This window comes from Oryza brachyantha, chromosome 2, assembly GCF_000231095.2.
Source record: "Oryza brachyantha chromosome 2, ObraRS2, whole genome shotgun sequence".
Classification (NCBI taxonomy): domain Eukaryota; kingdom Viridiplantae; phylum Streptophyta; class Magnoliopsida; order Poales; family Poaceae; genus Oryza; species Oryza brachyantha.
In genome coordinates this window covers 3931713-4046538 of record NC_023164.2, presented here as the reverse complement: position 1 = coordinate 4046538, position 114826 = coordinate 3931713, and the positions used below count along the sequence as shown (strand labels likewise).

Genomic DNA, 114826 nt, shown 5'->3' with positions numbered 1-114826 from the left:
CAGGGAGAGTCGAGGGATGGAGTTTTGGCCCATCCAAACAAGGGCGTCACGAGGGATGGAGTTTGCATGGACGTGGCTTCCCTGCTCCCAGAATTTTTCTCATTAAATGCATCTTTTTTTTATATTTATTTTTAGAACTAAATTGTCAAAACTTTAGTTTCAAAAGCTGCACCGATTTAACTTTGTCGTTCTGTCTGGCATGACAATATCACGCCCTAATATGTTCAAAAATGTTGTTTAGCTAACTTCCGCGTGTCCCAATTACACACGAAAGCTCGTTATTTCTTTTTTTCGGGTATATGACCTATTTGAAAGTCTATAAATATAAAGTTTATACTATTATATTTATACTTATAAAGTTTACATATTGAACTTCAATTCGAACCAGGGTTCGATTTCTAATTTTAAATCCATATGTTGATATGTCTATACTAAAAAGTTATATGTGCAGAGTTTATACTAAAAATTTATACATGTAAAATTTATATGCTTAAAGTTTACACATGTGTTAGTTAAATAGGGTGTTCGCGTGTTTGACCTCCGCGCCATTCACTAAATAGACCACTCCCAATCTGCTGACATGGTAGTTGTTTGTCGCCACGCTAGCCCCACTGGTATGCTTGTCTTGCCATGCCAGCAAGATTTACCACTTCGTGTGCCAGTGTTGTCCGACGTGAAGAGATTTTGGAAACAAGTTTTAATATAGTGTATTTTTGAAAACAAATATTAAAAATGTATATATAATAAAAAGATACCTACTTCCACTGCAAGTTCCCACTTGTTATTAAAACCATAGAAAATGTTATTTGCTCAATTTGATAATCCTTATTGTTTTGAACAATGACTTGGTCTGCAAAACCTATTTTTGGCATGATTTTCTATTATAATATATAAAAGAATATAAATATATAATTTTACCAAAGCACTTTTCAATACTCATCTCCTAATGATTCCAAACTAAATACTTAAAATTATAGTTAAAGTTTTAAAAATTTAACCTCAAATTTATCCACAACAACAAAGAATTATGAAACCTACTGGAGTAATTCTGCTCCGTTTTAATTGACACGATGTACTGGTCCGGTCTTATTCTTTGACCAATAAAAAACTTTTAAATTGTGATATTGTAATGAATGTATAGATATATTTAACATGTAAAATACTTTGATAATATGACTTCTTAAAAAAATATGCATATTTTTTTTTTGCAAAAAAGACGACCGATCAAAATATAGAAATAGTATCTCATGTCAAGTAAAAGGAACATATGGAGTAGCCTGGAATGTGGACGTAGCATAAGGCATGTGATATATGTTTTTAACTCTTTTTTCAGTTTTTTGTCTCTAGGAAATTTTTCCATGAGGATGCTCACATGCGTAGGTGAGAGTAGTACGGGTAAACCCGCTTTTAAGCATTATAAAAATATAGATTATAGATGTGTAGTGCTAGAAAAACATTGTGAGTAAGCTAACCATGTTTTTAGCAAAAACAATGGTTAACTACTCCTAACAATGTGTTTTCTCTCCAGATTTAGAGCACTGAATGAGCCTAGAACAAAGATATTCTCTGTAGTAATTAATCAGTAACCATGATTTTTCGTTGTTATAAACTAAGAGCTTTTATATCATGATTGGGAGGTATATTTTGTAGCATAAAAGCTATTTTCTTTGGATAATAGGTATATGAAGATATCAAAAATTTATGCTAAAAATTTAGTATCTCCGTACTTTTGTTGCATTAAACTAATATTTTTTTGTTGTTCTTTACAAGACGAAACATGAAAGCCATCGGATCCATCATCCATGGACCGAATTTTGGCCAGCAATCAACATTGCATGTTAAAGCCATCAGCCATCCTTACCATGTCCGAAACTATATAAAAAAACAAGCGTACGGGGGCTCGTTGAGTTCGTGAATTTTTTTTTTGTTGGGTGTCACATTAAATGTTTAAATGTTTGACCTGATATTGAAAAACTATTTTAAAACTTAATAAAATAATTAATTACGTAGGGTATTAGTAAACCACGTGACGGATTTTTGAAGCACCATTAATCCATCATTAGTACATATGAGTTAATGACTAACTATGGATTAATTAGACTTAAAAATTTACTTATATAACTAATTATTTTTAAATTATATTTAACACTCTGTAATACATGTGATGATAAACGTGAAAAAGCCCCCAACTCCTAGGGAGAAAAAGGCAATTAAAAAAGAAAAGAAAAGAAAATCAGGCGCTCCCCGCATCGCCGAGTGAGCCCTCGCCATTTCCGCGGCGCCACCGCACTTCGCCACTCCTCCCCCCCCCCTCTCTCTCTCTCCCAGATCTCCTCCTCCTCCTCCTCGCCTCCCTCTCGCCGGCGGCGATGGCCGACGACCCCCTCGAGCCACCGGCCCAGCCGCAGACGGAGGCGGCGCCGGCCGCCGCGTCTCCCTCGCCGTCGCCGTCCCCGTCCCCCGTGGCGCTCCTCCGGCCCAGGCGCGAGGCGTTCGAGCACGGGCTCCTCCCCATCCCGAAGCTCATATTCCCGGAGGGGACGCTGGCGCAGACCCTGGCCCAGGTCAAGGAGAAGCTCGCGGCGGCGGCGGGGGAGGGAGGGGGCCGCGTGCCCGCCGCGGCGCTCGCGGAGGCGCTGCAGATCCCGCATGACCAGGCGGCGCTCGCGCTAGCCACGCTCGCGGCGGTGCTCCCCGGGGAGGACCCCGCGCTCGAGGCCCCCGGTGGCGGCGGCGGAGGGGCCGACATCCGTGATGTGCTGCTCTTCCTCTACATCCAGTCGTACAAGCGCCTCGTGCCCCGCGCTCACAAGGACTCGCCCGCCGTCACCGACGTCTGGCCCTCCACCTCCGCGTTCGATGGCTACCTGTCCGCGCTCTCCCCGATCCAGGTAAGGATCAGGCCGAATCGCTTTGATTAGAATTGGATCCACACGCATTTCCTCTGCAACAGAGAAGCTGTCATGTCTGATTGCTTAGCCTTAGTCATGTAAATTGGGCCTCGAAACAATCGCCATTGATTCGAAACAAGGCTATTGTGTTAGCTTGTGTCCTCCATATTGCTGCTCGTGCAGCCGTTCATTTGATATGCAAATTGTTTATGTTTATGTTAAAACAGAACTGGAATACTGCCTGTTCTCCGATGAACAAAAACATTGATATATAATTCACTCAAGCTAGAAGAAATGCGCCACAGTAAAAAACTGTGCAGCTCTAAATATATAGTGCAAAGGAATGTCCTAGCTCCTGATACTTATTGGATCCTCTGCATGCCTGGATGGTACTGTGCTGCTGTCTCTTCTTGACAAGCAATTTATGATTATCTGTTTTGTGGTGACCACCATAAATGAATGGTTGTTACATGAAATTATGTACGTTGTTTGAAATTTGTATGCTAGTAGTAACTCAAAAACCACATGCTTTGCCATAATTGAGTGACTAGTCATTGTTGCCACCATTTTGTTGTAAATTCAATCAGTTGTATGTTTGCTTATCACATACCAACATGTATGTTTCCTATATAAGTCCTCTCACATTAAGAGCTGTCTGCAGAGGGTTAGTATTCATGCATTTTGCATATAAGTCTTGTAAAATCGAGATTTCACTACTATTCCAGTTTTATATGTAATGCTTTTACTGTACCAACCTTAGGTAGGTACATGCTAAAATTGTCTCCTAGGCGTTACATTTTGGGTCAATCCCAATTTTCCCTGCCCCAAACCAACAAACCAAACAAGTGATATAATCTGTTCCTTTTGCCAGTATGAGCATTATGCTACCAACTTCACTTATTCTCATATTTACACTGTTTTGCAGCTTGTACGCAGTAATAGCCGTCGATTCATGCCTTCTCAAGCCGATGAGGAAATTCATCAGCTGTCTTACCTGCAAAAACATATGGCCAATATTCTTACCCTATTGGCCGATTCTGTTGAAGGTGAAGGTGATGATTCTCTGGTATGCCATCTTTCCTTTTGTTAAGTTGCCCAACTTATTTACATTTGTAATATGCACTTGATTACACTTTGGTTGTCTTAGTAGAGTGAAGCTTTATATGAGAAAAGAGTCATAGAAATAATTTAGCATAGTGCGTTCTGATAATGGAGTTTAGTTTGTACTTCTATATTTCAAAACGCTAGATTCGAGCCATAAAAGCACAGATTTGCGCTGTCTGGCTGGAAGGCCATGACCCTGTAAAATTGTATACAAAGCCTACCTCTGAGACAAGTATACCTCCAAATATATTATGATGTATGTGTGCATCTTGACCAATTAAGCGTCCTTTATCCAGAAGGTGAAGACTGAAGACCACCTGTAGGTAGATGTTTACAGTGAGCAATTTTCCCCCCTATATATAGACGAGTAAAGATAAAGGTGATATATAGACTCAGTTAGATATATCTGGCCCAAGTGAGAACTCACTTTTTACTAAATTGAGGATATATTGTCACGTTATATTTGAGGAAATTTTCTCAAGGGAATTACTTCTTGAATCTTCACAAAAGAGCTTTTTTATAGTTTGAAGGATAGGTAGGTGGTTTTATTTTCAATGCAAATATGAGATATAGTTTTTTTGGCGTGTGTAATCTTGCATCCTGTTTAGGTTTTTACTCCTTAGGATTCTTTGTGGTTGGGCATGGTAAACCATCGCATTGCAGAATGTAAAATAACTGTATTACACTAACTTTTTGCAGGTATTGACAATGGAGACATTTGAACACCTTGGATTTCTAGTGCGGTTCTCAGAAGGAACACCCTTAAGCCAGGCGGCCACATTTTTTGCAAATTCTGATCCTGACATGCCTGCTGCCCCTGTACCTGCTGCTCAGGTTCATGATTGGATCTCTCAGAATATATCTTCTTCACTGGAATTTTCTACTGAGAAGTCCACATCAAAGGAAGTTAGTCAGCAGGCTAGTTCCGATATAGATGTCACCATGGCTGATGCCAATGCTACTAATGCAAGGAACAGCACACCGACCGGTACCAATCCTGCATACTTCAGAAACACAACGTTTGTGGAAGGCTTCTCCAAAACATCTGTTGTCAAGCATGCATCTGATGTCAAAGGACATTCAGTGAAGGTATTAATCACAACTATTTAACAAAAAACTACCTTTGATGTTGAAAAGACTAGAAATATTTGACACTCTTTTGCATTTCTACATGTTTGCATTATCCACTAAATTGTTGGTATAATGTTGATACAAGGAATCGTTTATGCTAAATCTGGTTTAAACAGTTCCAAGTGTTTTACTGTGCTTACATGTAGTATCTTGAATGCAATTATTTATTCTAGTGGTACTCTTAGCACATTCATGAATATATTGATCACTGAAATTTCTAGTGGAGTATAGTTTGAAAGGAAAAACACTGTTAGCCACTTCTAGGTGATTAAGGAGGTGTTTAAACTGTCATTATTTAGGTCAGGATATGTGAAGTGTTAAAATTTAAGCGAAAGGTGTACATTGCTAATCAAATTTGGGATCGGGAAACCAATATGAAAACTCTTGTCATGATGGAAACTTTGTACCAGACTCCAGCTTCTTGCTCTCTGTGTTAATATATGTTTCACTTTATTTCAAGGAACTGTTGTATTATGTTGTAATAACTGTTTTGTGTATTCAGTATTAGAATTGCGGAGGAGGGACTCCACATTGTCAGTTTTTTTAACACACAGGTTTTGTAGGTTTTAAACTGCCACGAGTCTGTTATCTACATATTGGCACCATTGAAGTATGTGACTGTGTATGGTTGTTCTGATGCCACTGTTGTTCTTGGTGCTATTGGTAAGGTATGCATGCCAATCGGTATTTCTTTACACCTCCTTTCCCATTGTTGCAGAATATAGATTCATATATCCGACACCTTTTTCTGTGCACTTTAAATGGCCTTGCCTCATGTCTAATTTAGCTGCACAGAATTTGTTCGAGACCAGCAATTTATGCCTTGGACCCTTAGTGTTACCTGAATGGCACATGAGTGCTGAGTATCTTTTCCAAATAAAAGATGAAGGTGATGATTTATAATGACAATAGAGACTGGTAGTTGTCATACATTTTTGTGTGAACAGAACACTGACTTGAATCATTGGTACTCTTTTGCATTCTTTTCCTGGATTTTTTTTATCAAACTGATCAATCGTGCTTTGAGTTGGGCTGTTAAATGTAATAAGATAGGCTGTACATTAACAAAGAGGAAACAACCCCAAGAGGAAAATGAGAAACATTGTTTTATGGCCACTTAAGATTGCTGTTATCGCATCTTTCTTCTAAGTACATTTGACAAATATACTCCATATGTTTTCTGTTGTCAGGTTGTTAAGGTGGAGCATTGTGAAAGAGTGCATATTATTGCAGCTACTAAACGGATTTGTATTGCTAACTGCCGCGAGTGCATATTCTACCTGGGAGTAAATCACCAACCTCTTATTGTGGGGGACAACCATAAATTACAAGTGAGTGTAACTTTTACTTTTAATATTGTAATAGAAGTTATACACTTATTGCAAAGAAAAGTGACTGCCAAGCAATTAACCAGATGAGAAGTTACTGCCAAGTGATTAATCAAACTTTAGTAGATGACTGCATATTCTTAACAATATATTCATCTCCACACGATTATATGGTAACGCCAATGCAATATACCCTTTTGCAAGCTGTGCACATTAGGTTTACAGCAGGAAAAAAGTATTAAATCCAATACTGAACTTATTGATGTGCTATTAATAGTATGGAATGCTTTGAAACTTTTTACTATCGTCAAATTCCATTTCTGTTTCAACAGGTTGCTCCATTTAATACCTACTATCCACAATTGGGTGAGCATCTGGCAAAAGTGGGCGTAGACCCTGCAGTCAATAAATGGGACCAGCCTTTTGTGTTGGGAGTTGTTGATCCGCATGATTCATTATCTCATCCTGCGGGGGTTTCTGATGTTCAGGCTGAATCTGCTACTCGTCTAGATCCTGACCTATTCACAAACTTTTTGGTACGCCATGTGTATTTTGGGCCTTCTGCTTTACTTACTATGATGGATATTGGAAAAGAGATAGACAAATTTGATCAGTCTGCCACCTTTTTGTTTTCCACAACCTGTCTTGATGAGTTTGATATATAACATGTTGTATGTTAAAACTCATTCGTTCATCTTGCCTGATTTGTCCATCTGATCTGTTGCACTTGAATAGAGAGGCCAATTTGCAAACACATCCTGTAGTGAAAATGGGGAGATGCTCGAATGTTAAAGTTAGGAGCTGGTGTTTTTCATAATACAACTTACTTTTTCTAGTACAAAGTGTTGTATCATAACTATTTTCTTCCTGCAGATTCCTAGTTGGTTTGGGACTGAAGTTCAAGAACCTACAAAATGCTGTCCTTTTCCATTGCCTGAAATTTATGGGGTATCCCAAAGCAAAAAGGTATACTACATTGTTAAATTCATCAGAGCTTGATCTTCAGGTGTTCTTATTCCATTCCCTATCATTCTCAAAACATTCAGGGTCATGGTTCACACCACCTTTATGTGCATTTCTAATTTTTCTATACTTGCACTGGTGTGCATAGTGAGTCCTACACTGGAAGGAACCCTTGATTTTTTTTTCTTCGCTACCTCAGTTTGTGGCTTTCTGTACCAAGTGAACAATGCCATTGAAATAATCAGGTGCTTCGATATTCTGCTATGATGGCATGTCTAAATTGTAGCAACTTAGTGTATATGAATTAGCTGCATTAGGGGCGCTGAAGTTATAGAACACAAGATCTATTGACCATTATGTGTGAAATAGGAGAAAAAATCGTCCTGCTGTTTTTACCGTTGACACTTGCCTTATTTAGAGTTTGTATATGTTTTCTCTATTTTATTTAGAAAAATGTTAAAACCTGTCACTCTGCATATTATGATTTATTTGTTGATGTTGTTTTCTACCTTCTATGTTTATACACCATTCATATTCAGCTTGCTGCACTGGAGGATATTAGAAAGACTATTCGGGAGCTGCAAATTGATGACAATAGGAAGAAGGAATTGGCAAATGCTCTTCATGCACAGTTCAAAGATTGGTTATACGGTAAATTTTCATCCATACATTCAATTGCTATAATGCATTTATATGTCCTTTACATTTGTTTTAGTACCATATGCCTATGATGGTTTTGCCTATGTCATTAGAAATGCACCTTTCTGGCTGAAATTCACCCTTGAAGAAATATCCCCAGGAGAACTTAATTGATTGCTTTGATTATACAAACCAATTTTCATGACCGAGTACAAACACAATGAGTAATTACTGCTGAACATGAGGAGGCTTCTGCACTTTTGCGAAAATATAACGCATTACAGGACCTGGAAACATCAATAAAACAAAAAATGCACACTAATACAGTGCATACCTTTTCATAAGAATATATGATTGTGTCAACTTAAGAGCTTAAACACATGTTTTTTTTCTCCATTCTTGTTCTATGGAGGACAACGACCATATGCCATAATGACATGGAACCATTGCTGGGTTTCCATCTCCACATACCACATGTAAATCTCAGCCTGTTTTATCTGGTGTGTCCGTTGGAGTATCAAGTATAAAATAACTACACAAGTAGAAACATATTACTTTGGCTTGTTTCTACTGTATCTTCTTCATGCGCATCATTGCTGATGGTATATATGGCTTGCTGAGCTTGTTGGCTTTGGCCTAACAGAGCTTTGGTTCTTCTACATTTTCCATCCTACGCAAATTGTAAAATCAACCAATTAATACACATAACAAAAGCTAAAAGAAGGCACTGCTATTTATTCGTTTAGCCTGAGCTCTGATTTACTGTAATCACTATTTGTTCATTTCTTCAGCTTCAGGCAACATCCGCCAGCTCTACTGCCTGCAAGGCGACTGAACATGCGATTATCTGCTTTGATGAAATGGACCTATTTTTATATCCTTTTGCCGACTTGGTGGGACTCCAAAACATTCGACGGCACTGTCGAAGCTGACCTTACTCCCAGGTGCGAAACAAGAATGTAAAAAGAACATGTATTTCACCCTGTTTTCTGCAAAGTAGTTTGATGTATTTCTCCCCCGATTTTTTTCCCCATTTGCTGTTGCGACAGGTTGTTGGGATGTCCATCTTTCTTTCTCCTTTTCTGGTGATTACACATTTTTGGCCGTTTCATAAGTAATAACACGGATTTGCCAGTGTAATAGGGATTCTTTGATGAATTAATTAATCAACCAACTTCGGAGAACAATTATAGGCATTTGATTTCCTCACGTGGCAGGCGATACACCCACTTCATTGCCATCATTTCCCTTGTAGGTACCTTGATTTGGTACTCCTATATGCTGATACATGGTACGCTTTTTTTTTTGGGTTTTCTATTTGACGTTGTTGATTCTTGAATTTAAGTTTGATTATTTATTTTTTTAAATATACAAAATTATAAGCATGCTTAAAGTAGCTTTGGTGATAAAACAAATCATAACAAAAAGAATCAATACTTATGTAAATTTTTTAAATAAAGAATCGGAGGTAGCACTACGTTATTATTGAGTCGTACTGTACTCTGAATGCATGCATACATGATTAAATCATACTGTACTCTGAAATTTAGGTCCGCGACTTCATCTCTGGCCTTCATACGTTAAGCGTGTGGTCTTTAGTGATAGGAAATTTATAATCGTACCATTATAATTTTGTAAAGTTAGAGATATGTACCATTATAATTTTGTAAAGCAAGAGATATGAGGCCTGTATGGGTCATTGACATATGGGTCAATATGATGTATCTTCAATTTTACAAAATTATAATGTCATCCTTACAATTTTCCTGTTATCTCCTAATCGGGAAAAAACAAAAAAAAAACGAAACACTGCTACTATACTGTACACTAGCTGATGTACAGTACCGTGTAATACTATTCGTGTCATACGGTATGAATGATTGATACTCTTACGAAATGCTGCAGCCAAATGATCAGCCTCGTCGTGTAGTCAGCACATGATTTTCCAGCGTCTTCCATCCGGAGGGTTCTGCTCAGCCCAAAGAACAAAACATTGCAATCTATTATCTTCGTCTCAAAATGCAAGGAATTTTAATAATATAAATTTGTGGCTAAAATCTTAGATTTTGGGATGGAGGTAATAATGTACCTCGACATGTATTTCTATTCCTTGACGTTTACGCTCAAACTTTCTCCAAATAGAATAACGGGGGTGATGGTTTGGTTTTGTCATAAAAAAAAGTCAAACAGCGTATTTCAAATAAAAAATAATTTATAAATAAAATTTTTATATATGTATTCTTGGCGATCTAAAAACTAATGTTGAAAAATAAACTTTAGTGAAAAAAACCTCAAAATCAATTTATATTTAAGATTGAAATTTTAAATTTTAGCTTATAAGCATAAACAACATTTGTTTGGTCGACTATTCCGCTGGCACCTTGCATTCACGCCTCCGTTTGACCGTCGCTCGAGAATGTAGTTGTGGATACGTCAGTGTTAAGCGTAAAAATGGGGTGTAAGACCTTAAACTGTTTCAAGTTCCTACTCTGCACAGCACGCACTAAGAACCCACAACCATGGCTGGTGCTCAACGAGGGATGGTCGTTGGAGTAAAAATTTTATATATGTGTCTGTAGTGATCTAAAACCAAGAAAAAAAATAAACTTTGGTAAAAGAATAATAAAATCAACTCTAAATTTAAAGGTAAAAATTTTAAATATTGACTTATAAGCATAAGCATAACCGAAAAAACACAATGGCTTAAAAACAACCGAGACGTCATCCATGAGGCATAGGATTATAGGAGTGGTACCGTGCCTCAGATCTCACGATGTCTACAACTCGGACGTCATCACAACCAGCCCAAATTTTAGCCTGGTTGTGTAGTAAAATGGTTTTCTTTTCCCTAGTACTGTAGTGTTACCCAGATATCACTCAGGGTTATGGAATCCAATATAATCTGCCCCTCCACTGCTTCAACAGCCGTCGTTACGAGTTGGTATACCGTCCACGTATATTACAACATATGTACAACAGAAAACATTTATTCCTCTAAAAATACATAGTAGTATTACAATACAAGCAACACACATATATACTTGATTTATATGTCTACTTATCCCTAGTCACAATCCGTATCCTCTAGAATAGGATCGATGTAGAGCACTGCACCACACACCCATATAAACTCTCTTTTTTTCCATCTCTTTTTTATCTACTAGCTGAGCTTTGCAAAAGATAAAAACATATTATGGTATGTGATCATCTTTTTTATATAGAAAATATACATATCAATTTAATTTTATATAGATATCCATCTAGATTTGATTGATTTTTAATATTAAAAAGTTAAGAGGGTAAACCGTAAAATGCAATGAAAGTGAGTGGTGGTGGCGGAGGTTTTTATAATAGTAAAGATATGTCCCCACATATATGATCAGGCTCTAGCTAGGATGTACTACAAGCCGTATATACGTATCTTTTTGTACATGGCATAGGCTGTATTATTGGGCCTAGCTAGCGACGACATTGACACAAGGTTGCCTGCCTAGCTTTGTGAGTATAATCTCAGTCAGTGTCACTGTGGTGCATTCTACTCCCAAATCTAGATGACAGCATTGGCACCACCCAAATCTAGCAAAAGTTCGCAACAGAACCAGTCAGCCAGTCGCTGTGCTGACAGCAACATTTTTGTACAGGCATCTCATCATTGATGGAAGAATCCATGCACATAATTTTCAGCTCGAATGTCATGCACATAAACTGCTACATACTCATGTTTAAGTCACCCTGATATATTCATCGAACATACTAGTGTATGCCAAGGTGGATACATGCATATATCCTTGTTTATGGTGAGAGCTGTAAAAAAAAAAAAACTCGAGGCTCACGAGTTGCTCGAGCTTAGCTCATCCTAGACTCGATTTAAACTTGGCTCAAACTCCGAATGAGTTGAATCCGAGCTTTACTTATATATAATTTTTTATTTAGTAAACTAGTATATCTAGGCCGCGTTTGCCGTGCAGGTTAGTTAACTTAACATCCTCGTTTTCCACGCGCACGCTTCTCAAACTATTAAACAGTGTATTTTTTAAAAAAAATTTCTATAGAAAAGTTGTTTTAAAAATTAATATTAATCTATTTTCTATTTTTTTAATAATTAATTAGTTATGTACTAATCTATTACTACGTTTTTCGCACCGGATAAATTAACTTACCACCCCCATATATCGAACGCGGCCCTAAAATACTCTAGGTATTTTCGTAGATGATGTCATTGCCTTTTTTACATGTTTGATTATTTGTCTTATTTAATAATTTTATTTAATTAATATTATTTTGTTGTGATTGAATTTATTATCAAATATAATTTAATTATAGCTTCAAATTTTGCATATCTGTATAAAATTTTTTAATAAGATGAATGGTCAAACTTACGACAAAAAATCAATAACGTCATCTATTAAAATACAGGAGGGTACCATTTTTATATATCCACGTGACGAAATAGTATATTAGCATCATACATTTATCTTATTCCTTTTAATATGTTTTCATTAATATTTTTGACCAATAAATTAATTATTTTTATTAAAATATTATCCTTAAAATATGTTGTATCACTTATAAACCGAGCTCGAGCTGTGCTTGCTCAAAAACTCAAAGTTTACGTAAGCTTGAGGCTTGCTCGAGCTTGGCTCATTGACAACACTAAGGGGTTGTTTAGATCGAATGTTTGGACACTAATTTAAAGTATTAAACATATACTAATCAAAAAACTAATTTTATAAATGGGAGCTAATCCGTGAGACGAATTTTTTGAGCCTAATTAATCCATAATTAGTAAATATTTACTGTAGCATCATATACACTAATCATGGATTAATTAGGCTCATTAGATTCGTCTCTCGAATTAGTCCAAAATTATTGATGTGTTTTATTTATAGACTACGTTTACTATTTATAATAAGTGTCCAAATATCCGATGTGACTATGGGCTAAAGTTTAGCCCCTATAAATAAACACCCCCTAAGTACGGCTGCAATGGCTTGAGCATATTAGGTCTGGACCAATAATCAGAACTAGCGAAATTTGATTTTAGAGATTTTCTTAATTTCAAAAAATGTAGGGATGTTTGTTGGTCGGCTCATGAATAATTTAAAGTCCAAATAAACTAAATTTTATTTTATAAGCAAAATTTGATTTGTTTAGTTAAACTATAGTCTTACCTGCGGATACCCTTCCAGAACGGTGGTACTAATAACTTGTCTAGTTTGTAAAACCATCCCAACAAAATTTTGGACACATATTTAAACTATTAAACGTAGTTTAATTTTAAAACAATTTCAGATTCCGCTTGGAAACCGTGAGACCAATCTTTTGAGTCTAATTAATCCATCATTAGCACATGTTGGTTTATGTAGCACTTATGGCTAATTAAGCTCAAAAGATTCATCTCACGATTTTCCCCATAACTATGTAATTAGTTTTAATTTTTATGTATATTTAATGCTTCGTTTAGACGTAAAAAAATTCGACGTGAAAAAATTTTGAGAAGCAAAAGTAGTTAAATTTACATGGAAAATGATAAGTTTTCCACGTTTCAAATGGCCTATCGCTTCGATGTCGGCCTCACAAGTGAGAAGGATAGATGGGCACATCAGAAACAGTACCACTGTCACCTCAAGAAAAGTACGCCACGATACCTGTATAACATGCATACTCGTCTTTAAAAATAGGAATTTTTTGGTTTCTGTCTCCAATGTTTGATCATTCGTTTTATTTAAATATTTTTTAGAAAATTAGAAAATAATTAGTCACACTTAAAGTACTATTTATAATTTATCATCTAATAAAAACAAAAATATCAATCGCAAAAAAAATTTGAGTAAAACGAATAGTGAAAAATTGAAAATAAAAAGTAAAAAATTGATTTATTTTAGGATGGAGGAAGTATTTGACATCCCCTAGTTCTCTCTGCCGTAATTCGCGAGAAATAAACATTAACAATCCGACTACCCCGCGCGCGTTGCCGCGAAAAATAGATATATAAATAACAATATTTTGTAAACAATATTTTTTTTGAAACATGTTTATCACCTACAGACGAACAGTACAGTGGTTAATCAACTATAGATAAAAAAAAAGCAAATAAACAGTGTATGTGAATCGTGGGTAAACAGTAAAAACGAAGTGTAACAGTGACAGGTCGGGTATGAACAGTTTATGCGTCTACGAACAGTGTAACAGTACCGTCCTGCGTGGCAGCCTGAGCCGACGCTTCACCGAAAACTAAAATTTTTATAGATATACGGCTTATTAATTCGCAGCCACATATTTGTTTTAGCAGCCCATATGCTTATATAGTTATATATTACTACCTCATCTTATAGTAACTTTAATTTTTTAATTTCTGTGTTAAACGTTCCGATCATTTGTTTTATTTTAAAAAATTTGTGTAAAACTTAAAAAGTTAGTCACATGTAATATACTATTCATATTTTATTATCTAGTAACAATAAAAATATTAATCATAAAAAAATTAAATAAAACAAAGAATCAAAATATTGTATCTAAAAACTGAAAAATAAACTTATTTATGAAAAAAGTTAGTACCGTACATGCTGACATGCACGGCGGACGGCGCTAAAGATAGCTGCAAATTAAGCCGTTCGTTGGTGGCGCAGATAAGGTTATCTTGGAGCACATGGATATGATACTATGATTCTAGCGAAATCTGATGGGTAAAATCTGATATACACCCTTAATTACTAGGTACTGCTTCTGTTTCAATCGACCAGGTACTGCTTCTGTTTTACCATAAGATTTTTTTCTCTATCTTGTGTGTCCTATAATAAATTTCTTTTTTAAACAATCATTGCATCGGAGTTTGTACGAGTAAGAAATAAATACATTGGAAGTAATAAAGTGGATGATAATTGTATTGAGATTTGATAAAGTGAATAATATTTTAGTCTTTTTATTTTTTTCTATTAATTCTTGTGATATGATTGAAAAATAATGTTGTTTTGAGACAGATGGACTAATCTATACGATGGTGAAGACATGGCAATCCTGACGCATACGCAAGTGTGCTTTAAGTAGAAATTTAATTAATTACTAGTTTAGAGATATTTCCGCCGATGTCACTCGCGCATATGTACTATTTGCCTCTAAAAACGACGCAATTGACTAAATAAATTTTAAAGAAAAATCTTCCCTACTAAACTTATCCGACAATATTTACCTTGTTACTTTCAACACACACCCTGATGCTTAATATAAGCAAGATGACACCACGTCCCTTTCATCTACAGTTCCTATTATTAGTGTCTAAGTTAGCTAGCTAAACGCCCGGTGACAGTTTTGGTGTTATTGTTTCGTTGAAATTAAGTATAAACAAAATAAGTTATTAATAATTAAAGAATATTTTATTGGTAAAATTTTTATATATGTGCTCTCGATCTAAAACAAAGGTGTTAGAAAATTAAAAAATTATTTTTTAAAATTTTTTAATAAATAATTTTATTACTAAATCTGGAGAAAAATATTTTCACCGTATGAACCTTTTGCCACGCCAGTGTGGATAGCGTGGTAACTCAACGCTGCCACGCAACCTGGTTGGCGTGACAGTCTTGCCACGCTAGTGTCAGCGGCGTATCAAGACAATGTTGTCATGTAGCTGCCACACGCCAAAAACTCTGTGTGGCAGTGTTGTTTTGTCACGTCAATATTGGTGACGTGGTCAGAAGGTTCATACGGTGGAAATATTTTCTTCTGAGGTTTATTAATAAAATTATTTATTAAAAATGTTTTAAAAATAAAAACTCAAAATAAAGAACAATGAAAGAAAACCCAAAATTGCCTCTAAATATACCTTTAAAATTTAAATTATAGGTTATAAAAGAGAGAAAAAAATTGTCGCGCTTAGCTAAACTTCTACGAACAAGTTATTGGGAGGCTAAAGATCCATGCAAATTACATGTGATAGGTGTTTGTTTTAATAAACTAATGAACATGTAGAAACAAAAGAGACTGATACAAGAGACTTAACAACATCTGATTTAATTTTTCCCTAGTGATAGCATTATCGTATATAATTTATATACATAGCATCGTGCTGTGAAACACCAAAATTAATTAATTATAGAGTGGCTAGTCCAATTATTCTTAATTAGCAAAAGGTGCGCATATACATATATTAACATTTGTTAGCTTGAGAGAAGTTCACCAAGCTGCACAGGTTCCGGCGCAAGTAGCTAATATATTCGTCTTAATCAATAGCATTCTCAATCGCTTACTCCCATGTTAGTGTTTAATCTCTCCTCTTAAGATTTAATATTAAGATATGCAGTGAGTGAGCAGATAGAAACTCAAAATATAAAGTTTCATTTTCCAATACAGAAGATACTCTGTTTCTTGGATGAAATATTTGCTAGAGTAGTTTTTTTCTCCTTAATACTTTATTTTAAGTACTATTTGAACCAAAAAAAACTAAGGACTATTTGGAAGGAAAAAATAACTAAGGACTACCCCTACATGCGCAAATATCTGTGTCGCAATCTCTATAGGTGCGCTAGGCACCCTGGTAGCTACACCAAATAGGATGTGAATGTGATACATCGAGCTATGGATATACGTGAAAAGAAAAACTTGGAGTAAATAACGCTTGCCAAATGGTGGTACACAGTACGTGATTGAGAAGTATGTATATATGCATAGTTGTCACCTTCATTAGTTTTATCTCTTTTGCAACATTTGCCATTGCCATACACCTGTGCCGTTGTACGTACCAGTCTACACATTTCAAAGCTGCTGTCACTGTAGCGTGGCAAGTCTGGCAACTCTACTTGTGATTTACTTGGAGCTTGAGATATTATAATCCATTATTTCCCCTTTGTCCACTAGTGTATCCACCAGTTCAGTGAGCAGGAGACATATATCACTAGCTAGAGCATACAGTATATAGTAAGGTGTTAGGGTTCACTATTTCATCATGCATAGACCTACTGGGATCAAAATTTAGGAAACTTCGAACGAATATTTGTATAAATTTTGAAAATTTTGAATATTCTCTTGATACCCACTGGTAAACATATAATTTGTGGTTTTTAGAAATTCGATCATACCCGAAAAAATAATTGCAAACCATGAGCAGGTGTTTGGCTTTTACATTTACGTCTATCACACATAGCTATAATATATATAGGATTTTTTTAAGGTATGCTCGAATAATTGTGAGTCATTTATTGCTTTGGATCCAATGGATCTGATTTTATTATACTATACCGATAGCATGTGTAGTGGAAATGTTATAAGGATAAAATTGAAGCTAAAATATATAACTCTGGGATAAATTAATGTGTCGTATATCATGTAAAATATATAAATTGATGAATATATCTTACCAAAATTTTGAATAAAATATTTAATATACTTATAAAAATACTACCTATTTGTAAGTCGATAACTTCATCTGATGCTGATAGTAATTGAATTTCAAGTTTTACCATATGTACATGTCCTGTTCATCACGTACGATAGCTACATGCATGTGGACCCAACGAGCCGGCTAATTGTGACTGTGAGCTATAGGAATCTCATCCATCAAGGGTCACCGTATGGAGAAATTTTTTTATTTTAAACATTTTTAATAAATAATTTTATTACTAAACCTCCGGAGAAAATATTTTCACCCTATAAACCTTTTGATCACGCCACCAATATTGGCGTGACGAAACGGCTTGTCACGCCATTACCATGCCGATCAGGCGGCGTGGCAGCGTTGTCTTGCCACGTCACCCACACTAGCGTGGCCAAAAGGTTCAGTAATAAAATTACTTGCTAAAAAGGTTTATTTAATAAAAAAATTCCCGTATGGACATTTTACGGTCCCCGGTTGATGTTTTGATCACTAGCTACACCATATATTGTCGCATGTAGAGCATAAATACAATAGTGGGCTTTTAATTAGCACAATAATGCATTAATGCTACCATAGAACCAAAATATATAAATAGAACTTCAAATCTACATTTTTCAGGTGATTCATGTCATGATATTTGCACATCATTTTTTCTGGAATTGCTAAGAGAACTGACGTAAACTTTTTGTTCAAAAATTTCATATATATACTACTATAATGTAACTACACTATATATTTCACGTACTCCATTGTATTTTCATAATAGCTAAAGAAACTATCAGTACTAGAGATTGAGGTGAGGGGACTTTCGATTATTAAACTATAGGATGTGCTTTGAGATTAGTGATGGCCAGGTACTTTAGATTATTCAACCACCGGATGGGCTTTGAGATTAGTGTTGGCCACGTAGGAAAAAATTTCACGCGCGAGGGATCGAAGCCATGAACTCATGATGGTAGGGTTGTTATAATCCAACGACGCTAGTCAGTGGGCCGCACATGTGTTGTGTGGATATGATAAATTATGCATAAGTTATTGTGTGCTACCTCTGTCTCAAAATAAATATATTTTTAATTATTTAGCAAGTATTAAGGTTATTATAAAGAAATACATGTGCCACTTAATAAATTTAGAATAGAAGTGGGTACGTGGAAAGGTGTATAGGGATAAAAAAAATTAATAGAAAATAATTGATGGAACAATAGTACCAAAAATATTTATATTATAGTACAAATTAAATTTAAATCTTAGGAATACTTATATATTAAAATAGATGGACTATAATGTAACTATATTAGTTACATATAATTATACCATAACTGGTATAAGCTACATTTAAAAGGTTTAGAGAGATTGTTTTTGTCGAAAGTTATATAATCCGTTCCTATAATTTCTCATATTTTTCAGTAGTAGTATATATATTTTATGAGGTTAATAGCACGGTAGCGTCAGAATAAATGTGACATCACCTGATATTCTCTGGTGCCATGGCACAAGAGACATGCACGTAACAGTGCACGCAGAGAGGAGTAGGGATAGCATAGATGAGCAAACGTGCACCAATCGATCAAACCCTAGCTAGCTAGCTCGCTACTGGATCCTATATAATCACGCGCCCGCGCGGCCTCGCCGACGACGACGCGAACACATAGCCGCCATGATACACCTGAAGCAGCCGCTGGTGCTGCTGCCGGCGAGGACGAGCGGCAATGGCGTCGTGGGCTCGCCGCTCTTCGGGGCCGCGGCGGCCTGCTGCAGCCTGCAGCGGCGAGGTGCAGGCACCGGCGGGAGGATGTCGGCGAGGTGCAGCTCCATCGAGGAGGCCGCCGGCGTGTCGGCCGTGACGGTGGACAGGACGCTGACGGTGACCGCCACGGTGACCGTGCAGCCGCCCATCGGCGTCGTGTACCTCGCCCGCGGCATCGACGACCTCGGCGACCTCTTCGGCAAGACGCTCCTCCTCGAGCTCGTCAGCTCCGAGCTCGACGCCAGTGAGAATCCATCCATCTCATCGATCCTTGCACACGCAAATTAATTAATCAACAAAACCACGTACACGTCCATGGATTCGATCTTACGCTAATTTCGCCATGGATCGCGATGAGCAGGGACGGGGAAGGAGAAGGAGACGGTGAGCGCGTTCGCGCACAAGACGCTCACGGAGGGGAAGTACACGGCGGAGTTCACGGTGCCGGCGACGTTCGGGCCGGTGGGCGCCGTGCTGGTGGAGAACGAGCACCACCGCGAGATGTTCATCAAGGAGATCCGCCTCGTCACCGGCGCCGACGACTCCTCCGCCGTCACCTTCGACTGCAACTCCTGGGTCCACTCCAAGTTCGACAACCCCGACCGCCGCGTCTTCTTCACCGTCAAGGTACCCTACCCTACCGCCGCCATGGCCGGCGCACGCACACGTCGAGCTTGACCACTGTCCGTGTCCATCGATGCAGTCGTACCTGCCGTCGCAGACGCCGAAGGGGATCGAGGCGCTGAGGAAGAAGGAGCTGGAGACGCTGCGCGGCGACGGCACCGGCGAGCGCAAGTTCATCGACCGCGTCTACGACTACGACGTCTACAACGACCTCGGCGACCCGGACTACAAGATCGAGCACCTCCGCCCCGTCCTCGGCGGCGACGACAACCCCTACCCTCGCCGCTGCCGCACCGGCCGCCCCCGCACCATCATCGGTAACCCACCACCCATCTCGATCACAGCTTGACCTAATTAACCTGACCAAGAAAGATCGATATGACGTCATGCGTAGATCCGGCGACGGAGAGGCGGCGGGGGGCGGTGTACGTGCCGCGGGACGAGCAGTTCTCGGAGGTGAAGGGGCTGACGTTCAGCGCGACGACGCTCCGGTCGGGGCTGCACGCGATGCTGCCGGCGCTGGAGCCGATGCTGGCCAACCACGAGGTGAGGTTCCCCCACTTCCCGGCCATCGACGGCCTCTACAGCGACGGCATCCCGCTGCCGTCGCAGCTCAACGCCGCCGGCGCCTCCGCCGGCGGCGTCGGCGGCGTCATCCCGCGCGTCGTCCGCCTCATCGAGGACACCACCGACCACGTCCTCCGCTTCGAGGTCCCCGACATGTTCGACAGTACGTCCCTCCTCCATTCTCACATGCATGCATGAGCTACCTTAATTAATAGCTAAAGATAAATTATTGATCTGTTCTTCGGTTAATTAACCAAAATAAATTAAAATCTTTGCTTCAAGATTTATACTGGTCCACAGACTACTTGGTTTGATTAATTCAACCTGTAATAAAATTGATTGATTGATTCATATTTTCAAGCGGTCGACCAATATATGTGCTTAATAAATTTAAGATTCGCTCCGGTTACCTCGAGGTACCGGTAACTCGAGATACCAAATCATTTTTCACCATTGGATAATCTAGCTGAGTATGCCGTATCAACTGTCAAAAACAAGGTACCAGTACCTTAAAGTATTTCTTTTTATTATTTTTTATTAAACCGAAGCAAACCTTAATAAATTTATGTATAAAATGGATTGGGTCGCAGGAGATAGGTTTTCGTGGTTCAGAGACGAGGAGTTCGCGAGGCAGGTGCTCGCCGGCGTCAACCCAATCTGCATCCAGCTCCTCACGGTAGCGCCGCCGCTCCCGGTCCCAACCACACAATTAACACTGTTCAGCCTGATCGCGCTCTCGTTCGACACGCGTCATTTTCATCCGAATAAGAAAGAATGTTCTCTCCTACTTACTGAACAGTCTTAGAAAACTACTAGATTGTGACCCTCTAAGCACACAACAAAACAGGCAATTAATTGTGAAAATGCATAGTTTGTCATTTTCTTAAAACATGTTACGCTGCTCACTTAGACATGAAATTTGACTATTAATAATAGTTATAAATAAATATTTAGTGCAGATATGAAAAGATATACTAAGTTGTTTGACCACTCATTTTATTTATCTTTAGCTATAAAATTTAGTGTAATATGTAAAAACATACTGAGTCATACAGTTAAAAGTATTTTTGATAAAAACAAGTTATAACAACAAAAACTATATTTATAAGGCCAAATGTCATGTCAAAAGTCAGCGTCAGCATAATACATTCAAAACGGAGACATGACATATTCAAAAAGGGAGGACAGAGACGGTAGTGGAGAATGGATTTTAATCCTGTAGGGGATGTTATTTTTATCTATATATAGGTAGGTAAGAGACAACAACAAATTTTGACCATTGATTTTTTTTAAAATTACTTTATATATTAAATAATATATTTTTCTCCTCCTCAATAAATAAGGAAAGCATTAATAGCCATAGTTGCTCATTCTGCATGCAAAGAATGAAAAAAAAATCTAATGTAGTACTTACTAAGCAAACGGTTGTTAGTGTGGCTGGTTCTTTGATATGACAACTTTTAAAATCTAAAGTTTGATATGACAATCAAAATAAGTTTCGTGTTTCAAAATTTGATATTTAAGTATTTAATCGCATATATATATTGTGTATGTATATTCTAGAATCAAATTTAAATCGCACAGTTTTGAGCATATACTTTAAAACTTTCATTCCATATGTACATACATATAATGCTAAAGATTTAAATTTGCCACACAAAATTTCGAATTTGAAAAATGTCTGGCGAGATCCCACGACAGCTATTTGAACTGGAATGAATTAACTACCTAATTACTTCATAGGCAGCAATCACCATCATCTTTTAGCTTTTGTTCATGATTATAAAACAAAATTTGAATTTTTCAACCTTAAATTTGAAGTTGATTTTAAGGTTTTTTCATCATAGTTTATTTTTCAATCTTTGCTTTTAGATAGCTATGAATACGTATATAAAAGTTTTATTCGCAAGTTATTTTCTATTTGCAAATATATCCTCTAGCATTTTCCTTGAAAAAGCGAAAAGATGATGTGCATCAAATCTTAGGCAGTTATAAATTATGTCTTTCTTTTCTAGAATTTATTACCCCCTCGGTTTCACAATACAAGTCTTTCTAGCATTGCTTAGATTTTTATGGATGCTAATGAATCTAGACATATATATAAATTATTTATCTATAAATGAATTTAAGCAAGACTAAAAAGATTTACAATATAAAATGTTGGTAGTACTTCATAGACGAATGCCATCTGATCATTATGATGTAAATTGGACAGTCCAAAATATGTTGGGAGTACCCATGGCGGAGAGGGGGGGACTGGCAAGGGAATGGCTCCCCCAAACTCAATTTTTTTTTAACTTCCCTGTAGTTTAGTTTCTATTTCCAAAAATCAATACAATACTTTTATAGTTATAATTCATCTACAAGTATATATATGAGTTAGTGGTAGATACAGTAAACAAGCTACTGAGATTCTTACTATTATTTTGTGTACTTATCTGATCCTAAGATTCATTTAGCTCATTCAAATTTAGGTGTGCATCTTCAAGCTTAAAAATCCTAACATTATGATTTCGGTTCATTTGCACTTTATAGTTAATAAATGAATTTTTCTCAGTATTTTCTATTAAAATATAGTCGTACCAGTATATATAACTCACGAATTAATTAGTTTAATGGCGACGCACGTGCGAGTGCAGGAGTTCCCGATAGTGAGCAAGCTGGACCCGGAGGTGTACGGGCCGCCGGAGTCGGCGCTGACGAAGGAGGTGCTGGAGGGGCAGATGGTGGAGTCGCTGACGGTGGAGGAGGCCATGGCGCAGCGGCGGCTCTTCATCCTCGACTACCACGACGTGCTCCTCCCCTACGTGCACCGCGTCCGGGAGCTGCCGGAGACGACGCTCTACGGCTCCCGCACGGTCTTCCTCCTCACCGACGCCGGCACGCTGCGGCCGCTCGCCATCGAGCTGACGCGGCCGCAGTCGCCGACGCTGCCGCAGTGGCGGCGCGCCTTCGTCCACGGCGCCGACGCCACCTCGTCGTGGCTGTGGAAGCTCGCCAAGGCGCACGTCCTCTCCCACGACACCGGCTACCACCAGCTCGTCAGCCACTGGCTGCGCACCCACTGCTGCGTCGAGCCGTACATCATCGCGGCGAACCGGCGGCTCAGCCGGATGCACCCCGTGCACCGCCTCCTCCACCCGCACTTCCGCTACACCATGGAGATCAACGCGCTGGCCAGGGAGAGCCTCATCAACGCCGACGGCATCATCGAGGAGTCCTTCTGGCCGGGGCGGTACGCCGTCGAGCTCAGCTCCGTCGCCTACGCCGCGACGTGGCGCTTCGACGCCGAGGCGCTGCCCGAGGACCTGCTGCGGCGGGGGCTTGCCGTGCGCCGCGACGACGGCGAGCTCGAGCTCACCATCAAGGACTACCCGTACGCCAACGACGGGCTGCTGGTCTGGAACGCCATCAGGCAGTGGGCGTCGGACTACATCCACTTCTATTACAAGTCCGACGAGGATGTCGCCGGCGACGAGGAGGTGCAGGAGTGGTGGGAGGAGGTGCGCACCAGGGGGCACGCCGACAAGAGGGACGAGCCGTGGTGGCCGGCCGTCGACACCCGCGACGGGCTCGTCGGCATCCTGACGACCATCATGTGGGTCACCTCCGGCCACCACGCCGCCGTCAACTTCGGGCAGTACCACTACGGCGGGTACTTCCCGAACCGGCCGACGGTGATGAGGAAGAACATGCCGGTGGAGGAGAACAAGGAGGAGGAGATGAGGAAGTTCATGGCGAGGCCCGAGCAGGCGCTGCTGGACGCCATGCCGACGCAGATGCAGGCCATCACCATCATGGCGACGCTGGACATCCTGTCGGCGCACTCCCCCGACGAGGAGTACATGGGGGAGCACGCCGAGCCGGCGTGGCTGGCGGAGCCGATGATCAAGGCGGCGTTCGAGAAGTTCGCCGGGAGGATGAAGGAGATCGAGGGCACCGTCGACGAGCGGAACAACGACCCGGAGCTCAGGAACAGGTGCGGCGCCGGCGTCGTCCCGTACGAGCTGCTCAAGCCCTTCTCCGCGCCGGGGGTCACCGGGAGAGGCATCCCAAACAGCATCTCCATCTGACTTTGCTCTGCTGCCTCTGTTCCAGATCTCTCCATCCACACCATGTACCAACACTATGCCACCAGCACCAGGAGGCATTTGCTAGTGTGTTTGAGTTGCTAGAATGCCATTAATTAGTATGAAGAGGTTGTGTTGAAATTGAGATCTGGTGGATTCAGCACGTACCTATATACGGTCCAAGAAATCGAGCAGCATTGTGTGTTCAGTAGGACCAGCACCGGGGCAGATCAGAATATCAGATGCTGTCATGTCATGCTGATAGAGTCCATTGGCCACTAGGCACCGGCTGACGAACATATCAATTTTAACTACAGCTAAGCCTTGGAACCGCCAGGATGCGTATCTTTCTAGGGTGCAGAACCACATATTAAAGTGACCAGAGAGGGGAAGATTAACCTAGTTCGAGTTCACTAGAAAGAACATTCCTACGTAAATCTAGCTAAGCATGGCTAAATTTCTATCAGAGTGCGCAAGAGAACAGGCTTTGTTTTGCTCAGTTCTCCGTGGCCAACGATGAAAAAATTCAAGTGTTGTGCAGTCAAGAGCGTCTCGGCACAGCAGCTTTGGGTTTCACATTTTCACCGATTGAAACTTGCAGGGTTTGCAGAAATCAATTCGACGCTTCACGCACTTGAGTACTCTCGAGGACAAAAATTGGGGCTTTATCTCTGGGTGATGCAGCCCCCGGTTGCACTTTGACTGACTAATTAGAGCAATCTAATAAGTTTTCGAAATGAAGAGTATAAGAACAGGAAAAAAAAAGGAAGTAGAAAGTGAGGTACCAGTAGAGGATAGCTCGAAATACGGTCTGGTTGTTTTGAAAGAGGGTTCCTGAGCATCAACCTCCAAGTGCTGTGTCGTGCTTGTCTTTTGAAGACCCGTCGACTGGACAAGCTTCAGTAGTTTGTCTGTTATGACTGTCATTGGCGGACGGAGCTCTGGTGATTTCTGCATTGAAGGAAGAAATATGAGTGATGATCTCAAAAAAAAGTGTGCCGAAATCCTTTTAATAAATTCAGCAATCACAAGGATTATACGTAGTAGTATCTACACTTTTTCCATCTATAATCCCCCCTTCAATTCCAATTTAGCTGCAGAGTCTAAGGCCACGTTCGATAGAGGATGGGATAAGATAACTTATCCAGCGTGGAAAACAGACTAATAAATTAGTACATGATTAATTAATTCTTAATTATTAAAAAACATAAAATAGATTAATATGATTTTTAAAACAACTTTCTTATAGAAAATTTTTATAAAAAATACGTCGTTCAGCAGTTCGGGAAACATGCGCGCGGAAAACGAGGGACCTAAGTTAACTAACGTGTGCCAATGAACGCGGCCTAAGCATTCTGAGTGTTTCAGTTTCCAGCTTGACTTGTATCCGCAAGGAAACCAATTCAAATCGAGTAATGTGTACCTGAAAAAGAAAATGGATAATTACCTCGAAGCAGAGTAAGATGATGTTGCCTAATGTAGAGACAGCTTTAGATGGCATAGAGGCGTGTATTTTTGGATCAGTTATTCTTTCCAAAGAATCAAAGTCATGGAGGCAAGGAGATGCCCAATCAACTAGAAACTGCTCATTCTGCCTTCTTGAACTGAAGAGGGAAAAAAACTTCATTAGAAAACCAGACTACAGATTTTGTGCAAAAAATGTGAATATATACCTGTCAAAGGCCTTTTGCCCAGTCAAAAGCACAAGCAAAATCACACCGAAACTGTAAATGTCAGCCTTGATGCTATCTGTTGCTGGGTCAGTAAGCTCAGGGGCAGCATAGCCTTTAGCACTGTTACGAACTTCTGAGTCCTGTCTTTTCAGGTGAGGAACTGTTATTGGGAGCACCGAGCACGGTTGTTCGATTGTTTCCAGTAGGGACTAGAGACACACATGTTTCAATATGACATTTGCTCTAGTCCAACAAACAATATATCGAGGTACCGATACCTCACGGTGCCAAATCGTTTCTGATCGTTGGATCTAACGATGTCCATCCTGCTCAGCTAGATCCAATGGTGAAAAATAATTTAATACCGTGAGGTACCGGTACCCCGAGATAATTTATGTTAGACTAGAGCAAATCTCTTCAAATATTCAAAGGGGGAGAGATGAGCAGCTTGCTTCGATTTTAGCATAACACTATTGATATGTAGGAGTCTATCCAGCAACCTAGCTTGGAATTTGGGTGAGGCAATTATAAGCAATCATGACATTCAGAAGTATGGATCTAAACTGGCTTATTATTAATTTATTTTTTCTTAAAAATGGTCAAGAGTTATAGCATTCAGTAAAGGGCATAAGCACCAGCCCAGTGCCTTGGACCCTTGGTCTTAGGACTTGAATCCAGGCAGGTGGGGAGGTTAAACAGCCTCACCACCACCAGGCCAACTCCATTGCCCTAAACATAGCTAACTGTATGGAACATTTTTTCTCAATGCATCCTTCTTGGTCTAGAATTCAAATTCTTATTGTTAAGTATGCGGAAAGAACTCCAAGAGATTGGCAATACACGACAACAATGTGATCCTAGAATTGTTCAGGTGAACATTAACAACATCACCATCACTACCCACTAATGATTTCATACAAAAGTAAGAACACTATCCAATATAACGTGGAAAAGTAGTAAGCCTGACCGTTCTTATGGCGCTGACAAATTGGCTTAACTTGGCTAATCCACAGTGGCTTAGGTAAGGCATGAGCTGAGCATCGAGCAAAATATTTGTTGCTTTAATATTTCCATGAGCAACTGGAGGAGAGCACCTCAAATGCATGAATCTGCATAGATGAGCATAGGCTTCAAATTTTCAGGAAAGCTTCCAGTATGTCTAAAAATTGACATCACTTCAGGCAAACAACTAACAGAAAGCCATCAAGACTATTGAGGTATGCGTAATTGCATATACCCTGAAGTACAAAACAAACCGCTAGATGATTTGGTTGGAATTTATGCCCACAAACTGTACTTACTCCAATGCATAGGCAACTCCAAGAGCAATCTTCATCCGAGCTTTCCATGACAAAGCCCTGGACCTTGTGGCTGCTGAGAACAAAATATCATCTAGAGAGCCATTTTCCGCGTATTCATATAGAAGTGCACAGTGCCCAAACTCGACACAGTAGCCCACAAGCGCAGAGATATTGGGGTGCTTCAAATTGGACATTTTCCCAAGCATGTCTGTGAGCTCATCTTGTTCTGATAATGACAGATCTACCATGTTGATCTTCTTGATAGCCAGAAGCTACATGTACAAGAAGAAATACATGTTATACATATTGAAAGACAGGTAAATAATCTGTAGAAAAGTCGGTGCCTTTAATATTTAGCAGATGATAAATTTGATAGATCACTGAACAAAATCACATCTTTGTTCTGATACTGATTTCAGAAAGTTGCATACGAGACTAGGAATTGAATTGCATCCTCCTTGTGCATTGGATTTTAAAGTTTAGCAAGAAAAGAAAACCGTTAACAATGCAAGAGCAAGAGAAGCAAGACAAACTTTCTTGCCGATAAGAAAAGGAAAATGGGCAGTTAATGAACGAAAAATAGCACTAACATAAAGTCAATACACCAGATAAAGCACAATTCAGTATAGGACTCTCAAACAAATGTAGAAATTAGACTCGAGAGCTTGTTCCAAAAGTAACAAACTAACAATAGTATTTTCCAACAGGGTACTAACAGTATGATACCTGGCCGCCAGGAAAATCACCTCTGTAAACTTGACCGGTGAAACCTTCACCAATAAAGCATTCTTTACTGAAGTTCCTGGTAGCCGCCAAGATGTCAACAGCTTGAAACTGTTTTGCAGTTAGAAAGTTTTTGGATGTCTTGGCCCAAACTCTTCTTTTCATAGCTCTTTCAGGCTTAATGACATCACTAGAGGAAGTCTCACCACCATTCGTAAGAGAATTCCAAGAGTACAGAACATCATTTGTTTTAGGAACTGTAAAATGATATATATGAATTCCAGCAATATGAAAGAATGTAAGTCTATCCAATAAATACATTAGAATACAACATGCAGGAATGGAAAACAAGTATATATATAATGATTGGATATCGTTTACAGATCCCTACACAATGATGAATATTAACTGATGAACAAGAACTGATAGAATATGTCTACTAATCAACTACAATTGCATAAATAGGTTATACTAAAACTAATAAAGTTCCAGTGCTACCTTTTTCCACATTGGCAGATGGAGACTTGACATTGTTAACGGTGCTCTTAGGACTGTGCGTGCAGCTTCTCAGAACAAACCCAACAATGAAAAGCACAATAACTGTACAAGTAACAGTAGCTACCGCGGCTGCTGTCATTCGAGAGTGTGACTTCCTATGTTGGTTACGGTTGTACATAGAAGAATGGCTTAAGGAAGGCTTCAAAGGTTCTGGTTTGTACTTCAAATTTGGCTTAACTGCTGGCGGAGGTGGGGACACAGGTGGTGGAGATGAAGATGCAGGTGGATGTGGATGTAGATGTGTATGTGGATGTGGATGTGGATGTCGATGAGGAGTTGGTGGTGAATGAGCACTCCCAGTAAATGAGGGAGATGCATGTTTGAATCCTGGTTGAAACTGGTTTCCATCAATCCTGGAATGTAAGATTAGTCATTTATTTCAACTGGATATGAAGTCAAGGCAACATAACCACTGAAGGAAAAGTGGGTTATCAGGCAGAATCCAATACCTCAACTCAGGAATGGACTCAAAAGTTCCAGGCACATAACCACTGAAGCTATTATTTTCAATGTTGCTGCAACCAGTTGATAATGTCAGTTTTAAGAGATGAGAATGGAAAATATAAGGAAGGATAAAATCCATTTGAAATTTCTTACAGGGCTGATAAAGGAAGATCTGCCAACAAAATAACCGATCCTGTGAACTCATTATGCTGTAAGTATCTGTAAAACCAAAGCAAAAGAAACCATTTATCAACATTGCAGCATCTTTGTGCATGAAAGCGTTAAGGCACATCATTCTTACAAGTGATGTAGGTTCTTCAACGAGCTAAATGATGTTGGCAGGTCCCCACTGAAAGAGTTGAATGATAAATCCCTGCAATCGAAGGGGAACAAACATGAGGTATTGAGGTACAGTGAATGAAAGATCAAATTACTGTAAGATATATAACTAAATTAGCATGGCGAATTATATTAGAATTGCAAGTAGGTCCAAAGGAACTATTTGTGCCCATATTAACAGGCTAAATGAGCTTGAAGATTATTTTTAAGAACCCATAGAGGACATAGATGCAAAAATAGAAACAAACAGACTGTAAAAACTTATTATATCAAATGATCCATGAGGCTTATGTGAATGCAATAAAACATGCATTTTTTACAGTGGCTAAGAAATGCAGTTATGTAGAATAGCGGAGGGAGAAAATCTAGGAAACATAAATATATGTATTATGCATGTCTGAAGCTTCTCTTGTACATGTAAGTATTAAATGATGTTTCGGATGAAAGAATTGGCATGTTGTAGTGGGCTAAAGTACAACAAATAATTCATTTACTCAAGAGATAAAGAAATTAAATTCTCGGAGCTGTACATTGTTCCTAAGCTTTCTATGTTGACAAAAACATCACCAATTATTCCAGAGAGCTTATTGTGGCTGAGGTTCCTGCAGCAAATATTACAGGGCAGTTATTTGATTCTGGAACCAGAGTTCATTATAAGAAGTGCTCCAATTGAGAAAAATGTACTCACAGATATTTCAGGGAGTGCAACCATGGCAATGACGCTGGTATGCTCCCCTCAAGCCTGTTGGCTGCGAAATTTCTACAGGAGAACAACATATCGTGATTACGATCACAGTTCATATTTGGTATTTAACCCAGCTAAAAGGGGGGATAACCATAGGACAAAGAGAATGTACAGGTATTCCACACTTGGGGGCAAATTGTGCGGGATTTCACCAGAGATATTATTGAAGCTCACATCCCTACAGTCGTCATGTTTCAGCAAAGCAAAGGAATTAAAAACTGAAAAAAGAACTGCAGAATCATGAGATACTTACAGATATCACAATATTTGTAGTAAAAAGCTCACAGTGCTTTCAAAGAGTAAAACTTGAGCATCTCCGGGCCAAGCCAGCCGCCAACCCCTAGCCCACTAATATTTCTACATATGAGTAAAAGAACAGCAAAATATTCATCAACTCAGTTAACCATCCCTACAAAGTCACAGGATAAATTGATCACTAGGTTAAGATTAACAGGAGAATTACAAAGCGACAATGGACGAATCCCTGCAAAGGACTCCGTGCCATGGTCCTTGTTCGCCGCCACAGGGGTCACCACCCCCAAATGTCCACCCAGAAAGCTGCCATGGAGAATCCAAGTTTCGATATAATTCCCAAAGCCCTAAAGCTGTAGAACAACCAAGCACAACAGAAAATTAAATACAAGGCTGAGAAGTCGATCATACACAAACATGAAAACGGCATGATACGAAGGCATTAAGCAAAGGCAACTTCGACACGGGCACACAATCACATTGATCGATGTGGCCAAGACCAGAAGTAACACGAATACTAACACCAAGTGTGAGCACGCTTAGATAATCATCGCGCGACCATGCCAACAACTACGCGCACTGGCACAAGCTCGCGCTCGCCAACCACAATACGCGTGCACCCTGGAGCGTGCGCGCAATGGCTGCGCTGTCACACCAGCACAGAGCCACGGACCAGACCTCGCGCGCGCGCGCGAGCTCAGAGCAGAGGCCTCAAATGGCAACTGCTCTGCTCGATCGCCGCAACGCAGAGTAGGGGTTGAGAAAACTCACCATCGGAGGGGTCGGTGAAGCCTGACACGGAGGCGAACGCGGCGCACATCACCGCCGCGGCGAGGAGGCGAGGACGCGCCGCCATTCCGCGGGAACCCTCCCAAATCCAGCGCCCGATCGCCGCGAAATCCAGGCCGGATCGAGCTAAACCCGCGCACGCGCAACCGGAGAGGAAAACACCAACCAGAACGTTCTCGAACCTTCCGAAAACCCGCCGCTGCTGCTCCCGACGCCGCCGCTCGAAATCAATGCTCGATCCCCACCCCCCAAATCCGCGAGACCAGCCGGTTCGCGATCGGGCCAAGCAATCCGCCCGACAATTGGAGAAACCCACCGGTAGGGGAAGATCGAATCTCCCCCACGAAGCGGCCGGAGAAGCAACGGGGAATCGCGAGGAGGGGGCAGAGGAGGGTTTAGGGTTTTTCAAATGTTCCGGAGGCTTCTCGCTTTAGGAGGGAAGAAGCAAGGAGGCCACCCGTCACGTGCCGGGCGTGTGAGATGCCGTTGCTTGCCTACTGCTACTGGGGCGGGAAATGGCCCGGCATGGCGAATTCTGCCGTTAAGGAACGTTAACGGTGACGGTTGGGGCAATTATTATTCATCGTCCGTTTACCATCTATTCTAGGTACCAAGTGTCAGACATCCACCACCACCCCAAACATCATTAGGATTGTCGCCGTGAATTGGAGGTCCGTGAGCAAAATACAAACAAAGACCTTAAAAAATAAATAAAGCTGAGATATACAGCGGCACGGCAGCTTCGACGGACGTCAAAAGAATCACTAGACGTGGTGTTTCATTGTCATCGGCGATATGAGCTGAATCTTATAAATATATGCCCTTATCATTTTTTTTCCTGAAAAGACCAACATATTTACAAATAAAAAATATTTTTTGAATGAAATTTTTATATATGTTTCTTAACCATCTGAAAATAAAAGCTAAAAAATAAACTACGTTGAAAAACCCTAAACATTTATATACATATTCTTAATGTTAAAATTTTGAATGTTGTCTTATAAGTATAAACAAAAGCGAATAAATAAGATTGACTAAGTTTTCATGGACTTTAAGTACTCTCCAGTTTTTTGGGGCCTTGGACGACCTGAACATCATACGCTCTTTTGCATGCTCCCGTATGCATGCATGCGCTTGCTACATGACAATAACATATTAAAGTCCTCAACGATATGTATTTAAATACAAAGATAGTATAAATACATGAAACACTTTTCTAGACTTCCCTGCACGATACGATTGTATTGGTCCGTTTCAAATACCCCATGTTGGCATCCACCAACCCAATTGAGGTTAAGTGTAAGCTCCCATTTGCCATCACTACTTCAATGCCCCAGCAGATTTAGCAACTTATTATGCCATTAAAACGTACCCAAAAAAGAGTAAAGATGGGATAAAATCAGTAGAGCAAAACAGCATTCCATTTCATTGCAGTAAAAAAAAAAGGAAAGAAACAGAAATAATAGTCACGGCGGTAGCGAAAACCTCCCCGGAAGCTTCCTCCCCCTTCCCAAGATCTCTCGCCCTATAAAGTCTTCCTCCGATCGATCGCCATGGCTGCTGTGCTGCTTCCCACGCTCACCGCCTCCCCGCTCGCCGGCGCTGTTGCTGCGGCGCACCTCACCTCACGCCTCCGCCCTCCCCGCCGCGCCACCCACCGGCCTTAATTCGCGGCGGCGGCGGCGGCGGCGGGGCGGCGATCGCTCGCTGCTCCCCCGTTCCTACGCGCTGGTATCATCGCGCCTCCGCGCCGTGCCCGCGCGCTCCGGTCGGCCGGCCGGCCGGCGCCATCGATCGAGGGAGGCCTCTCGCTACGCCCGCTCGCCGGCGGCGGCGCGGGGCTGAGATACGGTTTGGTAAGCGCAGGATCCGACGCGGCCGCTCGTTTGGTTTCGGTTCTGTCGTGCGGGTCTCGGGGTCGCGTACCATTACAAGTGTACCACTTTTGGAGTACGATACGATGGCTAACCTCCCTCCGATTCGTGTGCGCATGCACTGTGCCTGCGACGTGCTCTCCGTCTCGTCCGTCCGTTCAGTGTCGTACAAAAATCGTCGTATGTGTATAGCCTTTTTGTTGGAGTTTAAAGTAGGAGTTACAGTGGGCGCTTGAGTACTGGCTAGTGGGGGCTACCCAGTTCAAGACACGAAAATTTAGCATGGTCTAGGCACAACACGACCCGATGGTCACTTTTTTCTAAAGCCCCAGTAGAGTGACTTTGTATTAAGAAAAAGAGAATAACTACAAGTTACAGAGCGATGTCTCGCAAGATCCAGCAAAATCAAAGGGGTTGAGAGAACTAGTCTCAGCACATCTGTGCTCGAATTTTGTTTTATTTTGCATGCGTATTTTCCCCTGCCTAACCTAAGAATGCTTGACAGGTGTCGAGCTCCGCCAACACACCAGAGACCAATTTCTTCTGTTATATGATTGATCGAGTCATTTATTGATTTCTCCATCCTTTGGAACATTCTGTTATTTCTTTCTTTCCAGATTTCCCAAGCAACCAACATTATCAATGATTTGACACTATGCTTGTTCTCTTTGGTTGTTGCCTTTATTGTTGAGGCCCACCAGTCTTGCAATGACTAGCGGTCATGTGCATCATTTACACGGAGGTTTAGGCTTGGTACTCTACTTTTGAGATCCCTCCAGATCCGTTTGGTTACTAGGCAGTCTTTGAAGAGATGTTGTGTTGTTTCTAAGTTCCGTAAACACAGATGGTAGAAGTATTTATTTTGCCATTGTCGTTGTTGTAGGCGATCTGCTGTCTAGATGCAGTTTTGTAGCAGTAGCCAAGCGAAGAACTTGCGTTTTGCTGGTGACCATGTGTGGGCCTCTCCCTCAACATAGCATGTCGGCCTGACCACATATGAATACAATGGGTTGGGTATCTTTAGGCCAGCACAGGTCTAATTAGGTCATATCATGACTACATAACACGAAGACGGTTGGATCGTGCCGGCTTGACAGTCATTGGGCCATGCCCTTGTCATGACTAGGCAGGGACATGCCAAACGGCTCATTTGGTCATCTATAGTAGGAGTACCAATGGTAATTGCTACCTCCGTTTTATATTACAAGACTTTTTAGTTGTCTAAATTCATCAATTGATGAATGTATATAATTTATATATATGTCTAGATTTATTAACATCCATATGAATCTAGGTAAGGCTACAAAGTCTTACATTATAAAACGGAGGGAGTAGTAGTTTTGTAATAAATCTGATTTTGTTTAATGCGAGTAGCAGCTTATAAGTCAAGTACATGTTACACAAACAAAATAAATATTTTTTTGGAAGAATTTTATGATCAAAGCAAAATCTTTTTAGCGTACAAATTTAAGGCGGGAGAAAGCTTAGCATAGTTTAGTTGGTGTAGTGTGAGGACGTTCACCCAACCAAAAACCAACCTGGCTTTCGGATCCTGAACCCAAAATTGTGTTTCTTGTGGTTCCTTCTTATTAACACAAAAATAGCCGGTTCCCTTTTAGAAATATAAAATAATGAGAAGACTAATTCTATATCTAAGTTCTAAATTCAGATTTACCTGTTGCTTAATTGCTAACCTTTGACGTCATTAATTTTAGAAATTTCATGGTTATTATTGATTAACATATGTACCAATCCTTTATCAAATGAAAGTTATTCCGTCCAAAGTTGGCATGTTTTTCATAGAACTTATAGAGAAATATATCGTGTTGGAGCTGAATTAACATTCAGTGTGTGATGTCAATTGAAGTGTGGACTGATCTTTTTTTTGGGATATGCTATATACAACTAGTAACATATTCATACATTACAACGGATATGGGTGCATGGACTGCATAGGCTCACACACATAGGTTGCGTTCGTTATGAAGGTGGATAAGGTAACTTATCCGGTGTGGAAAACGTAGTAATAGATTAGTACATGATTAATTAATTATTAATTATTAAAAAAATATGAAATAGACTAATATGACTTTTTAAAACAACTTTCCTATAGAAAATTTTTTAAAAAATACACCGTTCAGCAGTTCGTGAAACATGCGCACGGAAAACGAGGGAGATAAGATAACTTATCTTACCTACCGAACGGGGCCATAATGGAATGTGTTAGGGCTGTGGATATAGTGGTGTCCAGCCAATTTTTTTTTACCTATCATGCTTATATAATACTCTCTTCGTTTTATATTATAAAACTTTTTTATTTAACTAGATTTATTTATGTATCAATGTATATATTTTATATGAGGCCGACTCCAGTGCATATTACTTATAGTATAATTTAATTCAGACCGCTGATCTAATTTTGTTGGACGGTTGTGATTAAATTATACTACCAACAATTTTAGGTGTAGTAGAATTCTGAGAGGGTAATATCGTCTTTTTTACTAGGATATTAAGTGGGTCTTGCTGGGCTTTTTTTTATTCGTGCATAATGTGATAAAAAATAATAAATACAAATCTAATATTAATCAAAGTACAAAAATGTTTTTTAAAATCAATGGACGAGATTAGTTCTACTGGCAGTATTATATTACAAGTAATGCACCGAAGCGTTCCTCATTTTATATATGTGTATAGATTTATTAGCACACAAAGCAAGATCAAAAAGTTTTGTAATGTGGAACAGAGAAAAATAGTAGAGATGTTGGTGCTCTTCACAAAATAATGATAGGCTCGTTTGCTATGTGATGCACGGTTACTTGGAAGGGAGTAGCTGACCATGTGTTGCCTGTTCTTATTCCAGGATTTATTGCTCAGAGACCTCCTACTTGTTCAGATCACTGAAGTTGGACAATCTGCAAAGCAGAACGAGCAATGATTCAACAGGTACTTCGTTTATATTCTTCAGTTCAAAACATACAGTTCATATCAGCTGTCCATACCATTCACAACAGATTCACCATTTTATAGCCTGCCTATATTGGCTGGGCACTTTCAAATTACAGACTGTTGAGCCAGTAAGCAAGTCAATTAAAATTAAGTAGAACTATTTATTTCACCTGTTCGCCTACATACGAAATGTCAAACGTCGATATTTATACTGCTTTAAAGGAATGTAATAGTGGTGCCGTTACCCCCATAAACTCCCTTTGTAAAATTTGTAGATTATCCCTTAAATTTCTTAATATAAAGAAACAATCGAATATAAACAAATAGCGACATATTTCCTATTGATAAAAGATATGCAAAACATTGCATGGTAAATATATTTTTAGCTAGTTTACATAATATTTTTTCCTTTCTATAGCAAAAAGCATGGTCATTCGGCTAGTTGTTTTTAATTTTGCTACCTGAATAACCATCCATGTTACTCTAACTCTCTTTGTTTCCTTTTCCAGTATCACCTCTGCTTGTTCATTCTACTTGTCTGCTTCATCACTATCCCTGCTTTGGCAGAATCCGATATTGAGAATTTATTTGCTCTGAGGAAATCACTAGCCGAAGGAAAAGGCTTCCTGCGCAACTGGTTTGAGTCAGAAGCTCACCCATGCAATTGGTCAGGTATATCATGCATGGGGCTTGCGGTTGTGGCCATAGACCTATCATCAACACCACTATATGTCAATTTTCCATCACAGATCATGGCATTCCGGGCACTTGTTCGGCTCAATGTCAGCAGCTGTGGATTTTCCGGCGAGCTTCCAGAATCCATGGCGAATTTGCAGCATCTCCAGTACCTAGATTTGAGCAATAACCAGCTTGCTGGTCCTTTACCTGTCTCATTATTTGACTTGAAGATGATGAAAGTTATGGTGCTTGACAACAACTTGTTTTCTGGACAACTGAGCCCTGCCATTGCTCACCTTCAGCAGCTTACTGTGCTATCCATGTCCATGAATTCCTTCTCTGGAGGCCTCCCTCCAGAGCTAGGCAGTCTGCAGAGCTTGGAGCACCTCTACCTTCACACAAATGAATTCAGTGGATCAATACCAGCATCTTTCGGGAACCTATCTCGGCTCTTGTACCTTGATGTACGAAATAACAATCTCACTGGGTCAATATTGCCAGGAATAAGAGCACTGATCAACCTTGTGAAGCTCGATTTATCGTCAAATAGTTTGACGGGGCCTATCCCCAAGGAGCTTTACCAACTGAAAAATCTGCAGAGTTTAATTCTCTCGGACAATGAGTTAACTGGAAGCATCTCAGAAGAGATTGGTAACCTGAAGCAGCTTGAAGTACTTAACCTCCTGAAATGCAAGCTCAGTGGCACCATCCCTTTGTCGATTGGCAATCTTGAAAACTTGAAGGAGCTATATATATCGTTCAACAACTTCATTGGTGAGCTTCCAGCATCTGTCGGTGAGCTACACAGTCTGACGCAGCTGATGACAAAGAGTGCAGGGCTCACTGGGAGCATACCGAAGGAGCTTGGCAATTGCAAGAAGCTTACTACCCTAGTTCTGTCCAGCAATAACTTCACTGGCACTATACCTGAAGAACTTGCAGATTTAGCTGCCATTATCTTGTTTGATGTGGAAGGAAACAAACTCTCAGGCCACATTCCAGATTGGATTCAGAACTGGAGTAATGTTTCATCTATGTCACTTGCGCAGAACATGTTCTATGGACCTCTACCACATATGCCATTGCATCTGGTTAGTTTGTCTGCAGAATCCAACCAGCTGTCAGGCTCTATCCCTGCCAAGATATGTCAAGGAACCTCTCTGCAAGTACTTAGATTGAATGACAACAATCTGACGGGGAGTATCGGTGAGACATTTAAGGGATGTAAGAATCTTACTGAGCTAAGCTTGCTAGGTAACCATCTCCAGGGAGAGATACCAGAATACTTAGCTTTGCTACCACTAGTGTCACTTGATTTGTCCCATAACAATTTCACAGGGATGATTCCTGACAAGTTGTGTGAATCATCAACCATGTTGGACATCTCTCTCAGTGATAACCAGCTTACTGGCATGATTCCTGATAGCATTGGTAAGTTATTGAGCTTGCGGTTGTTGAGCATAGACAGAAACTACTTGCAAGGACCTCTCCCTCGGTCGATTGGCGCTCTAAGGAATCTGACAGCACTGTCTCTCAGTGGCAACATGCTATCTGGGGACATTCCACTAGAACTCTTCAACTGCAGAAACCTTGTCATGTTGGACTTGAGCTCGAACAATCTGACAGGGCACATCCCCAAGGCCATATCTCACCTGACAAAGCTCAACACCTTGGTTCTGTCTCAGAACCGGCTATCAGGCGCTATCCCTTCTGAGCTATGTGTGGCTTTCTCGCGCGAGTCCCACTCTGATCTGGAGTACGTCCAACACGTTGGTTTGATTGATTTATCGCGAAACAGATTGACCGGCCATATCCCGAGAGGGATCAACAACTGTTCTATACTGGTAGAGCTACACCTGCAAGGCAACATGTTAAGTGGCACTATACCTGTGGAACTGGGTGAGCTGAGAAACATTACAACCATCAATCTCTCTTCCAATGCATTGGTTGGACCTGTCCTTCCCTGGACTGCACCATTTGCAAGCCTCCAAGGCCTTTTTATGTCTGGCAACAGACTCAATGGCTCCATTCCTGCTGGCATAGGTAGCATTCTTCCCCAGATCACAATGCTGGACTTGTCAGGTAACGCCCTTACTGGCAATCTGCCATTGGATCTACTCTGCAAGAAGAGCCTAAACCACCTGGATGTCAGCCACAACAACATCACTGGACAAATCCCATTTTCCTGTCACGATGGCAAAGAGTCCCCAATCCCACTGGTCTTCTTGAATGCAAGCAGTAACTGTTTATCTGGGAGCCTGGATGAGTCTATCTCCAACTTCACAAAGCTGACCTATCTTGATCTCCACAACAACAGCCTCACTGGAAGATTGCCTTCAGCACTAGCAGGGATCAGTTCTTTGTACTATCTTGATTTCTCAAGCAATGATTTCAGTGGTGACATCCCTTGTGGCATCTGCAATATGTTTGGACTCTCCTTCGCAAACTTCTCCGGTAATCGCAACGATGATTTCAGATTGGCAGATTGTGATGCTGAAGGCGGTGTTTGCGCAGCTAACCGCGTCGACCGAAAGATGCCGGATCATCCATATCATGTATCAGAAGCTGCCATTTGTTGCATTGCAATTGCCACTGCCATTGTCATTGTGGTGGTGGTGCTTCTGGTGGTTTATCTGAGACGGAGGAAGATGTTGAGAAGAAGGCTACTGGTTCTTGTCTCTGGTGGTGAGAATGCCATGGCTGACGATGATGAGATAACCTTGAGTGACAAGCTGTTGGGGAAGAAGAAGCATGAGCCACTGAGCATCAACCTCGCGACGTTCGAGCACGCGCCGATGAGGGTCGCCGTGGATGAGATCATGAGAGCCACCAGGGATTTCAACGGCTTGCACGTCGTCGGCGACGGCGGCTTCGGCACCGTGTACAGGGCTGAACTCCCCGGAGGCCGTAGGGTCGCCGTCAAGAGGCTTCACGGTGGCCGCCGGTTCCAGGGCGGCGAACGCGAGTTCCGCGCCGAGATGGAGACCATCGGCAAGGTGAAGCACCCCAACCTCGTCTCCCTCCTCGGCTACTGCGCCTCCGGCGACGAGCGGTTCCTCGTCTACGAGTACATGGAGCACGGCAGCCTGGAGGGCCGGCTGCGCGGCTCGGCCGCCGACGCGCTCGGGTGGCCGGAGCGCCTCCGGATCTGCGGCGGCGCCGCCCGCGGGCTCGCGTTCCTCCACCACGGCTTCGTGCCGCACGTCATCCACCGCGACGTCAAGTCGAGCAACATCCTGCTCGGCGAGGGCCTCGAGCCGCGGGTCTCCGACTTCGGGCTCGCGCGGATCATCAGCGCGTGCGAGACCCACGTCAGCACCGACCTCGCCGGCACTCTCGGGTACATCCCGCCGGAGTACGCGCTGTCGATGCGGTGCACCGCGAGGGGCGACGTGTACAGCTTCGGCGTCGTCATGCTCGAGCTGCTCACGGGGCGGCCGCCGACGTCGCCGTCGTCGGAAGAGCCCGGCGGCGACGGGAGCCTCGTCGGGTGGGTGCGGTGGATGGCCGCGCGGGGCCGTGACGGCGAGGTGTTCGACCGGTGCCTGCCGGTGTCCGGCGCGCAGCGGGAGCAGATGGCGCGGGTGCTCGACGTCGCGCGCGACTGCACCGCCGACGAGCCGTGGAGGAGGCCGACCATGGCGGACGTGGCCAGGAGGGTCGAGGCGATCCAGGCGATGGAGTGCGGGCCTCTGGTGGTGGCAGTGTCCGTTGGTCCAGCTCCGTGCGAATTGTGATGCCACTGATGCGGCGGTCGCCGGCGATGCCATGATCTTGCTTCAACTGTGTGCGAATTTTTTTCGAAAGACTTTCTATAAAAGAAATTTCTTAGAATACATTTTTAACCTTGCTAATGTTTAAATAAGTGAGAATTTAGAGTATTTACCATTAAATTTGTTTGCCTTAACTTTTTTCGCATGTCCACTGTAATGTCATTAGGACGAGCAATTTTACGGTCTATCAAAAAATACCTCGAGATATCGATACCTCGGGTATAAATCGATTCTAATCGTTAGATCTAACAGTGCACATCCTACTCAGCTGATTTTATACCTCGAGGTATCAATACTTTGAGATACAAAAGGAAGGATGGGAGTAAAACTCTAGATTCAATAGTGAGAAATGATTTGGTACCTCGAGGTACCGGTATCTCGAGTTACTTTTTATTGGACCGGAACAAATCTCCATTAGGACTATTAATTAGTCCAGTACAACTGTCTCTATTTTTTATTTATTTAATATTTCTTAATCCCATTTTTATAGATTTATACGCTTGTGGACATTTTTTCCCCAAGGCCCACCCGTCAGATCCAAACAGAGGATGATTTCCTTAGATCCGATCTATCCATGCACAAGGAGAGCCTCCGTTCTATCATGCACCGAATCAACATCATCGTTGCGTGCGTCTCCTCGTCCATCAATCCAACGCGCACGTTGCCGCCCACGCCAGCGAGCGTTGTACAATCCTTGATCTCTCTAGTGATCTAGTCGCCTTCGATCATGCCTGACCTCATCTTCCGATTATGCCTTGCCCTCGCCTATCTCATTGTGAGACGAGTTCATTGCCTTTACAAAGTCCTCGTTGTTGCCATCCGATCTTTATAGCCACGACTAACAATCTCTGTCCATGTGCGCTCACACCTGACGTAGTGTTAGAATGAAATATAAAGGGGTGTCACTCACTTGATTTTTAATATTTTGAATTAAGTTTAGATTGTTACGGGTGGCTGAACTTGGATTTAGATGTGTACATATATGGTGAAAATATATGAACTATAACTTGAAAAAATTCTATATTGGATGCCTAGGAACCACTCTCAAAACACTTAGCTCCACCCTGCACACCTCATGCTTCCTCTTCCGCAAGTCAACTTGATCCAATGTTGAAACCATTGATTTTAATACCACTTGTTATGATAGTTAGCCAGCATAGTAGAAGCACGACTAACCTCCCTAATCTTATTAGCCATTCTTCCACATAGACACGCCAGACGATGACACAATAATACGTGATATTTGATGACGAGGTTCAATTAATGCCTAATCCCCAAGCTCTAATTCATGAACCCCTCCCCAATTAACATAGCACCTAGCTACTGCAAATCCATATCCTTGTTGCCATCCTTCCCCTGAGTGTGCATGTCTATATTATAGTCATCGTGATTACATTGTGATGCTCCCTTCTATATTTAAAGGGTTGCGGGGTTACGGAGTCCAGCTCTAACCCACCCTGTACCACCTAATATGACAAGCCTAACTATAACATACTAGAACTAGGAAATTTGTATATGTAGAAACAATAGTATGGTTAAAAGATGTTGAGAATGTATGCATTTTCTTTTCAGCAGGTCTAACCTTATATCGTAGCTTCCATGCACATACATAATCGAGATTGGGGAACCAACCGAACTAGCCGATACTGAATCTGAAATTTTTGGCGATAAATTTGGTTAGCATTTCACTAACCGGGATTATTTCAGCTAATTCGATCATCATCCTAGATCAATTGAAATGACTGAACTAACCAAAATTAGGAAACACGCCACATAGACAAATATTGTAACCTTGGTGATTTAGAGCATAAGTTGGAAGTAAAAGCAAGTATGATTGATGCAATCTTGCTAGACTATTATACTACATATTATTTGTTATTATTATGTGCTTTTAATCTACTAGCTAAATAGTCGTGTTTTGCTACGGAGAAATATGAATTATACACATGTATTGTTTGGAACTTGTTTTTTAGAGATGAAAAAAGTAGAACCAATATATAGGTCTACTTTGAAACAATATAGTTAGTAGATGACAGATTCACTTTCACCACCATTACCTTCATTTAGAATAGTATAGATAAAACATGTCATAAAAGAGGGGAAATGACACAAAAAATGTATTGTAATTTGCTTGATTTCTTATCTCTTCAAACCGCCACATATTTCAGCCATGACTAAAGACCGAACCGAACTAAACAAAATCAAATTGTTCGATCTTGAGTTTTTCTCAAACAGTTTTAGGTAACCGACTTTTCTTACAAACCGAATAGACCAAACATCCCCGCTACTTGGGTTCACGAACATAAAAAATGTATTCAATATGTTCTATTTTTTAAGATATTTTGTCATTATCTAGATTGACATGTGTGCTAATAAATCTAGATATATACGAAATATTTATATTGATATATGAATAAATCTAGATAAAATTTAAAATTAGAAAGGCTTAAGTATTTACTCTCATATATAGTATTACTATTAGACGGTGCTTGGGACAAGGGGCTAAACTTTAGCCCCTTGTCCCATTAAATGTTTGGACACTTATTATAAATAATAAACATAGATTATTAATAAAACACATCCATAATTTTAGACTAATTCGCGAGACGAATCTATTGAGCCTAATTAATCCATGATTAGCCTAAATGATGCTACAATAAACATGTTCTAATTATGGATTAATTAGGCTTAAAAAATTCGTCTCGTGGATTAGCTCTTATTTATAAAATTAGTTTTTTCATTAGTCTATATTTAATACTTTAAATTAATGACCAAACATCCAATATAATATGGTGCTAACAAATTTAGCTCCATCTAAATAATGCCATGGTGAGATTGAACCAAGATTGGAAAGCCGCCGAATTCCCAGACCTTCGCCCAGTTCAAAACAGCGAGCGGGAATCAAATCCACGTCTTGTGAAATCCTCAAACCACAAAACACAAGAACAGGTGCACAAAACCCTCTCTTCCTCACCGACACGTGGGTCCCCGACTAGCTCACCGCGCCAACCCCAACGCCGAGGACTCGCTGACAGATGGGCCCCACGCAACACGAAAGGGAATCACCAGCACCGACATGACCACAAGACGCCCCACCCCTAGATACTGACAATCTGGGCCCACCCAACGAAAACCCCGAATCCCCCACGAGCCGCAGGCAGAGAGGGCTTCCGCTTCCGCGGGGAGAGGCTGCGTCGCGACACTCGCGGGCTTTCAAATCCGCGCCCTCTCTCCTCTTCCCTTCCCTTCCCCCGCAAAATTTCCCAAATTTTCCCACCCGCCGCGCGCCTCCCTCCCCCGATCGCCGCCGCGTCGCGGGCTCGTACAAGGCGAGCGCGGTGAGGGATTAGGGTTTGGGGTGCGCTCTAGCTCTAGGTCTGTCTCTATGATGGCGGCGGGGCAGGGCGGCGGTGGCGGCGGGGGGAGGAGGGGGAGTCAGCAGCAGCAGCAGCAGGGGGTAGCGGAGCGGCGGCTGCTCCGGTCGCGGTACCTCGCCGTCAAGAACCTCATCAGCGGTAGGGCTCTCTCTCTCTCTCTCTCTCTCTCTCTCTCTCCGCCTCGGCTCGGGGTTTTTTGGTGCGTGGGGTGTGATTTTGAGGCGTGTGTGCTCTGTGTTTGTCCGCCGCAGATGAGAAGGACGACATGGCGAGGGCGGGTTCCGACAAGTTCGCCGCCATCATCACGCAGGTGGAGTGCCTGCACGAGCTCGGTATGAATCGCCCCTCGCTCTCCGCATAATTGATTGGCTTTTCCCGAAGTTACGTTACGGTTTCAACTTTGAAGTCGCGTGATTTGCTTATGATTGACTTGGAGGTGTTACTGTTTCCAATTTACGTTGCATTCGAGTGGACAAATTAGATAAACAGTGTGATATTTGAACTGTGTTCTTACAGTACTGGCTGCTGGATTTGTTGCTGGAGCACCCCTGCAGGTTCAGAAAAAAAGTATATAGATACGCTGTTGATCTGCACCGTGTGTGCAATAATCCCGACAGGATACAAAACACTGGTTGATTAATTCAGGGAATTTTGATAGCATTTCGTCGATTAAAAGATGGTTTTACTTGAAAATTTCATAGAGCATGTTCCCCTTTCTTGTGCACAAATTTTTCCAAGAACTAAATATGCCTAGCGGACGAGACAGGGTCATAGGGGTAAAGAATCTTCATTGTTGATGTCATGTTTTACTTCAAATTGCTAGGCAACATCAGAATGCAGCAGTAGCAGAAAACTATTGAGCAAAATCTATACATTCATGTTGATTTTTTTGTAGATTTTTAATACCTCTTATGAGTTAGAATATCCAAGTTAACTACATCAGCATTCTGCCTTTCATTAATACGTAGAGACTTTTCTAAATCATTATTCACTTCTATATTAAAGTTGGATATGGCAATATGTATCATGCTGGGACAAAGGAATTTTAATTGCGTTGGTTGTTTTTCCGTGATTGCGTTGGTTGTTCTTCCATGCAAACTTGGATATAATTGCTCCCTTTTTTTCGTTCTGCAAGATCAATACTTTGTGGTTTGTCTGCATGATTGCATATCTTGGCAAAAGTTGGTGTCTATTGCCATGTTAATATTACAAGTTTAGAACTAATTTTGGGATGCCAAAACAAGTACTTACTAGAAAGCATATGGCCACTGCTTCTGTTGTATTTTTCTGGTTTGGATCCAAGCATAGATGCTATATGAAGAACACAGCTTGATGGCATCCTTGTACACTGCAGTGCAGAGACCTAGGGAGCAAATAGCTGATGCAGAAGCTCTGCTGGACATTGCCAACACTTTGGTAACATCTGTGAGGTCTCAGTCAAGTGAAGGAATCACTCCCTCCGATTTCGTAACAGCGATGCTGAAGAAATTTGGGCAATCAGGTGGCCTTGATTCTGAGGCTACCTCATTGCGCTGGGGCGATGTTGGGCTTTCTGTGTCCCATGTCTTCAGGGCTGCACCTGGATGCTGCACTATGTAATGAAGCTCCTCTATCTTTATATGTATGCATCATTTCATGTTTTCTTTCTGCCTAGCAAGACTTAAACCATATGCAATCTTAATCTTTGCAGGCTTGGACCCATGAATACAGAAGTAAAGCAGCGGAAGGCTGCAGTTGTCAATAGAAAACGAACTGCAAGGCCAACTGAAAATATTTGTCCTGAACAGGTAGCCGACTAGCCATATGCTTTTGTGTTTTATAGAGGATATGGTAGACTAATGAAACCATGATGGCCATCTTCATTTCTTTCATCATGGTATTCATTTCCCCCTCCAAATTTAACATACTTCAAGTCTTGAGGCATATAGCAGGTCTGGTGCTATTATTCATGCCATGACTGGAAGCTTAACATTACCTATCTTTGGATTCCATCTTATAATCGTGTTGCTTAAATGTTCAAAACTATAGAACCTTTTTTTTTTAAAGAAAACATCTGGGACAGTACTATTTATATTCCTTTTCCAATGTCGAGTTTCTTTTCTGGGCCGCCGGGTGCCTGGCTTACACTTGTCCTCTTTTTCATGGCCATATGTTTTGTTAATATCTGTATGCATTCTACACTGTTTCATTGCTTGCCCTGAACAGTGGGTTGATTTGATGCTACTTTATATGCAGCTTGCTGATTCTTCGGAGGGAGTAAAGACAGACACTGATAGGAACGTGTCTGTTATATTTGACATACTGAGGAGGAATAAAAGGGCAAGGCTGGAAAACCTTGTTTTGAATAGACGTTCTTTCGCGCAAACTGTTGAGAATGTTTTTGCCTTGTCCTTCCTAGTGAAAGATGGCAGGGTGGCAATAAATATAGATGACAACGGGCATCATATAGTTTGTAAGAACCTTTTCTGTTGGCCTCATTTGTTTTCTTAAATGATATGGCAAGATGCTGCTACTTTAGTGATGTATCTAACATAATCCTACTGGTCCTGTGCAGGTCCTAGGAATGCACCTGCTGCTAGTGCAATATCCTCAGGAGAAGTCTCGTACAGCCATTTTGTTTTCAGATTTGATTTCAAAGACTGGAAGGTATTGTTAGTACTTTTTGTTGATAAATCCTCAGATATTTGACTTTGATAAAACCAACTTCAAGGCTGGGTGTGAGTTCATTCTGTAGAACTGTACAAAATTCAGGTTAAAAAAACTGTTATATAGAATTATCCTTAAGTTCTGCCAACCCATTTAGGGATGCTGGTTTTGTCGAAGAGTAAATGCCCTTTATCTTCATTCATTTGATATTAAGCCATATGCTATCACACACATTAGGCCTCGGTTAGGACTTAGGAAGAAAATCCTTGTGCTGATTTTTGTTTTGGCCAGTTCTTCGATAAAATGACCACTTTTTCTCACGCTTATCTCTTCACTGGCAATTCAAATCACCAACTAATCTCCTTTCCCATCCTTTTCCAGCTTATGCAAGAAGTAGTCGCGCACGGGGAAGAACTGATGCCACATCGGACCCCCGAGTACATCCCCTGCACGGCCGAAGACGATGACCAGCCAGATCCGGAGCTATGCGCGCAGAAAACACCCATCAGGAAGCTCACCCGGAACCGAGGGCTGGTGATGCAGCAGGACCAGATGGTGGTCGCAGAGACACCCGAGGAGAAGCAGCCAACTTCCAAGCGGAGGCGCCTCTTCAGAGACCAGCAGCAGCAGTGAGAATCTGCCTCCTTGGGTCCGGGTGATAGTGTAGCGTCTACCTTACCTGCTCTCGTGTTGTATGTAGAGTGAGAGATCCATAAGTTATAGCCCTGCTCCACTGTGTTTTTGCCCTGGTATCTGTACAACAGTCGGGCGCCATAGCTCATCTCGTGTAACAGCTTTAGATGTAACTATTGTGTTTAACTCCTTTTAGATCAGGTAACTTAAAAAATTTTTTCTTTCCAACGAGGAGCACCAGCGGGCAGCTGTTGCTGCAATGAGGAGTTGGCTAAAATAACCGAGACTAGAACTGAAATGACTGAAACTGAAATTTTTGGTTAGAAATTATGTTAGCATTTTTATTAACTAAAATTAATTCTGTTGATTTGGTCATCATTGTTGATTAATTGAAACAACCAAATTAGAAAAAAAGCGCCATATAAATATTTTAATATTGGTGATTTAGATACGTAATTACTTCCTCCATGATTAAATATATGACGGTTAGTTTAAAATTGAATTTTGAACTAACCAACGTCATATATAGAAAATGGGAGGGAGTATTTGTTATTATCATGTGTTATGTAATTTGCAAAATATGTCATCCAAGAGGGAAAATGTCACAAAAACTTTATTGTAATTTGCTTGTTTTTTTAATCTTCTAACGCCATTCAATCTTGGACTGGATGTCCATTCCTAGCTGCAATCCTTCTAAAGTGTTTGGACGGCCAAATCAGGTTTTCAATACCACAGCAAACCTTTAAAAGCTATATAAAATTTATCATAAATTCAGATAAATTTTTAATTTTGCTTGAATATACTACAGTTACCGTAGTAGTACTATTATCATAACCCTGACCGTAACCGTGGTTAGCGCAATGCAATAACTGGTAGTTTGGGAACCCTAAGCTAGATACATCAAGTAAATCATGACCCATTATTCTGTGGACTACAACTTAAATAAACTGTTACCGACATGAAGCAGCAAAAACAGTCATAGTACCACCTTAACCATGTCGAAAGCATCAGCAGTAACAGTAGCATTAATATCGTCGTAGAAAGGACAACAGAATCATGTCATCAGGCGGAAGAGGAACGGCGCAAAAATGCAATGCAATATAGAGTCCAGGAGGTAAAACAGACAGCATAAGCCTAAACAGTCAGAAATTCAACATCAGCCCTCAAAGTTGAGTTACAATGACTAATCGCTACAAACCACATGGATCTCAAGCAGCAGCCGATTTGCGAAGCTCATTTTCACCATGGGCAAAATGACACCTGTCACCAAAAGTGCACGATCCTTTGGTGAAGTTCTCGCATAGCTTGGTCTTGAAGTTGCTTCCTGGGCCTCCACCGCGGTGAGATCCTCCAGTAGGTTTCTTGCCTTGCGGAGGGGCACCGCCACCAATACTGACAATCAGCTCCCTCACCATTGCACTAGCGTTCTTGATCTGATCAAATGTGCCCTCAAGCTCAATGTTTTTCAAGTTGGCGTCTGACTCATGATCACGGATAGCCAGCTTGGCCCCAGTGACTCTGGATATCTGCTTTGTGTTAACCCCACCCCTCCCAATTATGCCACCTGCAAGGGATGCATCAACACTAATCTTGGCTGTGGCAGAAGCGCCAAAGCTTGCTGGAGTGGACATGCCAGGGTTAGGCATTGGCGGAAGTGCAAAGTGACCAGTGGGCCTTGGTCCCATTGAGGGTGGCATTGAGCTGTCCAACATAGGCTTGCCGAGCTCCCTCTCACCATGCGCAAAGTGGCACTTGTCCCCCCATTTGCATCCCTCTGCAGTGTTATACTTGTTGCACAGGCGAGTCTTAACAGTGGGTGTAGGCAGCCCATCCGGAACAGCAGTTCCCATTGGCATTCTTCCTGGAGGAGGCGCAAGAGCTGGGCCACCAAGATTGGTCATCTTTGCAACAGCTTGGTAGCCACCAGGGAAGTGATGGAGGAAGTGGCAACCCTCACCAAAGGGACAACCAGAAGTACTGCACAATAAGAATATCATGACTGTAAGTAACATACGTTGCAAATAATGTCCTAGTTGCAGATATGCACAAAAAGATTTCTGTAAATACAGCTAATGTTGACATGGAGATTGTAACACGTTAATGCTAAAAAATCAACATCCCATGAACAATGATTATAAATCATTATAACAGCTAAAGAACAAACGTATTCAATGACAAACTATACCAAACTTAAGATGCAATATGGACTGGGCAAAATTTCCAGAGCCACCACCACATTTAAAAATAACATGATGATAGTAAACTACTTGTTGAGTTTAACAATGCTTGCTAATAAGTGATATGGACCGCAGGCACAAATTTTGTACTGCATCATAACATCATAAGCTTATGGTGCTTGACAGAAGGTTTCAGAAGCATTTATTGATGGAAGTATAAATCCAGACCATACAGTGGTAAAAAAATGTCCCTGCACAAAGAATGTTAGAATAAATATTATACGGTATGACGAATGTGGGTGGCAGAAAACGTAGAGTTCAATTGCAGTTCCCAAGTCATGTATTCGATCTTGACAGAATTTCAAAATGTGGAGTTCAATTGCAGTTCCCAAGTCATGTATTCAATCTTCTTTTCTCAATTTGAGCAGATGAGGCTGCATCATGATATTACTGACAGATTGTTCATCTGAAAAGAAGTTACTTATCCTTATACTGTTGTTGCATCTTTCACGGATTCAAAGTGATTTCGCACAACTGTGCGTATTCCAATTTTACTCCAGTGAGTGTTTCTTAAGCTTGGATTAGCGAGAACCTGTATCACAATCTTACTTGATTCATTTGTTAGAAACAAGACATTCTTTTAAAAAACAGAAGTAAAATTTTAATGAAATAACAACCATGCATAATAAATGTTACCAGGTGGAGTTCATTTTAAGTTGGATTATAACCTGAAAAATTTGGTGCATGGCTTCGATTTGCTTCCTACACCGGTTTGAAATGACTCCGATTCTGTTACATCAAATTAATTATGCGTTCCAAGTTAATAGTTGTTGATTTGCTAATCCTGGTACACAACAGAACATTAATACTCCTTTAACTACTGTGATATTACTACTGTAAAATAGTGCATTAATTAAAGTAGCTACACTCTTTATCAACAACCCACAACTTCCCTCCAAGTTTTAAAACTAGTCACTCATCAATTCAAACAACTGCAGCAAAGCGCCTTGAAATGGAGAAACACGGAGCAACGAGTACAGCAGATCTGACAAGTAGACTAACCAAAACTCAGACAAACTTAGCGAATCTTGGAATATATTAGCTAATTAATACACACAACTACTCGCCTTTTGCCATTTTACCAAACAAATTTACCAAACAAGAAGCACAGATCCGAGGGGACCCGCCTCTTGGTCTCTTCCAAGCCTAAAACCCTAGCAGCACAATCAGCAACCGACACCTCAAAACCGCGAGCCTAAGCATCGAGCACAGCGAACGATTCCACCCGGACAAAGGAGCCAAATCTCGCCGAGCGATTTTGAGACGGGAGCAGCAAAAGCCTCTGCAACTCACCTCGCGCGCGCTTCCCGCCGCCGGCGGCGGCAGAGGCGCCGTTCGCGCCGTCCGGCTTTCCCCTCTTGCGGCCGCCGCCTTCCATGGCCCGGGTCGGGTCGGGTCGGCTCGCCCCGGCCCCGCTCTCGCGCTCGCGGTCGCGCCGCCGGAGCTCGGCTAGGGTTTGCGGGGGTGGTGGAGAGGGTGAGATGCGCGGGGGAGGTGGAGTCGTGTGGTGGCGGTGGATAGAGAGAGAGGCCGGTGTGGGCCGAGGCTGAGGTGGGCGGGCTTGCCCTACTTGTTCGAAATACGCGAGGATGCGTGCGGGATTTAACTATTTGCCGCTCTAGCAGCCACGAACTCTTCGAATATCATTTTTAGATTTGATGTCATTAAAGAGAAAAGATTGTTTAATATTTTGTTACTTTCGTCTACATGTCATGACACATCACAAAGCTAACTTGAACACGATACTTGAAAAGTCTATTTTACACATGGTTCCACCATTACCCTTCTTCTCCGATTCATGTCCTTCACTATCTTTTTTTTCTTCAGCATGGAGGCAAAGATGTTGGATGCACCACCCTACTCCTTCTCGAAGCTTATCGTTGGCGCCACCGCCAAACACCATTAATAATCGTGCAAAATCAATACTAGCAGCATGCATAACCATGAAACGCAAGAAGAGAAAGGGAGAGGAGAGGCATGGACGAAGACAAGGGATGAACCCGGTGGTACCGGGACCACCCAAAAATTCCTAACACAAGTGCATATATAAAATAAATATAAAAGAAAATATTATTTATTTATATATGTAAAATAATTTTCTGATCAATTTTATATTACAATTATATAATTCTATGTTATATTTGTGACCATTAAAAATTATATAAGTTGAATATCCGGAATAAAAATCCTGGATCCGCCACTACGGAGAGAGAGGGAGATCAAACAGCATACGGATATGTGACTATGGGCAAAATGGACTTTTTAGACATGGTGTCTACGTTGGCACTGTGATGTGACATGCCAGGTAGGCAAAAAGTGACAAAATATTAAATAATCTCCTCTAGGTGGCAAAAATATAAGATCAAATATAAGAATGATATTTCAAGAGTTACCACTTTTAATAGTGGCAAATAGTTAAATTCGCCAGATATGTCGTTGGTGATTCGCTCTTCTTCTTGTGGAGCAAGCCTGCATTGCAAATTTTCGGTGGGCCATCCAAAATGCAGTAAATTTTTTCTCAATATGTTTCGACGTCTTCACGCGCTGAAAATTAAAATTATTTTACAAGTTAATTGTTGACCAATGACGTGGTTATTCCGTCACGAGCCTTCTTCCTCCTCGAAGAGGCACCAACCACGCGATAATATATTAATTCTAGCCGTATCTAAGGTGTTGCATCAAATTTTTTGACACTTAAATAAAGCATTAAAAATAGATGAACCAAAAAACTAATTGCACAGTTATGAAAGAAATCTTGAGACGAATCTTTTGAGCCTAATTAGTCCATGATTAGCCATAAGTGCTACAGTAACCAACATGTGCTAATGACGGATTAATTAGGCTCAAAAGATTCGTCTCGCGGTTTCTAGACTAGCCGAGAAATTCGTTTTTTCATTCGTGTCTGAAAACCCCTTCTGACATCCAATCAAATATTTGATGTGACACTTCTTCCAAAAATTTTCTCAATCTAAACACCACCTAATTTATCTTCCTGTGTTGTAATGAGGTGTCAACCACCCCATTGTAAATGCAAATATGAATCCGTTTTGATAAGTCAATTGGACCAAAGTTATTGTTGACCAGTTTGTTGGAGCATGACCGTAGGGACACTATCGATTGATGGAAACATTATATTAATGCTAAAATATTTTATGGTTAATTCTATGTTTACATTCTCGTCAACCTAAACGCCAATGCTGAATAAGAAAATACAATGATAAACATTAATATAAGTTAAGATTTAGAATTCAAAATTGAGAACGTCATATATATTTTAGGAATTTAGGGCAAAAGATATATGACCTATCCCTGGTTTGAACAAAATTTTAAGACATTACACCGTCGATTTTTTACATGATGACCATTCATCTTATTCGAGAATTCGTTTAAATATAAAAATATAAATTATGAATAAAACACATTTAAAAATAAAATAAATTAAAATTATTAATAATTACTCACTTTATTTCATGGTTTAATATGTAAAATTCATTCTAGATCAATATATATGTATTATATAGGTATATTTGTTTAATTTTATTAGTATTCATTTAAATACACTTAAAAACCCAACCTATTAATGATATAAAACAAATATAATACTCTACCCAAGAGTTTTAAATAAGATAAAATATATGTGTATATATATATATATATATATATATATATATATATATATATATATATATATATATATATATATATATATATGTAAGTCAATAGTCTCGTCCATTAAAAAGACGAAAACGAAAGGAGTTCCACACGAACTTTTTAAATAACTTTTATAGGGGCTAAATGTGAGAAAGTGCGAGAAAGAATGGGCGATTTGTTTATTCATATAAATAGCAGGAGAGAAGGAAGAGCCAACCAGCTCCAGATTTCGCGTCCAAGCCGTCGTCCCCTTCATCCTCCTCCTCTCCGGGAGCTCCTCGACCGGTCGCTCTCCTCCGATTCGGCGCCGCCTCCCACGCGTAAGAGGGTCTCCTCCTCCTCCTCCTCGATCGCTCTGCGCTTCGCTCCCCTCGCGTCCCCCCTAGGGAGTTTGTTCGGTTTCTCTCGGTCTCGATCCTGTTCACCGCGCGCTGAGATAGGTAGGCCGTGGGACGTAGGATTCCCCGGCGGGATGGTGTGTGTCGATGGATGGGTTGATGGATTAGGTGGAATTCGGGGGTGGTTTCTATATGATTTTTTGGGGGATTTTGTGTGGGGATTATGAATTGTGGATCCGTTTGAGCCATTTTTTTTTGGGGGGGTTTGGTTTAGGGAGGAGTTTGTTTGCGGATCAGTGCGGCGATCTGTTCGTTTGCGCATGCTTGTTGGTGGTGTTTGATTTTTTTTTGGTGGGCGGATTTATATTGATTTTCTGATGTCTGATGAAATCGTTTGTCTGTGCAGGGGTGTCCGGTAGCCGCGCGCTCCGGCCATGGCGTTCTTCCGCGGCCTGACCGCTGTGTCGAGGCTTCGATCTCGCGTAGTGAGTGATCCATTTTCCATGTCGCATGTTTTTTGGCGGTGCCCCTGTATGTTTGGTGTAGCGTTATGCGTCGCATTTGTGTGTGGGCGCTGAAATTTCGTTGCTCGTGTTGGCAGGCGCAGGAGGCAACCACGCTTGGTGGTGTGAGATGGCTGCAGATGCAGAGCGCATCTGATCTTGTAAGACATTGTTTGCTCGTTCCGTAAACGCGTGCTTGAAACTGCTAGTTAGTATGTACCATGTTTGGCTAGGCTTGAAATGTTGGAAATGTGCTCTGAAAAAAGATGTATGATTGTGTTTCTGAATATTATGCAGGATCTTAAGTCCCAGCTGCAGGAATTGATTCCCGAGCAACAGGTTTGTACCTCACTATCACATCAAATAATTCTTACAAAGTTGAAAAGTATCTGGCATCCAATTCCTTATCTTTCCTTTTCTCTTTAGCCTACAGTGCTGGCATCTTCTTGCTTCATGCAATACTTTGTGATGGCATGCTTATATCCAATTCCCAAATGTTCTGGATTACCTCTTTCTTGTAAATTATCTGCTGCAGTTTGGAAGCAAATGTTACATGGACATTGAATTGGATGCATTGTTCCAACACCTTAAGAAATATCCCATCACAAAATGTGTATATTTTGAGCAGCCACTGTTTGTGTTATCTGCGCTATTGAAAATGCATTACAAGATTGACCTACTGGGTTATTGTTTCGTTCACAAGTTTAGTTTTGTGCCAAATAGTAATGAGTAATCACAACATTTAGAATCTGTATTGGAGAAGAGCCTACTTGCAACTAGTTCTGTGCTCTAATCACCTGTTGTCGTGGTTGATATAGAGTAACTTCACCAGTTCACTGTCTACCTAAAATCCATATTGAGCCTCTATGTTGTGCTTTGCCTCAACTCTTAACGATCCAAGAGTGCTGATTTCCTGTCAAATAAGAGGATAGAAAAGCTCAACTCACTTTACCATTCTGTTACAGGATCGCTTAAAGAAACTTAAATCAGAGCATGGAAAGGTCCAGCTTGGAAACATAACTGTTGATATGGTATGTTATTGGTATTGATTATTTATTGATAACTCTATTTCTATTGCTTTCCAAGGGTGTCGTTAATTGATTGGGCTAAAGTCTTGAATGGTGTTTCTCCAGGTCCTTGGTGGGATGAGAGGGATGACTGGGATGCTTTGGGAAACATCATTGCTTGACCCGGAGGAGGTATCCTTGTGCACTATATATGGTGCTGTGGTAGCATAATATAAACCAAATTTGCATATTTCCATGATCTCCAAGCAAGTTTCTTTACTAGCAGTTGAGCATGATCTGTTTAGTACACAGTAACAATGATTTAATGATTGCTCATATTTGTCAATCTGAATCAAGTTCCAGAATCATCTGTAGCACATTGATTTATAAGAGGTGCATGGACTAAATAGTCTAAAAATCTGAAGTCATTATATAGGAATGTGCTTCATTACAAGAGTATGGCAGCTTTGCTGCAGACTTTATGATAGAGTTGTAACAAATTTGACTTTGTGAAATTTAAATATGCATCACTCTATGTCTTGCTGTTGGATGTAAATCTGTACATCTTTTCTGTCCAGGGTATTCGTTTTAGGGGTCTCTCTATTCCGGAGTGTCAGAAAGTGTTGCCAACAGCAGTTAAAGATGGGGAACCTTTGCCTGAGGGTCTCCTTTGGCTTCTTTTGACCGGAAAGGTTTGGCTTTTGCCTTTCTTATATAACCTTCTTGCAGTTCTTTGATGCTCTGCCACTAAAGTTCCTTACGAAACATGACTTGTTGATTCAGTAGGAGTTTCTTGTTTACCTGTTTTTCTTGCAATTTCGATTTTCCTGTTCTTATTTTTGTCACCATTTAGCTGTTAGTGTGGACTGATTGTTTTTTGTTTGTTTCAGGTGCCAACCAAAGAGCAAGTCGATGCTCTATCAAAAGAATTGGCTACCCGTTCAAGCATTCCAGGTCTGCCATTGTCTCTGCTAGTTTATTGCATTTTTTGCTTGCTCAATTAGTAAAAAAAAAACTTAGATGAGTTCCACATCATTATCTTATTTTCCATTTCTTATCAGTTCAAATAATCACAGATAAATACAGAGATTATGGAATTTTTCTTTATAGGAAGTTTTATTCTGCAAGTATACACATAAATATGCCAAGTTTCTTGTAGATTATGTTCCCTTCGGTAGCTCTTTGGCTGGTTAGTTTGAAAGCAATTGAAGCAACTTCGTTCTGAATTTATGATAGTAATCTGTTAGTTTGAAGGCTAACAGCCTCATCTTTTGGTTTGTATTAAGCATTTGTGGAATGATTTATTGACGATTAAAAAAAATTAGTGGGTAAAACTTTTATATATGTGTTCTTAGCGATCTAAAAGCGAGGCCTAAAAAATGAACTACGATGAAAAAGCCTCAAAATTATTTCATATTTATGTTTTAAAATTTAATTTTTGGCTTATAAGCATAAGCATAAACGAAAGATGAGACTGTAACATTTTCAGTTGCCTGAAAAACATGTATATTTGTTAACTTAAGCTTATTTTCTTAAGTGCAATTGAAATATGAAAGGCAACTGTACAAAATGTTTTTGGCCCAGCCATTTATGTTCTCTGTTGGGACTGCTTATGTCCTCTGCAGATAGAGTAACTTCAATTTTCTTAATCCTGCCTTTGATAATGATATAGCTTATTTAAGTGTTCATTGGTTCTTTGATAAGTTGACTTGAGTTTGCTGCATATTCAATCTTTAGAAAATGTGGTAGGGAGTATTGCATACAAATTTGAACTTTTATAAACAGAGTATGTTAACGCCTACTGGGCTCTCATTCAATTGACATATGATATGGATGCAGTTCATGTGTATAAGGCAATTGATGCTCTCCCTGTAACTGCTCATCCTATGACACAGTTTACCACAGGAGTGATGGCACTTCAGGTAAACACTTATTTTTTTCTTGTTCCTTAATTTGTAGCGTATCACTCATCTGAAATCAAAATATATTCTGTTGCCACTTATTTGAAGATATATTTAATTTGGGAGAAATTCATTTGGAGGTGTATTGCAAAAGAAATTAACAAAAAACAATTAATAAAATACTTGTATTTCTCTGCTGTTTGTAATTATTTCTAGGGCCTCCACAGTTTGTTAATTTAGCTGTTCTATTTTAACTCTTATTTTCAGGTTGAGAGTGAGTTTCAAAAAGCTTATGACAAAGGAATGCCAAAATCAAAGTATGCCTGGGATCTATACTGCCTCCAAAATTGCATAAATTGTTCTATGGATTTTTCCATGTCATTTACTACTCTCTTGCTATTTTGATAGGTTCTGGGAACCTACCTATGAAGATTGCTTAAATTTGATAGCTCGCCTTCCACCAGTGGCTTCATATGTTTACCGGAGGTAGCTTTTACCAATACATTCACCATCTTTACTTTTCAGGCATTCTGTAAAACTTTTAAACTGCTATAGTAACAATCCTATTTTATGCTCCTCTGCAGGATCTTCAAGGATGGAAAAACTATAGCGGCTGATAATACACTGGATTATGCAGCAAACTTTTCACACATGCTTGGTTTTGATGACCCCAAAATGCTCGAGTTGATGCGACTATATGTAACAATCCACACGTAATTTATTCCATCCCTGTTTCAATTTCTAAATTTATTTCTAAAAATACTTGGTTTGGTTTATTTCTTTTCCCTCATATGTCCACCTGATTTCTTCCAGTGATCATGAAGGTGGAAATGTCAGTGCTCATACTGGACATCTGGTAATAATTGCTGCCCTGGTTTTCCTGTTGATTTTTGTTAGTTTTGATACCATTGTTCAAAACCTGCCAATGGATAACTGCTGGCTGCTCTATCATACTTGTGCCCTTTTTATATATTACAGATTTGGCATGCACTATTGCGCATTGGCTACCACTTCAATCCTTTGATTTGCCTCCCTGTGATTACTATGCATCTTAGATATATTAGTGTGCACTGATAAACCAAACTTGCAATTAATCTTGACGGAATATGAACTAGGAACAGTCTTAAGAGCAACCTTTTGCACTGAATTCTTCATTGGTTAACCCTTAAGGATCTTCTGATACTCATTGAGTCATTAGTCCTTCAAAATGCATTGTATTTTGTACACTTTATTGTCTAATAGCATCAAAACTATGATATTGAGACTGGCTATCTATTTCTGCTGGATGAACTACTGTAGTCTAGAAAAATTCTGGTGTATCAGTATGGCCTTCTTGCGTAGCATTGGGAAAAGTTAATACAATTGGTTGTATGGTGATTCTGAGAGCTGAATCTCTATCTTCAAGTTAGAAGTGGTTATGGTGATGGCAGTGTTCACGTAGGCGCTAGATGGACGATAACCCCACAGTCTAGGGTCTAGCCAGTCTGAGATCTGAATCTCTTATCTTCAAGTTATAAGTGGTTATGGTGATGCCGTGATGGTATAAGTTAGTTTCATGATTTGCCATGGAAAACCTTGCAATCTGTTAGCTTTAGGATTTTTGCATTATTGTACAGAGGTCATTTCAAGCCCTTGTGTTATCACTTATGATCTAGGTGTACTACCTTTTCTGTTGTTGTCCATTGCTATCTATCTGATGACTCATATATGACATCATGCACTCACGATACAATTACAGGTTGGAAGTGCTCTGTCGGATCCTTATCTTTCTTTTGCAGCTGCACTGAATGGTTTAGCTGGACCATTGCACGGCTTGGCTAATCAGGTATGCTCAATTTGCTGCACTGGATCTTGTCTCCCACATCCTGCTAAACAAGGAATCGCTGCACAATTTACTCAAACATATGTTGCAGATCATCTCTGAAAGGACCATATGCCCTTTCATTTTTAAATCTATGTTTTAATGTGTGAACTGACCATCATGCAATGCAGGAAGTGTTGTTGTGGATCAAATCTGTAATAGGTGAGACTGGTAGTGATGTTACAATTGACCAACTCAAAGAGTATGTGTGGAAGACACTAAAAAGTGGAAAGGTAGCTTATCTCAGTGTTATATCTATTTGATGAGGAAGTTCATATGATTGTGTTATAACTTAAAATTTACTTTCATGGAAGTTTGGAATGAAAACTCAACTTTCTGAGTTCATTGCTAAGCAGTGTATCTAAGTTGATTATGTTATATTGGATCCATTTTCTTAGATCATGTTATATTGGATGTGTTTTCTTTAGCTGGTGGACGTGAGCTATAGGCCTATACCTTTAATGATCTGTATATACTTTTACTCTTTTTAGAACTTGAATAAAAAAAAAATCAAAATTACTAATGTCAGAATACATTCCATTGTAGGTTGTTCCTGGCTTTGGTCATGGAGTGCTACGCAAGACCGATCCACGATATACATGTCAGAGGGAGTTTGCTCTGAAGTATTTGCCTGAGGATCCACTTTTCCAACTGGTTAGTCTAAAATGTCTATCCAAATACATGGCTCCCTTCGTTTCAACTAACTCGATGGGATTAATATCCATCTATCCTGTTTCAGGTCTCCAAGTTGTATGATGTTGTGCCTCCGATCCTCACTGAGCTTGGCAAGGTAATGCTACTAAATTGATAATTACTGCTACTCTACTTCCATCTATTGGTCAAGAAGTAAAAGTATCGCCCTTATTTTCAGGTCAAAAACCCATGGCCTAATGTTGATGCTCACAGCGGAGTTCTACTGAACCACTTTGGATTATCTGAAGCTCGGTATGTTTATCTGTTATGGTCAAATCATTTAGCAATTAATTCAATCTCGGATTTATGGTGTGATGGAAATCCACTTCAGAACGAGTACTTAAGCACATCCAATGTCGCAGGTATTACACTGTCCTTTTCGGCGTTTCAAGGAGCATTGGGATAGGATCTCAGGTACATTTTTTCCTTCCCAACGTCTTACCTCTTTATTCGGATCTTGTATGAACCAGTGCTGACACATTATATATGTGACACAGCTCATTTGGGACCGTGCTCTTGGCCTGCCGCTCGAAAGACCGAAGAGTGTCACCATGGAGTGGCTGGAAAACTACTGCAAGAAGGCTGCTGCTTGAAGCTGCACACGCCTACACGGCTGTTTTTTTTTTTTTTTTTTTGTTTTTACTCTTTGGGCATCCTTGATGCCAATAACAGAGCATAAACTCGAAACACCTAGCCACATTTTACTCTTTTTGCCCCCTGGGCCAATAACAAGAGGAAGATGCTCTCCGCTGGTAGGATTTTGTAACCATCGTCGATCGGAATGCTCAACGATCAGCCATTGGGCCACATGTGATTAGTTCGAGTTGCTTAGATCTTTATTCTTTCATGAATCAATTTTCGCAATCAATTTTAGCTTCGAGCCTTCAAGTTTGCTCGAGTTAATATACTCCCATCTATCATGTCTCTCCCATCTATCGTGTCTTTGTCTAGATCTATTCATAAATTAATGTGTGTGTATTTATTGGCATATTGATATTCATATAAATCTAGACCACAGAAAATCTTATAATATGAAGCGGAAGCACAATTTTTCATGCTTTAAGAAAGTTATTGTTAAATTCCTAAAAGAAGTGTTGATGCCCCGTTTTGGAAGATATTTAAACATGTCACTCTTGGATGTAAAAAGTTTGACAGGTGGGCTTATGGACATACGGAGTGGTAAATCTATAAACACTTCACTATAGCATTGACATAATTGAAAGCCCCTTTTGGACCATTTGGGGTACATGTTATCCTGTTTCATATGCGGCATTCTGAAGTTCCGATGAACATATGATATGCGTTGTGTCAGACAAGATGCATTATGAGCGTTGGAGCATATCCAGTGCTGACGCTACGTAACTTCCCATGGAAATCTAGAGACTATCTGACGTGAAACTAGAAACAATGCCGACGCTACGTAACTTCTCATGCAAATCTAGAGACAATATCTGACGTAAAACTAGAAACAACAGTAACACAGAGGCCAGCATTCCAACTCAACAAGAACACACCATTTCATTAGGTACCCTGCAACAAGATTACCTAGACACTATCCATACTACAGCTGATTACATGATTGATTTTGCTACAACCTAGAGCCGTCAGAGCTGGCGTAGATCACAGGATAGCACCATGGTTGTAGAGGAACCCAACTTCTCCACATCAAACCACATGCCGCGATGATTGATGGAGCTCGAGCAAAATCAACTTATGCTGATGACCGGTTTTGGTTTCTCGTCATCCTTGCTCTCTGTGGTTACAGGCGGTGGCCTGCGTTGATGCTGCGCAACAGATAGTTGATCAGAAAAGAGCAACTCCCTCAAGTAGTGGAGTTGCTTCCTCTCTTTCTCCATCAGTAGCTCCTTTTGCTCAAATCGACGTATTTTATCCTGGATTTCCTTCATCTGACGAGAATTTGGAACACGAGATAACAAGGAGTCAATATGACGAATAGAAATTCTATTCAGTATATATTCTCAGAGTTGTGGCTGTACCTGAACACCCACTATGTCGGACAAAGACTGCTCTATAGCCTTGCGTTCCTTTTCAAGTTGCAGTTGTGCATTAGCAGACGCCTCTTTGAGCAAATCATTGGTTGAAAGCCCATTTGCCCAAGAAGATTCTGTACAGTACAAGACACTCATTTGGTGAAAAGATGTTTTCAAAATATTTACACATCATTTACTCTCTGCAGCACATTATTGTACATGGATGCTGTTACAATGCTCACTACTCGCTAAGTCGCTAGCCATCATTGTCTGAATAGATATGACATCAGCATATGTTTGCCTACACGTAAGCTGTCAAAGTAAATGACAAGTGCATGGATTGGAGAGCAGATCTGGTACCTTCTTCCTTGGTGATGTTGAAAGAAGAATCAGTCTCACTGCCACTTATATCAACCTGGGATTGTGCTGAGATAGCTGCTCGACCTGCAGCTACAGCAACATCTGAACCCACAATGGCCGACAAGAATGCAACCTGGGAAAACAATGCTATTACTCAGTTTGCCGCACCAATTGTTATCCATATTCAAAAGCCTGCTACATAAGAGCAAGGTATAGCGAGTGTTGACATGAATACTAAATTAACTCATTAGCTGTGATGTGCCAGCTGAAGTAACAATCTAAATTAGTCACAAATCTCTCAGTTACAGTTTACAGATATAATTTTCTTGGTAACTATATTTGCAAGCTTGCACCTTGCAGTCTTTGCTCAAGTTATAAGCTAACAAGTGAATCGCATACTCAAGATATATGAACAATTAACTTTGAGTGCAGAATTAGTGATACAGACCTGGGCCATAATTGGATTGCTAGCATCAGCCAGTGGCGTGAGACGTAATCGTTTTGAGCTCTGTGATCCAGATTCTTCATTGGAATCATCATTATTAAACTGCATTTTATCCTCCTTGGGCCCCATGAATTGTTCCCCAAAAGGTAATTGGGTGAATCTAGCAATGCAGTCCTTTTCTGATCGACTGCCAACATGCTGAGAAACCTTTTTCCAGTCTTCCCCATAATGCAAGACAGCTTCAAGAAGGTGAAGAGTTTCTTTGTCTGTCCAATCTGATTTTGCATCCTCAGTAATTTCAATTCTCTTGAAGTCTGCTGAAGTAAGACCTGGCCGGTAATTGGCACGGACATAGCATCTAGCACAGAGGCTTATATCTGCCTGCTCATAAGTATTAGGAGTGAGTTTAGTAACACTTCCAATTAAAAATACACAAGGAATTAATGATATTTTCAGCAATACACCAGGATGACATTTGATGATACATGATAGTATCTCAAGCAATAGGAGAAAATGCAAGCAAATAATGTGCTGCTTAAAGAGTAATGAACTTCACAGACTTGAAATGAAGTGTTTGCAAATAATTGTCACTTAAATGGAAACTGATAAGGAATGACCTCAAATAGTACACTTGTTCAACATGAATTCCAAGGTGACCCTGCTAAGCCAACTCAACAAACCCATGAGCTGTTGCGTACAAGCTCTGTGAGATGGTCACTTGTGTATTACTCCCTCCATTCCAAATTGATAACCATATAAGGTCCAGGTAACAAGACCAAGAGTCTATTTAATCCGCATTGGAAAAGCCAGAGGGTCACAAATCCCAAGCTGCATGTATGCATGCAAAACGGAAATTTGCAAATCACATGAAAACCAATTGGATGGATGCATGCAAGCATTTAATGTGCGTGTGAACCGAAGGGTTGTTCACATTCCAACTGACGCATAATAGGATCTCTTCCCTTATATGATGATCAATTTGGGATCTGGGTAGATCACTAGCAAGCAGCAAGGCAGTAGGTTGATTGACCTTGGCCACAAGAAAGAAGGGTAGGCAAGAACTGATAAGTTGGTTGCTATTATCTATCATGCTTCGTTAGGCAGTCAGCCTACATATGGAATTTATTGCCTCCGGTAAACTTTGTTAGGATGGCATCTTAAAGAAAATAATGAAGTTTGCAAGAGTACAGCTATGCCAGAGCCTCCTAGCACAATGAACAAAGCAAACGGACTCAAGAGTGACCGCATAAATATCCCCTTTTTTCACCGCTCAAACCACATCATGAGGTTTCAAAAAAACATTGGTAAAGCCATATGGACTGTTATTGCAGCATGACAAGCAAGCTCTGCTCTTTCGAGAATAGGTGCAAACCGGGACTATTTGCACTTTGACAACCTAATTGAATCCATGGGGTGTACAAAACTAAAGACTTCAATGAATACCAATTATTTTCTGCAGACCCGTTCGGTTACCTACTCAATTTAGTTCTGTAATTTAAACAAGGCAATTCCCTACACAAAGCATATATATCAAACCTTTGTCAATAACTTTCTTTGCTCAACTGCCCTGATGCCCTTCCTGTGGAAGTGTGACACAACAAAACTAGCTAGCTTAAACCACGATCAATCAGAAACATCTCCACATCTATGAATAAATTTGTTGTGTAAACTCATGACTGCAAAATAAGAGCCCTTCTGTTACATTCCATAAGGAACTATACATCCAAATATTAGCAACCTTGCACAGTTGGTGGGGGGCGTGGATGTAGACCCCCCACCACCCAAGTTCGAATCCTCTAGGGCTTAACTTGGATGCCTGTTTCTTCTCTATTAATTTGATGCTAAGTTCAACCAAAAAATATTTACCGCTTCATAAGTGTCGTCACAGTTCATTGGAAATAATTTACGCAAAAGAGCTAAGATAGTGCATACGTGTCACCAAACTTGTAACACAATTATGCACAGCACTGTATAAATAACTGTCTACATATCAAAACAAAGGGCAAATCACTAACCTTCTCACAAGAGAAGTAAGCAAGCCCGCACACGGTGCGGCACCCAGTGCAAAGCTTACTGGGCATTGTGGATCCAACGGGCACAGAAGGCTGTGATAGTGCTGGCTCCTCCTTCTTTTCTCTCCCCTGCTTCGCGCCGGATGGCGAGGTTCCATAATTGATCAGCCCCCATTCCTCTAGGAAGTCAAACACACGGCGCACGGAGCCGATATCGCCGACGAGTCCACGCCTGGCCTCGGTCAGCGTGAGCCGTCGCCCTGGCCGCGTCCGGAACCTCCTCACGAGGGTGTCACGGTAGTACTTGTAAGCCCCCGGCCCCCGGGACCCGGACGCCGCCGCCTCCCCCTCGAAGAACTCTGGCATGAGGCGGCGCTCGGTCTCATGTATGGTGTCGTAGGAGAACCAAGCTGCGAGACGGAAGCGCACAAAGGTGAATCCCCAGCTAGGGTTCCAGGTCTCAGCCTCTCCCAAACAAACGGGCGCTGGCTCCGGCGCTGCGGTACGGACGCATAGGGTTTACCTGCATAGCTCGGGATGGTGATGGTGCAGGCGGACTCCTCGGCGACAGGTGCCGCGGCGGCCGCGGGGGCGGGGGTTGCCGAGGAGGCCGAGGTGGATGCTGGCGGAGGGGCCTCCGTCTTGACGGTGCCGGCAGTCGAGGGTGGCTGGGAGAACGGCGCCCCCGCGGGCGGCGGCGGCGGAGCGGCGGGCACCGAGTTGGCGGTGGCCGCCGTCGCCGGCATCGACGGCGTGGCCATCAGAGCTCGAGCCGGCGGCGTCTCGTGTTCGTCTCGCAGCGGAGAAGCCTATCTATCTGCGGCCCACCAGTTGGCATCGGCCCAGCCAGCCCAATACCGGAGCAGAGAGGGCGGGTTCCCTTCTCTCCGTTTAGTACCGCCTCGCCAATTCAGAGCGAGCGGAGGCGGGAGAGCGGGTATAAGAGGAGGCCCAGGCCGACGGAGCAATTTATACCTTTCTCGGCCTTTTGGCTAAGATCAAGTGTAGTATCTGTTCTTATCAGTTTAATATCTGATATGTGAGCCATGCGCTCACTACGATATTAAATTTATTTTTTATGGGGGAGGGCCCACCACATTGGCTTGCCACTGGGGCCCTCGAGCGTCGCCCAGGCGTCGCACTATTGCTCGGGCCTGGCGCACCCCAACCAAATCTTGTTTAAATGTTAAGCTTAGTTAATTGAGCACTCGTTGTGTTGTACTGCTGACCGGGCCTGGCCCACCCCAACCAAATCTCGTTTAAAATTTAAGGTAAGCTTAATTAATTAAGCACTCGTTCTTTGTCTGACGCGGGGAAAGCGTCAGCTTCCGTTGGGCTGTCCGCTATTCTATCATGTGAAGGAAAGTTCAAATTGAATTACACTGATGATTCTATCATGTGAAGGAAAGTTCAAATTGAATTACACTGATAAGAGGAATCTCTAGTGCTATCTAGTTGACTAGAGAAATATCACTTTGATAAGGTTTAACTGATTTTGTTCAGTTAGTTCAGCCTCTCACATGATGCTTATCTAGAAAAAAGATAATGTGTTAATGTGTATGCTTTTGTTGGTTCCACGATCTTCATAACACAATTACTCTGCCTATTTTGGATAGGAGTCAATGGACACAACTATGCTAAAGAACCCTTCCATTCATCCCTTCAAAATTCAAGCTAAACAGATCGATGATACTATCTTTCGCTGTTTAGTGCCGCTCTGCACTCTCGATACTTTCCACGCTACTCTCCCGTTTTGACGTCGTTGACTTTTTAATTCACGTTTGACTATTGTATTAATTTTTTTAAATATGTAAAGTTATATATATATGCATAAAAGTATATTGAAGATGATAGAAAAATAATTAATAACTATGTATTTTCTAAATAAGATAAATAGTCAAACATATAAAAAAATCAACGGCATTAAACATTTAGAAACATGAAGTATTATATATTTATATATCATCAGCCAGATGAAGAAGAGGTATCCGCCGCAAAGTCAAAGTGGAAAAAAAATGTATGAGAATGCTCAGGAGATGAAAGAGCAAGAATCTCGATATTTAAAGCAACGTATGTTTTTTACCACTAATCTGGTCGACAAAAAAAAATCATTGTTAACACCTGATCGATATGATGCAAAGTTGCAACTCAAGCAGTAATTTATATAGGACATGTTGTATTTCGTAGACTAGCTAGATTATTGTATCGAGTATTTCTTTTTCATTGGCTGTATGCATTCTTACTGGTGCAGAGGCTGGGTTTTACCCATTATCTTAAAAAAAATACATTTGTTTTCACTGAGCTTCATTTGTATGTAACAGGTGTAGCAAGCAAAATGAAAGCCGCCATCAAGCAAGTTGGAGAAATTGTTTCGTTAAGCATCAGGCATGGTCACTTTTGAGAGAAATTGAGAATGTGGTTATGCACTGTATTTGACTAGCTTGACTCCAGATTCAACTGTGTTCCTACTTTGTCTAGTGTATGTGCATAAGGCAACTTAATTCTAAGAAGAGCACTCGCTGTTAAGATACATATTTTGTTGACTATAGGTATATAATTTCTCGGATTTTTTATTTGACACTGTTTTTTAAAGTCTAGTTTGACTATCCACACACACATACATATATATATATATATATATAAACATTAATTATTTCTAATTCGATTCATTACTAAAGAAATTCTAAGCATGCCCTATAATTTTGCATATTTGCATAAATTTCTTGAATAAGACGAACCGTGAAACTTGGATACAAATATTAACGGTGTCAAATAGAAAAATTAAAGGGAGTAAATGAATGAATGCGTTGTATTCCGCAATGGAGAGCTATAAAGCTTTTAATCTCTGATACACGTATTATATCAAATTCAGACCTGATGGTCTTTTGAGGAGCATTGCTCACCGTTGAGCAACTGAATAATTACAAGCTACGAGATACTCGCTCCTTTCTAAAATATAAACATTATATCATTAAGTTTGGTACCACAATATAACCATTAAGTTCTGTATACAATATAAATATATGTCTGCACTAATTTTAATTATTCCAATCATTCTAATAATTTTAGAGCCAATTGAATGCTTAAAAAGGAACCTAATCAATTTAAAATTTAAAAATTAACTATTAAACTGACTAAAAGGGATTTTTTTGATATTTCCCTAATCTATGCTAAACAACCTATAATACTTATATTTTAGGAGTAGTTAGTATTTTTCTATTTTCTTTTGCATGACCGAAGGAAAAAAGGCAAATTTATTTCTTATTTGTTTTTCCTTAGGTAAAACATGAGATACTAACCATGTAGGTGATCTGTGATCTAAAAATAAGCAAAGCTAGGCTGATTCTGAAGCTTCATCAGTGTTTGCCTCGGACTCCCCTACCAGCCCACTTAGACGTGACGGCCCAAGAAGGCCCACGAAGCAGAGAGAGCAGGAGAGCGGTTACGCTCTCTTCGGGCTTAGTACCGCCTCGCCGGTTCTGAGCGGGTGGAGGCGGGAGAGCAGGTATAAGAGGCGGCACAGAGCAACGGAGCAACTCATACCTTTCTCGGCCTTTTGGCTAAGATCAAGTGTAGTATCTGTTCTTATCAGTTTAATATCTGATATGTGGGCCATGCGCCCACTACGATATTAAATTTATTTTTCGTGGGGGAGGGACAACCACAGTGGCTTGCCACTGGGGCCCTCGCGCGTCGCCCAGGCGTTGCACTGCTGCCCGGGCCTGGCGCACCCCAACCAAATCTCGTTTAAAATTTACGCTATGCTTAATTTAATTAAGCACTCTAACTTTGACTTGTGGTGGGGACGTTGACACATCGCCATTGTTTGCTCAAAGACAGGCTTACAGACCAGTCGATCAAAACTCATGTAGTTCTTGAAGATGGCTGTGCAGTACGAACGATGATACATCTTCTCTACTGCTGTACTGTTTGGTTTTGGTTTTGATATTCTGCACTGGAATTTAACCTTGCTATATGTTATGATTGTCTAGTCTTGTGAACAAACCATGCATCTTCTGCTAAGCGCTGAAAACACCAGGAATATCAAATGATCATTTGATTCTTTGTTCAAACTGACTTTGCAATACTACTTTGCTGACTATACACGCATTTGTCGTCTGATTCCTGATTTCGAGATGATTATGGCTTGGCTGATAGACTTGTCATAACTGATATTACATCAAATCCATAGTTTTGAGGTTGAGCAATGGAATAAGATCCTAACCACGTATGCGACCTAAGGAAAAACAAGCAAAATATACAACCGATATCTTGTCAGGCTCATGTGAAACTCCAACTTTCATTATCTATAGTTCTGAAGCTTGATTGATCAGTGCTCAGTCAACAGCCTCCAAAGCTAGGCAGGAAACATTTAGCATGTCATTACAAGAAAAACCGTGGGGCTGCTGACCAAAAGTTACAAAACTAAGCATGACACATTGTTTGAGTGGGATAGTCATGGAGATCATCATGGCACTGCAGCCAACACATCACAATGTTTTACCACCCCCACTCGACATGAGTGAGGCAGCAGCAGCGCCTGCAGTCAGGACAATTCCAGTCGAATTGCCTGGTTTAGAAAGATGCAGAAGCCTGCAGTGCATTTTGCAGTGTCTTATGTGAGTAAATTTCATTTAAAAGAAGAAAAATGTTTGATGTAGTATTGAATATGTCAGTCTAGTAATAATCTTGAGGCTCAAGCTAAGGAGTACTTACGGCGCTAGATATTCACAGAACGAAGTGACGGCTGAAACAACATCGTTGTAATTGTCAGCAGCAGCAGGGGATGTGATTTCCACTAGTTGTATTGCGGGAGTGATCGGCACAGCTTCATTGGTAGCATGGAGTTTTGTCATCTTGCTAACAGAAGTAACAGTCACAGTTATCTGGGCACCTCGGTGGAAACGAAACGCAAATCCTCCCTTCAGAACTTCATGATCTAACTTGTACCCTATACCATAGAAGTAACGCAAAACATTGTTGCTGGCTTTGCTCTCTACAATTGACCGCACAAGAACTGAGATTTGCTCTGCACCAGCACCTCTCATGGCACCCCCAACATGTCTTATAGTCCTACATGGATACTACTGGTTGCAAAGTATTGCCAAATATCACAAAAAGGTAAATTTCAGCAGCTGAAGGCAAAGTTACCAGGATGGCGTGGATTGAGCTAAGTCACACAACAGACGAACCTCTGATGGGACGACTCCTGTAGGATTAGAAGATCCATATGAATACAACAGTTACATATAACCAAAATAACGAAAACTTCGCAAACTGACCTAGATTTGGCCCACTTTTAAGACAGAGCTCATGCACCCTGACACGTTCTTTTGAAACACCAGAGAGGCCCTGGAGAAGCACCTCAAGAGCATCAACATGCTGCATAACAAGAAGGCCAATCAAAATTACACTGATGTCAAAGCAATAAAAAAAGGTTTAAATGATGTTCTAAGCACAAGAAATTAACATTCGTACATAAATTCATTCCATTACTGTAGAAATACAAACCATATAAAAAACATAGTTCCTCGAACTGTATATTAAATAGGATAACATGTCACATCTTGAACAGAGAAGCAAAAAATGCCTGCAAGTGGCAGAAGTTGTGCCCTCAAAGTGGAGAAACATGGTTGACATATAGTGGTCAGCATGATCAGTTTTTCACTTGTGCATACTATTTTTTATTATCCTGAAGTAAAGTATGATATGCTGACAACAGGAAACTATAAGAAACTAACAAACTGTCTCACAGACATGAATCGATGATGAAGTCACAATTCTGGAATCAATTATTATTCTCTATGGAAATAAAGTTGCAACACTACTTCATGCTATATACGGACATGTGATTTTGGCACAGAGCTATGCAGCTGATACATTTTTTCTTCTTTTCTACAGTTGATCTATCATTAGGTGGATAACCAAATAATAGTTTAACAGTTACAATCAAGCTAATAGAGGTCCGTTTTCAGGCAATTAGTAAACTAGTATTGTCAATTGGGGGATAGTTGTGCTGAAAACTCATACAGAAAAAATGGTATCTTAAATCAAGTGATAGAAAATTCATTTATTAAATGTCAAAATTCTATAATCCAGGTCTTTGGGTAAGGCTCTTACAGCAGCCAAAAGGGAAAATATCCCACGCTGAAAATTAAATCGAATCTTGATACAAGCAGGGAGCACAAAAAGCTCATGTCCGAGCAGCACAATTAGTGCTATATGACAATTGGGAGTACTAACTTCCCAGATAGGCCTGCCATCATAAACTAAGAATCCAAGAACAAGTCAATTTTCAGACGAACAAAATTGCGCCGTGCAGCATTGCTGTAACAGTTCAATTATTTCTCCTAAAAACTATACATCTCCTAAAATTGCGTAGTGCAGCATTGCCGTAAAATTTTCAGAAGAACAATTTTACCTGGGTCTCGATGATCCCCTGAACCACGCACTCCATCAAGCGCCGACCGCTCCTCGCTAGCACAGTCCCGCAAGAGACTAACCCTGAAACCCCGCTGCGGAATTTCGTCGAACAGCTGCGAAGCCCACTCACTCACTCACCTTTAACCTAACAGGCGAGACAAACAATCCGCAGCAACGGGGGGGGGGGGGGGAGGCGGCGGCGGATCCAAACGCACCAGATGCCCCGTCGCCTACCTCGCCTCGCCTCGCCTCGAGTCGCGTCGCCGAGCGGAGCCCACCCCCGAAGCGAGCGCTCGCCGAGCTCCGCCGCCTCGCCGCCGCAGCTCCTCAAACTGGGAGATGAAAAGAAGAAGAATTCCAAGAAAGAGAGGGGGTAAAGTGCAAAAACGCCTCCCCCGCGCGAAGGGTTGCTGGGATATTTTTCAACTAGGCCCCCGGAGAGAAAGTGTAATTACAGTCATACCCCCTCCTCTGACCTCCTCGTCCTCTTCCTCCCGTCGCCTCCCTCCCATTCCCATTTCTTCCACGCGCACGCGCGAACGCGACCGCCTCACCTCCCCGCCTCAGATCTCCAATGAGCGTGACGGAGACGACCGCCGCGGCGTAGAGGTTGGGCGGCCATCTGCGGGCGCGGCATGGCGACGGCCATCGGCGGGGCGTCGCCGGCGGGGCGGGTGATGGGCCCGGCGCTGGACCGGATCATCAAGAACGCGGCGTGGCGGAAGCACTCGGCGCTCGTGGCGGCCGCCAAGGCGGCGCTGGACCTGCTCTCGTCGTCGGCGGCGGCGGCGTACGCGCCCTCGCCGGCGCCGTCGCTGCTGCTCGGGCTGCCGGCGGCCGCCGCCGACGCCTGCATCCACGCGCTCCTCCTCGCGCTCGAGTCGGCGTCCCCCAAGGTCGCCGACCCGGCCCTCGACTGCGTCGCCAAGCTGCTCTACCACCGACTCCTCGTCGGCGATCTCGGCGGCGCCGGCGCCGGCGGCGACGACGACTCCCCCGCCTCCAAGCTCCTCGCCGCCGTGCTGTCCTGCGGCGCGCTCGCGGACGACGCCATGGAGCTCTCCACCCTCCGTGTCCTCGTGGCCGCCGCGCGGTGCCCCTCCATCGCCATCCGCGGGGAGGGCCTCGGCCAGATGCTCAAGACATGTTACAACATCTACCTCAGCAGCAGCAGCGGCGCTAACCAGCTCTGCGCTAAGCTGGCGCTCGCGCAGGTGCTGGTGATCGTGTTCGCGCGCGTGGAGGTGGACTCCATGGATGTGCGCGTGAGGACGGTGTCGATCGCCGACATGATGGACATGTCTGATCGCAACCTGAACGACTCCAGCATCGTTCAGGTGGCGCAGAGTTTCATAAATGAGGCAATGGAGGGGAGTGATGCTCCTGAGCCAGGGACTCCAGTTGCGCCGGCGGAGATGGACGGAAAGGAGGATGCTGCTGGCATGAGCAAGATCAGGGAGGATGGGCTGACACTGTTCAAGAACCTGTGCAAGCTGTCGATGAAGTTCTCGACACCGGATAACCCCGAAGATCAGGTGCTGCAGCGGGGAAAGGTGTTGTCTCTTGAACTGCTCAAGATGGTTATTGACAATGCTGGACCATTCTGGAGAACAAATGAAAAGTATGATATGATACTCATTATTGTCTTAGTCCTGTGCATTTTAACATCTCAACTTGCTGTGTTGCCTATCTATGTAAATATTGTTGTTGCAGTGAGTGAGAAGAATGCAGATGGCTTAAATGACTAGGGGAAGGAAGGCATAAAATGCGCAGTATAGTAATTGATATAGGGGCTTCTTGTTTTCGTAGTATTAACGCTGAAATTTTGAATACACATCTTTCTGATATTAATGTATTGTTTTCTCAATCCAGATGATCTTTGCTATTGTCTGCCTTGATGTTTCAACATTTAGGGTACATTTTTAATGTATTATGAATTTACGATGGATGAAACTTTTTCTAGGGAAACAAGTGCAATAGAGGAGTCTATGGTGGCAGATACATGTTTGTGTGATTTACTATTCTGTACTTGAATTGCTGTTGGTTCTTTTAACATGTTTCAAATGATATCCTGATGATACTCTGTGCTTGCGCGTTTTTCTCTTAATTTGTGAAAGTCTCTCACTTACTATAAAAGAAAATAATTAATTACCCAACAATACACAGAAAAAGGGAATAAAAACATGAAGTATTAGTTTGTGAGCTCCAGATGTAACATGATGGCCAGGAGAGGTGGGACAAAGACCATGATATTTAATTTATAATAATAAGAGTGACTAGAATTTTATTCTGTTTTTTTTCCCTTCAACATATGCTCACTCATCTGCATATAAGGTAGAATTGCAATGCTGAAAAATACCTTAATGGTTCTCCAAGCTTCCTGCAGTTATGTGCTTACAATTTAAAACCTTTTTATCTTTAGATTATTCCATAAAGATACTCTGACTCCATACTGGAATAAAACTCTTATACCCTTCTTTTTTTTTGTTAATGCAGGTACCTTGGAGCAATCAAGCAGTATCTTTGTTTGTCCTTGTTGAAGAACAGTGCCTTGTCAGCAATGAGTATTTTCCAGCTCTTATGCTCCATATTTGTGGGTTTACTGTCAAGGTTTAGATCTGGGCTGAAAGAGGAAATTGGAATATTTTTTCCCATGCTTGTTCTAAGGGTTCTTGAGAATGTCCATCAACCTAGCTTTCTGCAGAAAATGACAGTTCTAAACCTGTTGGAGAAGATCTGCAAAGATCCCCAAGTTATTGTTGATGTCTTTGTGAACTATGATTGTGATGTTGATGCACCAAATATCTTTGAAAGGTATGTAATTTTTGTTCTTGGTGAATGTCCACTTTAAGTTTTGTTGTTATGGAATGCTAATTAGTAACAGCAGGCATTCAACTCTTTAGAGGCTCATATGTTAAAGTACTGCATAAGATGAACTAAGATGATTACAGTGGTACGAAAATTATAGTTACTCTCTCTTCATCATAGTTAAAACAACCCTTTAATTCCAACAGATCTTTGCAGGATTGTCAATGGACTTTTAAAGACTGCTCTAGGGGTTCCTCCTGGATCTGCAACAACATTAACTACTGCACAAGACCAGACATTTCGTATTGAGTCAGTCAAGTGCCTCGCAACCATAATTAAATCAATGGGTTCATGGATGGACCAACAGTTGAGAATTGGTGAATTTTCACCCAAACCTTCCGAGACATCTTTAAATTCGATAGACAATCCTAATATCCTTGTTGGAGAAGATGGGGGTGCAGTTGATTATGAACTGCAAACGGACTCTGGTAATCCAGATCTATCTGACGCTTCCTCACTTGAGCAGCGTCGAACTTATAAAATAGAACTTCAGGTATGTAAATATTTGCATGCTAGATTTAAATTATCTCCTCTGTTAAACTGTTTATAAAGGGTTACTGAGCTGTAATTCTCCTCCTGCAGAAAGGAATTTCCTTGTTTAACAGGAAACCTTCCAAGGGTATTGATTTTCTCATAAAAAGCAAGAAGATAGGTCATTCCCCAGAAGATGTTGCATCTTTCTTGAGAAATACTGCTGGTTTAAACGCAACAATGATTGGCGATTATCTGGGCGAAAGAGATGAATTCCCTATCAAAGTTATGCATGCATATGCAGATGCACTGAACTTTGAAGGTATGGACTTTGGTGAAGCCATTAGATATTATTTGCAGGGCTTCAGGCTTCCTGGAGAAGCACAGAAAATTGATCGGATCATGGAAAAGTTTGCTGAACGATACTGCAAGCGCAACCCAAATTCTTTTACCAGTGCAGATACTGCGTATGTTCTTGCTTATTCTGTAATCATGCTCAATACTGATGCTCACAATACGATGGTCAAAGATAAGGTTAGCTATATTTATTTCCCTGTGTTATTTTTATAAGTAACAGAAGGTTTGCTAATTAATGGGATTTTCTGTGTGCAGATGTCCAAGTCTGATTTCATTCGTAATAACCGAGGAATTGATGATGGCAAGGATTTGCCTGAAGATTATCTGAGTACATTGTATGATCAAATTGTCAAAAATGAGATCAAAATGAGTGCTGATTCATCAGTTCCACAAAGCAAGCAACCTAGTACTGTAATTAAGCTCTTAGGCTTGGATAACATTATCAATCTTGTCAACTGGAAGCAGGCTGAAGACAAGGCACTTGGAGCAAATGACTTACTCATCAAGAACATACAAGAGAAATTCAAAGCAAAGAGTGGGAAATCAGAGTAAGAGAAAAACATTATTTATAGACAAATAATTTGCATCAGCTAACACTTTATAATGATTAAAGTTTTTGTCTTTGCAGATCTATCTTTCATGTTATCACTGATTCAACCATTTTAAGATTCATGATGGAGGTTTGTTGGGCCCCTATGATGGCTGCATTCAGTGTTACGCTTGACCAAAGTGATGATAAGGCCGCCACATCACAGTGTTTGCAAGGGTTCAGATCTGCAGTGCATGTCACTGCTGTTATGTGTATGCAGACGCAGCGAGATGCCTTTGTGACGTCTGTAGCCAAATTCACTTATCTCCATTGTGCTGCGGACATGAAACAAAAGAATGTGGATGCTGTGAAGGTATGAACTCAGAAAAGCCAAATTTTGTTCTCTTTTCTTTTGTTGCTTGATTAAAATGCAAGCTATCTCAAATACTCTTGCCTTTTCTGCAACCCTACATGGTCTATTGGTTTATTAGTGAGGGCACTTGGATGGTTTCAACAGTACATAAGAGCTTGAAGTCTTGAACTGTAGTATTTACACTTGTACTGCGTTACAATATATTTCTGGTGTCCCAAAATAAGTTCATCTTTATAGTTTAAAATTGAACTAGAAAGATGAACTTATTTTGGGATGGAAGGAGTATGATCCTATATTTATCAACATATGGACTAATGTTTGAATCAATTACTTGTAGACATATTCCTATTCATCAATATTAGAGCAAGTAATAATATGCGCATGTGTTTTCTTATTGTCTTTTGACAGGCTATAATATCCATCGCAATTGAAGATGGCGACTATTTGCAGGATTCCTGGGAGCATGTACTAACATGTCTTTCACGGTTTGAGCATTTACATCTCCTTGGAGAGGGGGCACCTACTGATGCTTCATTTTTGACAGTGCCTTTGGTTGACTCAGAAGATAAAACACAAAAGTCAAGTAGCACTACACTTTCAAAGCGAACTAATGCTCTTCAGAATCCAGCTGTAATGGCTGCCGTCAGAGGGGGTTCTTATGACAGCACAACAGCTAAAAATAATGCCTCGCCATTGGTTACTCCTGAACAGATAAATAGCTTCATATCAAACATAAATCTGTTAGACCAGATTGGCATTTTTGAGTTAAATCATATATTTGCTCATAGCCAAAGATTAAACAGTGATGCCATTGTTGCTTTTGTGAAAGCTCTATGTAAGGTCTCGATCACGGAGTTGCACTCTCCTACGGAACCTCGCATCTTCTGCCTAACAAAGATTGTGGAGATTGCGTAAGTCTTTTGCAAAATCTAGTCGAGGAACATGTTCCAGATACATGACATGTCACCTCAAGCCTCCATTATATTAATTTTATACTTTGATCTAACTCAAAGTTTTGGTTGTGCAGACATTACAATATGAACCGGATACGTCTAGTGTGGTCTCATATTTGGAAAGTTCTGTCAGACTTCTTTGTGTCTGTAGGATTGTCTGAAAATCTATCAGTTGCGATATTTGTAATGGACTCTTTGAGGCAGCTAGCGATGAAGTTTCTGGAAAGAGAGGAACTGGCAAATTACAATTTCCAGAATGAATTCCTGCGACCTTTTGCAGTTGTTATGCAGAAGAGCAATGCTTCAGAAGTACGAGAACTTATAGTTCGATGCATCTCCCAAATGGTTTTGAGTCGTGTTAGCAATATAAAATCTGGATGGAAAAGTGTTTTTACGGTATGTATGGTGTTCTAGGGTTAATTTTAGCTTTTCATAATTACCTTAGCTCATTTGCGAACTAGTTCTCCAGAAAGAACTAGAGGATCATTCCTGCATTGCCACCCAATGTATGACATTTCATTTTCTTGCAGGTTTTTACTGCTGCTGCTGCTGATGATAGAAGAAGTATTGTACTGTTGGCATTTGAAACCATGGAAAAGATTGTTCGGGACTATTTTCCACACATAACTGAGACTGAAACCACAACATTTACTGATTGTGTTAAATGTCTCATTACATTCACGAGTAGTAAATTTAGCAGTGATGCTAGTCTGAATGCTATTGCATTTCTTCGGTTCTGTGCTGTTAAACTTGCTGAGGAAGGATTTGTTTCTCATGAAAAGGATACTGACCACCAGACAAATGACTTAGATCCGCCTGATGGGAATGCCACACTACACAAGGATGATCATGTTTATTTCTGGGTTCCTCTGCTTGCCGGTATGTTATTTTTCTTCCTCAAAACTACATTGTTCTTTCTGGCCAGTCAATTTGGGGGTGTGTTGCACTTGTAACATGGTAACATACTTCTTGTTTTATCTCTTTTTAGGTCTCGCTAGATTGACAACTGACACTAGACCAACAATCAGAAAAGGTGCAGTGGAAGTACTATTTGATATTTTGAAGGACCACGGTCACCTCTTCTCGCAATCATTCTGGAGAAATATCTTTGGATCTGTTATTTATCCTCTATTTAGCAGTGATAGCTCTACACCAAATGGACACATTAATATAACTGAGGATGATTCTTGGAATTCTGAAACTAAAACAGTAGCAGTGAAGTGTTTAGTTGATTTGTACATTACCTTCTTTGATGTGATGCGGCCAGAACTTTCTAGAGTTACTTCTGTTGTTGCAAATTTTATCAGAAGCCCTTATAAACCGTCTGCTAGCACAGGTTTATCTGTTTTTCAGCGTTTAACAGAAGGACTTGCAAGCAAACTCTCCAAGGAGGAATGGAAAGAGATCTTGTTGTGTTTTAAAGACTCAGCAGTGCAAACATTTGTCTTGTTTGACAATATAGTTAGGGTGATGCAAGATATAGAAATTCCAGATAGAAATGAATCTTACTCAGAAGCCGAACGATATTCAGATCATGACATATATAATGATGATGATGAGGAAGCTAATATGGAAACAACATCGTATGCTATTGTTAAAATGAAGAATCTAATGGCCCAGCAGCTCTTAGTTGTTCAGGTACTTTTAGTTTTTGTGGTTAATGTTGTCAATAACTCACTTATGTAACATGCCCTAGATTTAATCCAATACTATTATCTTTGGTTATCCAACAAAAACAGTAATATAAAAAGATACAAAGTCTACTACCTGCATGTTAATTGTTTTGAGATCTTGAACTCACCATTTCCTGATTTCTTTTCAGGGCATAGTTAAATTGTATGAGACACACAGACGGTTTCTTTATGCTGAGCATATGGGAATAATTTTGGAGACACTATCAGCTATTGCGTCACATGCAAGTGAAGTGGCCTCTAAATCTACCTTGCACATAAAGTTCCATAAAGCATGTTCCCTTTTGGAGGTATCTGAGCCAGCAGTCATTCATTTTGAGAACGAGTCATACCAGAGCTACCTCAAACTTCTGCAAGCTCTGCTTCATGACAACCCTTCAATGTCAGAAGATATGAACATTGAGTCACATATTATGCTTGTTTCCGAGAAAATACTACGGAAGTATCTCAACTGTGCAGGGCATGAACAATCCAGCGATTCTTCTGGCAGAGATCCAGCTTTACACTGGATACTGCCTTTGGGCACTGCTAAGAAGGAGGAACTGTCTGCTAGAACTTCATTGGTCCTTCATGTAATGCGGTTATTGGGTGGCCTAGAGAGGGACTGCTTTAGGAGAAACTTGCCCCTCTTTTTCCCCTTATTAACTAACCTCATTCGCTGTGAGCATAGCTCTGGAGAAGTTCAGCTTGCACTGTATGATATATTCCAGTCATCAATAGGCCCTATAATATCAACATAGTACAATATCATTTGTTTAGCGGTTGTGCAATTTTGCCATTCCAATTCCATAAGGTATAGCTTATTGATAGTGGTTAAATGGGAATATGAGATAAGAAAAAAAAAGGCACCAGCTTGACACTGCTGTAAATGACTGGCTGTTGGAACACGCGCCTTCAGAATTTTGTTTGAAGGTGAAATCTTTTATCTGGTTCTTCACATCTTAATATGCTAAAATTTCAGCTAAAGTGCGGGATTAATCTTCTGTCATTTGTTGCAGCATCATTTAACATCGACCCTGGGTGCCCGGAGAAGGCCTTTTGAGGCACATTTAACATTCTTTTTCTAACATGCTTTTCGATTCGGTGGGGTTCGGAGGCAGCTGAAGATTTGAAGTTAGAACAAGTCTTTCTGACTTCCTGGTCTGCTGGGTTCTACAAAGAAGTGGTTTGCTCATGAATGACAAAAATTTTGGCATGTAGCCTTTTGTCCTTTTATTACTTGTCTCTGTATAGTATTTTCTTCAGAAAATAGACTTAAAAGTCATCCACCAAGTTGTTTTTTCCCCTTAGATATAATATATACTCAAACTGCAGGCAACATGTATTTGTCATTCGTAGTGGAAATGGTTCAATAAATGAAAGTTGATGGCTAATAGTAACTTTTTTTTTACATTCCTGTGTGGAAATAATCAGTTGGTTTATTTCCCTTCAAGTTGAAATTTGCTGTGATTATTTGTTAGGGAATTACAACATACTGTTCATATCATTATTCAGTCATCTAGCATTTTTAGGCCCCACTGAAATGCATCATCACCTCACCTCCTGCTAATAATTGAAATATTTCCTGTAATTTTCACACGTGTCCATTATGTTCTTTTAGGTTGCCAGGTTGGGCTATGGCTTGAGCTTAGAATGAGCCGAGCCTGAGCGTATGCTCATGCTCGCGAGCTCTGTCGAACTTAATATGTAACTTTATGTGATAACCTAGCAGGTCAAGTATAAACTACCGTGCATCCACATGTTAAAACAGTCTGCGTTCGGTTGGAAGCAAGTTAAAAACGTAATAATAGATTAATACATGATTAGTTAATTATTAGTTATAAAAACATAAAATATATTAATATGATTTTTTAAAGTAACTTTCTTATAGTTTTTTTTAATAAAAGACACCGTTTATCAGCTCGAAAAACCTACACGTGAAAAACGAGGGAATGTATATGTTAGTAATAGGTGGAGAAAGAACGTGGCTCAGGGCACCAAATAAACGTTCCGAATTCATCTTTTTTGATATGAGATGCCTTGCTTGACAAATAGGAGGATAAGCTCTCTCAAGCTAAGTTGGATCCTAACCGAGCTTTCTTGGCCCACTTTTCAATTAAATAAAAAAATCTAATAAATAAAAATTTAATTTATTTAGTTAACCTAATATGTGTCTAAGAATAATCCGTGCGCGGATCCACTCCCATCATGGAGTCCAGCATAGTCAAGTTCGAGCCAACTCAAGCTTATCAAGCTTGAGAATACGCAGCTAGGCTTGCTCGAGCTCGGCTCATTAACATCCCTATATTGAGAGGTGGACTATACCATCCATGAATACGAAAAAATAAGGAGTGGGTTGCTCAAAGCCTATCAAGAATTTCCCTGATATAATAACAAACAAAGGTCAATCTTGATGATAAGTATGTGTGCCACTAGAAGCCCTCGTCCTCTACTTTGTTTTGTACCATGCAAGGGCCCAACCACTCCTGTCAAACAAAGCTTAGATACCTCCAAGTCACAATCCAATGACAAAAACATCACCTAATTCCCCGGTTGAAAAATCACCGCCTAACCATGCATCAACACGCATTTTTCAAGGCAAGAAAATGACATCTTTCCATGGCCAGTAGACCGTCACTACCAACAACATCATCATTATTATGTTTTTATTCATAAAAATGGGAAAGTATTTTAAATCCTCGAGAGGATGTACTCTCGTTTATTGCATGCTATCCAAATAGTCATCAAAAATTTTTAAAAAAATATGAAGATAGATTAATATAAGATATATCACTATACAAACATGCAAGTTTAAATATGACTTCTACACTCCATAACAAAAACAACAAATTAAACTCTGAATAGTATACGTATACTCGTAGTCATATTTGTTATTTTTGTTATGGATTATAAAAGTCATATTTGAACGTGTAGTGATATATCTTATATTAATCTATTTTCATAATATTTTTAAAAGTTTTTTACGATTATTTGAATAACATGCAATAAATGAGAGGCATCCCCTCGAGGGTTTAAAATCCACTCCCATCAGAATCAACATCTTTTGTACATTCTTCATAAGATCATCAGGCAGCAACAACAGCTGGCAAAACTGAGACAGAACACAGATTAAGCTAAGCTACTGCAACATCACAGGATAATGACACAGCTTAAGCTAAGATGACTGAAGAAGTGATCACTAATTAAAATTCACAAGCAAGCTGCTGTCCTATGATCAGGCTGCAGGTATGATCTCTTGATGAACTCCAAGCAGTCAGCAATGGCCTCCGCGTGGAAAGAACTCTCGCCGCCCTCTGCCGGCACCAGTCGCCGGCGCCGGCAGTCCTGGCTCAGCTTCTGTGCCCTCACGGTGGTCGTCGTCGTCGCCGGCGACCACCTCCTGGGGCAGCAGCTGAGCTCTTCCAGGCACCGGACCAGCAGCCCGACTATGCCGAACAGCCTCACCCGCAGCCGGAGCACCGAGCCCAGCCGGACATGGCGCACTCGCCGTCCCCGGCGGCCGGGCCGGCAGCTGCTGATCACCTGCTGTGTCATTGCCACTGGAGAGAAGATGAAGAAGAAGAAGCAGCAGCAGCTAAACTCCTCTTCAGTTTTTCACTGACCTGAACTGAGCAAGTGCAAAAAGAAGATTGTGCTCTAGTGCTCACCATGGATGGCCTCTTATATAGCAGCAACCTGCAACATGTCAGCAACTCTCTGATAGGTTACTAGGGTCATGGCCGCATTCGCCCCCGTCCATTAGTTAACTTACCTCTCTCGTTTTCCACACACGCTTTCCAAACTGCTAAACAGTGTATTTTTTACAAAAAAATTTCTATACAAAAGTTATTTTAAAAAATCATATTAATCAATTTTTTATTTTTTAATAATTAATAATTAATTAATCATATACTAATCTATTGATACGTTTTCCGTGCCAGGTAAGTTTAACTTACCACCCCTCTTGCCGAACGGGGCCCATGTAGAAGAGCATGATGTGATCCAAAGGCAGTAGACACACACTTGGTGTGGGCCAGAGCTGCCAGCCACTGTTCTTCTTTAATACATTATCACCTGGAGAAACCACTTGTCAGTTGTCATGCCCTGTAGGATGGATTACTCATCTCATGGCCTTACCTGCTCTTGCAATGCTAACCCCTAGTTGATTATATCAGTTGATGTCCTGCATTAGTATATAGTATATGCTCTACTTCTGCTCTCTGAAGATTTAGGCATTCAGGTTTTGTGGCTGGGGTTGTCTATCAGAATCAGACAATCTTAAATCTGCGTGCCCCTCATGGTTTTCGCGCATTGTTTTGTAACAAAATTGGGATTATATTAGTCAGATTAAGAAGAGCTCAACAATATAATTGTGTTCATATGTTTTACCAACCTTGTACTTGTGAGTTAGGACCTGTGAACATTTGTGAGGTTGAGACTTGTCTGGTCACTCCGACCTCTGTTGCATCACCATCCTTCTGGAAATTGAGCCTGAAATTGGCAACTATTGCTCTGTGATTGCGTCATGTCCTGCACTTTATGCTGGCAATGGGGACCTTGATAAGACATGAAGAAATTTTTAGCATTTGAGCTCCATGGCAAACATGTTTTTGCCATGTCGGCAAACAAAGGTTGCAACTAAAATACGTGATCCTGTGCATTCTGTCATACATCCACTTGCATGACAGTTTTCAATCACGTTTTGGTGTTTGTGACCTTATCAGGTATAAATCATTGTGAATTATTTGGAGAATCTAGTGCCTTTATGATTCTTTATTCGAAATAAGGTTTACTCAATTCTTACTCTAGTTTATTTGTAGAGCAATTTTACTATCTTTAAGAGGTACCAAGACCCACTATTTCTATATAAAATTTGGTATGTTTGTTTAGACAAAAAAAAACAGAGCAACACTAAAACTTAGGATGTTCAAAGTACAACTAAAACTCATGAGAATCCAACCAAATTACGAATCTTATATTAACTTTCGATAATACTGAAGGTCACTCTTATCCTCATCAAGGATTTATCAATCAAATTAGAATACAAGATTACAACACTCAAGGCAAGCCTAAAAAGGCTCTGCTGCTTGCATAAGCTTTAGAGGCTAAAGCTTATTCCGGCATAATGTCACAACATTCAAAACAATAAATCAGCAAAAGAAAGATCGAAATACACCATTGCACCATATAAATATTGATTATCTAAGGCTAGTTAGAGGGAAGTTGCGCAGCGGGTTCTCCATAAGCAGTTCGGTTTCCCTGTTAAGAAAATAAAATGCATGTGTGATTAAATAACTGACAGAGACACAACCTGTGGAAACATAATAAAAGCTAAACAATTCTTACTGCTTGAGGTTTCTGCTTGTTGCTTGCCTAAGCTTCAGAATGGAGGGTTTTGTACTCCTTGGCACTTGAGGTTGAGGAGCTGGTTCCCTGAAATAATCGAAAAGGGAAGGTATATATGAGAATTATATGTTGATATAGTTATTCATTATAAAGAAGAATAACAAAAAATCTATCACAAAATCGGGGCCACAGTAGCATACCTGACACATTCGTCATCTACGAAGACCTCAATGGAGCTGGCGCGAGTTGGCTGAACCGCTACCATCGATCCTACCTTCTGAGGGATCTGTTCAGTGCAATATTATCATCATCATTACTGAACTGATAAACCTCGAGACATGGCTTGGGAAGAAAAATACCTTGTGTGACGTCCATTTAGCCGGCCTCATGTTATTTTCTTTGTTCCGGTCTGCTTGTGTTCCAAGTGTTTGCCAGGTTGTGTTGTTGCTCCTGGTTCTTGTAAGGCCATGGCTTGGTAACGTGTTTTCATCTTTATAAACTGCAAGTGGCCTATTGGCATCAATTCTGCAAATTTGCAACAGTACCAGTCAAAAAACCTGCAGTTTCATTTAGATTTCTTTATATTGATTACATTTTATTGGGTAACAGCAAGTAATAACCTTTGCAGTGTAACCCTAGGTTTCACAAGGTGAGAGTTTTCTGCATGCTGGCCTCCTGCCACATCAAATGTAACATTAGTTCACCCAGCTAACCATAACCACTTGAAGTTGATGCAAATGACATAATCATACGAACTTACTGATTTCCCCACGGTTCAAGACAGTACCAAAGTTCCTTGCTGGCTGATCTTCTGTAGCTGTATCATCCTGCTACAACAGAGAATAAAATTCATCCAGTGGCAATTGGAGTATGGATTACAGAAATCTAAAATCCATCAAATAGTGCACACCTCATGATGTGCCTTCTTTTTGGATAATCTCTGAAGAAATGCCCTGTACGTAGTTTCCAACTTCTCCACAGGCTTTGCTTTCCTGACCCCAAAAAAGCGAATAATTTTACGGCATTGCAATCAAACAGATGCATAAATAGTATAGTCATATCCCTCCCAAATAATTAAAGCCACAAAATACTTTATTTTGATCCCAACAGTTATGGTTTGTGTTGACTAAAGATCAGAAGAAAAAAATATATATATCCTGCAGACTTCTTTGTGAATATAGTGCAAAAAATACTTTATTTTGCACCCACAGACTTCTTGCAAATTAGCAATAAACTAACAAATCGTGCAAGCGATAGTTTCATCAGTGTGTTTAGAAAGGAACTGGTAGAGGGATTCTTTGTGAATATCCTGCAGGGAAATTGAAAACAAATTGTCCCTGTCCACTTTTTTGTCTCTGTATAATTGTATAAGAATCTAGCACTGTACCAAGTTCTCATAAGATTCTCACCTAGCTATACCAAGGTTAAAAACCTCGTTAGCTATCTTTAGCTTGTTCTTGGACTCCATTACCGACGCAAAAGACAAGTAGTAAATGGAATGGCTCTGGCCAATCTGGTTGGCCTCCAGGAACCTGAATATCACCTCAGAATCGGCGCAATTCCCCGCCTGCGTGCAAAGATCAAGCCAAACTGGATGTCAAAATGAAACCAATCCAGCCAATCCACCTCAGAACCAACTCTGAACTCATCAACTCACATATTCCAGCCACACTTTGAGGTAGCGGAGATCATCCTTGTAGCGGCCGTCGTGCCAGAAGGCACGAACGCACTGCTCGTAGATCACCACCAGCCCCGAGCAATCCCCGCCTGTCGGGAACGACTCCTGAACCCATTTGATGCAGCTGCGCAGAGATGGAGCAGACAAGTTCAGCCATGAGCAGCAAGGAGAAATCGCCGGAATGACAAATCTTTCGGCTCGACGACCAACTAGTATGAACCGAGAAAACGAAACAGGAGGGGTTGATCACTTGATTGCTTACTCTAGCCATGGCTGGAGCGGGTCTTCGCCGCGGTACTCGTCGATTGCTTCTATCATTTTCCTGATCCAGCAGATCAATCAATCAATCAACCAAACAATCAAAGAACGGACAAAAAAGACAATGGCGAATCCCCTTTCCAGATCAAGAAATCCAGAGCAAACGAAACCCAAGAACCGAGAGGAGCGGTGATGGGAGCGGCGGGTACCTCCGGGCGGCGAGGAGGGCGGCGCGCTGGGCGGGGTCGGCGTGCGCCTTGAGGGCGCGGTTGAGGAGGCCCACGTTGCGGCCGCGCTTGAGCGGCCGCACGTTCTCCTTGAACGTCTCCCACTCGGCGCCCGGCGACGCCGCCGCGCCGACCCCCATCAGCATCAGCGTCTCCTTGTCGAGCACCACCGCTGGCTCCTCCGCCGCCGCTGCAGCCGCCGCCGCCGCCATGTGTTCGTCTCCGGAGCCGACCGTTGAGAGGGGATTCAAATTGGAGAGATTTGACCGTTGAGCTGAGGAGCAGCTGCTGCTTGGGTTTTTATATAGGGTGGAAAAAATGGTGCTTTTCATCAGTTGGGCTTGGAAATTTTACGCGGGCCCAAAATCATGGATTAACACGTAATCTTTTGGCTTTTGCTTCTACTTATAAGCCAAAAATTAAATTTAAAATTTTAAAATTAAAGTTGATTTTGAAGTTTTTCATTATAGTCTATTTTCCAGACTTGATTTTTAGATCGCTATGAACAAATATATAAAAGTTTTATTCGTAAATTATTTTCTATTTATAAATACGCTGTTTGCCTTTTGCTTAAAAAAACCAAAAGATAACTCCCTAATATCGTTATGTTAAAAAAACCAAAAGATAACTCCCTAAGATCGTGATGTTAATAACATGAGTTTTATCCGTAAATTATTTCCGTATCCTAGTGTCCCGTCACTGACCACGTTACGGTGAAAAATACGTTAGATGAGCCACTTCCGATAGCTTGGGATTTTGGCTGCTTCAGCCTTAGTAGTCACTATGAAAACAATCCAGTATCAAAGATCTCACAAAAAAAAATTAAAATTTATGGCAGATGTTGCCTCATGAGTTCATTTTTTTTTGGTTATGTTAATGCTTTTTTATTTGTATGTGTTTATGCAAACAGTGTAGTGAACTCAAAAGTTTGTGAAGCTCAGAAAAAAAAAATTCTTCACATGAAACGCAGAATCGTACAGCTTTACCATAAGGTCAGCTGCACCATTCTTGAAGGCAGAACTCAAACTTGAGTCAAGCTTCATATTTGCTGAATTTTGTATTTTGTCACTGTAAGATACAGGTAAATCCACAGTACCCTTTCATAACGGAAAAAAAAGTTGCTCTAAATGTTCAAACTTCCATAGTTAAGCGATATAATGTCTTTTCTCTTCCATTACAAGTGGTTACATCTAGAAAGCAGTAACAAGTAACTGAATTAGACTATGAACAAAACAACGAACACAGATAGAATGCCTCATATCCTTCTCTGTGGCTGCATCTGTGAAGGATCCACAAGGCCTTCCAAGACAACAAGCTGATCCAGCAGCGCCGACTTCTCATCCTCAAGAACAGTGGCTTCCTCTTCAGCCCTGCTCAATTGCCTGTCTAGGTCGAAGTTCTCCTCCTCCAGCAGCAAGTACTTCCTCCGCAACACCCTGTACTCGTCAGCGGGACCAGACTCCGGCATGGAATCCGGGGTTACCCTATCTGATTGCGGAGCGGGAAGGTGGGGCTCGCTCTTGAAGGTTATCTTAGGGACTTTCTGGTTCTTGCCGGATGTGTGTGGAACCTCCTTCCGCAGCAGCTCGGTTTCAGCTTTTATTTGGCTGGAGGCCAGAGGCCGATAAGCGACCTTCCTCTTATGTGTCTTTGGGGTTGCGAATTCATCCCGTTGCATGCTTCTTGGGTCTTGCATTCCTCCGGTCAAGCCTCCCTGAACAATGCAACTCAAGTGAGAATGCCTACTGAAGCATAACAAATACCCGCGCATATTTTCAAAACAATTTAGCAGAAAGTTCAATAGAATTGAACAGTGTTTAGCACAATGTGGAACACCACTAATTAAAGAGCATCTCAAGCCACTGTAATTATCAGCAGGATAAGGTATGCGTAAATGCACAAACTAAATTCTCAGTAAATATGATGCTATTCCTGTTCAAGATGAGAACCTGGTTCTAGAGTTCCAAAGTTCAGAGAATTGCTGAGGGAGTAACAGTGTAAACATGCCAAGTGTGCCGCATCCCGGATATCCTCCGCCAAATCCTTAACGCTAATGTTGCTTCGATGGAGTTCGTGGATCTATGAGCAACACATTCGAAGGATTTCCAACAGGAAACATGATTCATCCATGCGGGCTGCCCCTCCTAACCCTAAGCCCTAGAATTATCCCACGAGGACGAAATTCGCGGAAACAAACTGAAACCGGAGAGAGGAATTCGCCTCCAGCCTACACTACAGCAGCACCAGACGAGGGAGAACAGAGGCCGCTTACCGGTGCTCGCGCCTCTCTAGGGCACGTGGTGGGGTGGGTTGGGGGAAGGGGCGGAACAGTGGCCCCGGATGCCCTAACCACGCCGGAGCGCCGCGACGCCTGCTCTGGAAGCTTTCCGCCCCCGGCGGGCGGGGACGCGAGGGCCTCGCCGCGCCGCCGATCTGGAGCCCACGGCCGCACGCCGCGGCGGTGGGAGAGGCGGAGGAGGAGGAGGAGGAGTCGCGACGACCTCGGAGAAGACGCGGAGAAGTCGTCAGGCTCCGCGGTTCGTCGGTTGCGGTGGGGGAGGAGGAGGCTCTGATGGGCCGTGAAATCGCACGCAATGATCCATCCTATTTGCGCCGAGCGCGTGCTGGGCCTCGTCTCCCAAGTTGGCGGGCCCAATGGCCCACATGTTGGGGGCTTCACCCGAAAAGTCTAATAAGCGAGCGTTCGCGCGAACGGTATCGGCGCAGGAAGGAGACGGCCCATTTACTGTGTATAGCGTTCATGGGTCGGCCCGTTTACAGTACATATGATTTTCTTTACTTTAAATACTTTATACTCATGAAATTTTTACTTTATGTGTATAAAGTTTACATGTATAAAAATCTTTCTATATTAAGTGTATATCTATTTTTTTTATGTATATGTAATTTTTATATGCATGTATGTATGTATACCTATAAAGTTTGCATGTACAAAGTTTATGTATATAAAGTTTACTTATATAAGTTTTATGTGTATATATACATGTATATGTATGTGTGTATAAGAGTGTGCGTATATATGCGAGCTTCGGACTAGGCTCGGACTCGGCTCATTAGGAGCTCGAGCGCAGCTCACGAGCTTCGAGCTTTTTTTGACAGCGTTAAATCTAAACATACTTTATAGTAGTATCTAACATCACATAGCACTTGTGAGGTACTTCCTCCATCCTACTAAAATAAGTTTATTTTTTTATTTTTGGATATAATGTTTCAGTCTTCGTTTTATTTGAATTTTTTTGTGATTAATATTTTTATTGTGACTAGACGATAAAATATAAATAGTATTTTACACGTGACTAATTTTATTAATTTTTTCTATAAATTTTTTAAATAAGATGAATGATCAAACATTGGACAAAATATCGAAAAATAAAGTTTTTAGAACGGTGCTACCTTGTTCATAGACATTTTAATGGTTGGATTTGTCATCCCCTAAATTGGGATTTGTGGGTTCTTATCTACGACACCTTTTTAGCATGCAGTTTCAATGGTCATCGGTTCAACTTAATTTTTCGAATGGCCACACTGATTTTGTTCCCTATCAGGTTGAAGAAGGTGATAGTCGACACTCTTCCAACGCATTTTGTGTATTGTTTCGTTGATTCATGGTGTGTTGTCTCTCGAAGTGAACACTGTTTTGGAATCAATTTTTCAATCTGTTTAGGTTTTACTTAACCCTTGGAGTCATCTTTTCGCTTTTCTAAAAAGTCAAACGATATATTTTACAAATAGATAATAATTTATGAATAAAATATTTATATGTGTTCTTAGCTATTTAAAAACAAAAGCTAAAAAAATAAACTATGATGAAAAAAATTCCAAAATCAACTCTAAATTTAAGATTAAAATTTAAATTTTAGCTTACAAGCATTAGCAAAGCAAAAATATGAGGTTGTGTGACATTTTCGGGGATCATTGTTTGGCTTTTTCAGAAAAAAAACAAAACAACACATTTGCAAATAAAACATAATTTATGGATAAAACTTTTATAGAAGTGTTCTTAACAACCTAAAAGCAAAAGCAAAGTTTAAAAAATAAACTACGATAAAAAGCCTTAAAATCTACTCTAAATTTAAGACCAAAAATTCAAATTTTAGTTTATAAGCATAAGTAAATGTGAAAAGACAGACATATTTCATCTCCGCCGGTACTTTCCGATGGTTTGGCGAGCAAGCTAACTACGTGATCGAGAGTACGTAAGAATATATCCTATATTATCTTTTCACTTTTGCTTAATTTTTAACCTTAAATTTAGAGCTAATTTAGGGTTTTTTTATCGTAATTTATTTTCTAGTCTTTGCTTTTAAATTATTAAAACAAGTATATAAATGTCTTATTTATAAACTAGTTTCCTTCTAACTTTTTCTTAACAAAACAAATATTTTTATCAAGCAAATGGGATTTTAACCTGTTTGTTAAAATTGATTTGTACAATTTATTTTTACATCTTTCTAATCACAAGGGCTGTAAGGAGTAAGGTACAGTAGCATGCCTCACTGATGGTTTAGTTCATCTATGACTTGACATTGCAGGTGATCGATGTGCCATCAATGCCTGATCTAGCCAACGAGATTAGGGTGTTCTGAACAAGTTAGATAGAGTTTTAGCATCCTTTCTATTTATTTTTATTATAAAATTTTAGTAGAGTCATCACAGAGGCTTCAATGATTTCGCCTCCATGTTAGATCCGCCTCTACGTGCCATGGATATTTTTGACAATTAACCAATGTACTCCCTGCGTCGCACAAAAATAATCTAATACTAGATGTTACACATCCTATTACAACGTATCTAGACAATGGTATGTCCAGATTAATAGTACTATAATGTGTCACACATATTATAGATTGGTTTTTTAAGAGAGAGAGGGGCTCTGTCTCTTAATTACTTCTTTGCCTATGGCCTAGCTAGTGTCACTTTGAGTTTCAGTACAAAAATAGATAAAAATGGGGGAAACATCTGCATCTCGTGCTTATATATCCTTTTATAGACAGAATGGCAAACATTCTCCCGTTGCTCCCCTGCGGCCGTGTGAGTGTACACCCCAGCCGCCGGCCGCTCCGTCCCCATCGATCTCATCATCCAAAAAGGTGCAATCTTGAACGGAATCTCACAGATCCTCACCGTGCTCGACTCCACAGATCGAATCCCCGGCCGTCGTCTTCTCCACAGGTATGCATCGATCGCTCGGCGAGATCAAGCAATGGCGTGGTTTGAGTTGGTTCTGCGTTGTTATTCTTTGCTTTCGTTCTCGTCTCCGGCAATGCGGTGTTGATTGGTTTCTGTTTGGGATCGACGATGAGGTAGGTTGGTGATGGCGAGCTCGTGCTCGTCGGCGATGGCGGGGTTGGCGGAGCGGGAGGTGGAGGAGGAGGAGCGGCGGCGGCTCGTGCCGGAGTGGCTGCGTCCGCTGCTCGCCGCGCGGTTCTTCACGGCGTGCCCGGAGCACCGCCGCGTGAGCAAGAGCGAGTGCAACCACTACTGCCTGACCTGCGCCGGCGCCGGCGCGGGCGCCGCCGCCGTCGGCTGCCACTGGTGCGTCGAGGAGGCGCACGGCGCGGGGCACCAGGTGGTGCAGGTGCGGCGGTCGTCGTACCACAGCGTGGTCCGCGTGTCGGAGCTGGAGCGGGCGCTGGACCTGTCCCGGGTGCAGACCTACGTCATCAACCGCGACAGGGTCGTCTTCCTCAACGAGCGGGCGCAGGCGCCGCGGAACGGCCGGTGCGCCGCCGCCTCCGCCGCCGCGTGCTCCGCCTGCGAGGCGTGCGGCCGCGGCCTCCTCGACGCCGCCTTCCGCTTCTGCTCCCTCGGCTGCAAGGTCGGTCACACGCTCCTTTCCTTTTCTGGACCCCGACCCCGAGGGCCTTGCCGTTTTCGGCCATCGTCCGAGGAGACGCGTCTCACGTCATCAGTGGTCGGCTTCATCTCAACCGTTGAGTCACGAATCAACGGTCCAGATCATCCACCCGTGGGAAAAGATGGGTACTTTTGTTTTTACCGATTTTTTCGAATTTTATTTATTAAATAATTTACAAGCTTAATTTTATATTTCAAAAATTCACAAAACTAACATTTTACCGTCCTCCTAGAGGACGGTAAGGTGACGTGGCAAACGACCGCCCGGGTAGGAGGGACGGCCAAAACGGCAGCTTAGCTCAATTTACATGTAGCCCCTGCCACCCTCTGTTAAGCGACAAGGGGGTAAATCCAAAAAAGGTCATCGCAACTGAGAGAGGAGGTAGGCAGGGGTGGCTATTTTACAAGCGGCCCCCTGTCACCCTTACAAAGGATCAGGATGCCAGGTTGTCATGGGCCGCCTGCAAAATGACGACCTCCTGCCTCCCTCACCTCTTGGCCATGTTGCCTTTTTGGATTTACCCTCTTGCTGTCTTACAGAGGACGGGAGGGGGATAAATGCAAATTGGGTCGAGCCGTCGTTATCAGTTGTTTCTCCCGCCCGGGCAGCCGTTTGCCACGTAACTTTTCTGTCCTCCTGAAGCACGGCAGGAGGTTAGTTTTGTGAATGTTTGAAATACAAAATTAGATTTGTGAATTATTTAATAAGTAAAATTCAAAATTCAAAAAATTCATTTTTTACCATCTTTTATGCTACGCCATTTATGGATGGGCCTGACCCGGCCCAATTAGGAAAGCAGACTCTTTTCTTTTCATTTCTCGTTCTGGAAAATTCAACAAAACCATGAAACTGATGCTAATTAATTCAACACCATGAAACTGTATCTTTTCTAAATGACATGGATCTAATTTAGTTCATCAAACAAAAACATCTCCAACATTGAATCTCGAATCTTTATGTACTTTTTCTGACAATTAATTCTGATCATTTCTGATTACCTGATCATGATAGTACATAGTATGATACGTAGTATATATTAGGAGGAAAGACAAATTTGCCATTGAATCATTATTGTAAAACTGTCACTAAAAATTACAAAATTACCACCAGAACGGTCACCCGTGTGACATATTTTGCAATAAAATACCAGTGTCAAAATTACGAAAGACTATGTCGTTACCACACTAATTATGATCTTACCAAACTTGATATGTCTCCTGTTGATGCCAGCTCCGATGCATGGAATCTGATCCTACCCTGACATTCACCATCGACCCCAACAACATGCCGGAGCAGCAGATTTCAGGGCCACCTGAAGACGAGGACGAAGACGACGACGACGCCGCTGCAGGGAAGGAAGAAGACGAGCCGTTCTACCCAAGCACCAAGAACAGCAACAAAAATGTCCAGAGCAAGCTCAGCTGCAGGCAGGGACGACAGCCACCGGCACCGGCACCACCGCGACGACGACCTGCGACTGGTGGGGGAGGAGAACGCCAGGTGGCCGACGACAATGGCGGTCGTCACAACGGCGGCAAGGAAGCAGGAGAGGCCGCCGCCACCATCCTCGCCTTCGCCGCCGCGACAGAACGGCCGACGGCCGCGGCGGCGCCGACCGCCGACCCGAACAGCTACCGGCGGCGCGCGAGGAAGGGCGTCCACCGCGTGCCTGAGCGGGCGCCGTTCTTCTGAGCGATGACGATCCATGGCGGCTGGCCGGAGAAGGAGGCGCACGTCGTCGTTGCATGCATGGTGGCGTTGCTAGGCTGATAGCTGCATTATTTGGTCCAAATCATCGTCACCGGCCGGCGTCTTTTTGAAATTAATGGAAGCTTGAAGACTTGCTCGATCTGACGATCGGTGGTTGATTAAAACTTCCTGCTCTGGAATTCGTTTGCACACTGCTTTTTGGTTGAACTTAATTAATATACCCATGCTTTGCAGCGAAAAGTGAACAAAAATGATCGGATCGGTTATTTTTTATATCTTAGGTCTCTTTTCATTTGCAGTGGTTTTTTGTCTTTGTATTTGTTTGGCTAAGCGGTTTGTTTTGCACGGGAGAAATAAAACTTTGCATGGGATGGGTGGAGACGTGGAGTGAGAGGATAATCGAAGCTCTAGCATGAGTCACTTGCGGCCATGAAGGTGTGAGTTCCATATGTCAGTGATTCAAAGTTAGAGAATAGTAAGTTAGAGAATATATTTTAAGATATACTCTCTCTGTTTTGTAATGTAAGTCTTTCTAGCATTAACTAGATTCATATGGTTGCTAATAAATCTAGACACATATATAAATTATATACATTCATAAATGAATGAATTTAGGCAAGGCTAGAAAGACTTACTGTATGAAACGGATATATTATGTGGCTAAGGAACAGTATACATTAACCGGCATCATTTATTTATGAGAATTCAAAATTCAGTTTCTATTTTGTTGACAACTTGTAATATACTTAATTTTTGGCTCACTCTTGATATGCTCTAAGGGCCATCTTATTTTGTTTTTCTCATTATAATTCAAATTATACAATTATCTAAAGTGTTCGCTTTTTTTTTTACGAATGGAGTGTATTTATATTAGCATAGAGCAAGCATTTATAGATTGATGAATAAAATTAAAATAACGTACTCCCTCCACCCTATATACGTCCATAAATTAGTTAGAAGAAAAAATAATTTAAATGTCTCTCGTTAAATGAAGAGATGGTATTAAATATAGAGATAAAATAGAGAGAAATTTAAACAAGAGGTAATAGATGGAACAACCAATCTACTCTACAAATACACCCTCTGTGAGCTAAATTTATAATTCAGAAATACAACGGGATATGTACACTCTCCGTCACAGCAGAAAAACAAAGTTTTAGGATGGATCGGAAATTTTATTTATTAAAATTTATTATAAAAAATTAGTTATTTGTAAGACGGAAGACGGGAGACCACCCGATGACCGGAGGAGAAAAAAAAAACCCTGCTGACTTGTGCCGCGGCCCGGAATGCACCCGTGTCGCTTACGCGGTGACGCCCCCGCCCCGCAACGCGGAGTAGAGAAGTACGAGCGCCGGGCGTGTCACCGACAGGTGGGCCCCCAAACCAACCCGGTGGCGCGGCAACGCGCCTACGAGCAGCCGGGTTCGTATTCCTTCCCTTCCTGTGTGCTGCGGCCTGCGGCTGCTTCGTTTTTTCTCTGTGCCGCAGAAGGACCGGAAGGCCCCCGCGTGCGTGGATGCGTGCGTCAGCGGAAGCGAGCGCTCAAACCACTCGGTGGCAGTCTCTGGCTCTGCTGACCGCTGTGCCACCGCACTTGCTTCCAGGCCCCTCGGAATGTCCCATTTTGTGTTCATCGATTGTAGATGCCATGAGATTTACGCCGCATTCGGCTCGCCGCATAAGTTAATTATTTCACTTATTTTTCACACGTACGCTTTCTAAACTGCTAAACATTATACTTTTAAAAAAAATTTCTGTAGAAAAGTTATTTTAAAAACCAAATTAAACTATTTATATTTTTTAATAATTAATAATTAATTAATCATGTATTAATTTTTTCCGCACCGGGGTAAGTGAACTTACCGGCTTCAACTTACCGGGCTTCAATGCCTTAAAATGGGTTAATACTAGCTTTCATATTGGGATAACATAAACAAGTATATGTAGTTATGACCTCATCTGAGGGCAGTGACAGTGTACTGATGTAGCGTTCAGCCCTAACATACCACGGCGGGGAGAGGGAGAGAAATTTCGCTTTTTGCTCGACCTGCCATGCCCCGCACCTCCTCGTGAGGCTGCACGCGTCTCCGCCTTGGGCGCAACGAGGCACGCCCAAGGCATGTACTGTGACGACTCATGTCTCGGCGTGGTCCTGGGGAGAGAGAGGAGCTCGCCGTGGTTTGGGGAGAGAGAAGCTTCACACCGCCGCCGCGGACACCGTCTCGGGCGCATCCGCCGTCGCCGTCGACGCACCTCGCCCCGCCCGCGGCTGACGCCTCTGCCGCCACCACGCGCTCCGCCTATGGCCGACGGCGCCGCCGCTACCGCCTCGGAGAGAGAGCCGTGGGGAGAGAAAGTGGGCGGTGAGGGAGGGAGCGGCGCCGCCCCTGGCCGGTGGTGAGAGGGAGAGAGGAGGGAGAGGCATGGAGAGGGGGCGGGGAGAGGGAGGATGGATCTACGGTGAGAGGGAGAGAGGAGGAAGAGCCGTGGAGAGGAAGGAGGAAAGGTAAAGGAGGAAATGTCGTGGGTTCCACTAAAGCTATTGTGAGTCCCATTTTAATTTGCCTGTACTGTGATACTAGTGATCTTTAGAGTGGTGTTTTCGATTCGTCCCACATGTTATCTACTTTTGAATCTAGGGTTGACTCTTTGGATTTTTTTTGGCAAAAGATAAACCATGTTTTTCTAAATAAAAATAATTTATAAATAAAACATTTACATACGTGTTTTTATATATCTAAAACTAAGATTAAAAATAAATTACGATGAAAAATCAAAATCAAATAAACAAATAAAGTTAAAATTTTAAATTATAGTAGTATAAAAAATGAAAAGACGAGGTTGTCTATCTTTGCTTCAACGGAAACTACCGCTGGTGATAACTTATCAACGCTCGTTTTATTCAATACATGTATGCATATATATAATTTCTAGAAAACTAAAGGACTTGAATTAAACATGTCACTTTCCCCATTTCGCATTTCTATATATAGGCCATCTATTTTTCAGTCTCCAAATCCAACCTCCAAATTAGCACTAGAAAATTCCAACGCTTTCGCCAACATTCCATGGGATTGACGCTTTCCTGCATCCACCGCCGGCAAGCGCACCAGCCGCCGCCGGCCAGGGTCGTCGGCGCCGACGGGTCGCTCAAGGAGCTCCCGGCGGTTTCCTCTCCCGCCGCCGTGCTCGGCGGCGCAGGAGACGCCTTCTTCGTGTGCAACTCCGACGCGCTCTACTTCAACGAGCGGCCGACGGCGCTGCCGCCCGGCGAGGCGCTCCGGCCCGGGCAGATATACTTCGTGCTCCCGGCGGCGATGCTCGCGCAGCCGCTGTCCACCGCCGACATGGCCGCGCTGGCGGTGCGCGCAAGCGCGGCTCTCGCGGCCGCCAAGGCGCCGCGCCGACGAGCTGGGCTGCGCGGCGGCGGCGGCGGCAAGAACAAGAAGAAGACGGTGCGCGTCGCGCCGCTGCGGGACGAGCAGCTCGACGGCGACGTGCTGCTCCACGAGAAGCTGAACGAGCGGACGCTGGGAGAGTTCCCGGCGTCGTGGAGCCCGCCAAAGAGCGGCGAGAAGCTCGCCGCGGCGGCGGCGGCGACGCGGGCGCGGCTGAAGCGGGCGCTGAGCATCATCCAAGAGGACGCCGAGTGAAGATAGATAAAGATTCAATTTTTACCATTTCCTTTTAGGGGAAGCTTTTTTTTTTTGTTAGCACAAAGCTTATAAGCTTAATGTAAGCTTAAAGCTTTAATTAATTGATTAATTCTAGACTTAGAAAAAATAACCAGGGTGAAAGATTCACCGTAGTTCAAAAAACTACAAGAATGTAAAAAAGAAAAAACACTAATTTTGTGCAGTTTTTCTGGTGTACAAGAAAATACTGCCGGTGAAAGTTCATGCATGATTCAACGTCATGTATTGTTCATAACCATTCCGTAGTTGAGAAAACTACAAGAATGTAAAGAAAAATATTTTGTACAAACCTTTTTCTGGTGTACATTTCCAGACTCCGATTACCAGTTATGCAAAAAAAAAAAAGAGAATTAATTCAGGCTATATATGTAGCACAGAACAAAAGCTACATGTTACCAGTCAATGGCATTGTCCTCACGGTCACACTCGAGCTTTGTTCCAATCGAATCGTTCGGCCAATGCTACGGCCGATAAGCCAGAAAAATAAACAGAGCAAAAAAACTAATTTATATATATAACTATTATTTCTGTATTTTCTATGGTTTAAAAAACAATAGCAAATATAATACAGTAACAAACATCAAAATCAATTATAACGCTATGTTTTGACATTTAAATTGAGCAGCTGATAAGACAAAAATACTATAAGAGGCGAAATCTATTGCCACAAACTTTACACTCTAGTACATCCGTTTTATAATATAAGACTTTTTATTATTGTATAAATTTATATGTACAATAATAAATCTAGTAATATATATTTGATCAGTAGATAAATCTAGTTATAGGCAAAACATCTCATAATATAAAATAGGTGGAGTAATTATTAAAAAAAAAAACTCCCACTCCAAGGTTAACCGTCCAATCCACTCTTTAAATTCCTAAAGCAAATCCAAATGGGAGTATATCATAAGTTGCTATGAAAATGTAAGCAAAATACGTCCTCATCTTAAGTTGCTAGTTTACAACCACAGAAGTCACAAAATGAACCAACACCAGACATTCACACATTTTTCACTTTTAGTAATGCCTATGTATCAAAGTTTAAATTTTTAGCATTAAATTTAGAGTCGATGTTAGCGTTTTTATCGTAGTTTATTTTACGGACGTTGCATGTACATAAAAATTTTATTTATAAACCATTTTTGTTTATAAATATCTCATTGTTTGCATGTTGGTAGAATCAAAATCATGGGAACGACCTAATGTCTATATTTGAACTTTTTATAATATTGTTTTAAATATATTTTCAATTTTATAATACTTAATTCATTTGTTTGTATTCTCAAACAATTATTACAAATCATCAAGCTATTCAGCTTTTCAGCATAAACAACCAAGATGAATCTATGGCCATGAAATGCAGTGTAAGCCATGACCTTAAAAATTGTGTTGTGTAATGTAGTTTTACCATTTGACCACCAATTAGAATAACGACAGATCAGGACAGGTTTGTCGTAACTCCCCTTTAATTATTATTGTTGCAATTTTACGGTCGCCCAACGAAGCAAAATATACTAGAAGATTAGTGTCCTCTATTATAAGTTGGGAAGAATCGGTCAAAATATTCATCAGAAGAAAGTTTCTTGGAAATTTCCAACCAATCTGGTCTTTGCTCCAAGCTTGTAGATTTCAGCTAATGGAAGGCAAGGGAAGTGCCAATCTTGGGAAGTAATTAACCATTCTTGTACGTACAATAGAACATGCCATGTGCACATATCACCCTACACACCAAATAACCAATGATACTAAAAATTCGAAAAAAATATATTACTTTTACTTTTCATAGTTTATTAGTGTTAAAGTCTCAACTTGAGATTTTTTTTCTTATATACGGATCAGAAAAGGAAAATTATAGCAAATTTATGCTCTTAAAGTTGTTAGATTTTTTTAGGCTGAATATAATGAAAGTGCGGTATTCAAAAATTAAATATGAATTTTTTTAAAAAAACTTTTCATGATATTTATTAGTTTGTATGGAGAGTACAACGAATCTTACATGTACACAATAGCGTTTCCCCTTAATCTAGTTGGGAGGATTAATTAAGTGATTTAATCTCCCAGGACCGATGCTAATTAATTAAGATGCCAGAAGCGTCAAAATTAGAAGCAGATAGTAAGTAGGAAGCTGTCAAAGTCAAGGTCAAGACAGAATTAACAAATGACAAATCAATGTGACAAACAAGTGCCACTTTTATCCACTAACCAGTCAAAGTTCGTCAGTTGGCTACGCCCCCATATATATCGTTTTTGCGATCATGTGTTTTTAGGTGTTTATTATATGTAATCCTTTGATGAATGAATGAAAGACTAAAATGGCGTCAATGATTAGATCATAGCTTGTACAGCTACTGATGAAGGCTTCATCTCGGCCTGCATCATGTGGTTTTAGTGGTTTTGTACCTACCTTAATCTTCTGCATCGAGCAATTTCTTGATTGATTATGACGACTACCAGTAGCAATTCTCTGTCCTAAATTGTAGATCCAAATGGGTAGGTCGACGACATGGACGATGATGTGGAGAAAATCAATGTCACACTGATCAACTTCTGGACCTTAACTAATTCAGCCTGTCTCTTCTTTGTTGTCTGAAAATCGCATGATTAAGTAGGTTGCAGATGAGTCTGAAATATAGAAACAAAAAGGCCCACATTGGTTGGCCTTTTCAATTTAAAAAACAAACGGTATATTTACAAATAAAAAATAATTTAAATAAAATATTTATACACGTTAAAATTAAGCATATACGGAAACGAAAAGATAATGATGAAATAGAGCTGTGATGTTTGGTTGGTGATCTTCTGAACTCTTCTGCATTTTTGTCTGCACCCAACATTTCTGTATAGGAGATGGTTGCATATATATGACTGACGACTGAACGGGGAGAACGCTGAAAAAACCAGCAATTCAGCACAAATGCTGGGAATGGAAAAAAAAAAGGCGTACGCGCTTGTGTACCAATTAGAATTAGAGAATGGGTGAGCTGTCATGTTGTTAATCAATCTAGATAAAAGCACAGCTTATTCATAATTAAAATTAGATGTACTCTTAAATTAAGTGTTCAGGTACACCAAGTATAGGGCCAGAACACTCACTACCCATGATGCAAATATGCTACCATCTGAAGACAACATGCATTCATCAATTAGCACAAGTTCTATATTAAAAATCAATTGGCAATGGTGCTGTCTGAAAATCTGAATACACACAAGAGATTAGGAGATTAATTATTAGCAAATTGTCCCAACTGGTAATGCACACATCATCGATGCGTACGCATGATCCATCGACTTACCTGCTGAAGCAAACGTGATATATATATATTATACATAGACTGAGTTTTGATTTTTGAATTGAAAAGTATGGTTTTACACGAGTTGATGAGATAAAGCCATGGGAGTAGTAGTTAAGCTCATTTGGCATGGAACATTCTTCTGCTGGGTAATTAGCATGAACGAGTCACTGATCATAGATGGAAGCAAATTGAGTTGGTTTGCTAGCTAGTGGACACTAAACAAGTTGCCCAACAACCAACGGGGTGTGAAATGCAGAATTGAGATTAGACCAAAGATTAGACACTGCTAATTAAGGTACCTGCCGGTTCTAATATAGAGGATTCTTTTTCAATTATTACTCTGTACTAAGATAATTATAAAATGGCGTTATTTTGAGATGGATTAAGTACATATAATCTGCATATGTGCATATATTCCAATGTACACATATATTAATATATAGCACGCAAGTCCATAGCCATGGGTATGCAAGTATGAAGTATACCCCCTAAGAAATACTCAAATAAACGGAGACCAATTAATCCAAGTCTCTACTCTCTAGTTTTATTGATTCCCGCTAAAATAGCATCCATTTGTTTTTAATATTATATATAGTAAAAATTAAATTTGGATGGACAAAGTCATGTAACACTGCATTATCATCGCATCTCTCCAAAGATAAATGATTTTCTCAATGTATGATTTGTCACTATTGAGTCCAATTTAATGGCTCCAATCTTTTCGCTTATATTTATACTTATAAGCCAAAAATTGAATTTTGAATTTTAAATTTGGAATTAATTTTTCATCGTAGTTTATTTCTCAGTCTTCGCTTATAGATTACTTAGAACACGCATATACAAATTTACCAAAAAATATTATTTTTAATTATTAATAAGTCGTTTCGCTTATCCTTATGAAAAGCAAAAAGATGAGACTGAATAAATACAAGGTACGGCTGTTGCCTGTGTGTATTAAGTTGTATCTCTATTTTATTTCTCCGTTCGTTCCGAAACAAAAAAACACAATACTAGATTAGACATATCTTGATGCTATGATTTGGATAGAATCTCTTTAGACTTATATATGAAACATATTATACTACGAGCAATTTTACCATCTTTAGAAAGGTATCAGAAGATATCATTGTTTTTATGTAAAATTTTTTTTACCTACTAGTATCTAAGGTACCAAGAGGTACAAAATTTTAAATACAACCTCCGTTCTAAAATAAACGAATTTCTGAGTTTTTGGATAGAATTTTTGACTCTTTGTCTTATTTGAAATTTTTTTAAGATTAATTTTTTTTATTATTATTACATGATAAAACATGAATAATACTTTACATGTGACTAATTTTTTTAACTTTTTAATAAATTTTTCAAATAAGACGAATGGTCAAATGCTTAACCTAGTAATCTCAGAAATCTTCTTTTTTAGGACGGAGTAGTAGGAAACAATGGTAACTCCTGTTACCTACCAAGGATGATAAATTTGGTCTTATATTACTATTTAGGTTCGCGGTAATAGGACATATCTCATCCAGCATTAAGTTTGTATATTTTGAGACGAATCAGGTACCTACTTTCAAAGGCACAAAAGTACCATTTTGCCTTAGGCATATAGACCGACTGATTTTGCCATGGGCATCTAGAGGTTTAAGTAACCACATCAATTCAGAAGAAAAGGTGGTTTATCCAGAACAAGATATTTTGAATTCAAATGTGTCAACGCAGAAAGAAAAAAAAAACCCCAAAACCAATGCCCTATCAGCCCCGGCAAATCCCTAATTAATTACTTAACTAATTAATGCATCATCATCTGTTTTGTTCAGAACAATGGAAGACACCCGTTCCAACCCGCTCTGCCGCTCTATAAATACGTCTTCTTTGCACTTGATCCGCCGGCAAATCAAAATTCAGAAGTCGCACTCCTCAATCGATCTCATCAAAGATTCCATGGGAGCGAAGCTTTCTTGCATTTACCGGCCGGACAGTGCAGCCGTCGACGCGGGCGCCGCAGCAGCGACGGCGACGGCGACGGCGACGGCGAGGGTCGTCGCGGCCGACGGCTCGCTGAGGGAGCTGCCGGCGTCGTCGTCTCCTTGCGTCTCCGTGGCGTCCGACGTGCTCGGCGACGACACGGCGTCCTTCTTCGTGTGCAACTCGGACGCGCTCTACTTCGACGCCCGCCCGCCGGCGCTGGCGCCCGGCGAGCCGCTCCGCCCCGGGGAGCTGTACTTCGTGCTGCCCAGGGCGATGCTCGGCCGGCCTCTGTCCAGCGCCGACATGGGCAGGCTCGCCGTCCGCGCGAGCGCGGCTCTCGCCGGCGGGTCGAAGCCCCAGCAGGTACATGCGGCAGAGCGACGCCACATACACCGGCATGGCGGCGGCGGCAAGAAGAAGAAGAAGAAGGTGCAGGTCACGCCGGCGCAACGCAGAGAAGACGACGTCGACGGCGTGTTCAACGAGAAGGTCAACGAGCAGACGCTCGGGCTGTTCGCCGTGTTCCTGAGCCCGGCGAGAGGAGGCGGCGCGGCGGCGGCGCGGTCTCCGCTGAAGAGGGCGTTGAGCTTAGTGGAAGAAGAGGAGGCGTAGTAGGAGCTCATCTCCACCATCCGTTTGTCAGTTTTGCTAGCTCAAGTGGAATGAACCCGCCACCATACGATATTTGGTTCAAAACACGAAAAGTGGAAAAAATTCAATGGATTTCAAACAAGTTTGATTTCCTCGATTCAAAGTAAAACAGTAGGGGGTTTAGGACGGAACCGAATCCTCTGCAGTCGACTGCCTCGTGTCCACATGTCAGCGACGACCGTACGAGGAAGTCGACTGAAGAGGGATCTCGATCCGTTTAGAACAACTGTGTAAACCTTGTAGTTTGGTGAAGCACATGTCCCGGCGAGAGTGCTAACGGGCAAACGTTTGCGCACCTCGGCCCCGCTTGAACATCCACGATTAACCTTCATTTTATCCGCATGGTTTTTGTTTACGGAAAATTTATGCGCGCAGCTAAATTATATACGTCGAAATTATACACGCAAAGTTTGATTTACCTACACATGACTTAAACTTTAAACATAGACTTAAACTTTAAACATCCACTAATATTTTATTATATATATAAAGTATTTATGTATAATTATTTATATATATATATATACAAGATTTAGATTTGAAATCATTTTTTATAGAATGTCTATATCATCTTAACAAAATATCGAATACATATACACACAGATGTGGTTTTGCACACATTTTTAGTAGAGCGCCGCAACTCACAATTACGTTCTCCATACTTATTCCCACCGTGTCACTTCCGCACATGTGGTTTCTCCTCTCTTTTCTCGTTTATTAGTAAATAAATTATTTAACACTCATAGATAGCTCATAAAGTATCATGTAAACACAAAAATTTACTCCCCCACAGTTGGCTGCTCTCTTTTTCCTTCTTTTAATAAACAAAATTACACAACCTTCTTTCAGTAAACAAATTACTTCCGAGCAATTTACAATGTAGGGAAAGATCAAGAGGTGTTTTAGCTATGTATGTGTGTATATGTATATATATATGTCAAACGTATGTATGTTTGAAATCTACATATACAAAGCTTATATGTATAAAGGTTTTGTATTTGTAATAGATTAGACATAAGTGTGTTTTTGCGTTAAAAGTGTTTGTGTGTCAGAGGCCCGTGCGTGCGAACATTTGTTGATTATATCCACCCATGTTCATGGGAAATAGGACATTTAGGAAGCATTTTCGCTATAAACTTGTGCAAAGATCGTTGGGTTTCCTTTGAGGTTGTGCGAAAGGATGAAAAAACAATCAAAGGTGGTGATTATTTAGCTTTTTAATGAAAATAACGAATTATTATATTCACAAATAAAAAATATTTTGTGAATACAAATTTTTATATAGTGTTCTTAACAATTTAAAATCAAATACTGAAAAATAAATTATGAAGAAAAAACCTCAAAATTAACTTTAAATTAAATTAAAAACTTAAATTTTAACTTATAACATGGTGTCATTGCACGCGGACAACTGTGACTTCACTTTTTCTTGTGAATTAAACAAATGCTGTTTCTATTACGCTTATTATAAGTTGCATCAGCTTATCAACAATCAAAACATAGGTGTAAACTTTTTATACTTGTGTCCTAGTGATTTAAAAATAAATGATGAAAAATAACTATGATAAAACATCCTAAAATTAAATCTACAATTAAGTTTAAAATTTAAATTTTTGCTTATAAGCTTTAGGGTAAACGATGGATTGTCGTACAAAAACAAATGTTCATCACATAGCAGAGAAGTAAACTAATGACTAAACATATACAAATTCGATCACACGAATGAGTGACGATGCCCTCGGGAGAGTTTTATTCGCACGATCAATTGCAAAATAATACTATTTGCATCTACAAATTCAAAACTTCTTTTGAAAAATTTCGATAATTCAGATCAATTTCACCCGAATTTGCCACGGATTTGTCCGTCAGCTACCTCCCAATCAGCGACGACCCGGAGTTGCCGTGATCGGAGGGGTCCCAATCCACCGTGGAGTTGTACACCGCCGCGAGCGAGACGAATACCTCGTCCATGGCCGGCCGCGCGCCGGGCTGCGCCGCCACGCACTGCGCCGCCAGCGACGCCACGGCCATGGCCAGGTCGAGCGGGTAGTCGCCGCCCAGCCGCGGGTCCATGAACGCGCGCACCTTGCTCGGTGAGTCCTCGCAGCCGTCGACGAGCCCCTCCGCGGCCTCCCACAGCAGCGCCTCGCCATTGCCGTCGCCGGCGAAGGCGGCTTCCTTCCCGGAGAGCAGCTCGAGCAGGATGACACCGAAGGCGAACACGTCGAGCTTGGGCGTGATGAGGCCGTGCTCGAGGTACTCCGGCGAGAGGTACCCCTGGGTCCCCACGACGTGGCGCGTGAGCTGCGCGCCGCCGTCGCCTGAGGGGAGCGCGCGGGCCAGCCCGAAGCTGGAGAGCTTGCCGCGGAGGTCGGCGTCGAGGAGGACGTTGCTGCTCTTGAGGTTCTTGTGCACGCACGGCGGGCTGGTGTAGTGGTGGAGGTAGTTGAGCCCGTCGGCGACGTCGAACGCCACCTGCACGCGCTGCTTCCAACCCAGGACGCCGGTGCGGGCGCCGCCGCCGTGGAGCCAGTCGCTGAGCGCGCCGTTCTCGGCGAACTCGAAGACGAGGTAGGTGTCGCCGCGGTGGACGCAGAGGCCCGAGAGGCGGATCAGGCTGGAGTGGTTCACGCGCTTCAGGATGCCGACCTCCCCGCTCACGTCGCCGGCTACCCGCTTCACCGCCGCCGCGTCGCCGTTGAACACGCCGCGGTACACTCCGGTTCCGGGCACCCTCCGCTCCTCCGAGAACCCCGCCGTCGCCTTCTCCAGATCCGAGTACTTGTACACCGTCAGCGACTCCAACGCCTCGCGCACGTCGCTCGCCATCAGCGACCTCGCCGCGGACAACGACGAGGAGGAGGTCGTATTCGTCGTCGTCGTCTGCTTCCCCGACGCGAGGGCGCCGTACTCCGCCGAGGAGGACACGTCGACGACCACCTTCTCAGGACGATCACCTTCCCCAACGCCGCGTCGCCGCCGGACACAGAAGAAAACCAAGCCAAGCACAGCGGCCAACGCAAGAACGCCGCAACCGACACCGACCCCGACGGCGATTCCCCTCCCGCTGCCCGATCCCCCGGACGGCGCCGGCGGCTGCGCCTGCGGCGGCGTCGGAGCGGGGGGCGGCGCCGGCGAGGCGAGCATGTCCGCCGTGGGCGCGCTCTTGAGGGGAATCAGCAGCGTGGTGAAGGGGTAAATGATGGAGGTCGCGGTGAGGGTGTTGGCGTCGAGGATGGCCTGCTCGTCGGCGCGGAACCGCGCGGCGATGGCGGAGACGCTGTCGCCCCACGTGACGAGGTAGGAGAGCATGTGCTTCACCCCCGCGGCGGCCTGCGCCGGCGAGGGGCAGGCGCAGCGGAGCGGCACGGTGAGGTTGTTGCCGGCGACGAGGCCGCGGCTGTCGTGGAGGGGGTTCTGGGCGATGAGCGCCTGGCAGGTGGAGAGCCCCTGGAAGGTGAGGTTGGCGATGATGAAGTAGGTCTCGACGCCGGTGTTCCGGATGGTGTGCGAGGCGTTGTGCTGGTAGTAGCCGCCCGGCGTGCAGCCGCAGGGCACCGGCGCGAGGACGAGGCGGTCAGCGGCGACGGGGGAGACCGGGTCGACGGCGCTGGCGTCGGCGACGGCGGCCGGGGTGACGTTGAGGAGGTAGGAGATGGAGACCGCGGAGGCGTAGAGCGGCGGGGCGGAGCGGAACACGAGGTAGGCGTCGCAGGACGCCGCGGCGGCGGCGGCGCCGGCGGTGGCGTTGCAGGTGTAGCCGAGGGTGGAGCTCCCGTTGCTGGCGTAGCAGGCGTTCTGCAGGTTGGCCTCGTACTCCTGCTGCGCCCGCGCCGCGACGGCGAGGAGGAGGGGGACGACGACGAAGAAGAAGAAGGGGAGGGCGCGGGGGAGCCCTCGGCGTCGCGGTGGCTCCTCTGCCATCGGATTCGCGGGCGGCGAGGCGACGGGGGATCGATGGGTTGATGTGAGAATTGCGCGGCGGCGGTGGACTGGTCTCCGGCGACGTCTGGTCGCAGCTGCTTTTTAGTGGCCGCAGCTGGAGCCATCAAGTCAACGAAGACGAGTCAAACCTCTTGCACATTTTCTTTGTGTGGATGCCGCGACGGACCGGGCCGTTTGAATCAGGACTTTTTTTTATGTCACATTGAAAGTTTTGAATGTTAATTAAAAGTATTAAATATAGAGTAATAATAAAACTAATTGTGTAAATAAAGGCTATTTCAATAGATGAATTGTTTAAGCTTAATTAATCCACGATTAGTAAATGTTTACGGTAGTATCACATTCGCTAATCATGAACTGATTAGGCTCGATAGATTCATCTCGCAAAATAGTCCAGATTATAGGGTGGGTTTTATTAATAGTCTATATTTAATATTTCTAATTAGCGTCAAAAATTGGATGTGACAAGGATTTTAAAGAAAGTCCTAAGGGATCCAAACAGGTCTAAATATAGATACTCTTTTTTTAATATTTCCTACACTATTTGATTTTATAATAGATATTTGATAAATGGTTAAATTATCTACTTATAAAGATAAACTTTTGCCTTTACAAAGATCACTTTTCACCAAAATATCATTTAGAAGCTACGGAAAACATGCATGAGATAATTCATAATCAACGATGGGGTTATCTTTTGAGTTTTTTTAAATAAAAGCAACATATTTATAAATTAAAAATAATTTACGAATAAAAATTTTTCATATGTGTTCATCTAAAACTGCAAAATAAATTAAAATGAAAAAAACTCAACATCAACGTCAAATTTCAGCTTAAAAAATTAAATTTTATCTTATAGGCATAAGAAAAACATGACAAGAAAATAACCCTGATCAACCCCAATTTAGTTCTCATGAGATTTGACAATTTATGTATATCATCTATTTTTTCTACAATGAGAAAAAAATAACACGGGCAAGCCGCAAACAACTCATGAAACTGTCGGTCACAGTTCCCAGCTTTGCATTCTTGCCAGCGACGCAAGCAACAAGTACGGGGGAATGGTCAACTGGAAGACCGTCCCGTTACGAGTGGGACACGCAACGACGCGGTGAGCCAGCGATGGATGATGGGAGCCAGTCGATTCCACATCCACTCGCCGAATTTCTCAGCGATTGTTTTGTTTTGTTCCTTCACGGGCTGGGACGTAACTGCGAGTACACGACTCTCGTACCCAACAAGTGTTATATTTCACCTGGTTGGGCTGGGATTTCTGGTCTTGTTTAATTCATATATGGTGTTAATAAACCGAGACGTGTGTATATAACATATAATGATGTATATTATATACATCGATACGCGGATGAATTTAGGTTATACCAGAAAGTCTTATAATATAGAATAGAGTTAATAATCGATGATGCTAGAGCACTGTAGCGAGTATAAATGGAAAATTACTGTAGCTATTTAAATCATTGTTTCATGCTTAGCTTAATACTATAACAAAAATCTAGAAGTATGTAATAAACGGTTCATATTCACCTATGACCAATAATGTTTAGAGGCAGATGATACAAGCTCATGTTAGTTATGATAAACTTAAACTTAGTTTGAGAGGGAAAGAAGAAGAAGATAACACTACCGAGGTCAGCCATTAGCGTATGATTAATTAAGTATTAATTATTTTAAATTTGAAAGATGAATTGATATTATTTTTGAATATTTTTTTATGAAAAACGTGCATGTGAAAACAAGAGATTTTTCTCAATTAATTATAGCCGAGCTCACCCTTAGCTAAGTAACTAACAATTAAACTCAGGTTGTGTTCCCTTACCATGTTTTTTCTCTGTTTTTTTATATGCTTTGTACATATATTTTTTAAACTATTAAATAATACATTGTTTTCTAAAAGCTTACCATCTCAACTTTATATAATAGTTTTTAACCTGTAATGGTTAATTCATTGTTTATATAATAGTTTTTAACCTGTAATGGTTAATTCATAGTTCACTTTCCATAAGCATCCAGTACTTCCCTTCATCGGAGTTTCGGGTTGGATGCCTACATGGTATTTAGCCAGGGTTTTCAAATCGACTGATTACCACGCGGTTATCAACGTTAAGGCCGTGGTACGATAAGGCTAACCACGCTAAACTGAAATTAAATATGAAGTAATTCAATGTTTTGATAAATTTTATATGGTTTTTCACGATTTCCTGCTGGTGCCACGCTGTTGTTGCAGCAAATTACCTGGTCAAGCAAGCAATGGAGCTTACTACTGCGTCGTCTGTTCCTCTCCATCTTCGATCAGGTCGTCGGCCAGGATTAACAAAATCAATTTGTACTCACTAACGGGCCCAATGGCGAATTTTCAACAGCAGCTCGATTTTGATCGAATTTTCCCAAACTCTGCAGAAATTTATCGATGCGTATCCCGTTGACAAGACCGCGGTCAGCCGTTTAACGTTGGTTTATGCGAGCTACAAATACTAATCCATATTACAAAGATATTTTAGATTTATCTATATCCATCCATGTATCAATGCATACGTATCTAAATTCATTACGACATAAACGAATTTAAACAAAGTCAGCACGTCTTATAATATATAAAGGAGAGCATACTGATACTAAGAGCATCTCCAGCAGTTTATCTATCCCATTCTCCATCCTGGAAATAGAGGATGAAGGCTAAGAATTAAGCTCCAGCAGAACATCTACCCTATCATTTATTTTTGAATATCATCCATATTAGGAGAGAAATTCTACATTTAGAAATTCTCTATCCTCCAAAGAGATATGAAGGATGTCATATATAGATAATTTGCTGGAGTATAAAGATATATGAAGAAAAATCATTTTATATGATAAAGATATAAATGACCAAATTTAGATGAGCTGCTGTGATGCTCTTTATCTCCAATGCAAATTTACCGTCACGTGGTTTTGGGCTGGATTTCAGTAGGCCCAACCCAAACCAGGCCGAACAATCCATTCGGCCCAACAACAATGTACTCGGCCCATGGGCCGGAAACCGCTCGCCTAATCCAGCGCGACACCACGCCGTCCACTCGTTCCGCGGCGGCCAACCAAATCCCGCTATTTCCTATCTCCCGCGGCGCCGGAGCGCGGCGCACTCGCGCATTTCCTCGAACACATCGCCCTCGCGCATTTCCTCGAACACATCGCCCTCGCGCCGCCGCCCTCCATGGCCGCCACAGCTGCCGCCGCCGCGCTCTCCACCCTCTCCGCCACCGCCTCGGCGGCCGGAAAGCGGTTCGTCACCTCCTCCTTCTCCCTCTCCTTCTCCTCCCGCCGCCTCGCCACCCCTGCCGGCCTCCGCGCCGCCGCAGGTGCCGGAACGGCGCGGAGGGCGGCCGCCTCGGCGTCCACCGTCGTGGCGACCATCGCCGTCGGGGACAAGCTCCCTGAGGCGACGCTGTCCTACCTCGACCCGGCGGACGGGGAGCTGAAGACGGTGACGGTGGGGGAGCTGACGTCCGGGAAGAAGGCGGTGCTGTTCGCGGTGCCGGGGGCGTTCACCCCGACGTGCTCGCAGAAGCACCTCCCGGGGTTCGTGGAGAAGGCCGGCGAGCTGCGGGCGAAGGGGGTGGACACCATCGCCTGCGTGTCGGTGAACGACGCCTTCGTGATGCGCGCCTGGAAGGAGAGCCTGGGCCTCGGCGACGCCGTGCTGCTGCTCTCCGACGGCAACCTGGAGCTCACCCGCGCGCTCGGCGTGGAGATGGACCTCTCCGACAAGCCCATGGGCCTCGGCGTGCGCTCCCGCCGGTACGCGCTCCTCGCCGACGACGGCGTCGTCAAGGTGCTCAACCTGGAGGAGGGCGGCGCCTTCACCACCAGCAGCGCCGAGGAGATGCTCAAGGCGCTCTGAGAATCCAAAAAGCTTGTGCTAGGTGGCAATAATGGCGGGAGCTGCACGTTGCTTTCGCCGAACATTTAACCTTTTTTTTTTTTTTTCACTCTTAAAAATGACACCTCTACACATTGATATGTGGGTCTTCATGTGTCTATGACATATGGGTCTAATGACAATATGTTAGCAACATTTTTAATAGTGACAAAAAGTTAATTATCTCTGCTTTCGCGCGTGACGCGTGGGGTTCGTGTCGTCGTTGGAGAGAGGAATTGTTTTTGTGTGTTTTTTGGTTTGAACAGTGCATGACATGTGCTTGACGAAATGACGAGATATCGAAAAATGTGTGTTTTTGGTTGAATTTTGCACGCCATATGTTTGACGAAACGACGAGATATGTATAAAGTATCAAGCATACATCACACGTGGCCTCACAGAGTTGGGAAAATAACCTCGGCCATTTTTTAAATGTTGGAAAATTTAACATTTTCTTCCGAGTTTGTACGTCAACGACGGATTGTGGTTTTTGGAAAATAGATTTGTTGCATTTTTAATTGAAACCCATGATACTAAATTAGTTTAACTGAATCCACGTTGAACATATTTTCTAGTATATCTATTTTTATGTTTAAGGAAAAGATATGTTATTTCTATAAACTTGATCAAATTTAAAAAGATTTGATTTTGAATAAATCTAAACCTGACTCATGATGTGATACAGAAAGATTATCTGTCAAAAAAAAAGATGAATTTTTGGACATGCACTATGTTTATTTTAAAACCTAGAAGTTGAGTATTTACTGTCAAATGTAAGTGTGATTGGAATGCCAATAATCCACAAAACTGCAACATATTCCTTTTCTGTATGGAGGTCAACCGGCCCAACGTTCTGTTGTGTGGGCCATGCATATGATAACACTCACTCGCTAAAACTGTTCCTTTGAATCGAGCCAAGGGCCGAAGAGACTACACTGAAGGCCCATCCTTAGTTTGTTGAATTGAACACTAGCAAAAATCCTTTACCAAAACCATTCATCATGCATGTTTATGCTTATGAATCTCTTATATGTATCCCAAAGACTAAATTTACTGCTCAGGATCACAAACATTTAGGAAAATATTTTAACAAAATCTTAAAAATTCCAACCACCGAATAATAAAATGATGGTTGGAATTTCAAATTTTCATCAAATATTACCATAAGAGCATATTTCTCATTCTTGAGAAAGCACCACTGTTTTCTATGTAAAATTTGGTACCTTCTAGCACCTAAGGTATCAAGAGGTACCAAATTGTTTTTTTTAAAAACAGTGATACCTCTTGATACCTGCTCAAGTATGGAAAAAAAGTTCTTACCATAAACATCAAATATTTACGACACATCAAATACACCTCCTGCTCTTCCGTCGCAACACTCCCCGTCACGATGCTGTTAGGTCATGTACTCATGTGCATTTTTACCTCATCCCTCTAACCAAGCATCCCCCAACACAATAGTTTACGCGAGGGTGTCACTGAACGAGTGATGCCAATAAACACTCGCACGAATATGCAATAAGCACCCATCGCTCTGTGCGCGATACCTTTGCAAAAATCAAGTTTATCAAGGTTGTATCCGCTAAAAGAGCAAGAAAAAAAGGGCCCCCAAAAGCGCATGGTGCTCCTACACATCTCCTCGCTTTGCGCATGGCATCTGGCATTCTGGGGCCTGTGCTTCCATGTGCCATGATTCCTCCTCCTCCTCCTGATGCATGCTGCTGATGAGCCCTCTCCAATTAACCTAGAGAAGATGATTACATGTATTAATTGTAAGCTCGCACTGTTTGGTCCAACTGGTCATCATCGATCGTCTCCAAGATACATGTATCAGAAGATGCAGAGCAAATGGTACATACATACAGTTCAGGACCACCTGTACAGTGCTGTGTAGCTCAGGTGCCCAGGTGAAACTGAAAGTGTGTAGTCATCTGCAAAGTTTACTGCTTGTCTGAACTTCTTTGCAGGCTGCAGATCATTGCATTTACTGCTAGTTAGAGGTTAAACATGGCATGTGGGTTTTAGCAGTGATTATTCAGTGGTAGCTGTACTAGGTTGGTGGTCTGAGTTTCTTGTTCTTTCATGTGTGCAAGAATAAAGCTCTTTGATCTTTACTGAACTTTTTCCTGCCTCATCTTCCGCTGCAACTTTGATCTGCATTCCAGCATTATCAATCATGTATCCATAATTTCCTCTGAAAGTCTGAAGATTAGCAGCAGCTGATATATGTCACATTTCTACTCTGAAGGAAGCAGGATGAGCCTTTCAAGGGAAAAAAAAAACACAAGAGTATTTTTTACAGCTTACATGCTGATGCTGTTTTGACCATCAAGAACAATATGGTCAGCTTTCTGCTCTGCTGCCTGCATGATTAATTGAGAGAATTAATTCCGGCAATTAGCAGGCAACTGTTTCCTGGTCCTGGGATTTGCAGTCAGTACACAAAGTGGGGCTGTGTGCTTGCTATGCTACCTGTGTAAACATCCCCACAATCATCATCACCCTACTCACCTCCCTGGCTGTCAGAACACACTTTGGTGCCCTTGCAAATCTTGCCAAAGACTCTGACAGTGATCCAAAGCGAAGAATTATCACCAGTACAGCCTCGTGACCGGTGAAACCGATCGAGATGCAGATAGATAGATATATATATATACACACACTTGTACAGCAAATCGCCATGTAAGCCAGTGTCACCTTTCACAGGTCTGTTCATCTGATTGTCTTCTAGATCGCTTTTTCGACAGAGAAACGCCGTGTCGATCACTGCATCGATCGAAGAACAATGCTGCCAGCTTCCATTGGGGAATCTGAGGATAGAGATCGTTCGTCATTTCTCGTTGGTTTAAGCTTTCGGGTTGAACTGGTCGGTGCATGCAACTCAACTCAATAGAATCTTGAGTATATGCATGACGAACTGCAATTCTTTTGACGTCATCGTAGCATTTAATTCCCGTTAGTTTCTCGACTCTGCAGCTAATGTTCAGTTAAAAAATGAGCAAGATCGTCTGTTCTGCTGCTGTAATACTGAATTTGGAGTCAACCGATGGCTTCTCATACTTCATTTACATTATACCAGAACGTGATTAGAGTACCCAAGATAGAATTTTCTTTTCGAGAATACGCAAGAGGGCTACTTATCCTATAATTAACAGAGAAGATTCGAATACAGCTCAGGTATACAGACTCACAGAGGAGTATTCTGCAGATCGGTAGTTCATGTCTGCATTACTGCATATGTAGGAATGTAGCCAATTCGTCAGTTCAGATCAAGCAACCTGTTAACTGGTATGTTAATCGTCCTCGATCGCCAATAGTTTCGCTGCAGTTTCTGTCATGAACAGATAACAAAATTTATGGTTACAAACTCACAACTTGGAACTTAAAAATTTTGATGTAACACAAAAGAGTAAAGTTATTAGTAGCAATTCAGAAGAGCCCACTGAAAATCAGTCCCAGTGCCCACTGAAAAACACTCGCTGTTTCTTGCTGATTTCTCTCTCTCACTCTGAAGGTGATGTGCCAATGGAAACATGGTCAGTCAATCTGCGCAAATCTGCAAGAGGCAAAAAAAATCAGTGAATGTCAACTGATCATCTACCTCCAAGTTGCTGGTTTTTACTGCAAATTGGTGGCATGGGAGTACATCTGTCAAGACATAATTAATTACTGAATGCCAGATAAGATAGATAACTATAGCCAGAGAGTAAATTACCGACAAAGAAGTTGCTGTAGAGGAGAATATTCCACATCAACCCGTGGTGTTTCCATAAATTGCACATCGCATTGGCCGAATGGCGTTTGCAGTTGGTTGACTTGGGCGACCGACGGTTTCATGCCGGATCAGATCGGCCATCGTCTACATGAACAGTGATGTCAGCATTTCGGAGACGATGTCACGCAGGGTTTTTTGTAAGGCAGAGTCACATGGACAAGAGGGAAAAATAGAGAAAATGACAGCATGTACTAATCGAAAGATGGTTGATAGACAGTGATGAAGAGGTAGTGGCGTCGTCAAGCCCGATGATAAAGAGTGTATAGTCTCACACTATTTCTATCTTCGTTTCACGACGTAAGATTTTTTAAAATTACTTAGGTTTATATATAAATAATAAATATAGTTATATATAAACAGTATACGTATAAATCTAAACACAATTAAAATATCTCAGAATAATAAAACGGAGAGAGTATATAGCAATTGAGAAGACGTCTAACAAATAGCATCGTATCATCATACTCTCAACATCAAATTATACAAACCTATATACTCGTACAGTTTCAAAATTAGACATGTAAAAATTGTACCAAAAAAACATACATAAAAAAACCGTTACTGATGTCAAGATAACGATCTCATGTCCAGTGTCGGTCGCAAAACAAGAAACTTTTTCTCTCTCCAAACGGGGGATCTCTCCCATGTGGCCACACAATCC

The 114826-nt window shown here is 41.7% G+C and overlaps 15 protein-coding genes, 2 non-coding genes and 1 pseudogene across 20 annotated transcripts; 12 read left to right on the top strand and 6 right to left on the bottom strand.

Moving 5' to 3' along the window:
* Window positions 1-2220: 2220 nt before the first annotated feature.
* Window positions 2221-9357, top strand: LOC102717218 (TBCC domain-containing protein 1-like). Of its 2 annotated transcripts, XR_005811206.1 has the most exons (10): window positions 2221-2891; window positions 3817-3957; window positions 4695-5084; window positions 5690-5794; window positions 6317-6457; window positions 6787-6990; window positions 7328-7420; window positions 7957-8068; window positions 8848-9000; window positions 9106-9357. XR_005811206.1 is itself a non-coding variant. In XM_006648354.3 (9 exons), exons 1-9 carry the CDS (start codon window positions 2370-2372, stop codon window positions 8889-8891), a joined length of 1752 nt encoding a protein of 583 aa, XP_006648417.2. In that variant the 5' UTR covers window positions 2221-2369; the 3' UTR covers window positions 8892-9350. The 2 variants fall into 2 exon arrangements, 1 of the variants encoding a protein (XP_006648417.2); XM_006648354.3 differs by having other exon boundaries at window positions 8848-9350.
* Window positions 9358-19080: 9723 nt separating this feature from the next.
* On the top strand, window positions 19081-24598 carry LOC102716936 (lipoxygenase 2.3, chloroplastic-like). Its single transcript, XM_006648353.3, has 6 exons — window positions 19081-19414; window positions 19532-19797; window positions 19874-20111; window positions 20189-20524; window positions 20952-21037; window positions 23001-24598. The coding sequence occupies exons 1-6, from the start codon at window positions 19081-19083 to the stop codon at window positions 24432-24434; spliced, it is 2694 nt and encodes an 897-aa protein (XP_006648416.1). The 3' UTR covers window positions 24435-24598.
* A 539-nt stretch (window positions 24599-25137) lies between these two features.
* Window positions 25138-31322, bottom strand: LOC102716657 (annotated as a pseudogene).
* Window positions 31323-36995: 5673 nt separating this feature from the next.
* Window positions 36996-40681, top strand: LOC102716380 (leucine-rich repeat receptor protein kinase MSL1-like). Its single transcript, XM_040521232.1, has 4 exons — window positions 36996-37620; window positions 37687-38491; window positions 38552-39275; window positions 39501-40681. The coding sequence occupies exons 1-4, from the start codon at window positions 36996-36998 to the stop codon at window positions 40488-40490; spliced, it is 3144 nt and encodes a 1047-aa protein (XP_040377166.1). The 3' UTR covers window positions 40491-40681.
* Window positions 40682-43705: 3024 nt separating this feature from the next.
* LOC102716099 (non-structural maintenance of chromosomes element 4 homolog A-like) lies at window positions 43706-47482 on the top strand. The gene is made up of 7 exons (XM_015833577.2): window positions 43706-44041; window positions 44155-44235; window positions 45258-45498; window positions 45594-45690; window positions 46139-46355; window positions 46458-46549; window positions 46931-47482. Exons 1-7 carry the CDS (start codon window positions 43912-43914, stop codon window positions 47180-47182), a joined length of 1110 nt encoding a protein of 369 aa, XP_015689063.2. The 5' UTR covers window positions 43706-43911; the 3' UTR covers window positions 47183-47482.
* Window positions 47483-48246: 764 nt separating this feature from the next.
* On the bottom strand, window positions 48247-50945 carry LOC102715824 (zinc finger CCCH domain-containing protein 14). Its single transcript, XM_040521230.1, has 3 exons — window positions 50713-50945; window positions 50088-50148; window positions 48247-49159 (listed from the first exon to the last, which is right to left on the bottom strand). The coding sequence occupies exons 1-3, from the start codon at window positions 50795-50797 to the stop codon at window positions 48391-48393; spliced, it is 915 nt and encodes a 304-aa protein (XP_040377164.1). The 5' UTR covers window positions 50798-50945; the 3' UTR covers window positions 48247-48390.
* Window positions 50946-53837: 2892 nt separating this feature from the next.
* On the top strand, window positions 53838-60142 carry LOC102718424 (citrate synthase 4, mitochondrial-like). Its single transcript, XM_006646929.3, has 19 exons — window positions 53838-53893; window positions 54010-54072; window positions 54209-54250; window positions 54877-54942; window positions 55045-55110; window positions 55497-55610; window positions 55809-55872; window positions 56758-56840; window positions 57087-57136; window positions 57228-57305; window positions 57404-57532; window positions 57633-57675; window positions 58558-58644; window positions 58812-58913; window positions 59227-59334; window positions 59420-59470; window positions 59552-59625; window positions 59736-59787; window positions 59871-60142. The coding sequence occupies exons 1-19, from the start codon at window positions 53843-53845 to the stop codon at window positions 59964-59966; spliced, it is 1419 nt and encodes a 472-aa protein (XP_006646992.3). The 5' UTR covers window positions 53838-53842; the 3' UTR covers window positions 59967-60142.
* Window positions 60143-60872: 730 nt separating this feature from the next.
* On the bottom strand, window positions 60873-69569 carry LOC102718709 (SWI/SNF complex subunit SWI3B). Of its 2 annotated transcripts, XM_040520539.1 has the most exons (10): window positions 69464-69569; window positions 69333-69390; window positions 68898-69254; window positions 68689-68774; window positions 67725-67781; window positions 64185-64591; window positions 62173-62550; window positions 61725-61857; window positions 61371-61498; window positions 60873-61280 (listed from the first exon to the last, which is right to left on the bottom strand). In XM_040520539.1, the coding sequence occupies exons 1-10, from the start codon at window positions 69567-69569 to the stop codon at window positions 61080-61082; spliced, it is 1911 nt and encodes a 636-aa protein (XP_040376473.1). In that variant the 3' UTR covers window positions 60873-61079. The 2 variants fall into 2 exon arrangements, with proteins under 2 accessions (XP_040376473.1, XP_006646993.3); XM_006646930.3 differs by lacking the exons at window positions 67725-67781; window positions 68689-68774; window positions 68898-69254; window positions 69333-69390; window positions 69464-69569 and adding an exon at window positions 64705-64983.
* Window positions 65153-65349, top strand: LOC121053716. The gene has a single exon (XR_005811260.1). It is a non-coding gene; the product is annotated as a U2 spliceosomal RNA (small nuclear RNA).
* On the top strand, window positions 67721-67917 carry LOC121053705. Its single transcript, XR_005811249.1, has one exon. It is a non-coding gene; the product is annotated as a U2 spliceosomal RNA (small nuclear RNA).
* A 1636-nt stretch (window positions 69570-71205) lies between the features above and the next one.
* Window positions 71206-78630, top strand: LOC102715545 (brefeldin A-inhibited guanine nucleotide-exchange protein 1). Its single transcript, XM_006648348.2, has 11 exons — window positions 71206-72225; window positions 73101-73418; window positions 73629-73965; window positions 74055-74477; window positions 74556-74848; window positions 74929-75202; window positions 75611-76113; window positions 76230-76551; window positions 76686-77034; window positions 77144-77793; window positions 77978-78630. The coding sequence occupies exons 1-11, from the start codon at window positions 71240-71242 to the stop codon at window positions 78584-78586; spliced, it is 5064 nt and encodes a 1687-aa protein (XP_006648411.2). The 5' UTR covers window positions 71206-71239; the 3' UTR covers window positions 78587-78630.
* A 4155-nt stretch (window positions 78631-82785) lies between these two features.
* On the bottom strand, window positions 82786-85604 carry LOC102719268 (mitotic spindle checkpoint protein BUBR1). Of its 2 annotated transcripts, XM_006646932.2 has the most exons (11): window positions 85317-85604; window positions 85112-85171; window positions 84829-84973; window positions 84581-84738; window positions 84082-84163; window positions 83932-83998; window positions 83792-83846; window positions 83531-83696; window positions 83372-83457; window positions 83172-83258; window positions 82786-83084 (listed from the first exon to the last, which is right to left on the bottom strand). In XM_006646932.2, the coding sequence occupies exons 1-11, from the start codon at window positions 85544-85546 to the stop codon at window positions 83024-83026; spliced, it is 1197 nt and encodes a 398-aa protein (XP_006646995.1). In that variant the 5' UTR covers window positions 85547-85604; the 3' UTR covers window positions 82786-83023. The 2 variants fall into 2 exon arrangements, with proteins under 2 accessions (XP_006646995.1, XP_040377148.1); XM_040521214.1 differs by lacking the exon at window positions 85317-85604 and having other exon boundaries at window positions 83932-84001; window positions 85112-85174.
* A 744-nt stretch (window positions 85605-86348) lies between these two features.
* On the bottom strand, window positions 86349-87875 carry LOC102719552. The gene is made up of 2 exons (XM_006646933.3): window positions 87607-87875; window positions 86349-87048 (listed from the first exon to the last, which is right to left on the bottom strand). Exon 2 carries the CDS (start codon window positions 87028-87030, stop codon window positions 86590-86592), a length of 441 nt encoding a protein of 146 aa, XP_006646996.2. The 5' UTR covers window positions 87031-87048; window positions 87607-87875; the 3' UTR covers window positions 86349-86589.
* Window positions 87876-90669: 2794 nt separating this feature from the next.
* LOC121053447 lies at window positions 90670-92904 on the top strand. The gene is made up of 2 exons (XM_040520356.1): window positions 90670-91173; window positions 92443-92904. The coding sequence occupies exons 1-2, from the start codon at window positions 90670-90672 to the stop codon at window positions 92902-92904; spliced, it is 966 nt and encodes a 321-aa protein (XP_040376290.1).
* Window positions 92905-95955: 3051 nt separating this feature from the next.
* Window positions 95956-97101, top strand: LOC121053629. Its single transcript, XM_040521327.1, has one exon. The coding sequence runs from the start codon at window positions 95994-95996 to the stop codon at window positions 96576-96578; it is 585 nt and encodes a 194-aa protein (XP_040377261.1). The 5' UTR covers window positions 95956-95993; the 3' UTR covers window positions 96579-97101.
* A 4718-nt stretch (window positions 97102-101819) lies between these two features.
* Window positions 101820-102867, top strand: LOC102714986. The gene has a single exon (XM_040521328.1). It carries the CDS (start codon window positions 101855-101857, stop codon window positions 102491-102493), a length of 639 nt encoding a protein of 212 aa, XP_040377262.1. The 5' UTR covers window positions 101820-101854; the 3' UTR covers window positions 102494-102867.
* A 1290-nt stretch (window positions 102868-104157) lies between these two features.
* LOC102714707 (protein LYK5) lies at window positions 104158-106635 on the bottom strand. Its single transcript, XM_040520919.1, has one exon. It carries the CDS (start codon window positions 106454-106456, stop codon window positions 104402-104404), a length of 2055 nt encoding a protein of 684 aa, XP_040376853.1. The 5' UTR covers window positions 106457-106635; the 3' UTR covers window positions 104158-104401.
* A 2928-nt stretch (window positions 106636-109563) lies between these two features.
* LOC102714433 (peroxiredoxin-2E-2, chloroplastic) lies at window positions 109564-110737 on the top strand. The gene has a single exon (XM_006648344.3). It carries the CDS (start codon window positions 109686-109688, stop codon window positions 110370-110372), a length of 687 nt encoding a protein of 228 aa, XP_006648407.2. The 5' UTR covers window positions 109564-109685; the 3' UTR covers window positions 110373-110737.
* Window positions 110738-114826: the final 4089 nt, after the last annotated feature.

Coding starts and splice junctions, on each gene's coding strand:
- LOC121053629 (XM_040521327.1), top strand. CDS start 95,994: ATGGGATTGACGCTTTCCTGCATCCACCGCCGGCAAGCGCACCAGCCG.
- LOC102717218 (XM_006648354.3), top strand. CDS start 2,370: ATGGCCGACGACCCCCTCGAGCCACCGGCCCAGCCGCAGACGGAGGCG. Junction 5,795..6,316: donor TTCTTGGTGCTATTGGTAAG/GTATGCATGCCA, acceptor TTCTGTTGTCAG/GTTGTTAAGGTGGAGCATTG. Junction 7,421..7,956: donor GGGTATCCCAAAGCAAAAAG/GTATACTACATT, acceptor ATTCATATTCAG/CTTGCTGCACTGGAGGATAT.
- LOC102719552 (XM_006646933.3), bottom strand. CDS start 87,030: ATGCAAGACCCAAGAAGCATGCAACGGGATGAATTCGCAACCCCAAAG.
- LOC102714433 (XM_006648344.3), top strand. CDS start 109,686: ATGGCCGCCACAGCTGCCGCCGCCGCGCTCTCCACCCTCTCCGCCACC.
- LOC102715824 (XM_040521230.1), bottom strand. CDS start 50,797: ATGGAAGGCGGCGGCCGCAAGAGGGGAAAGCCGGACGGCGCGAACGGC. Junction 50,149..50,712: donor CGGCGGGAAGCGCGCGCGAG/GTGAGTTGCAGA, acceptor TTGATGTAACAG/AATCGGAGTCATTTCAAACC. Junction 49,160..50,087: donor CCATGCACCAAATTTTTCAG/GTTATAATCCAA, acceptor CTTATTGTGCAG/TACTTCTGGTTGTCCCTTTG.
- LOC102716380 (XM_040521232.1), top strand. CDS start 36,996: ATGGTGCTTGACAACAACTTGTTTTCTGGACAACTGAGCCCTGCCATT. Junction 37,621..37,686: donor GAGCATACCGAAGGAGCTTG/GCAATTGCAAGA, acceptor CTATACCTGAAG/AACTTGCAGATTTAGCTGCC. Junction 38,492..38,551: donor TGTGTGGCTTTCTCGCGCGA/GTCCCACTCTGA, acceptor ATCGCGAAACAG/ATTGACCGGCCATATCCCGA.
- LOC102715545 (XM_006648348.2), top strand. CDS start 71,240: ATGGCGACGGCCATCGGCGGGGCGTCGCCGGCGGGGCGGGTGATGGGC. Junction 76,114..76,229: donor ACAAAGATTGTGGAGATTGC/GTAAGTCTTTTG, acceptor TTGGTTGTGCAG/ACATTACAATATGAACCGGA. Junction 76,552..76,685: donor GATGGAAAAGTGTTTTTACG/GTATGTATGGTG, acceptor ATTTTCTTGCAG/GTTTTTACTGCTGCTGCTGC.
- LOC121053447 (XM_040520356.1), top strand. CDS start 90,670: ATGGCGAGCTCGTGCTCGTCGGCGATGGCGGGGTTGGCGGAGCGGGAG. Junction 91,174..92,442: donor TCTGCTCCCTCGGCTGCAAG/GTCGGTCACACG, acceptor TGTTGATGCCAG/CTCCGATGCATGGAATCTGA.
- LOC102716099 (XM_015833577.2), top strand. CDS start 43,912: ATGATGGCGGCGGGGCAGGGCGGCGGTGGCGGCGGGGGGAGGAGGGGG. Junction 45,499..45,593: donor GCACCTGGATGCTGCACTAT/GTAATGAAGCTC, acceptor TAATCTTTGCAG/GCTTGGACCCATGAATACAG. Junction 45,691..46,138: donor AAAATATTTGTCCTGAACAG/GTAGCCGACTAG, acceptor CTTTATATGCAG/CTTGCTGATTCTTCGGAGGG.
- LOC102714986 (XM_040521328.1), top strand. CDS start 101,855: ATGGGAGCGAAGCTTTCTTGCATTTACCGGCCGGACAGTGCAGCCGTC.
- LOC102718709 (XM_040520539.1), bottom strand. CDS start 69,569: ATGCAGCATGTTGATGCTCTTGAGGTGCTTCTCCAGGGCCTCTCTGGT. Junction 61,858..62,172: donor GCAATCCAATTATGGCCCAG/GTCTGTATCACT, acceptor TTGTTTTCCCAG/GTTGCATTCTTGTCGGCCAT. Junction 61,281..61,370: donor CCGACATAGTGGGTGTTCAG/GTACAGCCACAA, acceptor AATTCTCGTCAG/ATGAAGGAAATCCAGGATAA.
- LOC102714707 (XM_040520919.1), bottom strand. CDS start 106,456: ATGGCAGAGGAGCCACCGCGACGCCGAGGGCTCCCCCGCGCCCTCCCC.
- LOC102718424 (XM_006646929.3), top strand. CDS start 53,843: ATGGCGTTCTTCCGCGGCCTGACCGCTGTGTCGAGGCTTCGATCTCGC. Junction 53,894..54,009: donor CGAGGCTTCGATCTCGCGTA/GTGAGTGATCCA, acceptor TCGTGTTGGCAG/GCGCAGGAGGCAACCACGCT. Junction 57,676..58,557: donor GTGCTCATACTGGACATCTG/GTAATAATTGCT, acceptor ATACAATTACAG/GTTGGAAGTGCTCTGTCGGA.
- LOC102719268 (XM_006646932.2), bottom strand. CDS start 85,546: ATGGCGGCGGCGGCGGCTGCAGCGGCGGCGGAGGAGCCAGCGGTGGTG. Junction 84,164..84,580: donor TTTAACCTTGGTATAGCTAG/GTGAGAATCTTA, acceptor TTTTGGGGTCAG/GAAAGCAAAGCCTGTGGAGA. Junction 83,999..84,081: donor AAAAGAAGGCACATCATGAG/GTGTGCACTATT, acceptor CTGTTGTAGCAG/GATGATACAGCTACAGAAGA.
- LOC102716936 (XM_006648353.3), top strand. CDS start 19,081: ATGATACACCTGAAGCAGCCGCTGGTGCTGCTGCCGGCGAGGACGAGC. Junction 19,798..19,873: donor GCGTCTTCTTCACCGTCAAG/GTACCCTACCCT, acceptor CCATCGATGCAG/TCGTACCTGCCGTCGCAGAC. Junction 20,112..20,188: donor CCGCCCCCGCACCATCATCG/GTAACCCACCAC, acceptor CGTCATGCGTAG/ATCCGGCGACGGAGAGGCGG.